Consider the following 126,530-nt stretch of genomic DNA (forward strand, 5'->3'; position numbering starts at 1 on the left):
TGAAGTGCCAACTGTTCACATGGTAGAAAGAAAGGACTACAATTGCCCTGGTTCCTTTCATGTACCCAGTCCCAGGGGCTGTAGGGTGAATCCTGGGAGAAATTTAGAAGGGCCTTACTATTCAGAATAGTAATTAAGAATTAATGACTGGATATTTACCACCAAGCAGAGTTGCCATGTTCAACACACTTGGCAAAAGGCAACCTCCAATTCATACAGGATCAGACCTGTTTAATCCATTAATCCTCACAACATGTTGAAGCAGCTGGGTTTTATCATCCTTATTTTGCAAAGGGAAGAGCTCAGGCATCAAAGTTGGGTGCCTTGTCTTTCACCAGGGAGGTTTTCTCCTTTAGTTCCTTTTAATGGTGCCGAAAATCCCACCTTGTCTAGAATAAAGGACTTAATTGGAAGTCAACTGAAAGAAGGGCTGCCTTTGGATAATCCAGGTTCAGGAAAGGGTGATTTAAACTACAGGTTGCCCTGGAATGACTCTTGCTGCACCTCTCACATGACAGTTGGTTCTCACGCTCACACCCTTGTTTCATGTCTTTCAGGCAGCAGAATCAACTCTCCCCAAATAATTCCTGGATTAAAAGTGCAGGCTCATGCTCATCCAGTGCTAAACATCTCCTGCTTCTGATGCAGGAGGAATGAAGCTCAATAAACTGCATAACATGTCCAGCTAAATAAACTGAGTAACAACTCAGCATTACCCAAAAATAGGCCAGGTGTGAAGAGAACCAGCATTCCCTGAAGCTAAACTGCAAGTGGGTGCGACGGAACACCTTTCTCTATAACATCCAGTGCTGCAGGGGCTCTTTTTTAAAAAAGAAAACTTTTATTTTCATAAAATGATAGATCAAGATCAATAACAGCATTGAACATGGATCAAGGTAACAAGAAACCAGTGGAAATTTATGGCCACTCAATCCACTTAACTCTGCCAAAGCAATAAACCACCACTGGGGTTATAAATTGTTGAGCTGAGTCTGCAGTTTTAAAATGTTATCCAAAATCAATTGCCCCCCCTCCGATTAGATCATTAGTTGTCAACAACTTATTTAGATAATAAGCCAGTGGTTCACATCTGCTTGGGAGCGGAGTCAGGCTTGAGCTGTTTCCCTGGCTACTTGAGCTAAATTCACGTCTGTTATCATTAATGTGAATGTGTGTAGGAAAGCAAAAAGCTATGCTGGAAACGAAATCAACTTCTCCTCCCACTACCTGAAGCACATAAATCTTCTAAGTTAATGGTGCCACAGAATAGGTCTGATTGACTGCAGCAGGGGTCAGGGATGCACGAGGAATGTGGGGTCAAGCCCCACGTACCACTGACCTCTCTGAGGAGGTGTGTGCCATTGCAGCCTCCCCCAAATCTGCTGCTCAGTGCCCATCTGAAGTCATTAGTATCTATCTACACACAGCACTGAGGGCCCCTGCAGACCCTATGCTTTGCTCTGTTGCTATGTGAGCAGCAGTGGGAGGAGCTGTGCTGTTCAGAAGGCCCAGAAGTATGAGAAACTCAGTTGGGGTCAGTGGTCACAGGTCATCAGTGGGGAGATGGCTCCTATCTGAGGTCATGTCCATCCTTTCTCTCCATGTACAGAGATAAAGACACCAAATGTAAGGGCAAAGATGAGACTTGTGAAATATGGCCCAGCAGAAGAGGAAGAGAGTATCTGGGGTACACCACCCTGGGACAGGGGGTCACTACCAAGCGTGGCTCACACCAGAGTGTGCCTGGTGTCCTGGAACCCTCTCTGATGTTCCAATGTGCTACACGGTTTGGGCACAGCTTGGCAGTACACTTGGTAGTGTAGTGGTGGTGGTATATTGCCCACTGCTATGGATGGACACTGCAATAGCCTGATGTCAACCAACTTCATCTTGTTTCTTCCACTGGGACCATCAGGAGTCAAGATCTTAGCACAGGTCACACTTTAAAAATTGAAACTAATAATAAGTACAACCAGCAAGACTGACAGAACTTATTTTCTTCTCACATCAGTTTTATGCAGTTGGCTCCCCAGGGATGTCAGTGACATATTTCCTGGGTCTACAACAACATCTGCAACTACATTAAGCATTTTGCACACACTGTCTCTCACATTTGACAGCACTGTTGCTCCAGACAGAGACCATGGACCTGCTTCCTTTGTGATTTGCATTCTTGTAGCTGAGCACAAGGTGGTAGATGATCAGGTTGATGTTTTCAGACACACAAAAAGCCCAGCTATGTTATTCACATAGCAGTGGTACACCTAGACAGCAAGTAATTAGGCTGGGAACAGAAACATTGAAATCAAGAAAATTAATTTAAATCCATTCTCAATTACAATCTTCCCAAGTTTATTTTGGCTTCTAGGAGCTTTTCCATTGGTATCCAAACAGATAACTCTGCCATGCTGGAGTCACCCTTTTTGGTAAATGTGTTCAAGAGCATCATGAAAGCAGCTACTGTGCAAAGAAACTTTGGAAGAGTTGAATTTGATTACTAGAACTCAGTGTCACATGAGTATTTTTATCTGTTTTTTAGCACCATTCTCTACCTTTTCAAGACAGGACAAAGTCCTTCAGTGCCACAGCATAGCTACCTTACCCAGAGATGGCAAAGCAGGGACCAGCAGATCTCCCAACAGCTTTTTTCCTTGCTCTCACCACCATGTTACATGTGTAAAACTCAAGTGGCATAAGAGCATCATATTAGCATTATCCAAAGCCCAGCTCTACCCTCACACTGCTTTTTCCTCTGAAGCAAATCCTGTTCTCCTGTGTGCAGTTATTTATATTTCTTCTTGCTGATCTTTCTGGCAGGTTGTTCTACTTAACACCCCCCAAGCAGAGAATTCCCAGCAGGACCTCTCTGCAGCAACACTGCTTTTAACCTATCATTATAATGACCATAATTTAGTGCCATTGTATTTCTACCCCCCTTCAATGTTAAATATTAACCTTGGGCCCACTATTGACTGATGGAAGGCATCTGCTGCAATCATACGGGAAATAGTGGGCATTATTTGGCACTTCAGGAGATGAAGGCATACAGAGGTCCATGCTGTGCTGTTTAGTGGAAGAGCGGAAAATGTCTGTGCAGAGCCAGTTTTAAAATCAGCCTTTAAATTGTGATTTCATAACTTATGCTTCCAAAGTTTGGCTCAGAAAAGCACTAAATCTTTTCCACAGCCCTAGGATTCAGAAAGCACAGAAGTTTCCTTGATGATCAACCTTGTTAGCTCCAAGGACCTATTCTTTCAGAGTCCTCACTGTGTGATAACAAGAAAGAAAAAATTAGTTCTTGGAAGTAAAGACCCTCCTTCTGTTCTGGTTTGAATAAAGAAAGGGTCACTGCCCCTGAAGGCTTGCCTCTCTCTTTTCCTTTCCCTAGACCACATAAATAGAAGAGCAACACCAGCCCATAGGCTGAATACATCAGGTTCTGATCATACACCAAAGCTTTTGCAACACGTGAAACTCATACATGCTGTCACGTGCACAGGGTGTCATGTACACATTAATCCTACGCGGGATTGAATGTGCAGATTCTTGTCTTTCTGTGATGTGTATCTCCTTGAACAATACTCAGCCTCTGGAATGAAAATCCGAGAATGTTTTGAACATTTTTTAACCTGCAAATAGAAGGCTGGTGGTGGGATTGACAGGTACTGATGGAAGAGGTACTAGGAAGCAGGAATACTGAAAAACACTTCCTTTTCCTTTGTCATCAAAGGCCTTGACAGGCCTTCCTCTCCCTTCTTTCATCTCACCCAAACCTACCAGCAAAATCCTTGCACCAAGTCACCCATGACTTCCAAACTTCTTTTACTTTTTCAGTGTTTCAAAACACTTACCATGCATAAAGGCAAGGTAAATCTAACTGATGAACTCTAACCCTCTCCCCCCCCATACAGCTCACAGGAGCAGGCTGGGAGCATCCCACAACAAGGTCCTTCATGTGAATGCTTCCAGCAACTTGCATGAGGGGACTCCCGTCCCTATCAATTGCACTTGGGGGCATCTAAATATCCTGTGATGGTCCTGTTTGCAGACCCAAACTGTTTACCATCAAAACAGATGAAATCTCATTGTTTCCCCCATATAATATGGGGTGATAATTTTTCCACTTTTCTGACAAAGAGCAATATGGTTGTTGTGTTTATACAAAGCCAAGTGATAAGCTGTGGCAGAGCCACTGAATAAGCTCAGGTGCCCTCGATTCCTGCCTAGATCTACTTCAGCCAAACATTTCTCAGTACTGGCATAGACTTAAAAGCCATACTATATCCAGACCTGTACACACTGAGATGTACAGCTGTGTTACCTACCTCTCTGAGCCACTAACCCTCTCACAGACAAATACAAGATCGGTGGGATAACATTTGCTGCTCCGCAAATCCCACTGGTTGTATCCACTGACACCCCCAACTCCTTCTCTCCAGGGCTGTTCTCAATCCATTCTCTGTCCCATTTGTATTTTTGTTTGTAATTGCCCCAATCCAGGTGCAGGATCTTGCACTTGGCCTTGTTGAACTTCATGAAGTTTGCATGAGCTCAGCTCTCAAGCCTGTCCAGGTTCCTCTGGATGGCATCTCATCTCTCCAGCCTGTCAACCCCACCACACAGCTGGGTGTCACTGGTAAAACTTGCTGAGGGTGCATCAATCCCCTGTTCATGTCACCAACAGAGATGTTAAACAGCACCAGTCCCAATACCAACCCCTGAGGAATACCACTTCTCACCAGTCTCTTCCTTTTGTACCCTCTGGTGAATATATTCAGTTTAATCACAGTGTATCTTGTCTGTTATTTTCCTTTGCTGCCTTGTGTCTTGCCAGCTTTTCATCACAGTGAAGCTTTTTTTTTTTTTTTCTGGAGAAAACTGAAGGAAAAAGGCATTAAATATATTGGCCTTCACTAGGTCATCTGTGCTGCTCCTGTTCCTCATTAGGTAATGGGCTTATGCCTGCTGCTGTCTTTCTCTTACTTTACTGTATTTATAGCACCTTTCTCCTTGTTTCCTAACACTCCTCAGTGGCTGTAATTCATTTAGCACGGCAACCTTTCTGCCCTACATGCTTATTTTATTCCTTGATCTCATCCTCAGTAATGTGACCTCATTCTCCTTTTTAAAATTATTCTTCTGGGACTCTCCTATTCTTACCCTACCCTCTGGTTATCCGTATTGAATAGAGGTGGATCTTTTAACATGAGCAGTGTCCCCTGGCTCAGTTGTTTTCTGCCCATGAGGGCAGCTCCTCACCTTTGGCTGCGCTGAGAAAACCTGTCAAGATGTGGGACCTCACTCAAATGGCAAGGCTTTATTCACAACACAGCATTGAAGTTATTCCCAATCCTTCCATTATTACTTGGCACTGGTGAGACTACACCCCAAATCCTGTGTTCAGTTTTGGGCCCCTCTCTACAAGAAGGACATTGAGGTGCTGGAGCATCTTCAGAGAAGGGCAACAGAGATGGGGAAGGGTCTGAAACACAAGTCTTGTGAGGATTGGCTGAGGGAGCTGAGGGTGTTTAGCCTGGAGAAAAGGAGACTCATCAGGAACTTATCACTCTCTAAAACTACCTGAAAAGAGCTTATAGTGAGGTGGGGGTCAGTCTCTTCTCCCAGGTAACGAGTGATAGGACTAAAGCAAATGGCCTCAAGTTGCCCCAGGGGAAGTTTAGACTGAATATTAGGAAAACTTTCTTCACTGAAAGGGTGGTAAGGCATTGGAATAGGTTGCCCAAGGAGTGGTGAAATCACCATCCCTGGAAGTGTTCAAAAGGTGTGTGGATGTGGCACTTAGGGACATGGTTTAGCGGTGAACACAACTGGGTTAACAGTTGGACTTGATGATCTTAAAGTCTATTCCAACCTTAATGTTTCTATGAATCTATATGAGGGATATGCCAGATGAAATCAGCAACATCTGTATCCCATGTTGCTGACATGCTGTGACAGCAAAGGATGGGAAATGTTGGGCCTCAATCCCATGTCTATTTCCACCAGCAAAGGACAAGGGAGCACCCAGGGAGAGGAGAACAAGGTGTTACAGAAATGTCTCTGCCCCCTCTCAGAGTGAAAGCCACAGTAATTTTCCCTCCACTTTTCAAGTCTGCTGGATACCTCAGCGTCAGCTAAAGACTTACTTGGTTTTCTTCTGCAGGAGGGATGAGCATTTGCCTGTGCAGATCCACTGTGGCAGAATTAAAAGGATGCAGGTCCGCCTTGCTCTGTTCCTCCTTTGTGCTCACGCAGGAACCAACACTTCCCAAAGCCACCTCTGTAAAATCTGAAGTGAGTTAACGTGACACTGGCAAAAGTAAAGCTGTAAAAAAAATGTTTAAAACTTCAAAATATGTATCTCCTCTGGCAAAATCATCTGACATAGAAAGCAAAAGCAACCACTGCCCCACAGTAAGGATAACTCAAACAGAAGTACTGGGAGCTTTGTATGTGTTCAGTTTGCTGTGCAGGTCCTAGTGTGTCCTGTAGAAGGGGGATGTTGGAGCAAGAGAGGTTCACCCATGTTTGACTTCCTAAACACATAAAGGTATTGCAGCCTTACCTGTTCCCTCCATGATCTCAGCAATGCAGCCTCCACACTGAAATCCCAGCCATGCCCAGCAGCAGCTGAAATGCCTAAGGCCCCTTTCATGCAGCCTCAGCAGGAGTGGCCCTTGGAAACACTGGTAAGGGAGCAATTAAAAAAAAAAATATAGAAAAGCAGATAAGGAGCTGATCACAGCCCCAGTCCAGGCAAGACACCAAAGAAAGCTGATTGCAACCCTCTGGGTAGGACACCAAAGGCTTTTTCTGCCCAGTTTATTAGAGTGATTCTGCTAAGACTTGACTTGGTCTCACCAAGTAGTTTTCCTTCTCAGTACAAGATGTTAAATAATTTGCAAATGCTTGCAATTGCATTGATACATGCTGGCTGTACTGGCCAAGTGCGCTTTTTGGGAAGTGTCTTAATCCCAGCATGTCCCTCCTCAAAACTTTTCCTGTCTGAGATTGCAAACACTTGGCACTCAGAAGCTGAGGGAAGGGAAAGCTGTTGTGATTTCTGAACCAGGGTGTTTTATTTCAGGACACCTGGAGGCAAACAGCTCCAGAGAACACTGTCTCTGTCAATAGAGACCACAGTTAATGCAGGGCTGAGAACAGAAATCAAAAACACTCCTAGGCCCCTCTTCCAACTTTCCTAGATGAAAATCTGATTTTAAAATATTTTAAAGATGCATTTTTACAACTTATCACATATGTATCTGACTACTGTAGTGTGTTGAAACATCAGTTTTAATATCACAGAAACACTCTCCTGCTGACATGCCCCTAGATAATCTCAAACCTCTCTTTATCCAGAAAAGGTTGGGGTTTTATGCCTTAATTCCTTAATTCAGATAAACTCTGAGGAGTTTCCCAAAGTCAACCTAGAGCCTGTGCAGGAGATCAGCAGGGTTGGTTATTTTTCATCCCACAGCTGATCCAGGCCCCGGTTGGTGCCTGTCTCACCCAGTGAGACCTTGGTTGAACCAACCTGGCCCCACCAGCTGCTGTATCAGGTTGTGTGAATGCAATCTAAATTCAGCAAGCAGCCCTAATTAATGCTCCTTATGTTTATTTGACTCACCGAAGATACGCATCGACCTAAGTAGTAAATCCCATCGTTGCATAGGAACTACAGGGATCAGTTCCTTTCCAAAAGCGTCCTGGATGGAGACCAAGATATCTAATACTGTGGGGAAAACACATATTGAGTGTCAAATTAAAGCAGCAGCAGCTCTGCAACAAATGGCAGCTTCCTCCTGGAAGAGTCAAAGATGGCTCTGACTGCTGATGGTTTTAAATGTGCTTTCAGAGTATTAATAGAGGCGATTTAAAATAGTTCCTCTCACTCTGGTTCCTGCTTTAACTCATACCCAACTGCTAAACATACTGTGGCTGCTCCTGCTAGTACACTCTCTGACAAATCACAGCCATGCATAGGTTTCCTTTCAGTATTTCCAATTTACTCTTTAATGGGAGACAAATGTGTCTTATTTGCTGACTGCCTAATGAGTTTGAAAGAATTTCCAGGCATGCAATGGGATGGTGCTTATTAGAGCTGCCTACAAGGTGCTTTATTTGCTTAAATCTGTACCCATTGGATATTCACTGGCACCTGGATGTTGCACTGGTCGATGCAATGGTAACACGTAAATCAGTATATTATGTTAAAAAAAAAAAAGGAATTTTGATGGGAATGTTCCCATTTATACTTGTTCCCATTTATACTTGACAAGAGTCAGGAACCAATATATCAAACTGACAAGATGTACATGTAAACAGTTGCTTTATTCCTGTAGTTGCAGGATAGTAATTGCTGTCTGGCTTCCCATTGTACAAATACACTGAGTAGGTGATCCTGGCAACTTCAGGTCCGTTGAATTTCATGCTCCTGGGGTTTACTATTGATTATTCAGAGGGAGTCTTTGTTTTGGTGGCCATGCAAAGGAAATATGCCTCTTTGTGGATTTGTATATGCATTTTGGGATTGGATTTTTTTTATTATTTTCTTTTTAGTCTGACAACTCCACCAGGAAACATTTCCAAGTGTAGACTTCTTGACATAAATATTTATACTGTCACCTGCCATTCCACCTGCTCCCAGCCACTGGGTCAGAGGTGGGAAGCATGGATTAAAGGCTGGGGACAAGAGGAAAAGCAGCAGTGAAAGAAGCTGAGAGGGGAGCCTGAGGCAAGGGTATTTGGGGCGTGAGAACGGCTTCAGGAGTTGAGGGATGGAGTCATGGGCAGAGGCGGGGGATTTGTGAAAATATTACATAAAACGTATAATTTTGGCCAGGATGGGAGAGTCTTTCACTGGCAAATCTGGTGTCCATCACTTTTCCTCCACAAAGGAAGGGTGGTTTGTGGGTGCTGGGTTTTGTGCAAGCTGTGGCTACGTGGCTGCAGACACTGCAAAGCCCCTTTGGCAACAAAGAGCCAGATGCGGTGAGTTTGATTGGAGTCAGATGGGGTTTGGGGGAATAAAACACCCCAAAATAGGTGGTCATTGGAATAGAAACAAAAAGAGAAATTGTACATTGACCCTGAACTCATGTGACCGAAAAAGGAATAAATCCCTCATTTTTCCAGCATAAAAAACCTATGCAGTTTTCTAGAGACTAAAAGGCCTTAGATCTTACTGCTTTGTCTTTCTTACTGCTAGTAGGGCATTCAGCCTTAAGAAAACCATTAATAACATGCTTTCTCGGAGTATATGAGGCTTTTTACTATTCAATAACCTGGGGAAAAAATGAATTAATATTATTCTGTTGGTTTCACAAACTGAGAGGACTTCGGGGTTTTCCTCTCTTAGAAAAGTTTTACTTTTCAGCTCTCGACTATACCAAAATTAGGCACGTTTACTGCAGAAAAGCCTTGTTAGTGTTCAGCATGTATTTGAAACATACAGGCACGCCAGATGAAAACCAGCAGTGTGAAATTAGTGCACCAAGAGAAAAAGGCAAGGATCAGACCGGGCCCTCTGGGGCTGGCTGCTGGCAAGCCTTGCAGCGTGTGTGTGCTCTCCCCTCTACTCCCAGTGCCCTTGATTTCTCAGGCTGTTTTGAAAGACAAAAAGAAAGTTGGTAATCATACACCGACAGATGGTTCCTTGGTTAGTTACTCTTTATTTAGATGGAAGCAACTGCGATTTATCAGCTTTTTCTTTCTTTTTTTTTTTTTTCATAGCTACATCATGGTGAACTTTCAACTCCTAATCTATTTCTAAGAAGTATTGTGTGGTGAGTGTCTATTACTAACAAACCTTGGGCTGACTGGAAATTTCCTTTTTTATATTCATATTCCAGTCTTTGAGATGTTTTCACACAATTTTATTTCACTTTTCAATGACAGAGCAATCTAGAAAGTTTTTCAGTGAATGTCATATTAAAATATATGGCTTACATGCCTATAATTAGAACTGGGATGTTTTGTTCTTACTTTTGGACTTCCTTTCTTTACCTTAATTGTGAACTGATAGCTAATGAGCTTCTTGCTTTTTATTTTGATCCTGAACAATTTTGATTGATTATTTTGGGGAAATATGTTTGTAGCACCTTCCTACATATATCAGAGTTAAGCTTTATCTGTGAATAGTCCTTTTGAATGCTGTTTTACAGAACTCTATATGCATTTAAAGTTAAGAATGTCTCTAAATAACTTTGCTAGATGGAAGCCCGAAATAAAGGAATGTGGAAGAATTGGCTTAAAGTTGAAGAGTGGCTCCCTACAATAAATAGAGAAAGCCTGTGTTATAGCCCAGATCATGGCCAGGGGTTCGTTTTCCTTTTCACCCTTTTGGGTTGATGTAGGATTTCATCGCACATCTTAGATCCAAGTGAGCAGCAATTTCTCCAAGATTCACTAATTAAAATAAAAATGAAAACAAACAAACAAACAAACAAACAACGAGATGCTCTTTGGGGGCTTTTGTTTCATATTTCCTACCAGGCATCATTACAGGGCTGCAACAGAATTACTGAGTGCAAACAAACTTGCAAATGAAGTAGCGTCCAAGTTTTCTTTTGCAGACATAGGGGAAACTTACACTGGATCTTTTTTCCATCAGCACAAACTCAAAATATCAGAACTATTCACTTTTCCAGGTATTGAAGTGGGCTGAAGAAAAAAAGATCACTACCTTGAAATTTTAAAAATACATTAAAATAGATTTGAAGAACAGAAGAGGACCATCTCTATACTTAGTTACCATAAATCACTTGATGCAGCTGTGCTTATTCATTTTTTATGGAATTAGTCTGGATTTTGCAAGGAAAAATCTCAGGGAACTCAAATAGTCAATACCTTTAGTTCTAAAAGAATCTGATCCAAGATTGCTCTAAATAATTTTATATTTGGACCTGATCTATCTCAAAACCAGTCCACAGATGTAGGAATCAGAAACAAATTCAATGCCAGTTTCAGGTCACTCAGTAGTATGCAGGTACAACTTTTTTGAAAATCCTTCACTTTTTCACATGCCATTAACACTATCAAACATCTGCCTCAAGGTTTGTTCTGTAACAGGCAAAATGAGAGGAAGAGTCCCTTTTTCACAGGGGTTTTTATGGATACACCCCACTGTTGGCCTTCTAGACAAGAAATACATTGATTTCCCATGAGGAATGGCATGCTGTCAGATGATGGGATCACTGACATGAACAACTCACTTCCTTGCAAACTGTGGTCTTCCTCATCTCCCTTTGGTAAAAAGCTCTCTCCTTATTGATAAACCTCAGTAGGCAACTGGGCATTTCTTCTGTTGTTTTATCCTCAGTTCACCTCTCTGGACTTGAGCTTGCCCAAGTGCTGCTGAAAGGCATTAGGATGATGCCATGTTTTTGCATGGAGAGAGAAGATGCCACAAGAAGATGCAAAGGGAGGTCTCTAGGCAAACCTATCCATGGGCCTGGACCAACTATTTAAAGGATTTATTTTGGGTATGTTCTCCTTGCAGGAGAGCTCCTTCTCCAACTCCTCATCAGGAGAAATGGTCACATCTCCAGAACACGACTCAGCCAAATTACCCTGCAGGCACCTCCCTCCCCCTGAATCCATGGATCCTCCTGCTGCCCTCCTTCTCCTCCTCTTCCCCTCTTTGGCACTGATCTGCAACCCCCACGGGTCACACAGTGGGCAATGAGATTAAGACTGGGATTTGTAAAGATGTTGCCTTTTTAGACAGCTTAATAGGCCAGATGCTCAGCTGAGGATCAGGCCATCTGTCCATTCAAGCCCTACCTGTACCAAACAGGTTATTTCTAGCAGAACTGTTAAGAGAGAGAGGGAAACAACCTGGGACTGCAAATCCGAAACCCAGGTACACAGGGACGTGGGAGGGCCTCCTGATAAAAAGAACATGGAAGAGAAAATGAGACATGATGTTCATGGCTGATAGAGAGAGGGAGGCAATCCCAACTGCATGCATGGTAAAGAACTTCTTTGCTCTTTCAGTAGATATTAAGGAGCCCAGAAGTCAGCAAAACCAATAATTATACTCACTTTAAAACCCTTTGCACCATCAGAGTAGAGTGAAGTGAGCTCCCCCCAAGAAATGGGAGGTAGACCCAGTCCCCAAAGCCAGCTGCTGCTTTAGTGCAGTGATCTGTCTCCATACTCCCTGATAAGCAGTCTATGCCCTGTGACTTATAATAAAAGGGAACGATGGTCCCTGAACAAACCCAGAAAAGAGGTATTGATTTGCAAATAGTTTAAAAGAATATTCAAGGGTCATGAGCTGACCCTTTTTCAGCTCTGACATTTTATATCGGGGGGATCCCATTGAGATGGGAATTCATATCCTAGACATTGTTTTGTCCTGTTTCATAAATAAGTTGAATAGCTTAATTGATTGACACCCACCGCACTTTCCCAGCTTCCTCAGGCTCAAAAGTACACTGCTGTTTTCTGCCATAAATAATATGAACTTTCAATCAGCTGCCAGGCACAAAAAGGAACTGAAAATTCTCCATACAATAGCTGCAATCTGGCATACGAGGTACCGCAGGGATATTTGATATCACCAGGTATTAATTTTCCACTTGTGGCAGCAACAGCATCTCCTTACCCAAATAACCTAAACCCTAAAGAAGAAATACCCAGGGGCCCCTGAAAGGAGGAAGACCAGTTTGTCCCAGTATTTATGTGTGTCCAGGGGCTAAGAAACTGGTTTGCAATACTGTGAACACAACATGGTGAAGGACATTGCTGGACTACCAACTCCAGTCCCTTGGAAGTGCTGATGCAGCATCCCTCCATCCCTCCTAGTTTCTGGTCCAAGTCCATCTCAACCTAAATAACATTATTTGCCCCCAAGCTCCCCGTTTGTCCCCAGATCTCACTCCTCTGATCATTACAAACCTCATCCTAATTTCCAATCCATGCTTATTTGTGTTTAATTGAGATCAATCCATTTGAACTGCAGGTTTATTCTTTTACTTAAATAGCTCTTTCCCTCCCTGGGTATTTAGTTCCCAGTGGATTTTATGTTCATTTCTCCTCCTCAGTCTTGGTTTCACTAAGGGAAATAAATAAGCTACACACTTTGAATCTCTTACTGTAAAGACAATTTAATGGCTTTGTCAGCAACTCTGGTGACTTTTGGTGATCTCTTGGGTAAGATATATCCCACACTTTTGAAATACAGATGCAAAAAAGAGTGTGAAAGTGTTGAGGACTTCCTTTCAGGGAAGAAAGGTGTGGATATAACTGCTTACCTTTCAGTTGCCCAAATTGGAAAGCATTAGCTTTTGACCTCCCTCTGCTTTAATTTCCTCATCTATAAAACAGAAAGGACAACACAAACCTCAAAGGGGAGTAATTTTAGTAAAATGCTCCAAGATCTTCAAGTAGAAAGTTCAGTTCTAAATGTGAAACTCTTTTGTCTGTTGTTCTTTACTCGTTGCTTCTTAAGCATTGCAAACCCTGGAGAGATGGCACTAAGCCAGACTAAAGCCAAGGCAAGTTTCTCCATTGGTTACAGTGGGAAACCTTTACGCAAAAAGTTTCATAAAAGGTGACAGGCATTTGTTGCTAAGACAGAGCAATAAACACCGGGAGAGAAAGAATACTGACTGAAACTATTGTAAGGCCGAGTGCAAAGATCAGTAGTTTTTCTTTAGAAGCAGCAGCAAACAGTTAAATGTATTTTTCTTGCTCTACTTCAGAAGAAATCTCTCCAAGGATGATAACCATACACAGCCTCATCTGTAATTAATAAATGTTTGGAAGGACACTTTCCCACTCAACATATGAAATTATAGATGATCCCTTAATTCCCCAGACATTTGCAAGCCTTGTCTTGTCAGAATTGAATTTACTACAGCTGATTACCCTGAGAATGCACTGACCTTCTTAGCTCCTGCTGTGGTCTTTATTTTTTCCATGGCAGATAATATGGGGACCAGAAACTGGGGACTTGGTAGTAGGGATTATGTGATACTAATGAGACAAAGCTTATTGTTGATGTTAACTGTTATTACCACTAAAAAAAGTGCACAACTCCAGACAGATGGACTTCACTTTGTTATACCAGGAGGGAGCGAATGCATTTTGACAGTAGCAGCATCCATTTAAAATCTGGATCACATCTGGTGCCTCTCTGAAGCAGACCATATCTGATCAATCAGAATTATGGCTCTTCAGTCTCCAGACGAGTTAGAAGAAATTCATTATCTGTTTTGAAGCCTGCTTCTCTTTCATCTATTAAAAAATGAATTGTCATTGAATCCATTTAGTTACTGAAAGAAAAAAAAAGAAAAAAAAGGACAGTAATTAAACTAACTAGCAGGCTCCACATCTGAAGATATGATTAATTCTTTGAAACACCGTGCATGTAGGTACTTGGCTCATGCTAGGCTTCAGTCAACAGTTTCTTAGCTGATGAAATAGATAGCCTAGGACTTATCTCCATTTCTGGTTAATTCATAAACTCTTGGAAATACCCACATGAATTTCTCCAAACTCTGTCAAAGGTCAATATTTGTCTTTCAGTCACATTTAGCCCCTGGGAATGGGGCTTGAGAGATACCACCCTGAGGACAGCAGTGTCTCCATGGGGCGTCCTCGTCCCAAGGATGTCACCCCTCTCCTGTGTGTCCCCTTCTGGACCAGCAGTCTTGAATGCTGAAAATTGGCACTGAAAGGCTGTGAATTCTTCCTTGTGAGGTCTGCTGAGCCCAAAAAGATGGTGAAAGCCTGAGCTTACAAATCACTAAAAGCAGAATGCAAAGGGATGTCTCCTGTTCTGGATTGCTTGAATTTCTTAATATGTTTTTTCTGATTACACAGAGTTTCTTCTTGCCTTTGCTGATGAGCACAATTGTCACACCAACTGGAACTGAGCCTCTGAAGGTCTTGTCATGGTTTCCCTCTTTACCATGTGTTTTCTTTGAAGTCTGTAAGAGCACAGTTCAGAAAACAGCCTTTTGAAAGCAATGAAATTGTATTTCCCTCATTCACAACTTTTAAAAGAAAACTGAAATTAAAAGATAAAGAACTTTACAGGTATTATAACTAAAGTTGGTGAGAGAGCAAAATTATATTTTGAGGGTAGGGAAACACAGGTTTTAGGTTCAAAACTATAACCTAGAAAGAACAATTTAAAATGTTCGTCAACATTTGTGAAACAGTTCTCAAAATTCATTGTCAAATTGTTATTTTTGATTCACGCTAATGAAACCCAGGGAAAATATCTACTTTTGTGAGTGAGTTGGAGGCAGTGACCATAACCTTTCAGAGGAGCATCAGGTGTGTAAATTTATTCTGTGTCACTGATGTCTCAGGAGCAAATGATTTCGACTGCTTGTTGATCCTGTCCAGATGGGTAAAGTACAAAATGAGGTTATAATGGCTGCCTGCCCCAATGTTAAACCACCCTCAAAATTAGGTGGGGCGGCTCCAAAGACGTTTATCCACCATGGGTGCAGGACTGTCATGGGAAAATTGACTCTGGATGATATATATCAAAATCTCCTGCTAGCAGTACTGACTCCTCTGGAATTTCTACAAATCATGGATGACAACTTTCTAACCAAGAAGCAAAAGGTAACGGTTACTAAGGTGGAAGTGATTATGTTTGATCCCTGTCTGAGTCAGTTAAAAACACGTGGTATTTCAAGACAGCCAGTTTCACAAAGTTGAAGCAAGTACCAGCCAGTTGTAAGGAAGGACTGAAGACTAAATGTGATGCCTGTAATGAGTAGTTTAAAATTATTTAGCTAGGTGTAAAAAGAAACAAATAACAATGACGAAACCAAAGTGAAACTGTAAGTAAGGAAACATGGTTCAAAACAATCTAGGATAGAAAACAAGGCAAAATAAGCAATAATAATGGATGGATGTTTAGAAGACAGATGTTGTAAACACTGAAAATATATCCTGGAGCTATACAAAATTAATAAAAAAACAAAGGGATGCAAAGAAATACATAAGGGGAAAGAAAAAGATAGTAAGCAGCAGATGTTTGAGTCCCTTGGGACCAAGAGTAACCTTACCAATACTACAAGCCTGTGAAGAGTAAGAGCAGCAGAGTAGTCAGTAATAATGCAGAAAAATCAGAAGTCTTTAACAAATACATCCGTTCCCTGCCCAGGAGTAAAGCAGACGGGTTCATATCATAAGGAAAGAATGAATATTTTCCGCTCCAGCCATAATTGAAAGGGAAGTAAAACAGTCACTACTCAAGTAACTTTTTAACAACCAGATACGTGGCACCAGGGTTACTAAAAGTGCAGGTTAGGAAGTTCCCCTGCATGCTGCTTTTAGTAACTTAGGCTCAGAAGTGGCAGAAACTTGGGAGAAAGCAAATACTGTTGCAATGTTTGGACATGGTAAAGGAAATGATCAAATAAGTATAAATCTGTCAGCCTGACACTTACTAAGGTTAGTAATAACAGAGAATTTTATACAAGATTTAACTACGAAAGAATTCAAGGAGGTACTCTAAATAATATTTTGCAAGAATTTATTAAAAACAGAGCTTCTAAAAGTTCCTAATATAATCACTGCCAAAGACAGAGACAGATAGGACCTGTTGGTTTCACTTGTTCTCATATCCAGAAAAGATGAAAAATATTCCCCTTATTTCCCAAGTAAGAAATAGCTGGGGGTTAGAGAAATGTGACACAAAATTCTGATTTATGTTCTTTGAAAAAACATTTGTTATCAAACTTAAAAGGATGACGAGATTGTAATATAGGGCTGGTACAATTTGATCTGATTTTTAATTTAAAATTACCAGCCCAAATCCATAATTTTTTTAGTTAGTTGTGGTGATGAAGTAATTGCTTTTTGTTAATATTGTATTTTAAGCATGGTATAAGGCTTTAAAGTAGTGCAATCCAGAACAGCTTCAGACAACCATAACTGACACAAAATACTCTTCTCCCCTCTATTTTCACATAGGGTTCAGTAATTAGCCTCCAACAAAGGGAAATAAAGATTTTGTGAAAGAATTGGAAGAGAGACAGTCAACTTCATCGAATTTCTATCCAAGTCAGGAACAGGCATGAAGCAGGGTCTCCATAAATAACTGAAACAATGTTTTTTTCTTTATATCTGTCATTTTTTTGCTGAAATAAGGCACATCAGTTCCTTGAGGTGAAAAGATGAATTCCCTTTTGGTCCTGAACTTTCTGAAATAATCACCACTCCCAGATGGAGTGTGCAATGTCAGGTTACCGAGTTCAGGGAATGACTGGGGTTCATGTTGCCAATTGCTTTTTGCAGTTATTTCTGCATTTTCTGACAGCCCTTTTGCCATATGGAGACGAAACTCACTTTCAATCTCCGAACCATAACACCTGCTTTAAAACTGTCTGTGACTTGAGAGATGGGATTGAAATCCCAGATTAGGACACAGGAGCATAGAAAAGTGTCCCAGTTCCCATTGTGGTCAGTGGGAATAGAATCAATGCAGCCTGTGAGATCTGGAGAGCTGTTTACCTGAAGAAGACATCCACTTTGATCAGCAGGTTAAATTCCACACAAGTCCCTTTAACATCTAACTTTTCAGAGAAATGGATCCAATGCTTTGCAACAGAGAAACAGAGCTCTCTTTTCCAAGAAAACACTTCAATCTGTGTTTCTCTGTGATAAAATTTCTCCCCAGCACCATACAGAAGGCATTGCTCATTGCTTTTAAGCAAATGTTCTCTCAAAGACCCCATTCCTCCTCAACTTTACGGAAACTTCTCTGCTTCACAGCTCTGTCATCCCAAAGCCTGATGTCTGACGAGTGCAGCCACCCCCAGATTTTTGCAAGTGCAAAAATAAGTAAGAATAAGTAAAACCAAAGGTCTGTTTGCATTGATATATCTCTGTCTTTAGTTTTCTTTGAGGATTTATTCTTCCTTATTTCTAGCTGTGCCTGCTTGCTCTTTTGAAGGAAGGAAAAAGACAGTGTTCTCCCAAATGCTGGGTGTACCCTCCCAGCTCCAGCTGGGAAATAACACTGCATTCAAGCCAGGCTTCAGGGGTTGCACATCCCTTGTGCCAAGACTGTCCTCCCCAGACGGACAAACTAGAGCCACCTTTGTCTTGCAGCAGAGAGCTTAGGAAATGGCAAGCAGTTCTGCTCGGGTCACCCTGAGCCATAACCTTCGATGTGAACTCCCCCACCTGCAGGAACAGGGTGGGAGGTGCACGGTCTGAGAACACCTGAGGTGAGAAGGCACATTTGCATCACATCTCTGATCACCAAGATATGCTGCCAAGGGACTGTTTATAGGTGCTCGCTTATCGCATTATAATTTGCAATGTTCCAAAACACAATAAAAAAAAAAAAAAAGACCCCAAACTGAGACAATACCCTGCAGCACCACCTCTGATGATAAAAACAGATTTTTCCACACCTGCCGACTTCACACCCAAACCAACGTCTGTTTAATAAACAGTAGCAGGAGAAAAAAACGCTAACTCTGGAGTTTCACCAACAGTTAGAGAAAACCTGTTAGTATGTCAACAATCAGGTCTGTCTGCTTGATGACTGTCACGCACATCCACATGAGATGTTTTTTGAGTTGTTCTTATTTGGGACAAGGGCATGACACAGGTGTATCTAATTTTAAAAAGCAATCAGATAGCTCAACATGGATTGCATTTAAAGGAGTCTCATGGTGGAACTCAGACACAAGATTATCTTGTTCATACATGTGGTATAAACACATTTTCATCCCTCTTCAAGTTTGGATTTTAAAGCTAATTACGTTAAGTTAGACGAGATAAGGAGATTTTTAAGTGGTATTTTTGCTTTGCGAGCAATGCCAATTGCCAGTCATTAACACCTCACAATCTTCTGATCTTCATCCCTGACATTTCTCTTCAAAGTCTTGCATTTCAGATTCTACAGAGCCCTACCTAATCTTTCCATTTTAACATAGTTCACTCACCTTCAACACATGCCAGGAGTTACATTGCTTGTTGCCTTACTTAGCAATACAGCCTTGCAAGATCCCAAGACACTTGTCATCACAATGTTTAATAATGTAAATACTTCCTGGAAGAAAAAAAAAAAAGAAAGAACTTTTGTCTGTTTACTTGTTTCACTGAAATATTTAATTTTAATTTTTTTCTGAAAAAAAAATTATCAATTTTAACAGCTTTTATGGCTCTAATAATAAGGAAACAGACCCTAAACATGTTAAAGAAAGACACTGGGCCGGACACTGGACCAAGAGTGCATCAAAGCATTACAATCCTAGTTCCTAAAACCAATTAAAAATTCGAGATTGTGGCAGAAGTCAAGGTTCCTCCAGCTATTACTCCAGAATTCAGCAATGTGAGAACTCTAATAAACCTGGCCCAAACCCTTCAACAGTTAAACCAGCCTACAAAAGAGGAGTCCCTTCCCCTGGGTCCTCACTGGAGCACTGTCTGCCACCAGCTGAGGACGTGTCCCTCTCAGCCCTGGCACTGCCAGGACATGCTCCCCCTTCCAGAGCCAGCCAAGTCCATTTGCGTCACAGGCACTGCCTGCCCTTTCCTCTGCCTGTGCCCACTTGGCAACCCCCCCCCCAGCCTTTCCTCCAGCCCATGCTCCTATCACACACAGATTGCAGACTGAGCACCACTTTGGCGCTGCAAATGCACAACACCTGTTTTGAAGGTTAACAGATAGTGACAACTAAAATCACAGCTTCTGCTGGAGTTTTAGCCTGCCAGACAGCCAATTATGCTATTATTTTCAATAGTTTTTTTCTCTCTAGACACATACCCCACCACTTTTGCAAGGCAGCATCACAGGCAGCTGCTACATCCTCCATTTTGGAAAGGTGGTCACCTTCCCTCTATCTCCTTCCTGGTGGCCAGCAGCTCTCAATGCCATTCCCCACCATGACAAGGCACTGCACTGTGATGTTGCTCCCCAAAGATCATGGCATGAGGATGCTCCAGTAGCTTTGCCCACCTTATGTTCATTAGGGCCACACAAGGCAAAGTTACGTCTCACATTTCACCCGTATGGGCTCTGAGGTCCATGGCCAAGAGGAGTCACGAGCTGCCCCAGTAGTGGTTGCACGCTGCAGGACTGTGATTGGAGCTGGGGTCACTGCCAGGACAGGAGGGGGAGGTTCATGTATCCTTGTCTAAAGGTTCCCACGACCAGAAATTTCCTTGTAATCTCAGTGCTTTCATTTGTCAGTGAGTGTGCTTTGACAGAGGTCTTCTCCCTAGAAGTCTAGTCTCTTGTGCAGGGAGGAAGACAGGAAAAAGGGACTTCAAAAATGGGGTGTAGCAACATCCTCAGCTACCCTCAAACCCTACAATATGCAGTTTTCTGGTGTTCAGTCCTACTGCTTCAGGGGGGACACAGTTCCCAGCCATCGCAGTGTGCTCAAAAACATTGTCCTGAACCTTCCCATTTTCAGCATTAGACTTTCGAAAACTTCAGACCAGAAGCTTTTCTGAATTTTTTGGTGCACCATTTTGGTTTCATCTCAGCACAGAAAGGAGAGACAAAGCTTTCTCCTTCCGTTCCTGGAAGAAGGTCTAAAGATACCTGCAGCCCTGAGGGCATTCAAGGTCCATTTTGAGGTCCATTTCTATTACAAACTATGCTGACCTGAGCTGAGCAGCACAGAGGACACCAAGTGAGGGTTCTTTCTTCAGGGTGTTCAACACATTCTGCAATTGAATCCCAGGGGAGGAAAACAAACGTTGAGTCTGGTGGACGTAATATGGAAGGACAGGGGGTTAAAAACAGGTTGTGGCTTCACGAAACAGGGGCACACAACTTTTTGAAAAGACTTTTATTTTTCCAATTAAGCTGAAAAAAAGGCAGCTGTAAATACTCATTTGAGGGGTCATTAACTCTGTCATCTGAAATAAAGCAAACATAGCAGCATGAAAAAGAGCCAGTCTGCAGCACTCCTCTTCAGTGAAATCCATTGCTTATTTCCACTGGAGCCAACATATAGTTTGTGTAGGACTATACAAAATAGATAACCCTGTCCCCATCCCAGCAATGAGGACAACAGCCAAGTTCAGCAGGTTTGTAGCACCAGAAGGTGATGATGGAGATAACACTGGCATTTTCGTTGTGAAAGTCAGAGGCTCAGGATGTAACTAGAAAAAAAATACATTACTGGTGTTTATGATGTGCCAGTGGAAGATAACTAAGAGGACTATATCCTTTGCATGGGAAGGATGGATAAGCAATAAGATTTTTCTCTTTTCTGGCTTCCCAGCTACCTAGCAGGACCTGTAGATGAGCATGGCATTCTCCTAGTTTTGGAGAAGGTAATATTTCCCCTGTAACTCACTGGCAGAATACCAGTTTGGGGGAATCAACAGTTTCCCTACAGACAGGAAGGTGAAGGCAGCACAGTTTCCAGTGAACCTCCCTTATTTGCTCTGAGTTAAGAAAGTTCACAGACCTGCAAAAAGCATGTAGTCATGGGGGACCTAGAGTTTCCAGACACCAAAATCTCGTGCCAGCTTTCCCTGACCTAAGGTTGCACTAGAGCTGCTTGGAGGCATCATGACCCAGAAGACAAACAGAGGGTCTTGACATGGACAGTGGTGCTGAGAAGATAAACAGCTGTCAACAACAAGCCCAGATCCTACCTGCCCTGTGCAGTGAGAGGGCTGGGAGACAGCAAGGAGAAGAGGAATGTGGGATCAGTTCCTGTGCATTGCAGAGTGGCCTCATGGTACCTGGAACTATTGGCTTCAAGAGATGGTAGATCAGCCTGACTAGATGCATCTCCTACCTGGACCATGGGGTGAAAGAGGAGTCATGGCACATACCCACAAATGCAGGTGATGGTTGCCTGGCAGGGAGGTTCACAGCAGTTCACGGTCCCCCTGCCTCTGGTGTGGAACTCAGACCCCTCCACATGCTAAAATATTGGCACACAAAGGCTATTGCGGATGCTAAGAAACCAGAACAACTCAGTAAAACAGATCACAGGAGGGAAGAGGTTATTTAAAGGGTGTTTGCCCAGGCAATGCTGTGTTTGGAGGCCGACAACCCTACTGGGGGGAGCAGTACGAGGTGAGGAGTTTAGTGCCAAGTTCTCATCAGCCTTTTCCAACCACAGCGCTGCTGCTAAATTTAACCAAAATCTGTTCCCGTCCATTCTGCAAGCCATGCTCCTCCCTGTCACACACAAGGCGACCTGAACCTGATACACCCTCCAGGCACTTATTTATTTATTTTCAGCCCGTTCACCTGGCGACCACCCATCCCTCCAGAACATCCCATGACCTCCAGGGCAGCTGGGGTGCCAAGGGCACCCAACCACCCCTGCGTGGGAAAGGACAGAAAAATGCAATAAAGTTTCTGATGAGTGCACCCCCAGCCTCCAGGAGGTGTTAAGGTGTTGTCCAGCTCTTGTGGGCAACCATGGGGGTACCTTCTCCACTAGAAGTAAGGGTTACATTCAAATCAAAGCTGTTCCCAAAGACAGACTGTCTTCACAAATGAATGCTGTTTCTTCTGAGTGCAGTTCATCTTGGCAAATGCTTTTCCTTTCTCTGAGAGAGGAGAAACAGAGGAAATGCCTGCTCAGAGCTCCTGTGTCCTCAGCTGCATGACAGGTCAGTGAAGAGCAGTGAAACACCCCATCAACTGAGCCCGTGCTATTAAATTCAAACCAGTGATACCACACAAGTTTTTCCCATATCATATAATCAAATAAAACTGAAATCTCCATTCCTTTTCCATCCTGCACTAATGCCATTGGAATGGCGTGTAGGATAACAGCAGGAAAGTTACTGGTATTTAGTTTGCATAGTGCATGGGTTGGGGGTTATCATCCATTTAATATATTTCTTTTGTCATGTATCAGAAGCAGAGCTTTTGAGAAACAATATGTTTTAATACTGCCTGTAACTAACACTCTTAGTTAAAACAGTGTATGGTGTATTGCTAATAGGATACCAGAAAAGCCCAAAACAGAAAGAACACCATTACCAAAAACATAAGGCATGTCCTCAGTGGAAGGAAGAGACAAAACACACCTATATTCCACACTGGAATTCAAAATTTTGCCATTGGGCAAAGACAAAATATTGTCCTGATCACAGCACTTCTGAATGAAACCCAAGACAGGTGGGGTGGAAAATGCCATGCCCTTTTATCTTTTCTTCAAAAATTTCTGCAAGGAAATAATAATTTACAAAACCTATCTCACTGGGAAAAAATACAAGAAAAGGAAAAAGGAATGAAAAGAAAAAAAAAAAGAAGAGGATGGGAGCAGAGGAGAGGGAGAGGAAAGTACCAACAACAACCAATTCTAGCTACAGGTGACGCTGCCAAAGCAGTTTTTGCAATTACAAACCCAGAAAGACCTGGGCTATGACTTGGGTTTCCCAGTGTTCAATTAATTAAAGTAATACATAACAACATTAAAGAATTTGTTGGCAAACTGACCATTTGCTATGTCAGTTATGACCTGTGGCCAAACTACCAGGACTTTCTTGTGTCTGGTCCCGTGATGCTGGGATTTGGTTTTCCTTAAGTAACTGTACAGTCTGCACATGCTCATAAACAAAGCCAATGCTGTGAGCAACCAATACCCCTGAGCATAATCCCCCTGATGTGCCCAAGAGCTCCCAAACACACATCTGGCCCAATCCTTTCCCCATGAAATACTTCATCCCAGGACTCATCTGTTTTAGTTGGTTACATTTAAAAAGAAAAAGGAAATTTCCTTTTTCATAACTTTTCTTTAGAGTCTACCTAGCCTCGTAAACAACAAGGATGGAGTCTCTTCCTGCATAGTATTTAAGGTTTGAAAATCAGAAGGTGAGACTCTTTGGCATTACATGGGCAAGTGTGCAGAGAATCACTCTGATAGCTGAACCCAACCTCTTCTGTATTTCTGCTTAGCTGAAATTAATCAGCTAATAATTGCTGGTTAATGCTGAACCACTCTGTGTGAACCTGCAAATGATCTACAGCAGCTTCACAAGGCACATGACTGAAGCCTTCACCCCAGAATAATCTGGAAGAAGGCTCATATTTCTGATTCAATATCTGGTTTTGCCACAGAGGTTAAATAATTTCTGCAATACAGACTTGGAGACAGCTCTGCTGATGATAACTTGTCAACAGGGTAGCAGAGAAAGGCAAGTGCATTAGCCTTTCAGTCCCTGTGTATGGAAATGTGGATGGATTTCTGGGCTGTTGCTCAAGCACGAATACCAGCTCAGCACCACATGTGTTTGAAGTACTAGATAAATTAAGCCACCTACACCACCTAACCAAAAATGGTGGACAACTGGGAGCACCTCCTTGGACCTTCAGGAGAGAGTCATAGCTGAGCTAAGAACAGAGACTCGTTCCCTGACGTGTGGCTGAGACTACTCCCACATCACTGAGTCATTCCCCATCACCAGGAAAGCTGGATCCATCTCTGGTGGCCTCTCAGCAGACAAGGTGACCCCAGCACGGCAGGCAGCAGAGGAAGAGCATCCACTTTCTTTACTCATCCCTAAGCAGCACTTTGCATCTGGAGCACCAAAGAGTGTGGGAGACACCAGCCATTCACTGAAGTGGGGCATCTTCCCCAGCCCTCAGCCATGACTCTGCAGTTGGCTGTGCCGTGCCTGCCCACAGCCACCCACCACAAGGACATCACAGATACATCCACTTTAAATATAGAGAGGTGATCCACTCCCCCGCCACTGTGCAGCCAAATGATGCTTAGCCAATTAGACTGATCTGAGTACCCTAAGTGGGATATAGTCAGCATTTAAGTAGATCACTGACAAAAATAGAAAATCAGAAGGACCTGGGAGCTATTTTGGTCTAGCCTTTGACTGTAAATGGTGTGGCTGATAGCTGAGATGACTGGCTCCATTACAAGTAAAAGCCCTATCTAGAGTAAACAGATGAGCTGACTCAAATAGACCAGCTTCTGGTTTTACATTTTTATAAGCTTTTTCCTATGAGAAATACTCTTAACAAGGTCTCCATTGCCTTATCCCAAGGTCCCTTAAAAGTGAAACAATTAACTCTTATTTTCACCAGATACCTTCTCTCTTTCATGTGTATCCAATTATTGACGTACACAACTGTTTTCAGATGATGTCTTTTCATTCAAAACACCAGTATCCATATAGGGAAACACAGCTCTTATCTTCTAGCGATATCAGAGGACTTGGCTTCCAGCAGATAATATTTCTGTACTAAACCATGCTTTGGAATGCAATATCTCTGATCTCTGACTGACATAATATTTGCTTCCCACTAATAGCATCTGAGAAATGTTAACAGTCTTTTTTTTTAACAGCCAACACCTGTGAGAGGGAGGGAAGTAGTATTATCTGTTTTACAGAGGATCCCTGCTAGCAGAAACAAGCTAAGGTCAAGGTTATCGGAAATGTCTACAACCTAGCCAGAAATAGTTCTTCTGGATTCTACAGAAAGTATTGAAAAAGGTAGGAAAGTTGGACAAAATTGTTCTTGGAGGCTAAACTTCCCCTGGCAAGGGGAATATAAGAATAATGCTTAATCTGGAAAAAAATGCCCAACAAAACAAACCACCAACACAAATCCCAGAGGCTGAAAGCTGAAATAAAGCACTGAAGTAGACAGTATTTTTCCCAGCTGTGAGTATTATCTTACCATGATCTCCCAAAAATGGGGTCCTTCATTCAAGAGTTTTACTACAAGCTCATTTGGAAACTGTGAGCTTAATGCGAAATGATGTCGTAGAGTCTGAACCACGTAGGAGGTCAGACTGAAAGAGCATCACAATCTCTTCCAGCCTTAAAGTCTGTGACAGATCAGTGTCTTTCATATTGGTAGTTCTTGCTCTGAGCAGATGCTGAATTATTTCAGCATTTAAGTGTTTTGCTACTGGCTCTGATAGGATTCGCTGCCCCTGCCCAGCTGCCTCCCAGCTCTCCATCTTCAAGAGAATGCCCTGCAGGTAAAGGCTGACACAAGCCTTGTTTCCCAGTCACCAAGCACTAGATCCAATAACGGACTGACAACCCAAGGTAAGAGAGTGGCAGAATATCAATTTACAGTGTCTTTCTCAAGATGGGCACATCCCAGAAACACTAACCAAACACATGGATGAAATGCTTGGTTCACATTGCTCCACATGCCAAGGCTTCTCAAGTATGTCTAATGTCTCTTGTGGAGGAACCTACTATTAGAATTCAGCCTAATTGCAAAATTATGGGATAATTTAGGTTGGAAGGGACCTCTGGAGACCCCTTTTCCAACCCCAGCTTGAAATAGGGTCACCTTCAGAGCTGTCTGCTCCACTTTTAAGTATCTTCAAGGATGGGGAGTCCCCAGACTGAAACTACTGAAAGAAGAGAATTAAGTAGTGGAAACAAACTCTTCTTGCTAGCGGTAGAGGGTAAAGGAAGGCACAATAACAAAGGGTAGTAGAAGAGGTTCCCAGTTTCAGCTCAGAAGGCTCAGACTGGCAGCTTCGGAATCCGTAACTGCAGAGAGAGTAGAAACTTCAGCCTTGGAGGTTTCCAAGAGTTGGCCACACAAAGGCTGCAGTGGCCTGACTTCCTACGGCCAAGAGCCCTGTTTTGAATAGGAGTTTGGACTAGAAGTCTCCAGAGGTCACTCCCAAATGGTGTGTCTATGATTCTGTGGATAGGTTGTTCAATGGAAGCCAACATAATTTTTGTAAAGCTAAGTCGTGTCTCAAAAATCCATCAGGTGTTTCTGAAGGATTGCCAGGCATGAGGGCCAGAGCAGTTTGGTTGATTCACTGCACTTGGGTTTTCAAAAGCTTTGACATCTGGTAAAGTCTCTGAAGAAATCATTGCTGTGGGTTATCATAAACTCATACCAGATTAAGACATAGGAAATTAAAAGAAGAATAAATTATGCTATGTATGCAAACATTCACATATGGGTGTATAATTTTGCTTATATGCACATTCTGACATATGTAATAGAAGAAAAGTTTCTGGAAAACCTCCTAACACCTTGTAAATTGTACTGGAATTTTAAGTGTTTAGTGCAAATCATAGTCATCTGTAAAGGGGATGAGCGACGGGTGAAATGACCAATGATCAAGTACTAAAAGTTATCCAAGATTTTCAGATCTAAGCCTGATTGTGAGTAATTGTGGGAAGATGCCATGACACTGAATAACCAGGCAATGAACCCGCACTTAAAAGTCAGTGTCAACAAGCACAGATTAATGTATGTGGGAGAAATCATCCTAGCCATGCACAGGAAAAGGACTGAGGTAATTGTGAATAACTGTCTGAAAATTCCAGCTCAGAAGCTTTTAAAAAGGGAGCAAAAGGATTTATCAGAAGAGGGCAGAGAATAAAATTAAAAGTCCATTTCACAGCCCCAAGTTCTGGAAATTTTAGCCAGCCCTGCCTGATCAACATTTCCCCATAGCAAAGCTACAAAATGTGACATGGAGGGAAGCACTGACCAGAGACCTGGAGTGGCATTTATGTGCCAAGGGACTGCATGAACTCTTAAGCTTGCAAAGAGCTGATGTCAGGATGGATCCCCAATGCAATGACACCAGAAACAGGCTGCTCCATCTGTAGGTTTACTTTCCCCTGGCCCTGGCATAGGTTCCTTGCAAAAAGCATAACTGCACGATTCACACCTGTGCACCCAGATGCCGCCCACAATGTGTGCAGAGGACAGGCCCATTAGCAGCCTGACACCATTTAGGTGTCTCGTTCTCTGATGGCCAAATTACATGTATGTGACAAGGTCTACCAGAAACCCCCAATTTCAGCCTTCAGACTGAGAGAAGGGAAGAAAGCAAGAGACAGACCTCTGACTCACAGGTGCTCAGGTGTGACAAGAATAAAAGATAAACGGCTCAAAACAAGGTGCATCTTTCACATCGACAGGCCCCATGATGGGAGTGTAACAACCATGTAGTCTTTGATTTATTATTATTCTTTGGTATCAGGAACAGCAAGGATTCCAGTTTAAGGGCATTACTCATGGCTAGGCTTCACGAATGAAGATTTGGGAAGGCACTACACAAGCTTGTTGCAAGCACGTTGGTGGCTAAAAAGGCCAATGCGAGATAGACACGTCCGGTTGCAAAAGGCACGGCAGAAAGACTCCCCAGGTTTAAGGTCATTACTATTTACTTATAAATAGTATCAGTGGGTGGGAACTCCTATTTCCAGTTTTGTAAGAGAACTAATCACTCTAGAAGTCTCTGCTATCTCCAGAAATGTCAGGGTCAGGGCATGTGGCAGGTTCACTAGCCTGGAGGACAAGGTCTGGGCACCAAGAGCAATGTAGAGGGCACTGTATTGAATGGGCCAAATTGGGGCTGGTGCACAAAATTTGGCTGGCCTGTAACTGTTCCCAGGTAATGAGTCCAGTGAAAGAAAAGCAGCCTGACTCTTGGGTCAAAAAGAGCTTTCTCCAGGTCTGGGTGACATGTTGCCGTAAGAAGCAGGAACCTGAATTGCCAAGTGCTTTTGTGACAGCTGAATAAATTCATATTTGGTGGACAATCCTTTTTAAGAATACTTCCATACAAAGTGCTTAAATACACTGGAAGATTTATGGCACAGGTTATTAAAAGCTAGGATGCCAAAATGGTCAGGTTTGTAGCTCCCACCTATGCTCAAGCCCAGCTTCTCAGATACTACATACAGATCCTTGAGCTTTTGGCACACTAAGTATCATCTGAATGGATTTGGGCTTCTACTCCTGGTATAATCAATGTGTAAGTCACAGGGGGCAATTTTCTGACAGTAGTATTTTGACTTCAGCTTCTTACAGAATACTAAAGGTCTGCTACAGAGTCCTGCAAAACCAAGCAATGCCATTTTCGCATTTTAGTTGTGCCTGACAGGTTTCAGAAAACAGAACTCAACCCCACAAAGTTTTGCAAGCAGAGAGTGTGACAGGAAAGTTGGCCAGCACCCAATCCCATCCTGACAGGGGAAACTGGCTCAGCTGTTTCTGAAAATACCTACTCAGTTCACCCATGCATCGAGCAGTTTTACAAGTTAGTCATTAACCACCTCACCCCCACTGAGGTGCACACAGTGTATAATAACCTCATGATGTGGCTCTCTACAACCAAGTGCCTTGCAGATGTGTAATGGATCCAGATTCTCACATGCTCCTCTTGGGGCTTGGGCAGGAGCGAAAGGGAAGGGGTCTTGGAAGGAAACTCCCATGATGGTTTCAATGGTAGTCCAGCCGCCAAAGAGGAATCAGGGTTCTCCATGGGTGCAGCCCCAAGCGATGAAGGTGAGTTACAGAAAGTCAGCTGAAGCATTACAGAACCTGAAAACAGCTGCTGAAAGCTACATTGTGTGGTACCACTCGCTGGAAGTAGCTTACCTAGGACATGAGAAAAGAGTTCCTCCTCCACCTGGAAAACACTTAAATCCCTGTGTAGCTTGGAAGGTGTCTTAAACACAGGAGACCAAGGCATCAGGGTAGGTACCCTCACAGGAAAGACTCATGGGGCTAAAAAGAGGCCAGGTGGAGGGAAATGAGACCTGGTAATTCAGGCACATAGCAGAGTCCTATTTCCCACTTCTTGTTCCAGCTGGGTATCCTTAGCACTATACCATGCTTCCAGTCTTCAGGACAAACTCTGCATTGCACCACTCATTTTCTCATCCATTCACATTTTCAGACACCCATTAAATCTGGAAGGGCTGGGAATAAGTCACACAGAAGAGGACCAGCCCTTTTTGTTCCATTTTGGAGAGATCTACTTTGACAGAGCTGCTTTCTGCCATGGAGTCCTGGGCCCTTTGTCCCCTCAGACCAGGACAAGCCTCATTAGCACAGGGGAGGATTTCCTGACCACCTTCTGGCACTCGGGGAGGCTGCAGTGAAAGGCTGGAGAGAACATTTGATAAACAAAAAGTTTCCCTCCCCTTCACAGTCATGACATTAAGGAAGGAAACAAAACAAAAAGTGACAGCGGGCTGAGATAATGCCCTGCACCCCAAATCCCTCTCTCAGGTAGTGGCTGTGCTGGTACCCACTGTCCTTTCCAAGCGTGTCAGCTGCACTCAGGGCATGGGTTGGCAGGTGGCCTGTCCTCAGATGGAAATGGGGTCCAGCCATGGCTGTGTGGTGAGCTGAGCCCCTCAAGCCTCCCTGAGCGCCTCAGGCCTCACTGAGCCCCGCCACGGGCTCTGAAGGAAGGAGTTTCACTTCCATCTGGCAGCTCTCAGTGCAACAAATCAAGCAACGCCTTGTTAGTTTTAAGACAAAAGGGGAGGGGAAGAACAAAAGATCAGAGCGGGGCTGATTTCTGTCTTGTTGGCCTCCCCAGGGCTCTTTCCTGTTTATGGAAAGTTTGCTGAGGGCTATGGATGAGCCTCAAATACAACCTCTGCTCCAGACAGCCTCGAGCGCTTGGGAGAAGGAAATGACTCCAAACTTGGCAGCACGAGGCCCGTCTTTGCCTGCACGTCCTTCCACTCACTGGGGAGCAGAAAGCCAAATGCCTCAGAAGAGGCACTCAGTGCGTGGCTTTATGTCACAGGCCTCCAAGCAAAGGCAAATGCACCCTGAAACTGTGGTTCTTAAAAGGATGCAGCCAACTCTGCCAGCCCAGCAGAGTCATGGATGTCATGCATACCTAGAAATTGTTTTGCCATGGTTCTACACAGGGTTTCTCATAAAAGTTGCTCAAAGGGAATGAAAATCTGACCCCTCAAGGCTGCTGAGTTTGCTTGTCGTGCTCGCCTGTGAACGCTTTTGGCCTGCAAACCTCAGGGGTGCTGCCAAATAGTTGTGGGAAGACTTTGCCCTGTCCAGATTGCATTTGCGTGGAAGTAGCATTTGCTGTGGCATTTGCAAAGCCCTTTTTCCTGCAGTAAAGGCATGCTTGTAGGGCTCTGGGCTTTGATAATTTTTTTAAATAGGAGCCAAACCTCGGGTTCCAAACACAAAAGCCACTTTTCCCTCTGAACAGGCAAATCTGGAGTAAGGGACCACAGTATCACCCTCCAGCAAGGAACTTCTCTTTGGGCAGCTCTGCAATTTCCTATCACTGTAACCCCTGACATTGGGCATGATGTCATGACTGTCATCAGTGTCCTAGGGGATGTGTATCTGGACTGCACAACTGAGAGGGAAAAGCCAAGAGCTTCTCAGGAGAAGAGAAGGAACTGGCCACCAAACCTTTTGTGTTTCCCCCTTCTCTCTCAGGGTATGGGAAAAAGTCCGTGACAAAAGTGCAAAGCTGAGCCTTCTCTAGAGGGGCTGGTCTGGATTTGACCCACTAGTGATGCTGCAAAGGATGATGCACAGACAACATGCACCTGTGTACCAGTGCTCTCAACAGGGACCTCAGGGTGATGAACAAAAGGTCAAATAGCTTGGGTGGGGAGAAAAATGATTTAAAAAAATGCTTTGCCAAAAAGAAACAGAAATGGGCCATGGCACAAATCTCATCTCCCTGCTTACCAGCAAAGCTGTTGCTCCATGAGCCTGGAGAGCTGAGACCACTCCCACAACTCCAGCAACAAACATCTTCCACAAGGGCAGCAAAGGCTTTTCCATGGGTGAAGCTGAGGACCCTTACCCTGCCCAGGACCCTTCTGTTCAAAATGACCAGCTAAAACATGCCCATTGCCATGCCCTGGAAAAGCCCTTCTGAGGTCCTAAGTGTAAAAGGTGAACACACAAACTGTCCCTATGACACAACAAGGAGTGCATGGGTGAGCAAACAGTTCAAAGGCACTCTGTCAAAGAGCAAGGCAATGTTTTCCTCCTGACTGCAGCCCTGGAAATGCAGGCTGTGGTCTGAACCCCCCTTCCAGGTTCAGCATCAGCACACAGTCTCTGTGCAGTGCCCCTGGGCTGTAGTTGTGTCTCAGGGAGGCCCCAGTCCTCCAATACCCTGCTACATCTGCTGGCACAAGGATACCCTGGCTGTTGGGAAAGAAAGGACATGTCTCAGCTTTCCAATTCCCAAATGAGTCTCCAAGGCAGGCAGTAAACAACCCACAGCAAACAGACTAAATAGAACCAGAGAGATAGCAAAGAAACCAGGCCATTTTCAGATGGCTGGAGTATTTTGCAAGCCAGAGATGATTTAAGTGAAGTTGGCCCCAGGTTTGCACGTAGGCAAGATACAAACAGCTTTTGTTGGCCAAAATTCAGCACATCCTACAAAGCTAGGAGAAGGAATAAGAGGGTATCCTGCAGGGTGCAAGTGCTGTGTGCCCAAAGCATCCTGCAAAGGTAAAAGCTTGTCCTTGTTGGTGTCACTGGTACACAGAGATGTGTCTAAGAATGGGACAGTTATAGTTGCATGAAAGATGTCCTTACCCTAATCTACTTTTCAGGCTGATTAATTCCTCCTTTAATTGGACCTCTTCCCCAGTCCTGGGCATAAAAGGGCTGTTGCCTTTTAGGGCTTTTCCTTCCCACAGCTTCCCCGTGATCAGGTACCTCTCTGTCTGGAGGAGCAGCCTCCAGAGCAGAGTGTGCAGGGAAATTCCTGGTCCCTTGCATGGGCAGTGAGGCTCCTCTGGCACAGCCCAACTCACGCCCCAGGGAGATGAGACTCTCAGCCAGGTGAGGACTTTTGTTTCCCAAGGTAAAGCCCAGAAGTGTCCCCCTGAGGGCAGGTCAGTGCCGAGGGACACTCTTGAGCTGGGGTGACATGTCCCACATGGGCAGTGGCCTCCATCCCTGCCAATGCACTGCAGGTGGCCACAGCAACTGCAAGCTCCCCTGAAACTGGAGCCTTTACAACTAGTTAGACAGCAGATATGGTCCATTAGCTTGGCAGGCCGACAGGCCCCCGTGCCAAAAAGCCCATCTCTACTCAAAAGGGACACTGTTAACAGTAACTCAAGAGGATGCAACAGAAGAAAATAAACAACAGTTGAGGCAGTTGGTGTAATTGGCCAGCAGACGAAAATAAATTTATGCCAGCTTGTGAGTACGGCTGCCGAGCATGATTCAGTGAGTAAACCATGTGGCACAGAGCACAGGGCAGGCAGGAATAAAATTAAGTAAGAGACAAAGGCCAGGCTGCCTCTTGGAGACTATCACCCCTTCAACCACCCAGCTTTTCCGATTTCTGCCCGTTTCACTTGCATGTGTCCCCTCATGTCACTAATGTATGGGTTTCCCAGCCAGCCATGTTTCTCAGGAGGGACATATGCTTGAGCCACTGCTAAAACAAATACCCAAACCCCCCAAAACCCAAGCAGAATTAAAAAAAAAAAAAAGAAAAGAAAATGTTCAGCAGAAAATCCCAACCATTTCAAGTGCTCTTTGAGCACCATACATGAATAACAAAGAGTGAGCCTGCCATTTATTCCTTTGCGGATCACTTTTAAGATCAGCTTTTGTTCTGCGCTTTTTAGAGCAGCTCAGGTCCAATGGACAAAAATTCCATTCCCAGGAGCACACAAGAAAGAACTGGGCAGCCCTGGGCTGCACATTTCACCTTTACTTTTTTATTCTATGCTATAAATATTCGGCATGGTCTTAACACATTGCACCAGAGTCTTCCTTTATGCAGTGGGGCCAATAGCTTGGGACTCTGCAAGTAGGAAAGGAGGATGGAGACTGTAGATGATGTGAATCACCTACACAAAAAAGAGACCTCAGCCAGGGTGGAGGGGACTCCACCAAACATTAATATAACCTCTGCTTTGCAGACGCTGCTTCTGGATCTTACAGGTAGCAGAGAAAACAGCTTCCCTTTTTGCATCTTGGCCTGGATATGCAGAAGGCATTTTAGACACCTGCTTATCTCCTGGTTAGCAAACCACTTGCTCTTTATCAGCCCCCTCTGTGAAACACCAGCCTGCCTTTTTTGCAGAGAAGGTCCAGTTCTTGCTGGCACAAAGGTGGTTTCAAAGGCAGCAGAACCCCAATGCTCATGTTGTCTCTCATCTTCAAAGAAACATCCTGGCTTGTTGACAGCTCAAGCCCATCCTTTACAGAGAGCTAGGGTGGTCTCCTTGCTACAGAGAAAGCACTGAACAAGTTCCCAGCAACAGCTGCTTTTCTTTTCTTTTTTCTCAAATTGGTGGGCTGCCTGTTTCCCCCTGGTTTATTCACTCTTTTTCAAAAAAGTCAACTAAATCACAGTACAAAGCAATGAGGTCACTATAAACTCTGCAGAAGAAGTTATCACTGCTATCCTATGATTGCTATGGTTCTTTGCTTTGCTTGCCTTGTTTTCCTGAGCCATATGGGAAGATACCACCTCTCAGCAAAATACGGACGTGAGAAGTCTCAAGGGCTCTGCCTCAGATAACAAAGACACCAGCATTTTCTTGACACTTGTAACTTCAAGAAGTAGAATTTTTCTTTCTTTTTTCTTTTTTCTTTTTTTTTTTAGTTATAGAAGAAATATTTGGGCCAGATTTTCAAAGTTTAGTTCAATTCCCATCTAGGCACGGCAAATAAACAGCCTGGTTTTCCCCTAGAACCTAGAGGTTCTTTGAAAAATCAGGTCATAAAGGTGACAGCAGGAGCTGCTGAAGGCAGAGACCTTCCACCAAATCTTGCCCCAAACAGCTTCCTGTGCTGATAGCCATTCCCTTTTACAGCCTTCCATGGAGCTAAGGAAATAACATCATGCTGGCAACACTGGACAGCTGGAGGAGGTAGGGACCACTGAAGTTTGTGTTGTTAGATATAAGTGGTGCATTTAAGCAGATACATTTTCATGCTCTGACAGGATGATGGATTCACTCTGCCTTCACCAAGGCCAGGAAGATCCACAGCAGGCATCATGTGTTCAGTACAAAAACCATTTCCCTCTTTGAATATGACAAATAAATCCATAGGGTGACCACAGAGTCTCCAGGCATAAGGCATTTTAGGGTAAGGTTAACTCATTAACAATGAATTGTTGGTGAGGAGACTCTAAGGCATATCTTTGTACCTGCAAAGTCACTCATCCAAAGTCCTCCAAGTGCCTTGCAAATATTAATTGACGACTCGCATGGGGGGGATGTAGGTAAATATCAGCTCCCCTGTTTTACAGGCAGGTCAACTGTTGCATAATCTCAGTTGATGTAATTCAGAAACTAAAACCAAAAGGTCGTTTTCTGTTTTAAGGACTATATGACTTTCCCTGCATTGTGTAATATTTCTTCATGTTATGCAACCATTTTTCCTGGTATTTTACATGTCTGTCTATCCAATTTTCCACTGTCTTCCATGGTTGTCTGTTCTGCAACCCAGATAAGTCCTCTGCTTATTTATTGGACATCTCCCTTATCTGCAGGCTTTTATCACATGTTGGAGTCCCCAACAACTCCCATCTCCATAGACCACTACCAAGCCCCATATGCAGATAACTGGGACTAATGGTTTGGACATAAACCTTGAGCAGGTATCACTGAGGCAAGCTGTGAACCAGATACTCTTTTGTCTAATGACTGTCTAGATCCATCTGGAAACGTGAAATCAGGCATCAAGCCTGGGCAGAAGGCACACCTCCCCTAGTAACAAATGGCAAATCTAAGGTATCTCTTGAGGTTAATTTTCAGTGTTTGGCACACAGCTTACCCCTTTATTTGGAGAAATGACATTGATCAGAGGATTTTTAACTCCCCAGGCCTCCCCAGGGTGGTGGATGTGTTAAACCGTACCTCGTGAAGAGAAAAGGTGTGATCTCAGGACGGAGGGCTACTGGAGACTGACACAACCGTAGGACACGCATCTCAGCTGAGGGGTAATTTCTGCTGCTGCTTCATTACTGAAGTATGCAATTACAGCCAGTTTTAGAATAACCTTGTTTGCAGCAAGTGTTGCTCCAGATTTCATATCTTTGAGTTAATCTTTTGTTTGCTTTTCTCTTGTTGTCCAAACGTCTGGTAGAGTTCTGCTCAGGACGACAACATCAAGCTACAAAGGCTGAGTAGATAAGGAGTAGGAAATGAGTTTCTCTAATGGATAAAAAATTCAGCATCAAGGTATCAGGGTCAAGCAGAAAATGAGATTTTTTTTTTTCTTCCCCTCCTTTTTTTTTTTAAACAGGGTGAAACAAGAGTGATATTCTTGTCACAACTGCAGTGTAGCTGGTGGCAAGTGACATGAGAGGCTGTTACTTGATTCTCCTCTCACCACTGCTTCAGTTTCCCATGGAGGATGTCCCCAGGAAAAGAATTAACTTTGACAAGACTGTGACAAAATATGCAGGATGATCACCGTGGGAGTAGTCAGAGGACTTTTTTGGCACCAGCCCAAGGAAAGCCATGGTCTGACATAATCCAACTGTCCACCTCTTTCTTTGTCTTGTTCCCCTTGGACCTGGGGCGGGGCGGGGCAGGGCAGGCCTCACATGGCCTCTGCCCCCACACTGCACAAGGTATCCTTTTAAATAACTGGATGAAGTCTTTACATGCAGTCTTTACATCCTTTCAGTATTGATTGTGGAAATTCCATGTTCATCCCACTGTAGTGGTGGAGAATGCATTTGATCCATATCTGCCAATCCGTTAGCTATGCTGGTGCTTGAGGCTGAAACATCATCTTCAGCTTTAAACTGAGTCCTCTTCCAGGAGGACAACACAATGTTTCTGTCCACGCTGATGGTGGAAGACTTGACCTAGGAATGAGCACAGTTCAGTAGTCAAAAAGATGAAGAGTTGACACCATTTAGGAAAGGTGACCTTTCTGCCCAGCAGTAGTTGAAGTTATACAACACCTTCTAGGTTTTCCAGAAGACCATTTTACTCTTAGACAGGCTCTTAAACTTTTTTCTTTTATGCAGCACAGAAGGGGAAACACTAGCCTTGCTGATTGAAAACTCTGTTTCAAGCAGTAAAAGCTGGCAATACTGAGGAGAAACATAAGCTCGAGAAGGAACCGTGCTCAAACGAGTGCCCTATTGTGAGATAAGTTTTTCTTTTGGTGATGAATCAACATAATAATCCATCTGTAACACTAGATGCGTCTGCCTGTACTACAGCAAAGGGCCATCTGCCCATCTGCATATATGTTCAAAATGCTGCTGGGACAACCACGGTGGTTTCTTAATGAAAGGCACTTGGCAATTAGCACTTAAGTGAAAGTGTGCCTGGGTAGTTCTGAGCCCTCATTTGTCCTTCCCACTCCAGTGCAACAAGTGTCTGTAACTTTTTCTCTTTATTTTTATTCCAGCAATTTCTTTTTAAAGCCAGTGGGGAGGGGTGAACACGTTCTGATTCCTGCAACAGCAGGAGCCGAGGCAAGTTGTAATCAACATATGTCCGGTGTAAGCTGGGCGGCCACGAATTATCGGGGCAAACCGCCCGTCCTTTCCAAAATACCCACCTGCTCGGGGGCCAGGCTGCAGCAAAGCCATCCACTACGTGGCTCCATCTGTCCGATAAACAGGCTGCACACATTTGCTGAAAGCTGAATCATTTTACCTCTATTTACTTCCTTTCTTTCCCCCCCTCTTCTCCCCCTCTCTTCTAATTGGAGCTCGCTTGAAAGGTGCAGGCACCCGCAAAAACAAAGCAGCACAATGAGGCCAGTGCCGACTGTTCGTTAAACTGCTCCAACTGAAATCCATGCCTGGCTGAGGCTGAGCATAAAGGAGACAGACCTTGTCAGCCTGAGCGGGAAAATTAAAAAGAAAAATTAACCAGGCTACAGAATGGTGCATGAAATCCACCGGGGGAGGGTTGTGTTAAAGCTAAAGTAGCTGCAACCAGGATACAAAGGGTGCCATAGCACCTGAGTCCTGTTGGAAAACCAGGTGAGAGAACATGCCTTATGCTAAAAATCCCGAGGACCAGCTCTCCAGCAGCACTCAGCCAAGGAGCAAACCAGAAGGAAGACCAGAGCATCCCTGAATCCATCCCCAGCTCCACCACAGGCTCCCTCATCAGCTTTAAGGTACAGTCCCAGCTGTTACATCAAGCGCAGGACTAGAGCACAGACCTCAGAGTGTACAAGATAGTAATGAAAATTATGTGTATTGGCATTGTAGTGTCCAAGCAGATGTAATAAGGAAAGCACAGCTTCTTGGAGGAAGTCTTCCCTTTGCATCCACATCCCAGAATCATCCTAGCAGTCCTGTCATATGTAAGAAATAAGCATGTTTCTTTCCCTACTGCAAAGAAAAAAAGAATGGTCAGGAAGATGAATTGCTCCCGGTCTGGAAAATGCAGGTTGCTGCATGGAGCTTCTAGGCCAGGACATACTGTGGTCATGAATTTCCTTTATCTAATCACTTAACCTCATTAGGGAAATGCTGCATTTCTCCGCTAATCGGACCTTCCATTTCACTTACAAAGGAGAGACTGGAAAAAAAGGGAAGTAATTGTGATTCTAAATAAATTTTACTAAAAATATTCACCAATCTACTAGACAGTAAAGACACATTATTTTCCCAGTGGTCTGGACTATCTCCATAGGAATCAGTTGAGTTTTCAGATGGACTACTTGCAAAAGGCATTAAAATTAGACAGTAAAAGCTGTTAGCAAGAATTAACATTGGTAGAAGCACTGACTTTCTGGTGAGAGAGTGAGACAGGGGGAATGAGTCAAGTTTCAAACACCTGACAAATCAAAAAGGGCCTTTCTGGGGAAAACACCTTCTCTCTGTAGATGATGGTGAGATTTTTCTTCATTCTTTGTCATTGTCTCATTGGGTTGCTCCCCAGAAGGGCACAGAGAGGATCTGAAAGATGCATGAAGTTACTATTTAGCATAGGAAGATTATGGGAAATAAGTGTTACCTACCTTAAAGTGGTGCTACACGCAGCCGATGCTGCTGCCAAGTGCAGTAAATTTCTCTGTGGGTTGCACACACTATGTCTTAAAAGGTAGTGCTTTTCCATTCTTCATATCCATGACCCACTGTTTTCCTCTGGCTTTAGAAACCCATATACCAACCTGTTAATCCAAGAAAACCTTCCTTCCCCACAAACATCTCACCATGATGAGGAGCTTTGCCCCAGCCCACCATGAATCCCCACTGCCTGTGTGTCCCTCCTGACTCTGTTCTCCAAGCAATGCAGATCAACATTCAAGAGACCAACAATTTGCATGACCAATTGCACTTCAAAGTTTGCAGGGGTGGATTTCAACACCCGGAATGGTGCTCGGCCTTCAGCTGGATGAATTGCCGGTTGTATTTTTCCAGCCTTGCTCCCACCTCTGCCCAAAGGAAGGGTGCTGAATTCCCTGTATCCATGCATCTGGTGTCCTGGCTGCGTTGCATCCCTGCATCCTGCCACCCACTACACCATGGTGGGCATTTTGATGTCAGCATAGACACGTGGTGTACTTTCCAGGAACAACTTTTACGGGAGCCATGTGTTTCACAACCACGCCCATGCAATGAGGAGGTGAGAGGTGCTGGTGCAGCACATCCACTCACAGGGTGCAGCTCTGGAGAGCTTTTGCCATTGGCTTCAAAGGGGAATGTTCCCAGGCACCCATGTGTGTTTGGCAAGGGATGAGAAACACAGTGACTGACAGGGAGCCAGCAGGCCCACTACGGGGCCAGAGCCCAGTGGATTCAGCTAAAGGGAGACCAGGAGCATCCTCGAGTCCACATCCCAGCTCCACTGCAGGTTTTCTCATCAGCTTTAAAGTACAGGTCCCAACAATTAGATCAAGCACAGGACTTGAGCGCAGCCCCAGAGTGGACAAGAAAGTACCCAGTTCTCTGGGTTGCAGGTGTTGCTCTTGCAGGTGCCCATGGCAGCACATAGCACAGTGTTGCATCCCTATTGCATGGTCTCCCACCACAGCACCCTGTGCTCCTTCCTGCCCTCTGGTATCACAGGGGGCACTCCTGCTGCCCTCCTGCCTCAGCCTTCAAGGCTGAGAAAGATCTGGGAAGAGGCAGGGAGCAGGGAAGGGGCAGCGGCCCTTTGTAAAAGGTCTGTGAGGCATCCTGGCCCTGTTTCAGCCCAGCCCAAGGCCATCGGTCCCTGTCCCAGTGATGCTGTAGGACACCAGACCACAGTTCCTCATCGTGCACACCACAGAGCCAGGACAGACATGCAGGCTGATGGCCCATCCCAGCTCCCAGGGTACTCCCAACTCAGCCCCTCCCCAGCCATTCAGGTTGTTCAGGTGTACAAACACCCAAGTGAAGAGAATGAAAATAGACCCATTGGGACAGAGCCCGCAGTGTGAGGGAAGTTGAAAGAAGGGTGTGGAAATGAAGTTGGATGTTACTATTTGCAAGTGGATTTAGGAACAGGTGTAACTCTGGATACCAGAGTCTGTGAAAAGGCAGCATTGGACAAATTTGAAAAAAACCCCCAAATATTTAGAAGTTGCTCTTTCCCTGCCTGAGAGACTCTGGAGTCACTGCTACCACTCTGAACAGCTCTTACTGTACAAAAAACACACATCTTGAAGAGTTCAAGGTCTAGACAGCTTTGTGTATGCACAAATAAGACTTACAGTCCCAGTGCTTTCCTGCCTATGGGCTAAATTCACATTCTTTTCCTCAAGGGTAATAGTTTTAGGAAACTTATCTTGGCGAGAACTCAAAGAGGTTTTGGTGCCCAAAGACTATCCCAGTCATTCCCACTAGCCCTGACTGGGACTGACTTATAGATATGCCTTCCTTTAGAAGGAATGGTTTTGGTGTCAGTCCAAAAATATACCGGGTAGAACAACCTGTATTTGCTACAGTTCGAACACTGTCCACAAGCCTTTTGGTTTAAACTATGGTTTACATTACTGGATATTTTTTTCCTATTCAAATTCTGATATTTCTGTTGATTTCTGTGGGTTTTCCCCCTTTGTTTCTCATTATCACCATTTTCTCACTTGCCTAGACAGACTCCAATATAATGACATTTGAAAGCAGAATGTTCACATCAGACAGACCAGTCAGACACACTTACCCTGTCCTACATGAGGGAGAAGAGCTCCAAGATCAGGTCACCCAACATTTTCCATGACAAGATCCTGATTTTACACTTGTTTCCAATGACTTAAAGGTGTTCAAACAAAAGTTCTTCCATGTCAGGTATTTATCTTGGATTGGTTCAATCATCACAAAATTAGTGTCACAAATTTCGATAAAATTTCATCCAATTTTGACCTTGCTTCAAGGTCTCGAAAACCAGTTCAGTTTGTAAACTCTTATTTAAGATTTAAAATTTCAGTATCTCAATTCTCTAAACATTTCATATAGGCTGGGCAAGCACCTGCTGTCCCAGCTCCCTGCTGCTGCCCTGGTAGCCCACATACCACCCAAATCCTTCCAACAAACCAGCTCTGAACATGATTTTCCAAACTGAGACAGGATGGTGGATGTAACTGAGCAGAAGTGGAAAACCAGAACTGGATCATCTTGTAATAGCCCAACTTAATTCCAGAGTAAATCCTATGCCCCCTAGGCATGGACGTCACTTTCTTGGTAAGTAAAAAGCTATGAAGACATCCATAAAGCATGTATCTCACTTCCCCTCTGATGGATCTATACTACCATAGAATCACAGAATCAGGGAAAAACACCCCTGAGATCATCAAGTCCAACCTATGGCCCAACACCACCTTGTCAACAAGACCATGTCACTCAGTGCTACGTCCATTCTTTCCTTAAACACCTCCAGAGATGGTGACTCCATCACCTCCCTGGGCAGTCCATTCCAATGTCTTATCACCCCTCCTGTGAAGAATTTCTTCATAATGTAAAACCTAAACATCCCCTGGTGCAGCCTGAGAATGTGTCCTCTCGTCCTGTCTCTAATTACCTGGGAGATGTGCCCGACCTCCACCTGGCTACAACCTCCTTACAGGTAGTTGTAGAGAGTAATAATGTCTCCCTTCAGCCTCTTTTTCTCCAGGCTAAACATCCCCAGCTCCCTCAGCCACTCCTCATAGGACTCACAAAAGTCTTAAGGTCATGACAATGCTGATGACCAAATCTGGACAATTAGTATATTTTCATATCTTCTTTCAGTGGAGGGTTTACATCACAGAAGGTTTTTAGAACTGTGGGCTAGAGGGAGATGAAAATTGCAAAGTCTCTCAGAATTAGCAGATGCAAGGCTGCCTGCAGACTCACAGCTCACTCTCATGCACCTTTCTGCATTATGCAAGATCCTCCATTCATGCAAGGACATGCTCCATCTTCCACAGGAACACATCCCATTCAGTGCATGGGAAGAGCCGCTGGGACGATGATGCAAGGTCACACAGAAAAATCAGGTTGTTGAATGCTGGACTGAAACCTCATTAGCTGCAAAAAAAGCAAAAGCTGCAAACAGTACAGGGCCACCCTCTGCCTCTCTTTTCTAAAATCTTCTCTTCTTCTGCCTGGGGTTTATATGAGAATGAATTTTGAGGGATGTGAGCAGCCCCGTATTTTGATGAGCAACCCACTGCTACCACACACATCACAAGCAAGGGCTACAGCACCGACCTTCCCCTTGCTGTAGCTACCTTGTCATGAACCACAGGTCTGACACTTCCAGAATCCTGTTCAGACAGTGTCTCAAAGCCCCACCTGATGCAGAGTAGCCGTAAGATGAAGCAAGGAAGAACAAAGAAACAAAAAATCAGCTGAACATCACCCCAGTCCATAGCTGAGAGCTCTGGGAATACATCCCCACTCCACGCTGCTGCAGGGAGGAGTTCAGCCAAGTCTCTTTTGGAAAGTGGGACACAAGTTTTGAGTACTCTGCAGAATAGCCCTCACTTCCAATTCACATCACTGCTCACATCAGACAAGCTTACCTGAATCAGGAGACCACAGCTCTTTGTCCAGACTGAGGCATCATGAAACATTTAAACTTATGGCTTGGCTTTTAAAGAGTTTAAGAAGTGAAATGCTGCTCTAAGAAGTTTTAAACTTGTTTCCATAGAGTTCATGCCATATTTCCCTGGCTCAGATCACTCACAGAATAGATCTCAAAAGCACTTTACGATAGCAAAAAACCATAAAAGCAGTACTGCTGATGGGTCCAAGAAGCTGCAGATAGTGAAAGCAGCCTCATTTTCCCCTAGTAAATACACAGCACTTCAGCATGCCAGTGAGTATTGTGATGACCAGATGGTGGTGAGAGCAGTAACTTGGATGATGTTAATTACACACAAACTCCAAAACAACTGATGTCAAAACTCACTTTGAAAACACACCAGAATGGGCTGCTCAGCATATGGCAGCAACGCTCCAGTAAAACTGCATTTTGTGTCCATTAAACAACTAACAAGCTCCACCAAGGGGTCCAAGGACAAGCAGCCACAGCAGCAGGGCCCCAGATCCTGACTGTTTGATGCTCATCCCTTTAAAATGCTGATGAAAAGGTACAGAGGTGTGGTGGAAGTGGCAGCTCCTGGATCGGGTCCTTTCCAGGGTGAGTACATGCAACATGTGCCACCAGCACGGCTGTATCACCTCTTTCAATGATACGACCTCAAAGGAAACATCCCAAGTTATCTGCTGAGCAGCATTGGATCATTCCTAATAAGAGGATGAGCCCTGCTGTGAGAGCCCACTGTGCAAGCACACAGATCTATACTCTGGTACTTTTAAAAACAAACAATGTGTAGTTTGCAAAATAAACACAGTGAACAGATTTAGAAAAAATTATCCTGGCATCTACCAACCACCAAGAGCTTTCCAACAAATGTGTGTTTGCAGAGGTACTGCAGAGGCCAGCTTTACACCAAGGGGTGAGCAGTATCTTGACCTGTGATTTGAAAATAAAGGTAAATTCACTAAGCACCACCCGCCCCAGAACAGACCTGGATACAGACAAATACATATTTATGTTTTTCGGAGACATGATTTAGCCCAAACTTACACCATAGGGGTCTATATTCTAAGAAATGTCAGCTCTGAGCAGGAGCTACAGATCACAGTTGAACCCTGCACTGGAAGCTCCTACCTCTGCTCTAGAGTGCTCTCCTTGCCACCTCAGCTCCTCTTCCTCCAACAATTATTTACCTTGAAGCATTAGCTGCACACACCCAGAGGCAAATGGGACAGGAAAGGACTGTGGAAAGTCAGCCAACCTTCTCCCCTGCCCCAAAGCAAGATGAAAAGCAGCTATTGCTCCTGAGAGATGCTTGCTCTTAAAAGACCTCCATTTGTGGAACAGCTACTACCAGCTTCCCACACATCTGTACAGTGACTCCCTATCCTATTTTTTTTTTTGGTATTTGGCCTTAGAAGAAACTGTCACTCATTCTAGCTACAATTTAAGCCCCATCTACCACATGATTTCAAGCTCAGTTCTTCCAGTCCATCCTCACAAGTGCCTTTTCCCACATAATCAAGGTATCAGTCATGTCCCTGCCTATTGCATTTTCCTGTCCTGTACAGTGTCTCAAGTTCCATACTTACAGGTGCTCCTGTGAAGCACGGGATTACCTTCAGTCTCACCAAACCATTCGTGAACCCCAGACTGAAACTTTTCTACCACCAGCAGGACAAGCTGCCAGAGCCTTTATCTGAAACAGTGCTCACTAGTTGGCACCACTCTGTGCATTTGTTTTCCTCTACCTAAATTTAGTGCCTTGATAAAAAGGATCTTGTCTTTCCCCACCATCTCCTCCCTGCTGCAACCATTTCTGCAAGTTGCCAAGACTATTTTGAATTCTTATGCTATCTTATCTTCCTCATCTGTCCAGCTTCCTGTTGACTGCAGATTTAACGTGCATACTACTTTGTTACCCAGGTTGTAATAAAAATGAAAGATAAGTGACCCAGAGCAACTCCCACAGCCCCATGCAACACGGCCTTCCGTTCTGACACTGGGTGCAAGGTGGAAGGAAACCACTCCCAGAGCAAGAGCTGCTTTCAGCCTCGCTCAGCCCGCTTCCAAACACAATCCAATCTCTGAAACCACGCTTTCCCTTCTTGCAAGCCCACCTTCTGTATTTGCCCAACAGCCACGACACTATCCTATAAGCAAATGCAAAGGTACCAAACTCATCGTCTGTTGTTTTCTTTTAGAGTAGGACTTCAGATCTTGCTGGGGACGCAAAGCCCCATCTGAAGGAAGTTTTAACCAACAATTCCTTTTGTCATTGTGGGGGATTACACTGGCATCTGCACACAAAGTGCACATTCCTTCCAGCAGATTTCCTCATTTGCCAGTGTCACTGCACAGCTGCTCAACTGCTTATTTTCTTGTCACTGACTAATACGAGTCTAAACTAGATAATTACTACTTCCTACTGTCATGAAACTTGTTCTTCAGTATCCAAACCCACTCCTTTTGTGTGTTTCCGTGAAAGGGCTATTTAGAGTTTTAACAGCTGGCTTAGCAGGAGACTGAGTCCTATGTAACCATAAGCAAATATATCTGTACCTCCCCTTGGGAAACCCCTTCCTACCCTAAGGATCTGGGTAAGAATGTGGCTTTGTGTTGACTGAAAACAGCACACCTACTAAAGGTAAGTGTAGAACCTTACCCTTGAGGCTAGAGAAGTCAATTCATTGAGACCAGAGCCAGACCACATTTCAGAGCTGGAACAAATATTAGCTGGTTCTCTACTCTTGCCTTTGCTTTATCACTGTCTTCTTATCTATAGCTTCGGCTCGTGTTATTTTTTCACTGACACTGCATCTCAACCTCCTTCTACTAGTGTCCTCTGAGGTATTTTCTTCTTTTACTTCTTCCAGGAGCTTACCTTCCTTGGGGGAGGAAGAGCTAAATGGATTGCCACATTAGCTTTCTCATTCCATGCCATTACACTTTTAACTAGTCCTTTCAAATAGGTAAATTAGTTTTTAAGTGATCCCAGTTGTACTACTGGCCTCTGCTACAATCCTGCATTAAAGCTGATTCAATTTTACTTACCTCTATTGCTCAATTAAGAAGAATACACAATGAGAAAGTACTTCTGCAACCAGTAATTGCAGTCCAGAAGTGAGCTGGGTTGTTCCATTGCCCACAGTGTCTGACCATCACACTATTGCACATTTCCCATGTACCCAAGAGGGGAATTGGTTGTACCTCACTTGCTGCTTCTTGAGGAAGTGCCAAGAATAGCAATCCTCTGTCACATAAGGTTATTCCAAATAGCTGTATGGATGTGCAGGTCACCATCTGTGTGCTCTGCGCTAACCCAGAGCAAGTACCTGTGGGGTGAGACACTGTTAATAGGAGCTTCTGAATTTTGCTCCAAAATCAACTCCTGTATTAACTCATCTAGAAAAAGGAGAATGGTTTTTGTCAACAGTGAGCAGCTTCACTTCTCCCACACAGTATACATTAACACATCAAGAACCCAATAAGTCTCTAAAATGTTCTTGCATCTCACTACACAACATATACCGGTATCACACATCACTGCCACTCAGTTGCATATGCAATAGGAGCTCTTAAGAGTAAGAAAAATGTTTAGAGCATCTTACTGACTACCCTGACTTTTAAAATTTTGTATAGATCTTGAGTTACGAACACTGGTTCAGTAATTAAAGGCTGGCCCTAATCACAGGGCTGGATCCTGTACCATATCTTGCCACAGCCTTTGGTACATGTCTTAAGATATTTTTTTTCTCATTTTAATCACATTCCATTAGCTGACTTAAAATACATTGCTGCATTTTGGTTTTATGGCACAAGTTACAGTAGGAGTTGGCTCACTTAAGCAAACTAACACGATGCACTCAAATGCCATAATCTAAGCTTCCCCTTTTCGATCCAATTTAAAACCATTTCAAGATCCATTTCTCCATTGTTGAGGAAATTTCTTATTGCAGCTGAACTAACAAAATAAGTATGTGTTGCAATAGTCTGCAATGAATGCAGTATTACACTTGAAATTATTCCAGTGTATGTAATCACTGAGATGCTTTTGGGATCCAGCATGAGTTGTTCCCCATCTCTCCAGACAAACCTGATGTCACTTTTATTTCAGACGACCAGAAATCTGCCCTTCCACTCCACCCAATCCTACACATAAGAACCACATCACAGAATCTGCCACAGACCACACATTTTCCACTAGTAAAAGTCATAAGCAGACACAAGTGCAAAGCAAAATGTCATTTTATTTAATTCAAGGACTATTTTCCTTCTAGTATTGCTGAAGGGATCACCTCCTGGGGAATTGATCATTACAAAGTCCCTGTCTAAAAGTTCAAGTGCTCTTGTTGTACATTCTTTTGAACCACAGAAAACATAATGACCAAGTAGGTGGGCAGCTACTTGCAAGTTTTAGCCCACCTAAATTAGCATTGCTTCAGGCTAGAAAACAATTCAAGTAGTAAAATAATGGAAAATGTTAACCTTTAAGGTCACTACCATATTTTGATCAAAAAGTCCTGAATGTATGAAAAAAACACTTGTACATGTTATGAAGTTGTTTTTTATCCAGACACTGTCAAAGATGGCAGTTAAGTATTTTGGACCAGTTGTCAACCAGATATTTAAGAGTTCTATCTGAAAGTTTATTACCAATTTCATTATGCAATTCACTTTTCACATTAAGCTCTTTAACAAAAGCAACATAGACCCGCACCAGAATCACTGTAGACAGATTTAGTTTTATAGAATGCCCTCCTGAAAATTCATTTCAAAATAGAGATGCTTTTTCTCCAGAACTGTAAAAGCCATAAAAATGCAAAATATCTGTTAGGAAATTTTTAATCAAAATTATTCCTTAATGTTCAAAATAACATTTAACCTCCTACTTTTTTACTTTGTTGTCATCCACGTATTGACCAATAGACTAAACAGGTAACAATGGTTCACGTTTTTCCCCCACCTGAAACATTTCTTCTACCACAGCCCAAGACAGGCAATACAGAGATTCAGGGACATGGATTATGCATGGCAAAGGTAATCCTCTATCACTTTAATTTAGAACAATTCTGATTCTAGCACACAACTTGGGAGTTCTCAGTTGTTTTCAATCTGCTCTAGGTCCAGGTCCCCACAGTCTAGAGGAAAGATTCCTTCTTCGGTGCTCTCACAATCACTCGTGTCCTCGTCGCTTTCACACACTGCGTCTGCTTTCTTATAATCCCTTGTTTTGAAGCCACCTTGGCATGACCCGTGATGCCTGACTTCATCCAGCTGCTGTTCTTTCATCGGGCTGGAGCCAGGGGTGATGATGTTCATAAGATCATTTGAGTCACATGGCGATGACACAATTGTCTTCATTTGTGTGTCATCATCATCATCTTCATAGTCAAGGGAGCAAAGACTTTTGGAATTTTTTAAAGTCTGCAATAAAAAATAGAAAAGAAAAAAGAGAAGCAATGAATATATTAACCACGACTGTACAGGAGGAGTAGAATAAATTCCTTAAATTCCTGAATGGTTTGAGAGTATGTACTCAGGAGTGTCATGTGTTCAAAGTAATCCTGGAAATGAGAGGCATGAAGAAAAAGGAAGAATAGTATTAACTTACTACAGTCTGGGTTTGCACAGATATTTTGCCTATGTAGTTTCCCATTTGTGAGAAAAACAGTCCCTTTTTTTCATGCAGAAATATCCAAAAACCTAACTTTGGTCAACTACCATGAGGAAGTGCACACACCCAACCAGTCTGCTGTATTAGGTTTCTGGCAAATCCAGAGCAGAGCATTTGGTAACATCAGCATTTAGGTCAGACAGCTGCACTGCAGCCTGGTCAACAATTAATTTCTCATGCAGACAATGAGCCCTTAGGCGTCACCTCAGCCAGAGTCGGCAAAGCAACTGGCACATTTGGGTAAACTCTAAACAGAAGGAACCCAAGCTTCTACTGGGAACATCTTGCTCCAGAGTCAGCTTAGCTTGTCTTTTCAGTTGGGTACTGTCTGAACAAGAGCTCAAGAACTGGAGCAACTCTTTTTAAATTCAAAGTATATTAAAAACCAGAGGGGCACTCGCCTTTATTTAGACAAAGGAAAGAAGAAAAGAAGCCCCCAGTAAGTGTGCTACCTCTGTCCCACAGATAAAAGAATAAAATGCCTAAGTTCCTTATGTAACTCTAAGGGAACTTTGACTAGAATCCAGAAGCAGCATTTAAGAACCAACAGAAATATATAGACAGCAGAACTTAGATTTTAACAAGTGGGAAACTTCTAAACTCTGCCTCATACAAGCACACAGTGAGAGGAAGGTGAAACAGCCAGGGGTGTTTCAGAGATGGTGTGAGACAGAAGAATAACATTATACTAACTTTTCAGTATCTTACTGGTTAAGTGACTCCAGTCTCACACACAGCAGTCATTTTATTGCAAGTAGATCCTCAGGGAAAAAGACCAACTTTCACACCCATTTCCAGCTTCCTCCCCCAATTTGTCATTTCTTAAGTATTTTATATTTGTTTATTTGAAGAAGGGAACATTGCAACATTCCTCATATGCTGTATTCCAGATGCTCTTCCAGAGCACTGAGTAATGTTCCCACTTCACCATAACACATCAGCACCCACTTAAGCATCTTACCAGTATCTCTGGGTACTTTTTAAACAAATCTTAACAAATTCAGAAGACATTTGATTTAATCAGCCTTGCTTGTATACAACTGCATAAAAGAGAAAACCTCACTATGGTGAAGTTTTGGTATAATATACGTTCCTGTTTTCAAAACACTTCTATATATCTCATTTATCACTTATTCAAATACAAACATTTAAGAACATTTGAGTTTCTTTCTATGACTAAGAGGTATGAATTTCTCTCATAAAGCAAAACAGTATATTTTTAAAGTAAAAAATGTCACAGTGTATTTTAATTCTAAGTCTATCTCATTGCTTTTAAAAAGAACACATCCTGTTGTGTATCTCCATACAGGGGACAATATTTTCAGTTCTTTAAATCTTATAGTAGGCACCGGGAAGGAAAGGGGCCAAATAAAGAAAAGCTTTGAAAGTTCTGCTTTCAATGTTTCAGAAAGGAATTCCCGAGTCCCCCTTCAAAATATCTTTTATTCAATTTACTGCTAGAAATTAATCCAACCACACAGCTGTCTTTCTAGAAGGTTTGTGTACATAAATGGAAAATTGCCTGTTAGCTGTACTGTGTTGAAACCACTTGAATGGGAACTTTTAGCCGGTTTCAACACAACAGCAAGTGCATTCAACTGGTTCTTTGTTCACCCACTTGTCACAACCTCACCAAACTAAAAATAGGTGGATTTATTATCTCGCAGCACAATCCCGCTCCTTTCACAAAGCAAAAGGTAGAAATTGCAATGCATTCAGGGCCTCTGAACTGCAGCTTTCCATGTTACACTGGTACAGTACCACACCTTTCAAGCACAATTGTGCTCAGTGGGGAGCCTGCGAGTACTTGCTCAATGGTCCTCATTTTATAAAGGATGCTGGACTGGCAAGACAAAAGAGTCCACAGTTGGCAATGGATAGAACTCAATCAGCTAAAAGTATTCTTTTGTGTGATGGAAAAAAAGAAAAAAAAAAAAGAACCTCCGAGTTTTAAAAGAAGTGAGGCGATAAAATGTCTGAATATTAAGAAAAAACCCCAACTTTGTACCAAAAACAATGGCGGGGAAGGAAATAAAAGAAATCTCTCTAGACCCTTGCCATACAAAGCAAACAAGAAAGGCCCAGAGCAGCCTGAAAGGAAGCTAATGTCTGTACTCTTTACTAAACCTTCACTTCAGAAACCCGTAATACATCACTTTCCAAATATAAGAAGCAATATAAAGGTTGTTTTTGTTTTACTAACAAAACTAGAGCATTTGCTACAGTAGTCAAAGGGAAAAAAAATAAGACAGTTATGTGCATGAAAACCTAGTGTGTAATGGGAGCAGCAGTTCTCATGCTTCTCCCCCATATCCCCATCATACTCCAAGTTCACCCCTCGGGTTTGAGTGGGGGTGGAAGATACAGCTGCTCTCAGGAGGTGCAGCTGCAGCAGCTGCACACAGTGAGGAGCAGAGGAAGCCTGAAACCACCAGAAGCCCTGAGCCCATCCTACTGATTCTCAGCACCAGTTATCATGACAGGATGGGCAACACCCTCAAGTCACAGGCTTAAGGAAGAGAGGGATTTCATCAAACTGATTAGACTCGTTATCTGGCTTGCCTTCTGTCCCATCCTGAGACTTTTGCCTGTGATGGCACAACACAAGAGATGTTGCTTTAAGATACACTGGCGCACAGGATTTCTTCACTGTTAAAGTCCCTCTGCCAGGAACATGAAAAGAGGTGGATGGTGCAATGGCCCTCATGACTGGGAGACCCTGGAATTTCCTGGAGTATCAGCATCCAATTCAAGAGTAAAACAAAATGGCAGAGCCCAAGCATGGAGCAATATGTGGGTTTTTTTGTTGCTTCCCTGTACCCAGCCAGTCGGAGATGGAGCAAGTCAGATGGGCTGCACTTCTCCCTTCAAGGGCTTCATGGTCCTTGCTTCACTTCCTTGACTTATGTTTCCTACAGATTAGTCAGACTGGCTCAAAACCAAATGCCTTTACTGATGGTAACTCAGTTAAGCTTCAGACCAGCAGCACCACAAACAGCACGACACATTCACGTCTCAGGCACTAACCTGCCCACAAAGAGGTCACAGTTAAGTCTCAGCAACAACAAAGTCCAACCAGGGTACAAACTCATTATTTGAGGAGGTTTCATTGAATGAAACTAAGAGGGAGGCTTAAGGGAGGACTCCAAATTATAAGAACTGTCACAAAAGCCTGGTGCTAAGCAACTCACAGTTGTGTTGAGAACTGCCCTTGAACAAGTCATCCCCTGACATCACATCTGACCACAAAGAGATGTGAAGAGTCCCTCCCTGTAAACTGAATTTTCACTTCATGTATCTAATTACTCACATTAATATCTTAACCTGTGACAACTCAAGCTGGAGATATGTACAGTGTTTACTGTAAATTATTAGAAATGTCAGCTGGTTGTATAGATTAAAAAATATCCCATCACAGTCCCTAATCCCAGAATCTTCTACTATGCAGGAAGTGAGAAATAGTAATAAAAATGCTGTGTTGATGTAACAAACTATTAATCTTTCTGTAGAGTAAATCTCTTGACATTTGACTCTGACTTTTCTGTCTTGAATTGCACTGAGCATTTTGTGAACACTTCAGTGTTCCCAGATAACCTTCGCTTTCAAGACACTTGCAGTTGAGAAGAAATACTGCTTCATGGGTACAAAGGGGTGCTGACAGGAGGAAAACAATATAGTATTCTCCATAATGTTATATGCTTGAGGCTTACTAATGCACTAAAAGTTAAAAATCAAAGGTTAAGTGGGAAAGAATTTCTCCCTGTTCAAATGAGAAATTAAAGGTGTAGGAATACATTAAGGTGTTTTTTTTTTAATTCAAGTGTCTAAGAAAATACTCCAGGTCAAAAACCATTGCAGATTTTTAAGCTATGCATTTGAAGTAAATCAAAAGAAAAGTAATTATTTTTCTTGCACTGAGTTTGAAAAGTAATGAACAAAACCATTTCTATTTATGTATTATGTAGAAACACAATCAAATCCCTAGAAAAACCTTCATGGGCAAAATTGAATCTCTGATCAAAATCATTTGGGAACCAAACACGGTGTTCATGTTTTGTCGCTCTGCAGTTATCCCTCGTTTTCCTGGAAATTTGAAATGTACTTCTATACATTAAAAATGCAATGTTATTTCACCATCTATAGCTAGAAAGAAGAAGAGATACAGAATACTAGATATGAATGAGAGAGAGCAAACAACCTCCAGCATTCTGCCACGTAATTAGACACTGAACTACAATAACCATTCCTTCCCCCAGAGAAAGAATTACTGCTGCAGTTCCTCTAGTCAAATAAGGTAAATCCTGTTTGGAATGTCAAAGACCCAGTTAAAAATCAATACAGGCTGACACACAGCAATATGGCTATGACTTGAAATGAAAGTTGTTCAGTGCTTCGTCTCTGCTCTATCTTCAAAGATTATTTTCATTTTTTAGATGTAGGTGCCCAGGAAGGGAAGGAAACTGCCATCAACTCATTTCACATCAGATGCTAAACAACATCATGATGTAACAGACTTTCATCTCCCACTAGCCAGACTGTTCTAGATTTAAGCATGCAAGTTTTCTGGCGTAGTCTACCATGAAAGTTGATCTATTTATTGGCCTAGATATTTATGCTTATATTCTAAATTCTGCCACAGTATCCTTACAAGTTTTGTTTATAAGCTGCAAGAACCTGTGATTTAATTTGGCTTTTTATTTAGTGCTATTAGTTGAAAAAATACTATGACAATGAAATAGAAGTATTAAAGTGAAATGCTGAATTTCTCTAATTATACTCAGATATGCAAGTTTACAAGGCTGTTCATTGTATGAATAACAGAGAAACTACCAGAATAGTTAAAGTCTGTAAGTGAGAAAAACAAAATGCACAAAGACTTGGGGGGAATTGGGGTCCAGTTCTCTGACTGAGCACCACTGCAGTCCACACATGGTCACCTGCACTGGTCAGGAGATTTCAGGAGTTCATGCACTGAAGTCTTCAGACCTGTAAAGCAGCCTACTCGTTTAGCTAGGAAACTTCTAGGACCCAGCTAACATCGTTGCTATCACATCAAATTCCAAACAGCCATGTGCAAAGTCAGAGGCAGATCCCAAATACATCAGGAATTACAACCACCATGGATTAAGTTCAACTTGAATGCCTGTTTCCTCCTTGCCCCAAACTCAGCCATAAAAGTTATACGTGGTAGGCACTCTACATATGATATTAAATTAGCCAAGCTAAATATCTTTTCCTTTCAGTGGTTTTTGCAAAGATCATCTAAAGAACTGAGAACATACTTAGCCTCTCAGAACTATCAGCTCACCTCTTCATGTGCTTGCAGTGCACATGCACTCAATGAAGTTCCAATATCAAGTAAAATAAACTAAGGAATTTGAGCAGATTAAAGAAAAGTTTGTCAGTCTAAAAGTGTTGGAACTGAAATTAAGCAGCCAAACCACTACTGACATTTTGTATTTATTCCTTTGTAAATTAAATTTTGATAGGGGCAGTTTAGTGTGGGGAAACTCAGGTGCTGGGGTTTAGCAGTTTCTAAAATCCAGGACCATTCATCACAGGGGGTAACTTTTGTTTGCTTTTAAAGATAAACTGGAAGCTGAGTTAATACAGTACTTAATGTAATGCAGTCAACAATATGATTCAACACCAACACTCACATGAAGAGGGTGAACATATATAGCAATTTTCTCCTTTTATAAAATCCAGGTCAACATTAAACTGCATTTTAAAAACTTTACAACATGGAATTTTAATTAAGATCATGGTCTATCAGATTTTCTAATTCAGTGAATTTGTGAACTGCAACCTTTTACCTTCCCTGTCTGAGCAAGTATAAATCATCCAAGCTTTTATTGTAAGAATGTGGAATTACACTCTACAAACATCAGGCCTACCTATTTCACCTGCATGTAATTAAGCAGAAAAAAGTTTCAGCTATTCTTAGTACCAAGTCCAGCACAAATACCTACAGATGCTATGAATTATACCATTAACTAAAACAGAGGAGGCTCACACAGTGGATTTAACTCTCCTGAAGGGGCTCCCAATCAATACAGTGTCAAAGTGGAACACAGTGACAGTGCTTTGTTCAGCTGCATAATAACAGTGCAAGACTTGGGCCAGGGAGAAGGCAGATTAAGCCAAACAAGACAATTACTAGATAAGAGCAGCAGTGTTCATCTCAAACGCACTGATGCATTAAAACAGAGCTTTCCACAAGAAAGGACCACAGAAAAAAAGAACTCAAAAGGGCACTGAAAGAGCAAGAAGAGTGGTCTGGGACATGGTTCTTGCTCTGTTCTTGCTTCACCAGCAGCTGCAGTCTGGGGTCTCTGCAGCACCAAAGAAATTTCTCTGCCTTAAGGGAAACAAACTGCCTTTGCACACCTTTGTCTACATATTTTCCTACTCCCTACTAGACCCTGTGCACATCTCTAATATGGATAGTGAATTTATTCACTTTATGGACAGACTGAAGGGCTGGACAATGTGGAATTGGGCCTCTACTGTGCTTGAGCTGCACAAGCTCGAGAGGCTTCAGTCTGGCAAACCCAATCAGCCAACAGCACTAATGAGCAATGGTGTGATGAACAAACAGCTGCACCATTTGTGTGCATACAGGGATGACAAACACATCTGGTTTTGTAGTAGAAGGACACAGAGGGAAACGATGTAAGCACATGATCTCTCCCAACAAAAGCGATTCATGTTTTGCCAGAGTTGTTCCCTCTTTTCCGACTCAAGAACTATTACCTTTCCTTTCAGAAAAGGAACACAGGCTCTGGAAGCAAGAAACAACTCAAAATGCATATTACCCTCTTTATTAGTAATATGACAAAATTATTTTTTAAATACTTAATTTAAATCATACCTAATTCATACAGATGAAAGATGATCTATGTAGTTTTCTGCATTTTAAACTGGGAAATAAGAAAGCATGCACACATGAGCTACACACACATCCCTGCACATAAACATATGCTCAAAAGGAGCAGTGAAAGAAAACTGCTTAACAAGACTGACTGCTTGCAGTACTTGCAGTACCATCTCCCAGTGTTCAGCATTCAGGATCCAAAAACAAAGACCACCCTGGGTAGTCAAAGCCTTCTGATGTATTATTCTTCTGACAGAGGAATTAACAATCAGCTCTGAAATAACAAACAGAGAAGTTACCTCCAACCCCAGGAGTTTTACTAGGTTTCTCGATTTCTAACTAGATACATTTAAACAAGAGGAGAAAAAGCTTTAGCTGTGTTTCTACAAAAGTCCCAATACTCAGTGACATTTCAAAGTTTGCTTTAACATGCCAAACTGTTCTCAAGTAACAGGGTTTAAGTTGACTGATTATGCACCAGAGTAACACAGGACAGGATTTGACCCTTATGGCTTCAAAACATGACCATATTGGCTTCATTTCCTGCCATTTATGTGTCATCTATTTTTATAGAGAACTTCTATTCCTGAGCAGTTTAGCCAAGGTCTCATTCCTTCATGACTTTGCTATGAGCTGCAAACAATTACTTTCACAACTGAACCACATATGCACAGACTGTTAGAATACATCCATGTAACCAACTTCTCTTAAAATTCTTGCATGTTTGGTTTTTTTATCTTCAGGTCCAATATGTATTAAGTTGATATGATGGGTCAAATTTAGGAGAAATTAGGAAAGTAAACTCCAAATCCTGATTCTAAGGCTGCCCTCATTAGTTACTGACAGATGTCAGCCTCGCCTATATTATTGGGTTATGCTGGAACTCCATCATAACTAGCATTTTAAGGGATTCTATAATTGGGCCATAAAGTTCACTTCTGCCAGGAAAGGGGGATGGGAGAGAAAGGGAAACAACCTCATCAGCTTGGGAACAGTTCCCCCCTTCTTCAGACCAATTTTCCACTACAGAAATGCTTGTCCAAAACAAAGCCTTAAGATCTTGTTATACAAGTGCACACAGACATGCACGGGTTGTACACACCACACAGACAAAACACAAGTGCTGTTACGGATCTTTAGCTCAACTCAAGGCAAACCCCAGAATTTAACAGAAAATTCTTCCAGGAGCATTTAATTCAAACTGTAGGTGGACCCTCGCCACTAATTATTTCCAGGGACAAGTTGCACAACACATTTGTTTAGAAAGAACAGAATCAGTTTTGGAGACTGAGGGTGTACAGTGCATGCTAGTGCATTTTTCTAGCTTGGTACTTGATTTTGGACCATTTTGAACATTTCTGAAACTATGGGGCTTGGGAGATGTTCCTGACATCAAGGGGCAAGACTGCTGCATATTTTTAATACCAAGTCAACTTGTGCTAAAATTTCTGTTTGATAAATACAATTCAGACAAGTTGGTTTATTGGATCAAATACCAAAGCTGACAATGTGTCAGCAGTTGATGCTCAGTATGTTTTTTTAAAAAAGTCAGGAAACCATATATATGTGGTCCTTTATCCTTCAGTTGCACATTGTACCAAACCAGAAGAGAAGTATACACAAGTCGTGTGTAAGACAGTCAACCTTCAAATGCCTAAAACACACAGAGATAACACTAAAACTGAGCTCAACTTCTCACTGTAGGGCCTTGGTTTTCATCTATTTTATAATAAAATCAGAGTTTGCCCAAAGAAGTTGCAAAGTTTAAAAAGCTGTATATTCAACTATTATGTATACTTTGTTTTAAACTCTGATTTGTTTATGCTACCCCAGCTTGCAAGCCTCCTCGCATACCATCAGAGCCTTTTGAGTTTTAGTCATATGGTTACTGCAATAACGAAAACTGAAATCTGGAAACTCGTCAGAAGTCTCATTTATTCAAAATTCCAGTTCTGGTAATACCTAAGTTTTATTGCAAAGCACGTGTCATCGTCAGCATATAAAGAATTGAGTACTTCCAAGTATAGGAACAGATGAGATGTTTGGTTATCTGCAGCTCACCTTAGCACTGAACCATGCCCTCCCAGATCACTTACCTCCTCATTAACTGGACTCAACTAAAAGTTGCATCTAATAGCAACTTAAAAAAAAAACAAAACCAACAACAAACCAAAATGAAGACAAATTTCTCTTCAGTTTGCATATACCTGAAAAAGCATGTTAAACAAGTCAATATTTCCCATTCTAATGGAAGAACTGACATCACTAAGTGATGTAGAGAAATTCCAACCAGTTCATTTTCACAGGCTTAGACATATATTCTGCCTTTATCACACTTATGCACCAGTACATACATGCAGCAGGAACTGATGTATGCAATGCAAGACTAACAAAAGACAAAGTGACAGTTAAACTTAGGACTGTTCAAAGTGGTTTTTTAATAAACCTCTCTGCAGAGAAAAGCCTCTGGTGAATCAGTTCGGTTTGGGTCTCTTTTAGAAAATTATGCATCAAGTCAGAATGTGACTGTCAAAAAGCAAGGGAAGCTTTACAACAGATAATATTCAGAGTATGGAAGACCAAAGTCTAGTTTAAGAGTTAAGAGTCGCTGCATTCAGGTACCATAAAACTGTCTTATCTATTAATTTTATTAGCATGTTATTACAAAAATAGCAAATATTTAAAGCACACTCTCCCAAAATTACCCTGAGTTAAATTCAAAGAAGTATAACTCATTTTTCTAATATATTTTAGAAGATTACATTGGGATTTCCTTTTTTGCCAAGAAATCTGGAAAAAGTTCCCATATCAATGATGAAACACTACTCAACACTTCTGCTAGCCACCATCTCTCACAATTTAGAGCAAGGGAAAAAAATAACTTAATCCCCTGCCACCTGCCAAAACCCAGATGGTAAAACCTGAGAAAAGTGCTCTCACCTCTCTTTAAACCCTCTAGTGCAGCTTAGGCACGTTAACTGTAAGTACCCTATATATAACACTGAACCATAGCTCTTAGCTCAATATTGTATTGTATTGCAAACAACATCACCAATAATTTTAGCATAATCCAATTTTCTGACAGGATATGTAATAATTAAAATAGAAAATATCCACAGCTGGCTGAAAACTGGCCTATGAGTCCATAGATGGCCCCTTTCTTTTCTCATAATGTCAAATGCAGCTGGTCTGGTACTCATTAGCTCTTTCAGCAATGAATACTTATTGTACATACAGGAACTTGCCAGAAAGGAAAAGCAACTCTGCAGCAGATATTAAGCTACCTCCTCCTCTTATTAGCACATTGCTTACAGAAAAGTACAGCAGATATAGAAAGCCAACTCCAGGTATGGCAAAGGAACAGTGCTGAACAGCTCTGGAAAGCTCCGGGTATCTGCAAGACATTTGTTACAGAATCCATTTGCAAAAGAGCGGGGGGGAACCTCCATCCCTAATGAGATTTCTTTTCCTTCACTCTCCTCAAGGCTTACACTGCCTTGCTGTCAGAGCACAGGGAACCTCCAAGCACAAGGGCTCACTTCATTAAATGCCCTTTCGGGCCTGATTTCACATTGTGCTCCGCTCTGCCGACGCAAAGAAAGCAAAACGCCAGATGCTCCCTGCTCCTGCCACCTCAGCAGTGTTCCATTCACCAGCCCAAAAAACTTCCAGGCATCCATTCAAAACCAAGCACCCCCAGCCTGGTCTGTCCTGTCACAGGACAAAGTGCTGGCTTGTCTTCAGCTCACTTTTGATGCTTGCCCATCATCTCCCAGCCCGGCCTACTCCTACCTCCTTTCCTTCTTCCCAAGCCTGCTGGAATTTGAACTTTAAATGGACGCCCTCCATGGCAACAATAGATAAAAAAGGAGCCTTTGATTGTTCATGCGTTGCAGGAAAGAAAGGAGGAGATTCATCCTGGCTGCGACCTAGCAGGAACTCATCAAGCACGGCTCCCCTTCCATTGCAGTGGGATGCCTTTGCCTGTGGCTACTCATTCAACCTCCCTGCATCTATGTTTCCATTCAAAGAGGATGAATTCTTCAGGTTTCCCCTGTTAAGGAATTAAATGTTGATCCTATGAATGAAGGGCAACACCAAGCTTGGAAAGCTGCCAAAAGGGTTCCATAACACTCAGTAGTTTGGAGTTAATTCAATACTTATTGATACCTAGCAGGATTTATAGCTGCATTATTTATAAGGGGGGGGGGAAATCACAGAGCCATATTTAGACCCTAGTAATAAATTATTTTTAGCACCATCTGTTTTTCGAGTTTGTTCCCTTGCTTAGGCAAGAGCATACTTTTACCTAGTTCCCTCTTCCTTGCCCATTTAAAAGAATGCACAGAGCCTAAACTGAAGCACAAGATTAGGATCACACGGAATATTTATTGTGCAGCAATCCTCCTAATCACGTTCTGGAAATCAAACCTGCTGACTAAGGACAGTCTTGGGCTGATGTAACACTATATGTTGTCTTCACAGAACTGAGCAGATTTTTTTTAACACGAGGGGCAATGTGCTTCACACAAAGGAGGTTACTATCTGGAAAGAAACAAGTGATCATTAACTGCATGAAGCCATCTGAAAAGTGTTCGCACTCCTGGCAGCGCTTTTCTGGGCCATAGTTGCCAAGTTTCACCCTCATTAAACCCATAGATATTTTGTCACCAGTACATTCTGCCAGGCCAGGCTGCTGTTAAGAGGGGGAGACGCAAATCATAAGCAGCTGCTGCAGGCACCTTGCCTCAGAGATAAGGAGTTTCAAGCTCCAGCTGCCACCCACTCAAAAGCTCCCCCAAACCTCAAATTACCTCTTCAAGCTTACATTAATATTCTGCTTTTAGTATGTGACACAACACTGGTGGCCTCTGCAGTGTGACAAGAGGGACTGAGTGAAGGGGTTGCCAATTCCTTGAACTCCAAGGGAAGCAAGGCTTTGGATACTTGCATGCTGATTAAGTTCTCAGAAACACACTTGATAGCAGCAATATATTCATCTTATCCTCCTGGCTCACTGAAGTTTCCTTTTTACCCAAAATAGTAGCACAAATATTCAAAAGCTTTACTGTTAACTGTGTCAGATTAAGAAATTTTACTTTGAGCAAGGCAGGAAACTCATCCAAAATATGAGCTTGTGGAGTTCTTACTCGTTGCAAAGGGCAGCAGCAATAAGGGTTGCAAACTGGTTTACTAGACCTTGCAGCACAAGTCAAGCATTCCTGGGAAGCAGACTGCATGCAGCAAAAAAACCAAAATAAATCCCAGCATGTAGCACATAGGTCAAAATTAAATTCTACAAATACACAACAGACAAACATACAGCCATTAGAACGGGTTCTAACAGAGTCCTGAGGGCTTTGAAACTTTCAAGCAATCTATATTATTGATTAATGTAACATTCATTTGGCACTGGTATTATGCAACAATAATTTCAGACTGTGAAGGAAATACAACAGTGATGCCCATCCAACAGCCCTCAGGATGTTTCCTTCCAGCTCACCACTTCTTTTGGTGGAGGAAACAGATAACAGCACTTCTAACAGCAAGTACAACAAACTGCCAGGTAGATGGAAGGGCTCCTTGGTAGCATGGTACAGAGCCAGGATGCTCAAAGTCTGCTCCTGGTGAGAACCATCTCCACACACCCCAGCAGTAACCACTGAGCCCCATCTGCCAAAAGCTCAGGACCTGCTCCCAACTGGTGTGCCGAGTGGTCTGTCCCTCTCAAGGGAAAAAAAAAAAAAGCTCCAAACCTGTGCTGCTTTGACAGGACACCTTTCAAAGGACAATCTTGACTCAACTGAGAGTTCAATAAAATCTGTTCAAAGGAGAGAATCAGTCTGCAGTACTTTCAGTGGCCACATAAAGCACATGGACAAAAGCCAACATATACAGTAACTGTCGCAATAAATTTAGGAGTTACTGCCAAGTATGTTTAAGAGTAAAAACTAAGCTTACAACTTGTACTTCAATTCCCTAAGGCTGTTGCATAACCTGAAAATACATTACAACATGAGAACAAAATAATACTGGTGATTAACCAGGAACATAATCACAGGATCTGGAAGTCTTCAAAAATGTGGTTTGTTGCAAGCCTGGTACCAAAGCATCCAACTTTCCTGTAGGCAAGGATCTCACTTGTCTGCATGCAGTATCAGTCTTGCACATAGCCATGCACTTTTATGCAGATTTGGAAGGTGCAACCTACCTGACTCCTTTTGTAAAGCTGCCACCTTATTAGCCAGTACATATGCATATTTACTATGATTATGCATTAAGTCAGGACTATGGGGACAGATGAATTACAGTCTCAGAAAACAACTGACTGAAGATGGCAAAAAGAGCCAGGATAAGGCTTGCCCATCCACCCTTCTCTTACACACCAGATGGCCATGAAAAAACAACAGTTATCTGTCCTTAAAAATCAGTGATCACAAAGAAAGGACTTTGTGATTAACTCTCAAGTCCGTACCCATTTGAGAGATGGCTGGGTGCCAGTGAAAGGAACTGTGGCAAGTCAGAAGAGTCTGTACAAGCTCCATTTATATCCTAATCCTTTCAGAGATCTCCCTCCTCCAGCCCAGTGTCTGAAAGGGGTCTAAGCAATTGTGATCCACAACTTCAACACTGAAACCTTCTCAGTCAGTATTCTAACATAGCAAGTCTGTGTTAAAAGTGATCTACAGCTGGTTCTAACTGTATCAAATCATATACTGGTAAAAATCAGGAACCACTAGGAGATTTGCAATTTATCCTAGTTAAGTAGCTAATAATCCATAAGTGAAGTCTGAGTTTATCCTGAACCTCCAATTTTAAAATTAATGCTCCAAAAGCACCGAGGTAGTTTGAACAAAGAATGTGACTTTAAAAGAAAAGGGCCATACAACAGAAGTATTTGTTTAACCTCAATAAGGTTGTTACCACTACTTAGCACTTTGAGCAGTATTACTTCAGTCCTCATGATGATCATTATTCAGCAATGTGTTTCCATGGCAAGGCCTCCAATCCCCAGAAGCAGAGCATAGGGAACAAGGTACAGAAAACCCTTTATATAAATATATATATACACATTGTATATGTGCTCTTCAAGCAGCCACAAACAAATTCCTGTCTCCTGATGCTAGTTAGAATAAACACAGTGATACTAGCCTACAAGAACACTTACATTAACTTACTCAGTGTTGACTCCTGTGATTTGGAGTGGTATCACCTGTGCTCCTAACAGAAGGATTTTATTATGACATGCACAGATTTCCTCGACCATTTCCAACAGTTCACCATTTTCTACAACTGCTGTATTTTCACAAGCACATGCTGCCTTATGTCCACTACAAATGTCTGGAGGCCATTTGAATAAGTCTGTATTATACTTTACTCAAGCTAAAAGTGAGAATGCAAGTATTTACTTGACAAGGTTAAAAAGTGGGTGCATACTTCAGGTACTGCAAGCATGCATTCACAAAAGGATTCCTCCTACCTTCATTAAACAGTGAAGAACAACATACAAGACTTAAATGTATCCTAAAGTTTAATCAAATTGGTTTTGTATCAGACTGTATCAGTGTGAGAAGCAACAAAAACATTACCCTTGACATTCATGTGCCCTGTTGGCTTGAAAAGTTCATTTTTACCTTAAAACTGAATTCTTTCTGCTGTCCACTCTTCCAGGGAAAGGACACCTCCTGCAGAGCTCAACCACCACAGAAGAGGTAAGGTAACCTGAATTTAGAACAAGTTTTTTTCCACGAGATAAGGTACCAACCAGACAGTTTGGATCTCAATTAAGAATGTAATAGCTGCTCAAAAGATGGGAATCAATTAAGTTCTTTCCAGTATACTGAAGTCACTTAAGATCATTTATCACTACTAAGGACCTATGCTTTCTCCAGTTGAAGTAGCTTAGGCTCAGTACCAGAGAGGAGAGAAAATTCTTACTTCTTCATATGGTTATTTGAACTTTCTAGGAGGTATGTCCTCTCCCTAGGAGAAGGATCAACAGGAGGAATTCAGTTATTTTAGAACATGAATAGCAGAAAATAGTATTTTTCAACATAGAGCATATATATTCTTTAGTTACAAATCTGAGGTGAGTCTGGAAATTAAACACTTCACTGCAAAGTTAAGTATTTCTGTTCATATTACATTATTACATTCCTACTCACCTGACCAAGTACTTCAATTTAACAAGCTTAAGAGCCATTTACCAGCCCAACTTCACACTTGCATGCCCTGAGAACACACTTTATTGTGCCAACTATGAGAGTTTTACAAAATTTTTAAAAGCAAGTTTTTTGCTCTGGGACATGCAATTTTAACAAGCCTCGGAAATTCAACTTAAAGGAATTTTTGGTTCTATAGTAATGCATGCTCAAGTTACAAAGCCTACCTGATCCAAATAACATTAAATGTTAAACACAATGGCCAATGTGCATGGAGCACTTCAGGAGCATACCATCACCTGGTAACACTGAAGTCCGTATTTTGATTCGGGTAAGTATCCTTAAAATAAGTATGATGAATAACATTCTCAAAAAAAACCCCTGCAAGGCAAGCTATTATGCAAAAGTAAACAATTTAAAAGCTGAAAAGAGAGAAGGGGAAAACCAACACACTATGTTTACATTTTAAGGACTTAGAGCACATCAGGAATCCCGGCCTCTGGATCAGTTTTATTATTGTGCACTAAGGAAGAATTTCACAGAGGCTCTGTGTTGACTGTGCTTTAAGCACATCTGATTTCTGCCACTCTAAGCACACACTACAGCAGTTAAAGTAACCTTGAAGCTCTACAAAATAGGACATGACAGTTAAGCCACAAGCACCTGTCACATGCGTTTTAAGATCCTATTTAAGATCTTTCATGCTACTTGTACATCACAACACTACTTCATATCACTTATTTTAACCTACAATTGCAGTCTAAATACCCTTATAACATTTATATTTTAAAAAGGACAAGTTATAACACTAGTTGAAATAAGGTTGCCCAGCATCAGCTGAAGTTTAGAAAATTTTTACTCCTACTGAGCAATTTATACCACAGTATTCTTGTCTGAATGCTGCAAAGACCACCAAGTTCTCCTGCTCCTTACTGTTAATGTTCATTAGTCTAGAAGGCAGGCAAAGCACACACTGATCAACATAAAACAGAACTGAAAGCTGAGAGTTAAAATATAACTAGACAAAGAAAAAAGCCTCACACACTATCAACAGCCTGGCCTAACACCACCTGGAATCTGCAAAACTCCATCACAGAAGGACAGTACCTTTGCAGGGCTTAAATTGCTCAATCCCTGGCCTTAAAGGCTCTGTTAAATTCTACATTTATAAAACCTTTAAGTGTAATTGGTGGCCCAAGCAATCATAAATGGAATTTCTGAGTTGTGACAAACTTGTCTACCTCTTGCATGAGAAAAGGGACCACATGGGCTATGTGACTTCTAGTTTTACTGTTCAGGCTAGGTTGAGGGAAGGGAGTTTCTTCAGCAGGAGGACAGAAATATTACTAAGTGTGGTATTACAGCCTCCTGCTACATGCCTCCCTCCTGGGTAAGGACAAGGTGGAAGGAGAAGAGGCTCAAGACCCACACAGGCACCAGTGACCCCAGTGAAGCACTAGTGCATCCAGAAGGGACACACTGAGCCAGGTTCTGATGCAACTTGAGTGTCTACCCAAATGTGAAATCTACCATTCCTCATCCCCCTTACACTGATGTGTACAGCATGTTCTCTTCCTACTGCACTGAAGCATTATGTCCTTTCAAAAAGGAAATAAAAGCTACCTCATTTTACACTTATATATAGTTACATACAAAAAATTCTGCACGTAAAATTTCAACACTTTGATATTTCTGATCAAGGCAGACTGTATAGTGATGCCAGTGATCCTGGAATGCTAGGCTACTGAAAATGCAAATACTGAAAGTTAAACATGAGGTCCCCATTTTTGCAAACCCCAAGATGCCAAAACATCCCCCTTCTACCTTTTTAGAGGAAAACAGACATAATTAAAGGCTTGCACTTACAGAGAAAGAACTGGAAAGAGGCACTAAGAGAAAAGTGCCTGCATTTAGCTGCTCTACAATAGTCACTCTCCTTCAAAGCCCACACCCTTCTCACTTGATAACTGTGCTACATAGACAAGCCTCAACTCACTCATACATACTTGGGGCCTTGCTACAACTTATCCACTCAAAATAACAAGTTGTCAAAACTGCAGTCTGATGGGGGGGGGATAAAATTCTTAAATTCCAAGCTTCCTTTGGCAATAAATGCAAAACAATTCATGTCAAAGAATGTTTGTGCTGTTTTCAAATTAAAACCAGAGGGTGTTTCCCTACTACAGGAGAAACACGTTTGACAATCTAAAGATATCCTTTGTCAAATCATCCTGTATACCTTGCATTAATTAAGCAGAATTCAATTAAACACAAATTCAGTTCAGACGAGTTCACTGGCTTTCATGCAGCTGGAAGTAATGCTGCAAGGTTGAACAAAGAAATTTATTCAAACAGCTGCAAAAAAGTTAAATTCTCTCTCCTATCCCAGTTTCCAAAGCATGCTGCATTTTTGCTTCCCCTGTGATCCTTCTTTATAATGCCCAGAAGACAGGACTTTTGGACCAAAAAAAAATAAACTGCCAAGATTAGCTCCAAAATGTTTTAGTTACACTTAAAATAGTTGTTGAAATCATGTTTTAGTTTACATCAGTTTATCATTTTTTGTATCATTTGAGCACTTGAGTGCTTAGTCACTTGGTTGAAGTTTACAAGGTTGCCACATAAATAATGGAGTTATCAGCACACAGAACCCCTGCGCTGGCTGCTCAGTACACAGTGAGAGCAAGCAGGAACAGTTCCACTCAAGAACTGAGGATACATTTGCTGTTTTCTCAAAGCTATATGAAGACAGTTAAAAAAATGAAACTACTATTAAGCAAACATTTAGATCAATGGAACAGTCATTTCACAGAGCTCTGAATGAACCAAGTTCACTTTTTTAATTACTGCAAGTTCAAGACTCCTACAAAAGGCTAAATAGGTGGATAAAGTGTGTCATATCAGTATTGTAACTTAAAAAAAAAAAAACAATAAATGGAAAGCCACCAGGGTTTCTGCTTCAAACAGGGTGCTGCAGCTGAGACAAGCTCTTCACATTTTTGCAGTTTTACTGTTAAAAAGCCAAAGTACCAGTTTAGCCATTACAGGTTTATCAAAAACACACTGTCAGCAAGACACATGCTTTGACAGCAAAATCAAGTTTAACACAGAGAGACCTATCTGTTACTTATCCTGTTGATGACTTGTGCTATAAATTGTATTTCATCTCTGACTATCTTCTACTGCACTTCAGAGTTAACAACTCCTGTTCAGGAGCTGCATTTTGTTCTCCATCACTTCATTATTACAACAGACCTAATCTCCAAGGTACCACCTTATTTGCTAGCTAATGCTAATATTTACTTGAACTATTTAATTGCATATTTAAACCAGACAGGTGATGCCTGATCAAAGTATTTTCCTTAAAGTCAGATACAGAACACTGCAGATGTGTTCACATGGCAAAGGAATCTCAAAAATCTATGGTGGGATCCCCAACACTGGGAACAGTGCAGAGAAGCTATAACCATGACAACAGTGAGTCACCAAGAAAAAAGAGACTTCAACACCTCCTGGTATCAAAACAACAAGTCTTAACTTCATCCTGTGTTGCCCAAATACAAACAGTATTTTTCACTCCAAACTGGCACTTTCAATCTTGATCACTGAAGAGCAAATTTGAAACCAGCTCCTTCTGCTACACGTACGTAAAAATGACTCAGACTAGAAAATTATTCAAGAACTAAGAAAACCAAAGACTCCAAGACCTAAAGAAAAGCATGTTAAAATAATTATTTCTTTTGGTCTCTGCTTGCACAGAAAGGTGGACAACTCTGAACATCTAGATATGAAGAAACTAGCAAGACCTGAAAGAACTTTAGTCTCATTTACTCCTCATTTTCTTTAAACAGGCTTTCCTGAAAGTGACCATATTAATTTCTGCCATAGACAACTTTTTTCATTTAACAAAAAATTCTTTAATCCTTTGCTTCAAAATGCACAGTAAAAAACCTCATTCATCTCATCACTGAATCCTGGTAAATTCCCACATGGATTCCAGAAACACTCAACATCCAAACCAATGGACTGCCCATCAGCACTGGGTGTCCTTCCTGCTGTTCTCTCCCTTCCACAATAAAGCCCCCAGATTGGAGAGGCTTCTTGACACTGTCGATTCCCAGATAACTCTTCTAAACCAGGGAAGATTCCTCTTGCTTTTGCAAACTTAAATTATTCCCATTTCAAAATGGAAATTCCCCTCTACACATATACACAAGTCTTCACCCTTGTAATTTTCACAACAAAAGCTCATTTCATCTCAGGATTGCAGCTGCATTTGCTATAAGCCAATTTTATTCCTTCACACAAAATCCCCAGCAGTCATCATACTAAAGTATTCTTATGGATACAAGTTTGAAGCAAGTTATTTTCTCTAATATGTATATATACCACACTGAATTCAAAAAGTCTTTCTGAACATCAGAAACCCCACAAAAGTTTTCTGGACTAATCCATCTTAAAACTGGTACCTCCTTATCTTCTTCCTGTGTGTACTGATCTCACAGGAAGTTTCTTGGGTGGAGACTTGAGAAAGTTTTAAAGATCCTCTGAACTGTATCTGAATTACTAGTTTGGTTCTCTTTCACATGCCCATTTTTACTGTCCAAAGAAACAGACCTAAACCAGACTATAGTTCCAGAGAAAAACCTCAGCCCTGGCACACCTTCATCCCCTTAGAGCTGGAGAGTTCACACACCCTACTCAGCACAGCAATTAATTGCAACTCCTAACATACTCTACTTACCCTTATTGACATAATCAAACCAAGTTAAAAGACTTTCCCATAACTGAGATAGGCAAGGCAGCTGAGTGACCAGACTCCAGTCCAAGGGGGCCAATAACAGCAGCATGACACAACTAGTCTTGGAAGTTACACCTTATCCCAGAAGGAAAAGGGTTAGTTATTTAAAACCACACTATGACACAGTGACTTGGCATAAAAAGTCAAGATATAGTCTGCATTACAAGCCCTCATAGCAACGAACTTGCACTGCCTACAAAAAATAAACTGAGCGCTGAACCTCGAGTGCTTACTCCAATAAAGAATGCAGAAAAACAAGTCCAGAAGAGAATAATTGTTTCTTAAATAGTCTCCTGAACATCCACCCAGTGATCATTGTGATCAAACATTTTCTAAGAACTATATCTCTTCTAGTTTCACGTACTTAACAGCACTGGCATGTCTACCTCAAGTGTGACACACAAACCTGATCCCAACTCTGATGCTATCTACCTCCAGCCACACCATCATTTTTGAGTTCTGCCAGACTCAGTGCACCAATATTGAGACCCTCATGTAGAGAAGAGACCTAATCAATACAAAACAACTGCACAAAGATGGAGTTGGCCATCTACAGGCAACGCATCTGAGAACTGGTGAAAAGGAGGGGAAAATATGCCCAAAAGTGTACATGATATTAACACACTTCGCTAGTTGAGGCTGAGTGACATGAGCCACATAAGGGAAGGCTGGAATATTCATGAACTTGATTGAAATGATATCATGGGCACATTTATAGAAAAGCACAAGGTCACATTATCAAACTGCATCACGAGGAACTCATCAGTTGGAAGGGTCAGAGCAGGACAAGAAAAACAAGTGACTGCAGTCACCAACACAATACAGCCGTAAAAGGAGAGAATAAAAGCAAAGAGAAAAAAAAATGTAGTGTATTAAGAAAAGAGTTGGAGGTAGGAAAGGTTCAGCTGGTTTATTTAGCATAGGGAAAAGGACAGTCAGCAATACCTTTCTCTAAACGTGAACACTGTAGAGGGGTCAACTGGAAGGAAGAGCTAAAGAACCAGCTCCAGAGAACACACAATTTGGACAAGTGATACAATCAGCATGAATAAGTTTAAGAAATCACTCACAACCTTATTCTTCACGGCAGTTTTCTGACATAAACCAACCATTTTGGGAATGAATAATAAAATCCAGTTCCAATTAAAACCTACATTAACTGGTGCTCACATATTAATCTTAACAGAAAACCAAAACACATTAACTTCTGCTTTATTCACTTGCCTTCTGCAGTAGGTTGAAGCCTGGGAACCTATGTAATCTCTTTTAACAAGAGACTTCAGCTTGGCTATACATCTGACAGCTATCACTTCTTGGAAATTGATGTTTCTACAGTATTTAAGTCTAACCAAGAAGGCTGAGGAATAGAAACTAGTAGGGTGGGGAGCGTTGCACAAGAACAAACTTATCAAAAATCTCAGAACATATTTAAATAGATCACACAAAAAATATTTTGACCACAAGCTGGTCAGTGAAGGGTGAAAGCAGCCTTACTGTGTGTACACAAAGCCTTTTCAGATGGAGAAAAAAAATAAAAATCAAAGTAGGTATGAGTCACATTAAGGAACTGAAATATGACTGATCTGGAATCGACATGTGGAAGGGGAAGGAGCTTTAATGCAGAGGGAGTTAACAGCAGCACTCATAGTTCACTAACAGTTCCACTGAGGTTTGTTCTTACAGATTAGAGGTTATTACAAATACGACTGTTCGCTGAAAATGCATTTCAACATCCTGCCCCTCCTCTTCATTTCCTTCTCTGTAATCCCTTGGTTTACAGTTTCCAAGCATGAACTTCAAGGATCAAGTTATTTCTGCTGTAACCCAAAGGTAAAACTACTAATATGCATTTTAAACTATATTATCATTACAAAACTGGATTTGACCCTCACTCTGAATGAATATAAATCAAATGACCCCCCATAGAAGGAACAATTCAGTCCATTTCAAAATAAAGGAAGGACTTCACCACTACAGAAGGAAAAATAAAAACCAACAAAAACACCCCAGTACGACAGCAGCTAAAGCAGTACTGTTTGCAATATCTCCCGTAAGATATCAAAGCAAAAAAAGGTTGTTTTGGGTTTGGTGGGGTTTTTTTTGTTGTTGTTGTTTTGGGGTTTTTTTTTTAGATAAATAGAGAAGAAATTCAAAGTGTCCCAAACCTGTCACTTGTTACACTCTGCAGACAATATGTTGTAGCACCAGTCTGGATCTCTTTCCTATTTAGGTCACAGTTCCTGCTACTCCCACAAGTTACTGCAGGACAGAAAAACACCTCACATTCCCACTATTAGTTGCAATGAACGCAGCAGGATATTGATTTTTGTTTTGTATGACTGGCAGCTGGTTTCGTCACTATTTAGAACACGAGTCTGAACTGAAGTTATTTCACAGGTGCATGAGAAACTCCTAAAGTAGAAGATCCAGTATGTATCAACAGACTCACACCTGAAGAAAAAAACCAGCATTTATGCCTAAAAAGACATTTGAAACCAAAGGCCATCTCAAGAACATCAGCCTTACAAACAGCGCTGCTCAGGGAAATAATAATTGGAAGAGACAGGCATTGAGAGCTATTCATAGACCTAGAGCATACACTAAAAAGGTTGCAGAGGACATTCCCTCCTTCCCCCTCCAAAGCTGGCATCCCCTCCTGAAGTACAATAGCATGTTTTTTTTAACCCATAGCTTTAAGGCACTAACTTCCAGACTATCAAACTGCTGAGAGTGGTAAAGGAAGAAAAAAAATAGCCCTAAATTCTGCTTGGGAATAATAGACCTCTTGGGCAGTTTTTACCCTTTTGTCACCTGCTGACTGTGCCACACACCCTACTTGTGAGACTTGTCTCATGGCTCCCCAGAGGTCTTCATATTTTTCACAATATGTACTAAGACGGAAAAAGCCAGAACCAGGCTAAGTGGATTACAATTTAACACAGTAACATTAAGCTTTCAGAACCACAGTCTGCAGAAACAGACTCACTAGAAAAATATAAGTACAAGCCATAGCAAGTGCTGCTTCAGTAAGTGCTGATCCCATTTCAGTTAAGAAGATCCCATTTGAGCCAGTTTGGGTAGTGGAATGGTCCTTTTGTTACAACAGTAGTGACCGGGAGCAAATAGTGGGCAGGGAGATGTTGAGGGAGTTCACAGGGTAACACAGATGCTGGATACTCTCAGGCCTGGCCCTCAAACATGCCACAGCTACAGCTGAGCCATCCAGCAAATGTCAGAGTCACTAGACCCACTGGAACTTTCTGGTAGAAGGCACAGAATATTTCTCACTGCTATAGTGAAAACGGAGCAGGACTTAGCCATGCTCAGCACCAGAAAGGTTTTCTGGACAGTTAATTCTCTACAAGGGAATTTCAACAGGATTTTGACACCAGACCAAAGAACTGGAAAAATCCCCAAACAGAAAGCAGCAAAGCACGGAGAGCAAAGAGAACTCAGAGCAAAGCCAAAAGGGACTCACAGAACAGTAACATACATCAAATGGAACGTGAAGAGTGGCAAGCTGTGTAAACTACTTAATTCTGCACATGTCCTGGTCTCACACAGTAATATAAAAAGAATTACTCCTGCTTCCAACATTCCATTCTGTTGTCCTCCCTCCAAAAGAACGAGAGCTTACAGCAGCAAATAATAGCCCATAACATCCTTATAAAACACAGGCACAGGCGGCACACACAGACCCAGTAAAACGGGGAAAGAAGCTGGCAACACTTCGGAGGAAAAAAGTTTTTAGACCATGTGGAACTAGTCAGCAGACATCATACCAGCTTGCCAATTCCCAGTGAACACAGACATGTATTTTGTAAGGATGCTTAACTGCCATTTGACTCCCAGTTGAACAGTTCCATACTTTAGGTTTGTACCATGTAAGATTCATCCTGGAAGAAAAAGCCTTATGTGCTGACAGTAAGATTTCCTTTCTCAAGGCCTGTTACTGAAGGAGCTTTTCAAGCTCGAGTCCCTTTTTTTTTTTCTAAAGAACACAGATGGGCAGAAGAGCATCCAAATTCAACAGTAACAGAGACCAGAGGTTCTTCAAACCCTTTGTCAAGCCATCAGAATAACCCCTTCAGGCAACAAAATTCAAGGTAAGAAAAACAGTCATCTGTCTTTGAAAAATAACTAGGTCAAGAAAATGCTCTGCTGTGGTTAGAAAAAAACCCACAAGGCCACTTCTTAACAAACTTTATGACCTGTACAGCCCTGGTTTGGAACGCAGTTGTCAGTTATGTTTCAGCATAGGAAACTAAAATCTGTTCTTGACAGAGAGATCATTTAAGGAGCAAGATCGGAAAAAAATGTTCCCCTCTAATAGTGCTCAGCCTAAAAAGCTATTTCTAACAAATTAAGGACTCCATTAATTAGCAATTAGAGCTATAAGTACCTTTTTATCATAATGAAAGCGGGAATTACACAATATCTGGATTACCCAAGCTCAGATGCATCTGAAATGGAGTCCCAGATGGACAGCAATTCCCAGCCCCCTCTCCTCCTTTTTTTTAAGCTACCTAAGTAATTCACCTTGTTCATGGCAGGAAGAGGCAAAAGCATTAAATTTAAGACTTGCATTATCTCCAGCAACTTAGCAAACTGTAGATTCATCCTCAGGTATTTACACTGACACCACAGGAAAACACGTCTCAGTTAATTGGGCCTGTTTATTAAAATAGGATTGGAAAAATTAAAACTGAGTTCAAATTCAAACCTGCAGGTAAAGGCTGAAGGTACTGGGACAGGAGCATAAGTCTGAGATCACACAACAAGCTTCAGATGTGCACTAGAACTCTCAGGAAAAGTTTTCCTGCTCTAAGATACCTATTTTGAAAGGCCTTCCTTCTCATAATGGCTGTTCCTCCAGAAAGTTACAAATGTTAACAGCTCTACTGTCAAAAATCTTTATCAGTAACAGAAGGAATTCCCCTAGTTTTACACCATCCAGAGCTATACATGAACTCCATCAGAAGCACTGAAAGAGCATGGATTTGGAAGACCACTCGTGTTCAGCAGAGACATCAAATGCCATGGGCAGGACTCTCCCACTGAATAGAAACTGAGTTCTGATAATTAAGGACCCCAGGCTACTCTCAAAACAAGCCAAATTACTGGCAACTGGAAACTTCTAGCTTGCTGAAGTCATTATTTGTAGTACTTTGAACTAAGGTAAAGCAACATAATCTTTGATATATCAGGGACCCTTCTTCTGCTCATCTAAATCAATATGAAGCTAGTGTTACATGCACACCAATATGGGCAAAACATATCTCTTGTCTCTCCAACTATAATAATTATTTTTAATAGATTAAACTTTAATCTCTGCTGCCCCAGAATGTACTCACAAGAACTAAGTGAACAAAAAAAAAAAAAAAAAAAGCCCAACAGGTAACCCTGTGAGAGCAATTCATGCTGCTTTTGTAACCCGATATAAAAAGCTGGCATTTAAAGGTTTCATGTGTTAGATCAAATTATAAACTGAGTAGCAAATGTTTCTCTAAACCATCCCACTAAAAGGAAAAATACCTGTCAGATGCTAAAGCTTAGCAGGAGCAGGACACTAATTATCCATGATTCATTAGCCATCCCACAAGTCTGTTATTGCTTCCTCATATGGAAAGTTCTTAAGGACTGTCATATTCTGAAACCTGGCAGTCAGATGACTCACTTTGAGACAAAACATTATTACCAAAATATAATGCCTGTTCCATACAGACATTGTAATCACCATTGTATGTGAAAGATGAAAACAAGGAAAAGGAATTCAGCTTCCCTTCCTCTGAGTCCTCCTCATACAAAACTCAAACCACAGGGGTGGCAATGGGAGGGGAGTGAGGAAGGGAAAAACAAATACTAAAGTGGCTTCTACAACCAAACCCTCCATAATTTCAAAGCAGAATATATGCACAACACTAACACGCTGCAGGATGACCACATGAAAGCACAGCTTCAGAGAAGATAATGCGTTACCACCAGTGCCTTGCACACTGCCATTTGCTTAAGGACACCCTTAAAAAACTGAATATAAGAATTCAATTATTTGGAGAACCCAAACCTAAAATTACACAAGAGTGGATGTGAAAAGAATGAAGTTTTTCCACAGTTAGCATGTCTTCACCTACATAACAAAATAAAACACCCAAGAACTAAAGCAAGTGATGAAGGAAGACCTGTAATTCAAAACAAGAAAAGACAGTTTAACAGTTATTTTCTTTCCACTTACAGAGCTTTCTGGAAAAAATTAATTCAAGTTCCCAATAAGCATTTTATTGAATGGGATGGGGGGAGTCTCAATTACATCCCAGATTAAGAAAGAATCGGGAGGGAGTTGACAAGAAGTAGTTTCAACATCCCATTTTGTATTTAATTAAGGATGCCCTCTTCTCCAGTTGTATTCAACTGCAGAATTTCTAGTTCAACTGTAGAACTACCTGAACTGTAAAGTTCAAGAAATTGATACAGCAAACATGAATTGCTATCTGAGGTGCTTCTACTTGAGGAAAAGAAAACCCTCTTTTTTTTCAAAGGAAAAGAAGAAACACTGAAAGCCTTGAAATCCAGGCATCCTTCCCAGTTTAATTTGTTGGTATTCAACATCTACCATCAAGCAAAGAGGATCCAAACTCATCCACTGCAGTCTGTTGCTACACAAGTCTCCTACACCTCCCTGTTGCAATAATAACTGCACTCTACAGCCAGCACTGCTCTGCCAGGAAGCCCTCACAGCTTACACAACCCACTACACGGATTGCAAACAAACTTTCACACACCGTTCAAAAGGAAAGTTAATTCCACAGGGCAGTGTCTCTGACAATTAAATCCACAGCATTTTTTCCCCCATTTTGAGCTACATGTTCCTTATACACAATTGGATAAAGCTCACACGTTTTACGTGGAAAGCCCAGACAAGTCAAGTAGCTACAGACCATAACATCATCTGGGATCTTAAACCCTATGAGAATCATTGTCAAGTTCAGTTTTAACCTGTCCTGCCTTTCCTATAGACAGATGTTGGAAGCATGTTAGTGTTGTGCATATAGTCTGCTTTGAAATTATGGAGGGTTTGGTTGTAGAAGTCACTTTAGTATTTGTTTTTCCCTGCCTTACTCCCCTCCCATTGCCACCCCTGTGGTCTGAATTTTGTGTGAGGAGGACTCAGAGGAAGGGAAGCTCTATTTGCCTCCCTCTGAAAGAATGGTATAATCTATTACCTTTCTTCCATTTTAGGAAACTAAACTGTTCTCACTTCCACAAAAATCCATCACAGCACACTAACAAACTAAACCCCAAGTTTGAGTCTCTGCACCTCCCCATCAGTACAAGCTCCTAATGTTTGTTCTCCCCAAGGCCCTTTAAAGTCACTCATGGCACAAAGGTTGTCCTCAGGCAGTGCTGCTACACACATTTTGATGAAAGACTCGGCTCTTCTTTCAAGAGTACTTCTGATTTCACCTGGTACAGTATTTGAATTAATTTTAAAAAGTTAAAACGTAATTTGCTACATTGTTTTGCTAGTTATTAAGCATAATACCCAGTTTTAAAAATAAAGATTTTTCAAGCACTTCAAATTAAAAAAACCATCTGGGAAGGGATGGAAAATGAACATCAGTTTTGCAACACCACAGTGTTAATATGAACTATGTAATTATAGATAAGCCTTTTAACTGATTTTAACAAAGTCACTCTTGAAACAGAAAAATTTAGAGACCTCCTACGTTACTTTCACACAACAGATGTGAAGTTCATCTATTTAGGTTTAGAAGGATGAAAGAGCCATACAACTATGCCTGAAATGACAAAATCCAACTCAAAACTGATTGTCAGATAGTAACATAACGTCCAGTGGAAAATACAGATTTCTGACAAGGTTACAAAGCTGTCTTTAAGCTTAAGTCAACTACTTATCCCACAAATGTATACTCTAAAAATAGTTTCACACCTCCCTGAAAATACTACTGCTATTTAAGCAAGTTCCTGCTCAAACAATGGACACAGTAAGAGACAAACACTAGATGCTACACATGATTAAAAAATTTAAAAGAATGCTATACTGATTATAACAGTATAAAATAAAGTTGTGCTGGTCTGGGATGGGTTCTTTTGTTTGGTTGAGGTTTTTTTAAATGTTTAGAGTTTAAGTCTACTTACAGACTTTTTGTTCTGATGCAATACATGTTAAGGAACTTATTCTTTTTTTTTTTTTAAGTTTTGAAAACAGCAGTCAATTATTTTTAACATAAGAACTTCAACATAGTAAGCAGCATCTATATAACACTTCACAAACAAGAGTAAATAAAGTTTAAGATGATTAAAAAGGTTTATCACTTTCTACAAAATATTCATTTCATTAACCTATTTTATTGGAGTACTTTGAAGAGGTTTAAATTATTCAGAGAACTAACTATTAGCAAAAGGAATAGTCTAAATGTTTGACTGGAAATGGAGATCCAGTTGAACTTCAGCTGGTCCTACTCAAGTCCTCAAATCTCTGCAAGAAGCTCTAAGCCCTTGACTATTATTTCTTGGAGCAAAAACCTACTGCTCATGTGTAATTCTAAGTCATGAAAAAAACCAAAAACATTCCAGGCAAAAGCACACTGTCATTACTAAATGTTTCACAAAACAGAAAGGTGTAACTGGGTAGAGGTTCCTGGGCTCTAAATACCATACTTAATACCTGCTATCCCTCCTCCTGCAAAAGCTGCTTTCAAACAGAGACTAAGAGAGCTCATACATTTTCATTAACTAGAGGACCAGGAAGCTTAAAGTTCTATTTTCAAGAAATATGATCATGACAGTAGGAAAGAGATCCAAAAATACATGACACTATCTTAAGTGAGTCTGAATGAATATTATAGCTTAAGCGAAACTGCCTTTGCTCCCCACAAAAGGCTCTTTATCTGCTAAGGAAACCACATTCCTGGAGGCATTTAAAAGGCTACAGTGGACAAAATACTAGAAAAACATATATTGTGGGAAGTAATCAGGCACTAACAGAGAATGAGACAGGATGATTTAAGACATCTTTCCTCACCCATGATTTCCTCAACTGGTTTTTACAGATTGACAGCACAAACTTTGACTCAAACTGCTGTACATTATCTTTCATTTAATTTGAGGATACGGGAGGTTTAATCATACTACACAGCAGATGCCTATTGCTCAACTTCAGGGAAGCAGATTTAACAAAGAGCTCAAGCCAAAATACTTGGAAATTTCTTAAGACATCTCTTACCCAGAGGCAGGTGCAGAGCTCAGTAATTTCTGAGCTGTTTCACAATCACAGTGGTGCTGGGACTGTCACTGGCCACCACTGAAGTTTGCTCAAGAAGTCTCTCCCTTTTGTAAATGCCACAAGAACAGACATATCAAGAAACTGCTCCAGCTTTCCACCTACCTGTTCCTCTCCAAAGACAATTTCTTCCTGATCTTAGCAATTCTCTGGTTTCTTAACTAATTTCCAACGAACAAATAAGATACCAGAAGCAGACCAACCTCTAGCAAATTGCAGCTGACTTGCACTTTGTTATTCAAAACCCTGGAGACATAGAAGTAGTTTACTTTCACTCTGCTGAAGCTTAGAAAACTTACAAGTATCTTATTGCATTCCTTTCCATTCAGACATCTGTCCTACAAGACATAAGGTTACCCTTACAGAAAAAAAAAAAAAACCACTTTGGAAATACTGAAGTCTTTAGCCTCTTACATGTAGGGGTACACTGTACAGGCAAACAAACATTTTTCTTGAGGTCCATTGCTAACAGTTTCTTTTCAGCTATACATTATGTTTATGCCTAGAAGTGGATTTAAACCACTGATTTATTTAGCTGGACAATTTTGATACAATTTTTGATACAATCTTGATATGTATATACAAGTGATGTTACCGCTTGCTTTCTCGCTTTATGGTCACTTACAGAAATTATTACCATGGGAAGAAAAAAAAGTCCCAGAACTGTTTTTCAAAGCAAAGGTAGGCCAAAATTAGTTCTATTTTTCGAATGTTAAGTTAAAGGTTCCCCTGGGAATAGGCATTAAAACAGGTATTAAAATTTCAAACAAGAACTAAAATTCTGTCCCTAGTTGAACTGTTTCATTCATAGTTGTTCTTTTTGGTCCTTAAGCTAATACAAAGGGAAACTACCAGTGTTGCATATTTATATTTGCTACCATTTTATTGATCCCAATCAAACCCAGCCCAATCCTCCTCTACATATTACTCATCTGTATTGCATTTTCCACAAGCCATATTCCAAAAGCCAAGGGCATCAAGCGTGCCCTGCAGCAGAAGATACCCCCACATACAGTGCAAGGACATCTACCATCTATTTTATCAACACAGCACTGAATTTCAACGTGTCATTCACAGGTAGGAAAAAAAATAAAAAAATCAGACCTACATTCTGACCAAGAGATGCTGTAGTACACCTTGCAAGTGTACCACAAGAGCTTAAGGGATTAAAACCTGCAATCGCTTTAAAGATCTTCCCCAAATCACACTACACTGGTGTGCAGGGCAAAGAACAGCCTTTGCTGACTCCACTGTATCCACAAGCAGAAATTACATCTACCCCAAATAACCTGTTTGTTCCCATTTTGACAGGAGGTTACAAGCTTTACATAAGCATCTCAAGCTATTTAAAGAAACATGGTTACTATTTACAGCACACAATCTGAATGAACTTCATGAGCCAGTACTTAACCTACTTTAGCCAGTGCAGGCCTGACTCACAGGACACTCTGATTGCTTTGTAAGGGACTCTGTACCACTTATCCAGCACGTGCTGAAACAGCAGCCTGGGAGAAAGCCTAACATAGAGAGCAGCTACTTCACTACACTACTTACATGCAGGAAAACTGTCTTTGCCATGTCCATTCTTGGATTCTACTTACAGTAGTAACACTGATTGTGCAGCTCAGGAACATTAATCCACTTTGCTGTAGCATAACCAAAATGAACAAATTTACTGTAACTACGCCTAACAGGGCATAACTCAAAATCTTCTGGACAACAAGAATTCTAGGAATCCAAGGAGAATGCTTTTGACCTTATTTTGCTTAAACTTAGTGAGGTCACAGTATGGCTAATTCATAAACCTGTCCACATACCGACCATTACAGTAACCTCAAGGGGCAAAAAACCCAAAATCAATGCTTGATAGTTCTCAGGTTGCAACCACACCTTTTGTTACTCTGGTTTAGATACTTATACGAAATAATTAGTATCACAGCTCACCCTTGCATCTATTCACATTGGCTTCTGCAAACTGGCCCATGCAAAGGAAAACTCAAGTAAGTGGATGCACAGATTGGAGAAGAGAGACCAGGAGTTACACTGCAGGAAAAGCAGTACCCATCTGACTCAAGTTCAGTCACAGCACTGCTGATGTGTTCTGCCCTTTATTAAGTACTGCCTCCTCATCAAACCCTTCAGGGAAACATATCCAGCCCCAACATTCCCAGCATTTTAAAACTACCATGGAAATCACTATCAACCAGTTCTTATGTTTATTCTCACATGTAAGTGATACTTATTTTCCTGTTTCAGTTGAAGTTGACATCTTTGACTTATGTGTTCACACTCACTCCTGTAAGAAAACCTCCTTAATATACAGAGATATCATTGTGACCTGCAGCATAAAGTCAATAATCATAAAGCAGAGACAATTTGAGTTCAATTTACTAGAAAAATCAAAGTTATACACGTGTTTTGCCTATTCAAGACCTTAAACTTCAAGAAAGATAATAAATCAAGCATTCAGGTATTTGCAGGTGACGATGACCTGTTTACAAACATTAAACTCCTGTGTAACACTGTGAAGGTCCAAGATGTGGGGTTAAAAAGAGCAAACTATCAACAGAAAAGAGTTCTATCAGTAGATGTCAGAGTCTGAACCACCAGTGCTCACTCTGAAGCCCTCAAGATGCACTGTGGCAGGAGCCAGGCCATGCTGGAGGAAGTATCACATTGCACATTCATTGTCCCTGCATCCCTCAAAGCAGCTGTTCTGGTCGGGCAGGGTGCCAGCTACAGCTTCGGTCTGACCTGGTGTGGTACTCAGGATCTGCCTCAGTACCAAGAAAATCCACTACTATAAAATCCAGATGACTTTAAACTATTTCTAAGAAGAGAAGCCCCCCCTGGCCAGGAAATCACTATTTCAGTCCCTGAGTTCCTTCACTGTTTAGAGACCCTTAAAACTTATCACTGTGTTGCCTTACCTAGTCTAATGTTAATTAATGCATGAGATGCCATAATATGGAATAGTTGAAACTATTACTTATGTGGTTAAAGCCAGGTATTTAGTATTAACTATTTAAACAAACCAAAGACCACTTCAGATAACATGTTACTGTAGTTTGGGATTTTTAAGTACGATACCAAGATTATTACTCTTTGGAACCCCCCATGCCACCACATTGGGGGTGGAGTAGCACAAGAATGTTAAACACCAGGAAGGCTTCAAACAACCTGTGTTGTTTGATCTGAAACAGAATTAAATCTCACTGTCACAGTAGGATTTGTTTACACACTAAAAAGCACGTGCAACCTCTTGGCTGTTCTTTACTTGTCGCACCTCAGGATCAACTGACATAATTCATGAAGCAGAACACTGGAAAAAGCTCAGCAGTTTCCACTTCAGTAAAGAAACATTTCTGTCCTTGTACTGCAGTTACCAGTCTAAACACCACCTTTGCTCATTCTGTGGCAGCCTCTAAGATGGAGCATATTAGCAGGGGAGCACAAGCCCAAGGAGGCTCTTTGCCACACACTCATCCTTCAAATTCCAGGGTGATGGGATTTGCCTGCACTCCTCACTGGAACAGCTTATTTGGGTGTTTTACAACTCATACAGCTCTTCCTGCTCACATAACTGAGTAGAGAAAAGTAATTTTGAGCCCTGAGAGGCTGAAAACAGCTATCATATTTTCTTATCTTTTCCTACAGTATTTTCTTTGTTTTTACAGCTGTCTTCATGTTCTAGAAGGTCTGATGTTTCACAAGTTTGTATTTTCAGCTTCTAGTCCAGAAAAAGATCCTTCCAGAATTTAGCACTATGTGAGAGCTAAGCAGTGGTGTACAGCAGTCTGCCTGATCATTTCATTCTATTTCTACCTACATGAATCACACTCTTTACTGGATATTTGACACAAGAACTGAAGATATGGCATATTCCTTCCCAAGAGGGCATGAAAACCTAAAACAGAGGGGGAATGAAGTGTGAAAGTCTGTGGAAGAATAAAACAAAATGAAAGTACAAAGAAATAAACAGTTTATGGTGTTAAGAGCCTGATTTCTTCTTTTCAATAAAGGCACAAATCAGAATATTAAAGAGGAAGGAACAAGCCATGAACAAGCAGAGAAATAAAGGATAGGTAGGGATAGATTAGTAATCTGAATTTTCTCACCTATGAATTCTAAGCTTAAAAAGCAATGACAATGGAAACTTTGCTTTCAGAATCAAGACTTTTGATTTTCTAGCAATAAAATTTAGCAAATAAGTAGGGACTGAAGCAGATCACCAAGTTCAGAACTCAACTAGCAAAAAAACCTGCTCAATAATGCAAAAAAATCCATAACAAACAATAACCAACACCAAAACAGAAACAACAAGAAAATAAAAAACATCAAACCAAAAAACACCTTTCATCCCCTTCTACCTCTAAAGCTTCACCCAATCACAGCTATTCAAGATCTTCATTTAGATACAACAGCCCTTGCTTCAGGTTAAAGTAAATAAATCATTAATTCTGATAAATATTGATTTGAGAGAATTCCTTACTGAAAAGCCTTAAGCAACTTTGGCAGGTGTTTCAGTATCAACCTCTCAGGACTCCAGAGCAGCAGCAGAAATGTCTGCAGCCCCAAAACTTTGCTCTTCGTGCAGTCGTGGCTCCAATATATGACTGCAGCATAAAGAATTCTCCCTTCCCAGCACCTTCAGATCTATCATCAGGCATAGCTGACCCATGTTAAGTTCTCCACAAGCAATGTTATCTAACTGCTGACCTGGTTTCGAGCAACTACTTGATAAGTTGAGCTTTTTAGGAAGATTTGAGAACATCAAAATGTTTTCAGTAAAGCTTAGAACAAAAATCCTTAAAAGCGCTTGTTTCCAACAGAGGTCTTTCATAAAGTGACTTAGAAGTGAATTTGAAATCACAGAAAAAGTATTTTTGGAAACAATAAGGAGCCATCAAGACACATGAAAGAAAGGTCTTACTGAACTTCCCCTAATCTTAGTCCTGATCTTCAATGAGCTGCATGCAGATACAGGACACATCCACTTCTTGTGTGACACTTCAAAACAAGCCTTCTGTAGTATTAGTTCATAATATTTTGCACAGAAGTAATTTTGTTTAACACCACAATGTAAGTTTCAAAGCACATACATCTACCAGGATTTGGGGCATGGGGAGAAGGTAATGGGTAAGCAAACTGTCATACTGAAAAACCCCAATATTTCTTGTAAGTTTAATAAAATTTTTACTTCAAATGTTTTCAGAACTTGCCTAGTTTTTAAACAGATGTTTCCATTAAAGTTTAGTATGTTTAGAAACTGATGTATCTCCAAACTACACTTTGTGCCTTTGATTAAATACACAGTAGTATCTCGATAGGAAGATTCTACTGAAACGGCTGGAAAAAACATTCATCAGGCCTTGACACTGTAAAATGAACTTTGTTGCATAAACTACTCAGTTTATCATGAAAACATCATTTCAAAATAGGCCTTACAGGAAAAAGTAGTCAAGACTGGCTGAACATTAGTCTAATGGTAAAATTCTGCAGCAAATCTAAACAGCCAAAAAGCTTCCTATAGACATGGGTTGTTATCAGGTTCTCTCCACATATACCCATGCCATATGGATTACTTAGAAGGTGTAAAATCTGAGCAAGTGAAGCTGTTCTGCCACTGAAATACTGCAAACATCTTCAGAGCCCAAAGAATGCAACCATCAAGACTAGCGAAAAAAAAAACAAAGGGCAGGTTCTGAATTTTTACATAAAGAAACCTGCATCAGACCACACAGAAAGTTGAAAGGCAAATCCAATAATACTTCTGGTCTAGATTAGCAAAGTAATCCCAGCAGTGATTAACACAGAGAAACAGGTAAGATCTGATTAGCTATCTAGTAAACTTGCATCTTAACCAAAACTCTGAACACTGTCTACTCATAGTTAGAACAGAGCTGGTTACCAACCTTGCCAATAAGCAAATAGATTGTTCTGTATGGCTTGTCAACCCATTACCTACCCCAGAGTTTCATCAAAAAAGTATTTACATTTAAAGAAAAAAAATCCTTTAATCTATAAGGAAGTTGAACTCACTAAAGTACAAGAGAGGGACAGATGCCATCATACAGACTTTCAGCTAAGAGGATACAAATTAGTTAACATCAGACAGTTCAGCTCCAACACCTTACCAGTATTTTTCCCCCACACATTTCTATGTAAAGCCTACTAATACCAGGGTACCACAAACTGGACATTTTAGCCAGCATCCCATTCTAGTCAGCTTTTCCTTCGCACAGTGCAGGGACACTGGTGCACAACTACGTCCTTTCATTTTTGTTGCTACTTCTGCAAACTACCTCCTCCTCACTACTCTTAACAGACCTACTCATACAAACCCTCCAGGTCTCGTTATCTGTTGAAGGTAGTAGGATTATATTCACAAGTATAAGATCGAATTTTACATGTTAAACTGTAGCACTCAACTCTGTGGACACAGAAGCTTCCAAAAAATGAGCTGTATATATGCATTTGTATTACATGCAAAGTTATAGGCATAAACTAAGTTTACTAGTTTTTGTATTAGCACTTTACCCTCATGAGTGAAGCAGAATTTTGAATAACTGGGAGTAAAACACCTCTCTGTTTAGCTGAAGCAGTTGCCATATTAGAACACTATTTCCAACTTGCTTATTAGCTGTTTCTTTAGTTAATCCATTTATAGGGGCTTGCTTACTCTTATTTAGCCTTATGGAATTACTCAAACTGTAAGGGGAGGTTTAATCAAACAGATTTGAACTAAGATTACTGAGAACTCATTGCATCTGGGAACACAGTGACATTAAGTTTTTTGCTACCATGTTCACTCCCTTCCCCAGGGTTTCCTTCATTTTCGAAAAATTAAGCCATTTTTCTTTGGCCTCTACTTCAAGGATCTTTTCAGAGCTCTCTGCACTCAATATCAAGTAGATTGGACTTCAAGAACTGGGTTTTGCAAGCAAAATATAAGTTGCTAGAGGGTATGGCACCCTGTAGCAGCCTGCTATCCTGCTGAAGGTGATATCCATCAGCACAAGGACAGAAGCAAATCTGCAACAACTACAAATTAGTGCAGGTTATCTAGAAACAGCCTTCCTGCAAGAGTTCCCTTCCCACACTGAGGAAAGTAAGATCTCACCCGTGTCATTTTAAAAAAGTCTAACGATGGCCTGTTCCATCGTACATCCTCCTCCCGTCTGCGCTTCAGCCGGCTTTTCTTTTCGTTCAGGACGCAAGGCTGAGAGCGGCACCTCAGCAGGCCCTGCCGCCGGCTGAGCTCGGGTGTGGAGGTGGGAGTGCTGTTGGCTGAAGGCAAGAGATTTCCTGTCTCGGTGATGTGCTCCTGGGAGAGGGAGAGGCGGCGCCTTGGGTTAAAGTCACAAGGGCCTCCGGAATTCCAGCGGGTACTCGAGCTCGTGCTGCCCTCGCTGCTGTCCACAAACCCGCTGCTGGCAGAGGAAGGTCTGGGTACTGGTGATGTGTTGAAGCTGGTGATAGTGAAGACGTTGTTTAGGGACAGTATGTTTTGTGGCAGACTGATGCTTGTGCTTCTCTGTAAGGTTGCACTTCCATGACTGTTGCAGCGCTGCAAGGTCGCGCTGCCGCCGCTGTTACAGCGTCTCTTTGACACGGGAGTCCAAACCTTGGAATTGCCAGGCTTCCACGGTGACCGACAGCGAGCCAGCTCGTCTGGCTCCGAGAGGGACCTACAGTGGCGTTTTGTTGGCGGTGCCAAGGGCTGACCCGAGTTTTCGTTAAGGTTTAATTCGCTTATCCATCCTGACACCATGGATGTGTTGGAAGATTCCTGCTGCCACTGCAGACTGCCATTACTGGCAGTGCTGGTGTTGAATGGGCACACTGGGAAAGGGTAAGCTGAATTCCTTGTTGTGTCAGTCTGGATTGGGTAACCCCCATTTAAAGCTTTCCAAGGGCTCTCTTCTGAAAACAGAAAAAGATACAGGTGAAAGATGAAAAGGGAAAAAAACTTATTTGTTTTAAATTAGTTTAACGTAAAACCAAAGGCAAGCCTAAAAGGATGAGCCACAAATACCCAGCTCTTAATCAAAGTTTCACACTATAGTCAAACATTCACTTTATAAAAGCTTAGAAAACTCCAAAAACATGAAGACTGAAGTATTTCAGGAGCCAATCCAAGCATTCCAATGTATGCACCTTGTTAATACTTCTCTCTGTATAATGAACCATTACAGTACCGTGTTTCTCAGAGAACAACAGGGACAGTTTCCTAGTGCATTTCACATACCACAGTTAAAACATGTAACAGTGAACAACCTCAGGTACAACCAAAAGGGATTAACAAGTAATGTGAGAACCCACCAGGGAATTTTTATTCTTATTTTTTTAATGCAAGAGCAGGGTAATCTCTTCAAACTGCTGTCCTTTATTTGGCTGTTAAGCTTTTCTATTAAGAACACCTTACCAAAGAAAACTTGCAAAGAGTATTCAAATTCTGTGGTGTGAAAAGCTTTAAATTAGAAACAGTTTAAAAGTTAAATCAGATCGTTGCCTTCCCCCCCCCACTACACTTTGGATATAAGCAAAAAAAAAAATATCTTAATTTAATGCATAAAATGAGTATCCCTTAAGAACCTCCTGCAAGTTTTACTGTGAATGCAGACATAGTGCACAACTTCTCATCTGAAGTGGCAATGCTGGGTTAAAAGCAGTCTGCCAGTGCAGCCTCTCACTCTTTTGTGAAGCGTCTCTTTGAGAACATTCTGCACATTTTACAGCTGTTCCTCCACATTATACAATGAAGTGTAAGAAGAACTACAGCAGACTTTGGATTTGCAAATTGAAAAGCAGCAAAACTGTTGGCCAGCTAACAGTGCTTCATGCTTGGTTAGAAAATTTGCTAATTTAAACCAATTAGCCAAGTAAGTTTCACTTACCCTAGCTTTAAAGAAAGAATATTTAAAATAGCAGGTTTTTCCCATACGCCTATTTTAAGAACCTAGATACAGCCTAAACATTAAATACTAGTATATTCTTAGGGTTGACTGTCTAAACTAAGTTTTAGAGTGGTTAACAGATAAAAGATTTGCTGAGTAGCTTTAAAAGTTGCAAGCTCAAATAGTTGTACATGTTCCATGCCCAAAGTATGTCATGGATTATCCTGTTTATTTGGATCTTATTTAAAGAACACCCTATTGTCTCAAAATCATTTAACTGTGCAGACAGCTGGCCTATTCAAACATGTTTTATTAGAATTCCTCTGTCCTTCCTCCTCTATTCTTTCAGATGGGTACAACCACATACTGTGCTTTGCCTTAAGCATGTAAGCTCTTCAAGGCAGGGACCATCCATAATTCAATGCAAGTAAAACAGCCAACACAATGGGATCCAGCTAATGTTTGAAACTCCTAGCATCTACTGTAGGACAATTTCCTAGCTTGGACTGGCCTGATCTTTAAAAATACTTAGGAAGCTTTCTCCCAGGCCAGGAGGCTGGTTTAAAGTTTACTGTAAAAAAAAAAAACAAGTCAAGAGATGCACCTGTGTTTTAATTGTTTATGTGGTAGAAACACCTAATCATTTAGACTAGAAAAGATCTAAGATCAGAGTAAAACCACTAACCTCACACCGCCAAGTCCACCACTAAATCATGTCCCCAAGCACCACACCTACACATCTTTGAAGTACCTCCAGGGATAGTGACTCCATCACTGCCCTGGGCAGCCTGTTCCAGTGCTTGAAAACCCTTTTGGTGAAGAAATTTTTCATAATATCCAATCTAAACCCCACCGGCGCAACTTGAGGCCATTTCCTCTTATCCTATCACTTGTTACCTGGGAGAAGAGGTTGACCCCCACTTGGCTACAACCTCCCATCAGGGAGTTGTAGAGACAAATAAGGTCTCCCCTGAGCCTCCTTTTCTCCAGCCCCAGCTCCCTCAGCTGCTCCTCATAGGATTTGTTCTCCAGAGCACAAACTTGTGCCCTCAATCCCCTCATCCAGATAACTGATAAAGATACTAAACAGAACCAGCCACTGTGCCCTGAGAGACACCACTGGTGACTGGCCACCAGCTGGATGCAATTCCACTCCCCACCACTCTCTGGGCCTGGTCATCCATCCAGTTTTCCACCCAGTGAACAGTGTACCCATCCAAGCCATGAACAGCCAGTTTTTCCAGAAAAATGTGGGAGGCTGTGTCAAATGCTTTCCTAAGGTCCAGGTGGACAACATCGACAGCCCTTCCCTCATCCACCACACAGGTCACCTTGTTATACAAGAAAACCAGGTTGGTCAAACAGGCCCTGCCTTTCATAAAGCCATGGTGGCTGGGCCTGTAGTTCCCCAGTTCCTCCTTCAGGCCATTCATGCAGATGGGTGTCTTATTTGCCAACCTCCACTCACCTGGAACCCTTCCAGTGAGTCAGGACTGCTGGTAAGTGATGGAAAGTCGCTCAGTGAGCACTTCCACCAGCTCCCTCAGTACTCCTGGAGGGATCCCACCCAGTCCCATAGACTTATGTGTGTCTCAGTGGTGTAGCACATCAACCATTTCCCCTTGGATTGTGGGGGCTTCATTCTGCTCCCCATCCCTCTCTTCCAGCTGAGGGGACAGGTACCCAGAGAACTGGTCTTACTATTAAAGACTGTAGGAAAGAGGGCATTAAGTATCTCAGCCTTGTCCTCCTCCTTTGTTCCTATATTTCTCCCTGCATCCAGTAAAGGATAGAGACTCTCTTCAGCCTTCCTTTTGTTGCTGATGCATTTATAGAAACAATTTTTAATTGGGCTTTTTGGCAGTAGTCAGATTAAGTTCTTTTTGGATGCTGGCCCTTCCAATTTTCTCCCAGCATAACCTCACAACATCCCTGTAAGTCCTCTTGAGTTGCCTCCCCCTTCCTCCAAATGTCAGCTCTCCTCTTTAACTCAAGTTCCAGCCAAAGCTCTGTTCAATCAGACCAGTCTTCTTCCCCACTGGTTCATCTTTCAGCATATGGGAACAGCCTGCTCCTGTACCTTTAGGATTCCCTTCTTAAAGCACATCCAGCCTTCCTGACTCCTCTGTCCTTCATGACTGCCTCCCAAAGGACCCTGTCAACCAACCACATAACAGGCCAAAGTCTGCCCTCCAGAAGTTCAAGGCGGCAGTTCTCCTGATCCCCTTCCTCACACTTCTCCAAGCATCAAACCCCCTAATTGCTATGTCCAAGGCGGCCTCTGAGCACATCACCCACCAGTCCTTCTCTGTTCACAACCAGCACATGCAGCAGGGTATCTCCCCTGGCTGGCTCACTCACCAGCTGTGTCAGGAAGTTCTCTTCCACACACCCCCGGAACCTCCTAGACTGTTTCCTCTCTGCTGTATTGTATTCCCAGCAGACATCTGGTAAGTTGAAGTCCCCCATGACAGCAAGGGCTAGTGATTGTGAGACTTCTCCCAGCTGCTTGCAGAGTATTTTGTCTGCCTCTTCATCCCGGTTGGGTGGTCTGTAACAGGCTCCCACCAGGATACCTGCCTAGTTGGCAATGCTATTTAAGACAAAACACCATTTGCCTTTGAAACTCCACACGAACCAAGATTCACATTTTATGGGGAGTCCCACCGAGCAAATAAAAATCCTCCATGCTTAAGGAAAACAGGATATGCAAAATTTCAAGTCCATCTCTTAAAGCAGTACCAACTTTACATATCAATAAGTAAAATTTTTGGTTTTGCTAGATAAAACTCACTCTTATTCTAATAGGACCCAGGGGGAATAAAAGGAAATGACACTTGTATAAGGGCACTGGGCTTCAACTTGTATTTTGCATCATGCTGGATATTCTATGTGGCAAAGACTGTAAGAAGGTACATAAAAGACTTTTACTAGCTGAGGAACCCGAAGAGATGTTTAACATGAAAAACAGCATTACTGTGCTTCTGTACACCAGAGCAGATATTGAACAAAAAAAGAAGTGTTACAAGGGCTTTTACTATGCAAAGCAGATCACAAGTACAAAACTAACAACCAGCTATTCCCAGTATTGTTCAAAGACCAGCTTAAACCAGCAGGCTCTACAGCAGCATGCTCCATCCCCCTCACCTGATTTACAAAAGAAAGGCTGCTTGCTATACCAATTACCTCAGTAAAACACAGCTAAGGTTTCTGAAGAACTTACCATTGATTTCGAAAGGGAACAAGCTGCCACTTTTGTTCAGCTTCTCAGATGAGTACTGAAATCAGAGAAAAAAAGTTTTAAATGTAGAAAGAGTCAGCATTCATTTCAAGGAAACTGCATGCAGTTTTCAGTTTCCCTATATGTGCACTTAATGCCTTTAAAAGAATGGGGGTATGCAGCATATCTTGAAGAAATTCCCAAACAGCTGATCTTTATAAATAAAGCCTCTGGTATGTAATTATTTGTAATGTTTTCTGATATATTGCTAAGTATCAAACTGTTTCAAGAGTTGCAACATTAGCTCATGTGAATAAACTGGAAAATTAAGAACGATAATTCATCCTTAATGAAAGAGCTTTGATCTAATTCTCATTTCAGTGGAGAGGAAATTACAATCTGGCAGTTGGGTTTCCATTTTCAATCTTAAGGCTAGAAGGCAAAAAACACTTCATCTTCAACTAAGAGACAGGAATAGTTTTATCTAAATTAAATATACAAGCTCTTGAGGTTCACCACCATGAACACTGTTCCAATCAGGTTTTGCTAGTATTTTACATTTTTTTTATAATCAATGTAGCAAAGTGTTCTCTTATTTCTTCGAGGTAGTAAAGACATTGGAAAAAATCTTTCCTATCCGCAAAAACATCTCTTTGCACAGTAGGACAAATTAAGTTTGTATGCAGAATGTTTTCCATTTTCTTCACTAATTCTACCTAGAAAATATTGCTACAAAGGCATTCTTAATGGTCTAGATTTCTCAGACAAAGCGTAGAGCTTGCCAGCCAGCCTCCTATAAAGGAGCTATAAATAAATGGCTCATGGCTCCATCAGCCCAAGGGTCATTATTCACTCCCCCACCACCACCTCAGGATGGAGAGGAAGATTGCTCTAAAAAAGAGCAACACGCTTTATGTGAACATTGTTCCTTGTGTATAGCCAAAGAAGATAGCATTGTACGTACACTTCCTTTCCAGATACAAAGTCAATTTTTAAACAAACATCCTTGGGCTACAAAGCTTTTTTTTTTTTTATTTTGCTGTACAGCAGCACACAGTGCTAGTGACAACTTTATATCTTTGAGCCCCACACAAGAGAAACGCTAAGCTGTGGTGTTATTGTTTTAGAGGTAGGAAACAACGGGGAACAGATGAAAGGACAGGGCAGCAATCAGTTCTTTAACCTTATTTTTTATCAGTGTCTGCATGAGACAAGCCATTTCATTTCTACTTGACATTTGCCTCTGTAGATGCATTTATAGCTTCCCTCCAAAGCAGCTACTTTAAGTAAACAGCAGAACCCCAAGTTTGAATGTCCATTGGATTTGCTGATAATTAGACCTATTCAAACCATTTAGAGTCTGCAACCTTTCAGGTATATAGTATCCACATTTTTAAAAAAAAATCAGTATCAATTGTTTACTCTAATCAGCTACCAAGGCTTCACACGGAACACAGGAGTAACAGTAGTAGTAACATTTCAGCTGTCCCTAAAGGGGAAGCACACAAATTAAGTGACTTCAGGTTTTTCAGCCAATTCCTCCCCTCAAGCTTTCCCCAAATGGAAGGCAATACCAACCTATTCAACTCTCAAATGGTAGCTAAGGAAAAGATGGTTTTGGAACAAAATTCTGCGTCAAAAAGTTTTATAGTTAATTTATCTTGAAACACATGGAAAATGGCAGTAAGATGACTTAACATTAGCATAATAATTAGGGATGTTTAAGAGATTATTTATGTACACAGGCCAAGATATTCAATGCTCAGAAGGAACACAACCTCAAGGACAATCCTGAGTGACAATTATTAGATTGATATTTAGTTTTCACAAATAGTTTTCAGTCAAATGCATTTTTAACAAGGTTCTCTTCACCAATGTCCAAGTTGTTTGACTCCCTGCACTTTAACCACCTTAAAAAGCCTTGTCCATCTGGTAGAGACTAAACTGCTGTATCTTTGACAGCTGTGAAGCACTGAAAGCATTTTTCGAGGGGAACATGGAAAAAGTGGGATCACACACAGAGACTATCTGTACTCCAGAGAACTGCAATGTTCTCTAACACAGACAGCAACCACGCCCTTGGAGCTATTTCTGATCAGCTTTTACTGAAGTCAGTGCTCAGGTCTATGACAGACCAGATGCATTTCCTCTGCAACTTGTCTCGTAAGTGATCACTTACACAGAATCTTGCTAAGCTACCAAAAAGCTCTTCGCTGAAGATTCAGACCAAAAACCTTAAGAACGTCACATGTGACATCACATGCTGAAAAAGGAAAACAAAGATGCACCATTTCCAGTAAAAGCTCAAGGCACTGAAATAAGGGGTGAGTGACTAAGGGCATAATAAATAACAAACCTACTTTACAATATATACTTGGCTTTCTATAACTGAAACTAAAATACTTGGAAACACTGTCTGCTGGTGTATTTTAATGATGTCTGGAAGTCCAAACTTGAGTAGACTATCAGGCTGTAAATTCTTTATGGGAGGGGGGATCTTTTTATCTATACAGCACATGGCACAAGTCCCACTAGATATTACTGTAACAGGGCACTGAACCAGTTTATCAGCTCTCCCGGGCTGGCCATGCTCTACCCTCCCCCATTCATTCCCTCTGTGTTATGATCTACCTGAAACTTCCTCAATGAAGGGCTTTTTTTTATGACTATGACTGAAAAGAGACCGCAGTTGCTGAGAACCTTGACAAGGAAGTCTGCTGCCCTCTTTGTGAAGGAAATCTTCCTTAGAATAAGGCCAAATTATTCAAGAAGGTCAGTTTCCTGAAGAGGAAACACATTCATCTTCCAACTACTGCTTTTTGAATAGATATTAAAACACCCACCAAGATCTCCTGCCTCTTGAGAATTTCCTAGGGCAAAAAAGGCAGATTCTAAGATAGACACACAAAACAGTAAAACAACAATTTTCACCTGAGGTTGGAATTATTCCCTTCATGATTAAAAAGTGCATCTATTTTGCAATGCTTGTTCACAAATAGAACCTTTTTTGTGCAGATGGAGAGACTATGCTCAAAAGGAAAGGAAATGCGTGGTACAACATTTAGGACAGTGCTGCAAGTTTCAGTTGGTTTAGTGAGTCTTAGCAGCTGTTCTTTCGTTAAAATATTCACTCCAAAAGACACCTAGTCTGAACTGAGTAAGTGGCAGAGCCATGCAAGTGAGGCTGACAACGAATTATAATTTCCATCACTAATTTAGAAAGTGTTCTTTGCTCACAGAAGCCAACTGCAACAAAAATAATTCTGGCTATTCTTCTACACTCCAATCTACTACATTAACAACTTCACAGCCTGTGCTATCCTCCTCATTATCCTCAGAATGACGACTTCATAATTTTAAAATTAATGGTTTTAATTTCAAGACAGTTTTCTCAAGTTTACAAGTGTATCTGAGTTATTCCAATTTATCAGCACTCTTTCCAAACCACAGGAATGTCAGTGTTTATCACTCAAGTACTAATTTAACCACCACTACACAGATGAGACTTGGTTTAAATAGGTCATGCCAGACTTCCATCTCTCTACCAAATATCCTTCAAAGACAACTACCTAGGCAGGAGTGAGGAGGAACATTTGACCCTTTCTCAGGATGTGAAGAAGTGATTAAGTCAAGTCTTTGGGCCAGTGGCTTTCCATCCAAGGAAGTCAGCCCAATTCTAAGTCTTTCAACACAACTAAGATTCAAAAATTAAAAACAACGATAACCCGCATGTACTGAAGGGTTTTACAGTAGAAACTCTTCCTTTCACAAATGCTTGTCTGGAGATCTTCACATTTCCTTCTTAATACCACACCCTGAAGTGTTACTGCTCACATGCTGTTACTTCACAAACCAACTCAAATACCAAAAGGGACAAGTTTAGTCAGAATGTACAGAAAAATCCTCAAGACTTTTGATTTAAGAGATCTGTGTTCAGGGGAATAGAAACCAACTATTTGATTTAATCCTGCTGTCAACCCACGAAAGCCACAATGTGCTTGCAGAACTTCTCACTGTTGCAAGGTAGAGTTGAGCAACCAGGGACATGACTTTACTTTGTCAGCTACAGTACTCACTTGAGATAAAAGCTTGGAACAGCCTTCCTACTTCTACAGCAGGACACTCAATCATTTGGGTTTCTTTCTGAAGGCAGGTGCAGGACAAGGCTATACAACATAACTGAGCATGAACTGGCTAAATTACATGAGTTATACAACCTTGGAAAATTAGCATGTCATTTAACAGAGCAGTAAAAAGCTACAGCCAGTATTTTACAACATAAAAGAAAGGTACTTTGTCATCATAGAGCTTATACAAATGAAAAAAAAGTGTACTATGGCCTATACATGTTGTCTTTATGCCCAGTTTGGCTGGACAGCAAACAGCTTTGAAAGCACTATTCTTTTTTTCCTTTTATAACCCTCATTCATGAGCTGTATTACAGAATAGCTTTTCCCCAGCTATTTTATCTCCCTGTGCCAAGACGGTAACTCGTGCAGATGCACTGCAAAAGGTATCAGGAAACTGATAAGGGTTAACAACATTGACCCAGGCAAGAAAAGTTAGTCTTAATCCTCGACCAGCTCACAATGTTTGTTCACCACATGATGCCACAAAACTTGGTGCCAGCACAAGGAACAGAAGGTGCAGCAAGATCATTTCAGAATTGCTCTGAATTGCTGCTGCTATTAGAAGAAACTACAGCATTGACCTGAACTTCTTGCCAAAAAGACTAAATGTGCTAGCACTGATACTAGACCCCCCACTAGTAGTCGTTTTCTCTTATTAAAATGTAGCAATTGTCTTTACCAGTGATACTTTTTACCCTCTTAGGTTTGCATTTTAGTCAGGAAGCCATCATTTGCTCCCAGGAATTCTTTTCAGTAGGGAGCAACCTAGTTGCACGCTTTAATTCACAGTTGCTTCACTATTCCCACACCTCACTACGCAATTTCCACACTTTTTCAGGGTGCCATTGTGTACAAACAGAACCTGTTCCTGGCCCCAGAACCCATTTTCTCTAAGAAATAAAGCACTTACAAAACCAATTAGTTGACAGATAAAAGGAGGAGAGGAGCAGGAGAAGGGTGAGGAGGAAACAACTGATGAGACATCATGTGCCATTTTCCGCTCCACTTGTTCTTTTTCATGCTTTATTGTAAGTACAGATAAGGACAGGAATAAAACAAAACCAACCTACAACACATTACAGAACATACTCCTGGTACAGACTCCACACAGTGCAAAAGCAGTAATACATCCTTCTGTACCTCTTAGAGGTCTCTGGTCCAAAACCTACAGTAACTATCAGCAAAAAGACAGTTCAGTTTCCAAATTTATGCAACCTTTAGGACCTCAAAAATTAGAAATTACAGGATGCCACTAGATGTTTAGTTACAAACACTGCTACTGGTTACAGTTGGCTCACACTTAGGCCCAGACTTTAATTACAAACGATGACTTTGCCAGTTCACAGATACAGCAGACCCTCCTACAAATCCCAAGCACTTCATCAAACTAGACAAAATAACTGCCAGTTGAGTAAGTAAGCACTTCTGAGGGGTAACATCCTTCCAAGACCTTAAATCTGCCTTTCAAGGATAGCACGTATTTAAGACGAAGAAAAAAGTAAAAGCAATTATTAGAGGAACTCTGAATGGACCTGAATGGTTTTATTTGAAAATAAAACCACCTGACTGAGGACTACTATTAGATATCCTTACTGGACAAAGTATTGGATACATGAGAATTGCAGGTGTTTGTGCACAAACTCCACCTCATTCAAGATATGCTTCACCTGCTTTGTGCTCATGAAATAAGGAAGAAGTTCACTTTTTAAATACAAGTTACAACAGAGGCAGAATCTTACTGTAAAAGTAACTGACATGTTCCAGGTCCAATGTCTGCATTATTATTTTAAAAAGTAACAGAACTAGAGTTGAACAATACTTAGACTTTTAGTCAAATTATTTTTTTTTTCGTGCCCCATTGGAACCTTCAGGTTTGACCTAGAGAAGGGTGCCACTGCAATTAAAGACAGTAAAACAAAGCTATTCTACATTACATATAGAATATGGTCTCAGGGTCCTCAGGCATTGATGAGAGACTGTTCTGCATTGCATACTCAGGAGTAGATAGTATTTCATTCACAAAGGAATAGATTCCTTAGTGTCTGAATAACATGCTTGAACTACATCATGGGTCCAGAGATTAAACCAGCAGAAAATAACACTATAAACATTACAGAATTTTTCAGAGCACCAGGCCTCTGAGACACTGATAGAGCAATGATCTGCTCTACTAGCATCAAAGAACAGTCTGACAGTGGCCTGACTTTTATAATTGAACTGTTTTTATTTGATGACCTGTTCTCCTTTTTCCCAATGCTGATAGTTAACTATGTGGCAGTCAGGGATTTTTGTAAATACTGTTGTCAGATACAAAGATATCAAGCACTTGGTTATATGAAATGAAGAAAACTTCAACCCATACAAGTACTTGTGTTTTTTGTAAAAAAGAAATCCTAAGATCTGATAATTCTTTTCAGTCATTAGAACACTATTTCATTAAGAGAACCGTCTTTTCACTATTTAAATTGAAGCAGTAAGGTTAAAAAGGTCATTACAATAAGGAAGCATCACTTCAAGAAGGGACCATTCACTTAAATTTTACTTTTTCCCCCTGCTTACAACTCTCACCCCACTTAGCAAACCAGTCCTAACTTAAATAGCTGAATTCTGGCTGATCTACATTCTTGAATTCATTTTGTAGTTCTGAGTGACATGTTTTTTTTAGTAGATCCTTACCAGATTAATATTGTATGTTTTACAGGTCAGATCATCCAAGCTCTGGTTCTGCAGCTTTTCAGTTATTAGTGTTACCATGGTAGTTGTTCCTTTTCCACTGCTCACACAGAAGTGTTGGAGGCTCTTCAGTCTCTTCTTTCAATACTCATGAGCCATTTCTGTTTTGGTCTAAAGTCTTGAGATTTATGCTTCCATCTTACTGCCAAAGTTTATTTCCAAATGCTGTCAGTGGATCATGTCTGATTTCCTGTAAAATTGGAGTAGAAAAAGGAAAAAGTCAGAAAAATTCTTGTGTACATTGTAGTTAATATTGCAATAACATAACTCTTATTTGGACCATGCCTTCATGTAAATATATCCCTCTGTGACCAGTGCCAACACCTGGCAATTCAGATTACATGTCTCCACTCATGAAAGAATACTCCTATTGAGGTTTCAATGATTACAACTTCAGAAAGGAGATGAGATTCATACATAGTAAAGATCAGGGTATTATTTCGCTGTTTCCTACTATTAAACCAATTCTACATAGGATTTTGATCCAAGGCAGAAGGAAGACTTCAGCTTTCCCTCATTTAAACTAGTCAAGTATTCTGGAATAGCAGACAAAATACACACATACCCACCACGCTGTTCTGCACGTTTAACCATTTCAAGACATTCTACCACATTATTTCATCACTCCCTAAAAAGAAAAGTGGAGCACTTGGTAGCTCCAACAACTTCTTTTAATGTATTCCTCTGCCTTTTTTTTTTTTTTAAGGTTACATAATTGTTACCTGTCAGCAAACACCAGATCTTACTTACACTGATAAGCAGGACAGATTCCCATGCACATAAAAGTATCACAGACAACAACTTAGATATCTTTATTCTGTGAGCAGTCATCTAAATCAAAAGCATTTGGTTCACCAGCTGCCTCTTTTTATCCTAAACATCCCCCACATATTTTCTTCCCCTCTCTGTAGTGAACTGCATTAACCATTCTTGCTTATGATTTAGTTTGGTCAAGCATATTCAGTGACCACTTATGGAATAAAAAGAGGGAAGAGATCCACACAGAGGTATTTCCAAATTTAAACAAAGCAACATGAGGCATGGGGAAGGAACACTGATGCTGCTAGGACCTTAAGTTTTACTTCCATTTGCTAGTTTTTAATGTCCACAGTAAAAAAAGAATAGCAGAAAATAATAATTTTCAATTAATGTTTCCATAAAATATTGCCTCTTCCAAACTGCTACTTACCAGCTATTTAAATAACCAGTAGTAGCAAAGAAAAAAGCTACTTGAGGCCATGAGCCAAGTTAAACCCATTTAAAACTAAGATATTAATATTATTAATGGTGATGTTAGATTATCTTTTAAACCTGTTTCCTCTGAGTACATCCTCAAATATGATTTTCATATGCTAACCATACACTATTTCACCTTCACAGCAGTCTACCACATACTGCCCCCCCCTTAGCCTGAAAGCTGCCCCACAAACACAACTTCTGCCCATCTTTTGGCCTCATTCTGGTATCTACTTTTATGTGTGTGCTATAAGATAGGATGCTTAGAAGCACTTTTTCACCACAAATAATGCCACCCAGATAGCTGAAACTTCAACTGGTCTGTTTTTACTGGATGTGTCCTGTCTTTCAGGGAAGCACACAACTTGATATATTTACCACATCTTCTGAAATTACATCAAGTCAAATATTAAAAACCATCAAAGTTGCATATACACTGTTCCATATGAGCACCTGTCAAAGCCAAGTGTGGTTCATGGAGTGCTAAGCAAGTTTAAGGGCAAGCATGTGAACACAGCAGCATCTAGAGTAGCACAATCTAACACTGCTGTGTCCCTTTTACACCTGGTGAAGCTTAAACTAGATCTGGAAATCCAGAATAGAAGTCAAAATAAAGGCCGAGTGGGGGTGAGAAATTGTCCCTATACAGACTGAAAACATACTGAAGCTGAAGACCTTAGTGGTGCAAAGACTTTCAGATCCATGTTGAGTATTTCCACAAGTAAGAGGCTACTAATAAGAACAAGATGAGCAAAATGTTTAAATTACTTCTGTTTGGATGGGCCACAGAAGAATTTGTGTGAGAGGGTTTTTTCCTCAAGGAAAAAAACAAATTAAATAAAACTACCACAGGTTGGAGAAAAAGGTTTTGATCTGTAATCAGTTAACTATAATGTTACGTTAATATTTTGCTTAGTACTTCTAATCTTCAAATATTTCCCTGAAATTTTAAGTCAGCTTAATACAAGCTACAATAAGGAGAGACTAGACAGAATGATATTAGATTTTAGTTAAGGAATCAATTGAATGAAAGGATAAAGGGAAACCAAATGCGACCACTGAAGCATGGCACTTTCAGAATCATGCTGAATTGTACAGTTACCCACATTCGTAAAACCTACCACCTACTGAAAGTTAATACTTGGGAGCTGCAGCCACTCAGGCCCTTTCTGACATCATGAAACCCAGTAAGTTCTGAAACACAATCAATGTGGAAATTCCCCCCCCAAAAAGTTTCATTTTAGCAGCTCACACTTACCAGCAATACTTTTTGAAATGGAGACATGCTGTATTAAGATATTTTTTTAAGTTCACAGGGGTGAAAAGGTGCTGTCAGCCAGACAAGCCTTCATCTACCTGCTCCCACTTTCTACTGCTCTCCTCATGAGAGAGAAATTCCATTTCTCAGTAGGAAGTACAACACTAAGAGTGAGTAGGGCTTTTAGTTCAGATCAGAAGCAGGCTTTGCAAGAGAATTCCTTCCTCATCTTCCTCGAATGTGCTTGTTCAGTACATCAGTATTAACTGTTTCACACTACAAATCTGTTCCTACTGGGTAGCCCCTGTTAATGACGACACAATGAATGTTTAAGGGGATGAAATGTCACCAACATGCTCCTACCAACAAAATCCATTCTAGGCTGCAGTCTGATACACCTCAGCTGCCATCACAACTGCCAACACATTTTCTTCCCTGGCTATTTGTGGCCCAAAGCAGTGTGCCAGCACAAGTGTTTCTGCTCATCACAGAGAACTAGATCAAGGAATTTTTATAGCTGGATAAAACCAAAGCACTTCCTTTTGTTTCTGGGAAAGGTTGCTTTCCAGTTGGATCAGTTCCCCAGTCTGGTTTGCCATGAACTGGACACAAATGCCTGTGTGAGTACATTGTGGGATGCTGACACTGCTTGTCCAAGTACCTGTCCAACCACAGCATCAGAGAAAAAAAAAAAGAAATAAGCCACACAAGAAAGCCAGTTGACATCAGCATTTCCTACACTGAGCCAGGCAGATTCTCCTATAATTAGGAATTAGACATCTCCTCCTGAAGCATAGTTTGAACATGTTTTGCTTCCATTTTCCTTTTACAATTCATACTCCTTTGACTAGTCAAACTTAACAGCTCAAAGTGATCCAAAAAACACCTCTGCAGCCTCAGCACCTCAACTCACTGACCAACATCCTGGTTCACTCTAACTGAAATATTTGTACTCCACCAGGAATTGCTTTCCTCATCTTTGCTAATTAATATTGGCTGCCAGGAGACAAGAGAAGCTTAAGAGTTGTTAAGCATTCTTAGCTTCACTAAGTTGTTATCATTTTAAAACTTTATTAATATGTATTTTCAAGCATTTTGTCCCTTATTGCCTCCTAGAAGTTCCTCATTGTATTTTCATCTTTTTGGGGGGTTTTGTTTATTTCAAGACCCTCTGCTGTGCTATGTATTTAATGTACCCAGAGAGAGAGTAAACTGTTTGCTTTATGTACTTTTTCCACCATACTGTTTTTCCAGAGCTGATTAAAGGCAGCCAACTTCGTTTTTCAGTCTCTCCTTATCATGCACTTTATGCTTATCAGGCTGAATCTGCTCAAACTGCTCGGCACTTCCAACTAACTGGATTTTCAGTAACATGAACCATTTGACCATCCCTGTTAGGGCACCACGGATCCTGCTGAATTATCATTTGTTTCAGCTGGCTCATGGCACAGACCTCGTGCTCCAACATCCAAGTGCTGCTGGAGTGCTCGTGCTCCAGTTCTGCCTTCCTGTCCATGCAACCTGTAGGCACACATCTCTGTGTCACCAAGCCTCTGCAGGCAGCAGCAGAGCCAGGCATGCAAGTTCAAACACTGATATCCTCCAAGCCTTGAGGTAACAACAATAGCCCTTGGAGCTCCAAGTTGGATGAAGTCCTACAAGATTATGGCCATCTTTCCCTTAACACTATTCCCTTAGGTAGAACAGCGAGAAAGCTGAGACCTCCAAGATAAACATACACAACAAAAGATGTTAGTCAGTCTCTGTCCTGGGAGAGACTTAATCTTCCTAGGATCTTCTTAAGCTGGGGGGCAGAGGTGAGGCAGGGGGAAGAAGTTATTTTTATTGGTTGAAAGGTAGACTAATGAAATGGAATAAATGGAATATAAAAATCAAACTCTAAATGGAAGCCAAAACTAACATTCCTCACAGTTGGACAATGAGCTGTGATAGAATCAGTATCACCATTGTCTCTGATTTAAAAGTTCTGTTCTATTCATTCTGAAGGTTGAGAAAAGTAAAGATTCATTATTCTATCTCTATAGTACTATTAAAGAAGAGAGGGTTTATTTCTTTAAAAGTTTAGCCACAAGTAGTAATGACTTGTAAAATCTCTGCCAAAATTAACAGTGGAGATAGAAAAGAAGTGCTCATGTCACGAATTCTGTATCTTCTCAGTGACATCACTGGTGTCTTTTTTGGGAAGACTACTAAAAATATGGATTACCCAACCTCCCAGTCAATTAAAGGATGTCAGAGGCTCATTCAATTTGACAACCTACTTTCAAAGAGATGAAGAGTCCTGATGAAGAACACAAAAGCCAATACAAAAATCTCTTCTTGGCTCTAAGAAAGTAAGGCAGCCAGACTCATTTCCAACCCACTCCTCCTCCTCCTCCTTGCATCCTGCAGGACAAAATGTTCCAGCAACAGCTCATCTCCATGGGAAAATTTACATTTGTTTGAAATGCTTCTAACAATTTCTTCTCTGTTTCTGGAAGTTCCATCTTGGATAAAGAAGAGATCACAAGATTTTTAGATGATTTCCCCATAACACAAATGTAGGTGTTTCTTGACAATTGCAACCCCATCTTCTTCTGCCTATGGTACTAAAATTACCTGTGAGAACACAGAAGGTTGCTCCCTCTTTTCTGTTACTTCACACTATCTCCTATCTTTGCTCTGAGTGTTACATGGAACCCTTATTACCAACAACCCCATACAGAAACACTTAGCCTGCTCCCAGCAGAAGAAAGGGATTAACTAGAGTCAAAATTCCAATTCGGATAAGTAGGTCCTTTAAAATATTATCTCTGCTTCAGCAAGCCAAAGTAGCTAATCACTCCAGCAGTACTAACTCCACATCTAGATGATTTTGCTACTAGACTCTAGATGAAAGACAATGTGATTTTTTTGCCTCCTGGCACTTTCTGCAGCATCCAAGGAGCATTTCAAAATTGAAACATCACACAAAACTGATCAAGATTTAACAGAGCATTGTCTGTCCCATCCCAGTTATGCTTGAAGCAACACAAAGTTGGAAGACCAGCTTTACAGAAACTGCCAAGCTAATGCCTTATGCCATCTGAAAAAAAAGCTACAGAATGTCTAGTTTCTTGCAATGCAAAATTCCAGCTTCCAAAAGGAAAGAGAACATTCTACTTCTAAAAATACATATTTACTACAGTGCTAAGAAGTTCACAGGGAGGCTAAGCATTCCTTACAACATAAGTCTATTATTAACTTTTAGCCCAGAAAGGTTCTCGATAGCAGGTATTTAAAGAGAATTATTTGGACTCTATCCTTTTCAGCACTAATTTGCAGTGTGGCTATTCTGCAAACATTCCCAAATTCCACATCATTAAAAAAAAAAAGTTTTAATTGCAAAGTTTCCTGCAGCTATAAAATTATGCATCAGTGTTTTTAGAGATAGGTATTAGAGGGGGACACTGCAGTTTCCAGCATGTTATACTTTAGGGATCCTCTCTATTGCAATTAACTAGCACCCCTTTATTTTCTGAGGTTCTCTACAAAAAGTGTCCAAACAGTGTATTAGAACAACAGTTTCTAGTCAAGAGGGACAAAGAGTATAATCTGTATTCTGTAGAAACTGTTTCACAACCATCTAGCAAATTATGTTTAAATCATAATTCTTTTCCCTGAAGAGTCCTATGTGACAAAATAAGGAAAGGCTCAATACCCCACTCTACACATGCTAGAACTCTGAACAAAGCCAAAGAAGCCTGTTCCTACATTTACAATTTAGAGTTTCTTTAAAAGGACCGAAGAGATATTTCTTCAGCTATAGAACCTCTTTGCTTTCTCCACGCAGTGTTCTCATAAGCCAGATTTTATTAGCAGGAAGCTTCAATATTTTGAGGTGTTCAAGCTTGGATTAAGGTTGACACAACCCCAGCACAAAACCGCAAAAAGGAACAAGAAAAATAGGCTAGAAGGCATCCTTTACATTAACAGATAGCCACTGGAGTCAAGTTTCTCAGATATTCCACAGGCTCTGGAAGCACAAGCAATTCCAAGAGCTCAAAGCTGTCTGCTGAAGAACATACCTCACTTACTGTGCAAGGCAGGACTATAATTCACCATTCTAAGGTTACAAACTGGGATTTGGGTTGTTAATACCTCTAGAGGTAGGTAAGAATAAATATTAAGTCCACCTGCCTGAAATGCAGAAAACCACTACTGAGCCTAGAATTTCACTGTTTTGACCCTAAAGCATCATCACTAACATCAACTGGTCACTGAGTCAGCTGCGACAAAATATAAACTGCTCCTAAAATTAGGCTGCATCCTAGACACTCATTTCTACTCCATCTCCCACGTTTCAGATACAAGAACTCGTAGGAGAAGGAAGGAAAGAAAGCCTCAACTATCCCATACAGCCTTCTGACCTCAGTTTACTTAAAACACAACATATTTCAGCAAATCCCTCCAACTCAAAGGGAAAAAGCAGCACTCAGTTTTCCAACTGAAGAAACAGACTTTTTTCAAAGCCTTCTGTGTGAGATGAAGAAAATCTGCAAGCAGAGGTACCAGAAGCAAATTAAAGAGAATACGATGGTCTCAGCTGTTGGCTTCCAGTTTGCAAATTCAGATGGATGATGTGCTGGAAACAGGTTAAAGGTAATACTTCGGTATTGCCTTGGATTGTATTGTTTCTCACTCTTCAGATGCAAAATTCACCCAGCTTTGCTGAGAAACACATACAAAATAAAGATTATTTAATAAGCTTGGAATTCGAAACAAATTTTTTTACTCTATTACATGATGAACTGTTTAAATATACTACCCTTTACTTTGCAAAGTACTATCAGTGGTTTGGGGTTTTATTTAAACAAAGAGAAGAATCTGCTTCCAGAAAGGAGAAAAAAGGGTTGAGATAGGGAATGTTAAACCTTTGTCACAGTTTATAAGGTACATTTCTCAAAGCAACAGAAGTGGTGAAGTAAGCTCAAGGGACTTTTTCCAGGTCATACCTAATTAAAGCAGGTAATGTATCACTACAGAAAACTAGGCCTAAGAACTCAACCCAGCCAGAGGTTAGAGCATTTATTATTGCCAACTCATATCAGTAAGAAAGTCTCCCAGGCTTAAACATGTCTTTCAGACCTGAAGACTACCTAATATTCACATCACAGACAAGTCATCCTGCACTTTTTAAAACATCTTTGTCAGACAGGACAAGAGCCTGGCTGTGCCTTGTGTCTGATGCTGTACAAAGATCCTGTTCCAAGATGCTTAAGTTACTTACGTTCTCTTTCCTAAAATAATCTACACGACAACGACAGGCAAGGATTTCATTAATTCTGCTCAAGAATATTTACATCTCCTCTGTTTGGAGTTCCATTTGCATTAGCCATCAGCGTTGGGCTGTGACCAGTTATCTCCCTGCAATGTACCATTCTGGACTCTTCCCCCACCTCAGCATTACTGCAGAAAGCCCAAGGCTACAAACAGTGCTGAGGAACAGAAAATCTGGTCTAACTGAGGCTTTTACACATGAACACCAAGCCCTTGGTTTTTGCTGTAACTATGAACTAAATGAGCTGATGGTCATTATTTCAAGAATATGATACTCAAACCAAGAGTTATTGCCTGTCTGAGCAGTTCAGAATAAAACCTGGTGGGTGATCACCACTTGAGAGTATTACTGCAACTTCCAGTCTATGGTATTACTGAAAGCTTGGAGCTCAGGTTCTACACAAATTATTTTCACCTCCACATACTGTTTTTATAAATATGCTATTTAAAAATCAATGGAAGTATTTATATAGTATACAAAGCCTCCAGTAAAATACAAAATTCAGACTCAAATAATAATTTACACTATTACTGTTTGAGTATAATAGTGTTTGGAGAAACCAGTCTAAACCTTGTACACTCCTACTAAAGCAAGTGATCCAGAGTATACAAGACCCTTGAGATTTTATTTTACTCTAAGGCTTGGGGAATAAAAAAATAGATCAAGATTAACTGGCCCTACTACTGAGATATTTCCTTCACTCCATCAGTTAGACAAGCTAGAGGAAAAAAGTAAAGATAAGAAGTATCTTGTCTCAGTATTTGCTGTTAAAAAACAAGAAGTATAACAGGCACATATGCATACTTTAAAAATACCCAGGCCTGAAAAAAACATAGCACTGACCCTTAACTTGTATGGTAGTGACAACAATGACTACCCCACGCACATCCTGCTTCCCTATAACAGAATGGAATAATATCAGCACTGAAGTCCTGTCCTATTACCAAGGCCTATGGGCTTGGAGCTGAGGGATTATACAAATCTCTTCCATACATCCTGCTCCCAAAACACACAGAGCTAATAAACCTCCTCCTGTTTGCCTTCAGGTTCATTCTGAAGTGTTTCAGACATCTGGTTGGCTTGTTTAAAATAAAAAGCCCAGCTAGTACATTTGTTTTTATGATCCCGAGTGTGAAATGTTCTTGCTGGAGGCCTCAGGCCAGGTGAAAAACACTTATGTTTAGATGCTCCTTCATGGCATTTCAGGGATCTAATGAGCTATATAATCTGCACCCAGGGAAGTCTCCCTACATTAGCTTGTGTACAACTATGGAAATTAAAAATGAGGAACCTATGGCAGTCCAAATATTTTTCAGTAAATAGTACAGCTGGTGAACTGCAGCTAGTACTAAATTTAGAACTCAAGTGCTGAGCAGTATTCTGTAAATATCCATACATCTCAAGGCTTACAGCGACTCCAAGCCTTACTGTCTTAATTCTTCATACTATAAGTAATATTTCCCTCTCAGGACAAAGTACTACGCTGAATTTAGCAGTGTAAGATAAGTTTGTCTTGGCCTCAAAATTGTAACTCTCCAGAAGATCATTGTGTAACTGTACTGAATGAGTACATGTGTGTCTATCCTCCTTTTATGACAGTGTATGACAAATACACTGTTTACATATTTTCATATAAAGCCCAGAAGTATAGAGAAGGTGAATCACAAAGAAGAGTTCATACAAGAGTAAAATTCTAAGCAAGCTTGCATAAAGTAGTTAAAGTTTGGTGCTACATTATCTGTGTTGAAAGAACATGGAAATGCATTGAACAGATATGAAATATGCTGTGTAACTGACAACCAAGTTCCATCTCATGGCCCAAACTTGTTCTCTATCATGGTTGACCATCTGTAATTTGTTACTGAAGAAACCTGAGTACATCTGGCAGGAGACACCACCTTGAGAGCTGACACACTGAAAGACCTCAAGTTTTACCACTCCCATCTAGTTACCAAATCCATTAGAATTCAGAAAACAAAGCTTAAAACACTACAGTTTGAAAGCAACAAAAATTTTTCTTTAAGAAAAATGTCTCAGCTATCACACCACAAATTCCAAAAACTGAATGGTACCTTGAAGAATTTCTTGTTGTTGCTCCTTACTTTGCTAAAGCTACAGTTTCTATCAACTTAATTATTTGTTGGTGTCCAACTTCTGTTTCGCACATACCATGAGATTTTGAATGCTGAAGGCTCTGAAGAGACCTGTACTACACAGAAACTGCTTTAACTACATGAGCCCTCAGTAACAGTCCACAAACGCCCCAAGTACGAGCAGACCACAAATTAAAGTCCATTAAAATAACCAAAGGAAATTTCAAAGACAAAAGCAGTGCACACATGTCAATACTGTGTGTGCTTTCAGATATTACTTTAAGTGTCACCAGGGACATCCCTCTTGCCAGACATATTAAGGTACTTCAATAAAAATTAGTTCAGTTGAGCTATGCACCTCTTACTAGTTCACCAGACCATTTCAAAAGCAAAACAGCTACTTTCTAACTATGCATTCGGCTGTCAGCAGCACACTGAACAGCTGGATTCAGGACAGGTTGTGTTACAAGTCAAGACACAAACTAAGGGGTACACGTTGCAGTAGGTATTTAGAAAAAGTATTTGTAACAATTACATCAACTACAAGAAATCACATGAGGCAAACAAAGTTACACCATATAAGAGAAGACAACTATGTTCGGTCAGAAAAAACCCAACAGTGAACTGTTCCACCTACATTAGTATGATTTTTTTCATTAAATACTGCAAGACAACCTTCTGCATGATGGAAAAGCTCAATATTTTCTCTGTGAGCTACCTCAGCATTATCAGATGTTTAATGAATGACTTATTAATTCAACAAGCAAGTTCTGAAGAAAGATTCACTTGCAAAAGTGGTTTCATAGAAGTTACTAGAACTCCAAATCACAGAGGAGTTTACTAATGGAGGACAGGTTATGAAGCCTTAATGCAAAACCATTCCCTTGTATGGGAGGCAACCAGGTACAAGGTGCCAATCAGTACACAAGTACTGTGGACCACACTTCAGTCAGTATAAGGCAAAATAACTATTTTATTAGAGCATAAAAATGGTAGGTGAAAAATGAGCATTGAGGAAGGCCTTTAGTTTTAATCTTCACTGACTAGGACAGAAATGTAGCAGTTTTAAATGCCATCAGGTAAGTCACTGGGCAAGCTCAGCATGCAACATCCACAGACAGCAACAGTGCAAGAGAGGACAGGATCATGAGTGTTTGGAAGGGAAATCCATGTCCTCCCACTTGGGCAGTTGCCTTTGCAGATGACAGCATTCTGACAAATCAGCTTTGGTAACCAGGTTGAAGGACAAAACAGTTAAGATCTGATGAAGTCAACAGTGAGAGATGCAAGTGTCCTTTCAGTTCTTCACCTGAAAACTCAAATCTTTCAAATGATCTTTCAGTGTTGACAAAAAGGGTACTTTTATCTAAATTTCCTCTAAAACAAGCTTCTGAAATTACATCTGGGTTCCTGGCATCTTCACATGTGCAAACGTTAAGCACACTACAGTCTGCATGAAGCAGTAACATCTTTTCTATTGAAGATCTGAAACAAACCACTGCAGCAGGGGAAGTCACTGGCTGAGCACCTGAACCCAAGAAGTACTGAAGTGATAAACAAGCTTTTGACAGCTGCAGCCTTTTCTGCAGGTGCCACAGGCATTTACTCCATTTCAGTTTGGCTCAGTTCAACACTTAGTTCAATAACTAGTTTAGAATTCAGAAACAGGTTAAGTTTTGTTTGATCAGCTTGTGCTCAAGTGAGAAAAGGGTGAAAGGAAGGTGTCCCCCCCCCAAACCAGTTCCAAAGGTTAAGGCTGTATTTAACAGGACTATAAAGTTTAGTCTCAAGGACATGTAGCATTTTGCAACCAACTCTATTACTAAAAATTGAGTATCACACTTAAAACAGAAAAACCTGCCACAACCAAGTATTAACCCACTCCCAAAAGAGCTTTTCTGAACACAGCTCCCCCTTAATACTTAAAAACAAGTATTAACATCCTAAAGTACACTCAATACACATTTCACCATCCACATTGCCTGTTACTTCTCAATAACAGGTGATGCTGCCTTACTTTTTTGGCAACATATTGTGGGTTCCAAGCGATCACTGAGGTAATCCCAGCTCGCAAACATTCAACATCTTTAGAGAAGGATTATTAGACTTTCTAAACTTCTGCTCAATTTAACACTGCAGCATGATTTCAAAGGACAGATGTCCATCTCCTCAGAGCACACACTGGAATGGATGATTAGAAGATTCACTATTCCATCTTGCAGCCAGGCACAACAGAACTTTTACTACACTCAAATACACCTGTGTGATGAGAATAAACTGCTACATATTCAGAAACCACATATAAGGCATAAGATTAGAGCAAGTCTAAGGAAATTACTGAATGGTGGAGATGCAAAGTAGCTTGCAAGTGTACAGTGAGAGGTGCTGGAGAAGTAACAACAAATAGTACTTACAAAACTGTGTCAAACAACCCCAACGGAGACAGGGCTTGGAGAAATCCATTTCCATGCAGCAAAAGATTCATTATGTGAATCGAGTTCAGCAGGGGAGATGATATGAGAACTAAGATTTCAAAGAGAGAAAATTGCACCTGGAGAGATGTCAACAAATGCTTGCAAACACAAATCCAAGAAAAATACCCTGAAGAAAAGTTGTTCCAAGTAGCAGAGCTTATCCTTCAACATATAGTTTGCAATGTAAGAGCAATTTCATCTCACGAATGGAGAGCTTAAAAGAACCCTAGCCACAGATGACTTCAGTCACTCTAACACCTGAAATTATTGGCAAAGTACTAGATTTGGAGTGTTATGTGATATATTTCAATACAGACAGGAAAAGGACATGCTTTTTTTCCAAAAAGAAAAGTCTGGATATCAGTTTCTGAGGTTAGGCCTGCCTTCATTCCATGCCTGCCTTCAGAAAAAGGTCAAAATTCATGTGACTGGTCTCCAGTTCTCCACATTCCACAGAATCTCTGGGGAGCGTGGGAACCTTCTGTGAGCACTGAAAAGCAACAAGGAGGTGCTCAGAACCCACCTGGTTCACTTGGACATCAGAGTAACAGGGTTTAGAGACAGGAGAGAACATGTGAGGTCACATACTCAAGGTTTACAGACTTCTGCTGTTGGGAGGTAAGCAAAGGCTCTACAGTGAATGGAATACCTGGGGGACAACCATACCCAGAGAGCAGTTACTACTCATGAGCAGAAGGACACACCACACAGAAATACAGCTCAGTTCCATTTCTGTGCTTCCCATGATCTGCTGCTGGCAGAGCAGCCTTGTTACAAGTAGGAGAAAGGCAGGAAGAAATGCAAGACAGCCTTAAAATTCTATATAAAACTCTTACAAGTTGAAAAAGTGTTCTGCAAGTAACAGGATACAACTGAGTTCTGAGAGGTGTGCTCAGGTAGGATTAAATGAACAAACAGGAAGGCAAATTCTTCAGAAGAAAGCTGTGGGCTCGACTGGATCAACAGACTGACCTTGAAACAAGTGTTAAGCTGGTGTAAGAAAGTCAAATGTATGGGGATGCATAAACAGGAATATCAGCTCCAGGGCACATGAAGCAGTCTTTTTACTCCACTCAGCTCAGGAAAACCTCAGCTGTAGTACAAACGTGGGCTTCAAGCACCATGCTCAAAGCCTGATGTGAACTAACCTGAGAGAAGGAAACAAATTATTAAAGTTGAAAATCATGAACTCTCAGGAAGACCTGAATACACTAGTTTTATTTAGGCCAAAAGTATCACAAGGCTGCAGGGTGGAGGGTAAGACACAAGGCAAGGAAACAGGAACATGGCAAAAGACAGTTCAAATATTTTTAAAAGATTACTTACCACAGAGGAAAGAATAGCTGTCCCTTATGCCCAGGGAATTAGGCAATGAGCCTGACCTGCAGTAAGGAAGATGTCTGGTTCCATACTCAGAACAAGTTTTAATGCTGAGGACAGCAAAGCACTGGACTGAGCAGAAAGAAGAGCTGCTCAAGTCTCTGTTATAAATCACATTAAATGTGCAATACCAGCATGGGGTAGGGGCCTCACACCCAGCCTAGACATTTTGCAGTCCTACTTTTTTTTTTTTTATTTAAATTACTAACTCAATTTCAAGCCACTACAATGTTTTTGCTTATCCTCCTAAGGTGTGTGTTTAGTTTCAACAAGCTAGAGGTTACTTTTCTGATTTTTCAAATTAAAACGTCAGGATTTGCACATCCAGCTTATTTTACTATCCAAAAAAAAAAAAAAATCAACACCTTCCTCATACTTTCTTCACAGAGAAATAAATCCACTCCAATCGTTTCCCGTGGCAGTATGCAAGTTCCAACGATATTGCAGTATCCTGCTGTATTTTCCTTCTGACCAGAGCCGAGCGTGCTTTGCCTCCTAACAACCCAGCAGGGTGATGTAATGGCTTTCACCGCTGTGGTGTCAAAGCACTGTCACACAAACATATGCACACACCTTTTGCTTTTACAACCATTGCCTTAGGCTTGGTTAGGACTTCCTGAGGATGTGAAGTGCTGCCTGCGAACCAAATAGTCCAAACCAAAAACTAAAACACGCAGGATTGTTAGTTACAGACAGAGAATCTGCCATGTGTTCACATTTAAACTGCAAAAGCTAAAGTCACTAAAGCACAGAAGAATTAACTCTTAAGAGCTCAGGCATAAAAAGGCCACTTAAGAAGCATAAACCAAAGACAAAATACTGCCCTTTTTCATCCTCTGCAATAGTTTGGTACTGCAGGTATTTATCCAGGTCCTGGTCTGCTTTATTAAATGACATTCTTCTGACTTGTGAAACATGAAAAGAGCAGCAACAGTCCACCTCGCCCTGCAGGAGCTCAGCAATTTCTTATCCAAATATTGAACCAGAAAGGTCTGGTCAGGATGGAGTGCTAATGGAAGAAAATGATGAAGTCAGCAAGCATATATGCAGCCAAGCTCAAGGAGACCACCATACATCCTGGGAAGTGAACAGGCCAAGTGACAGGCTGTCACTGGGACATGCTGGCACATGTTCCAGTGCCAGCACAATCTCCTCATCACCGACACTGCTGTTGTGTCTTAACCTTTGGTAGCCCCTTACAGCAGGCAACAGCCCTTAAGTTTAGCCTCCAAGTTACTCACACTTCTCAAATTCATCAAGGTGCAACTTGGTTGTTTCATTTCCTCGCTTCTAAGATATGAAAAGATGAAGTGCCAGGTACTTGCTCCTTTCCCACTAGAAGAAACACACACTGTATTTTAGCCAATTCAAGCAAGTAGTTCTTGAATGCTGTTTTCATTACTCCTCTCTTCTCTCACTTACTAAATACTGCATCAAATTAGGCTCTGAAGCACAGCAGTAGTCTTGGGGCATGCTTACACACCACTACCCCCATTCCAAATAGGACTTAATAAATTATTATTTGCCACTACCATCACACTGGGACAACTGAACAAAGAGGTTCCTTTTTTTTTTTTTAACTAAGATTGAAATTGTAACTGTCAGTTAATCAAAAACACTATACAGACATACCAATAGATCCTACATACCTAAATAGAGACCAGCAGTTTAAAAACAAATAAATCACACCCTCAAAACTGTCCATAGATCAGAAGTCTGTTATGTTATGAAAACAAGGCTGGTCCATAACATGATAGAAAAACCACCTGCAATCTCAGTGGCCACCTACATGTTGATTTAGAAATGCTGAGTTGCAAGAGGCAAAACCCCACAGATCCAGACCCATCCTGCCTCAACTGTATTTCCATAGTTCTGCTGATTCATAACCTAAATCACACACATAAGCCTCCAAACTTTAACCTTTTCCATATTCTGCATGCTACTTTTGGACAGTGGAAGCTGATAAAGCAATAAGGTTTTACAGATCCTAATGACACACAGCTCTTGTCACTTGCACCCTTCCTTAAATATGATAAACCTCCCTCTAAAACCAAAAGAGGTCAGATCAACAGAAAGCTTGAAGGAAGACAGAAAGTGCATCTTTCATTAGGAAAGCACAGAAAGTTAGAGAAAACAGTACCCTTAAGACAAGAATTTTCACTATACACGAACTTTGGAGGGTAGAATAAAGAACAAAAATATCACACACTATCCAACAGTAACTGTATGAAATAGAGGAATACTTTACTAAGACAAAAACCTAAAGCCACAATTAAGAAGGTGAAACAACATATGTGCACAGCACTGAAGGAATGATTTAGGGCCACTGACATCAACAAGAGCTGCACAGAGCAAAAATTAAACATGCTGCAATAATAATATGAACTGCCCAATTAGGTTAAAAAATACATTTACCCTACAAATTAAAAAACCTCCCAAAGCCCTCGAAGGCATTAATGCTGTTCACAATGTTATTTGAGATGCAAATTAGGGACCTAAAGTTAATATAACACCAACAGAAGTTCCTATTATTCCCATTCATGGCTCAAGGGGAGGTGACAGTAGAAAAGAAGCCTCAGCTCTGCTGTATGAGGTCTTATGAGGACAGTAAAGGTTTTCCTTCGTTTTTAACATTAACTCTCCTTAACTTAAATGTAGAAATTGACAAATTAAAATGTGATCTTTCATAACCCAAGAAAAGTGAAGTGAATTAAAAAAAAAAAAGTAAGCCAGTTGTCAAGGCTAGCTGGATGAGGGGAGTGTTAAGGAAAAATAAGTATTCTTTAGAAAAAAAGGAATTCAGATCCTATCTTCCAGCATCACAGAGCTGAGGTTAAAGCACAGAAGTAAAGGTATAGACAGTGGTGCTGCAGTTATTTCTTCAACTATTTCCTGTACCAGCTGGGTTCCAATTTTAAAGCTCAGCAAATGCAGGAACAGCTTTTTTCCATCTCAGATGCCTTCCCCATAATGACATGTAGGTCTTGGTATACTGAGTGAGTTTTGCAAATGACATTTGTAATGACAGCCCTAAGCAAAAATACTGTTTGATTTCACACTCTTATCTCTGTCTGTACAGACAGACACACACACATTGAAGAGCAGCTTCCATCACTGGCCCTGGATGTCCAAAGCTCTGGGCCTGCACTTTGATATATTTGATATACCACTGAAAGAATTTTTCCCAACATTTTCCTACAGTTTAATTTTCACAGGAACTTAAAACAATGTTGTCATATCAAATTCAGAGCAGTAATGCCAGAAGCCTTGATCTTACTGTTAATATCCAACAAGCAAAATGTGACAGCAAGAATTTGACTAAAATACAATCAAGTTCAGACAGCAGAAAGCAAATTATATTAGTTTTGGTTTTATAACTCAGTAAATTTCCTAATTGAAACAGTTCATATTATCTAAAGCACAATATTCAACTGCTTGCTTAAAAAAAAAATATAGTGTTGTCAGTAAACTGAGAGCCATAACCCAGATAATGCATTTAGTAACAACCCTGCCTACTTCCTCCCCTCAACCTAAAAATTAGCAGAAACACGGCGTTCAGAAATTATTTACGCCCACTGCAAAGCACTAGCAGTTAGCTGAGCAGCCTCTTGCCAGCTTGTTGATGACACTATTTCCCAAACTGACCAAACAAAAAAGCCACAACAGAACAAAATGTAGAAATGGCTATATTAAAGAGCTGACAGTTATCTTGATTTTTCTATACTCAACAGTACCACAGTACCCAGTTGGATAACACAAAAATTTGTAGAGCAGCCTAAAAAGGAATTAAAATTATGCCACTCCCCCCCCTTTATTTTTACAGACCTCCTCTTGAGGGAGAAGAAAATCCTTAAAGAAAACCATTTTTCAGAAAATATGACTGTCTCAATCCCCTAACAAAGTGTTTACAGTTCAGAGAAACCAACAAAGTGAAGATTTTTTTAATACAGACTCTATCACTGGACTGCAGTATTTCAGTGCTAAGACCTTAAGGACACAAACTTTATAATATACAAAAAACCACATTGTCAACACAAACAGCTCCCTTGCAGGTGTACAGAGTCAAGAGATTGAAACTTACCTACCAAGAAAGTATCTGACACTGCCCTGATTTCAAGTACCTGTTTTCCTAGCCATGAATTTCTTCCCTAGAATTAATGAACAGGGCTTGCTTCTGCTCATTAACCCCTCCTTCTAGAGTGCTCATAAAGCCCTTCACAGGTTTCTGTGAGTAGTTCCACCCTCCCCAGTAAGATTGTTAGTTACAATATCTACAACAAAAGTTGCAGGTACTCTATTTCAAAATTTAAGTTTATATGTAGATTGTGTAAGACCAAAGACAAAGTCCTATGAAAGTTTACCTGCAAGATCATTCTTACATAATGATCAGATCTCAAGAATGTACTAATCTAAAAATAGTCCAAGAAGTTTATTTCATAAAAATAAAAATGAAAGTTTAAAGCAAACAAAGTTTTGTCTAAAAAGAAAGCACAAAACCTGTGAGCTTGCAGGGGAGAGAGAAACTCACTGTTGTCAAAAGGCAAAATTTCTGTTTGTACTATGACCATAAACATACACAAAAGAAATGTAAATCATAACATAAATACTAAGATTTTCCACTAAAGGTTTAACCAGACTTCTTGCTAGCATTTAAGAAAACTCAAAGCAGAACCAGAGAGGACAAATTCTTAGAACAGAACTCAAAGCCAGCACCAAAAAGTGGAGGAGCGAGGAAAGAATTGTGTTTGGAAAGTTTTAAGTACACCATGTTTCTAAAGGGAATAATCTATCAAACCACAGGAGGTGACTAGAACTGCCATCATCACTGTTAACACAAAGGAATGTAGACTGGGGGGAGGCAACAGAGGAAGGGGGAGGAAGAACAGAGAAGGGAAAAGAAGGATCTTAAAAAAGGGAGCCACATTAATGGCTACCAGACTCTCAAGGAATTCCTAAAGGAAAGAATAAATCCTTCAAGGTTTTGTTTTAAATAAAGCAATCCATGCAATAAATTGCAGTCTTCTCAGTACAGTTAGGCTTCCAGTTTATCTGTCCACCATATTTTCATAAATACAGTTTTATACCTCTACTACCAAAGTTTAACACAATGGTTGCAAATATAAATAATTCTCTTTTCAGCCTCCTCATTCTTTTGAATCATAGTACCCTGCAGAAAAATAGCTTTTCAAATGGAAGTAGGGAAATTTAACTTTCCCAAATTTAAAATATCCCTTTAAAATTACTGAATCAACTTCAATTCTCCAGTTAAAGAGACAATAACTACAGGCTACGCACTGGCAGGTAAAGGCCACTAGAGGACTGCCAGATTACCACAGGAACATCCCAAAAGGATATCATATCATTAAGGGGATGATCTTGCAGATCAGTATTTTAAGTCTGTCTAACAGGCAGCACGTACTTTCATATGATAAAGAATAACATCTTGCTACTGATGCAAAAAATAGGGATAATTAAAAATAGCAGACATATTAACACCAACAGTATTTCCCAGAAATTCAAAATGAATGAGCAGTAAACACATTTTCTAGTTAGGAGTTCCACCAGCTTATTAAGATCTACTTGAAATGTATGATTTAGCCTTCTGACTCCGAGTGCAACTCTTCCAGGCATTTTCAGAAGCTCACAAGCTCTTTGGGCTTGAACACATACCCTGCACCTCCAATAAAACCAGATCAAGTCACATGCTTCATCAGGAAAGTTTGTGCTGTTCAGCAAACATTGTACTCTGGGTTTCATAAGCCAGACTCGAAGCAAGCAGACTCTTCACAATTAAAACGCATCCAGGGATGTTTCAGCTTGCCACAAGATACACAAACTCACTGGTTCTTGCCAGTAATGGTTTTGACAAAAATATTTCCTATCAGTCAGGCATATGAACGGGAGCCAGTGCAACAGTAAAGGCTGCAAAATAACTGTTCTCAGGAGCTAATTTTAATGTAAGCACAGTGAACCAGAAAATGGATTTGACCAGCTGGCTCAACTGATCCCAAGGCCTAGGATTGGGTATGCACATTACAATTCAGGGACTTCTTGGTTCTGAACCACCCAGCCCCTCTCAGCCCTGCAACCTCAAAGCTGAGGTGCTGCTCCAAAGCCCAATTTCTGGTTTCTGAACCCTGTGGTGGAGATGTCATTTCTCCAAAGGGGAAAACATCCGAACTTGCTGATCCCAATCCCGGGAGTTTAGATCCCTGACTCAAGGCCAAGCCTGAGGATCCTCCACAAGACCTAAAGCGACCTCCCGAAAGAACACCCAGAATCTCAAGACCACGTTTCTATTCAGCCTTCTTGCAGGCCAGAAAACATTTAATAAGCCAAATAACCAGAACAAAGCCACGTTACTGCCCTTAGAAAAGCTGGAATGACACAATGAGCCCATTCACTCCCTCACTGAGCCCAACTGGTCCTTACACTTCGGGGACCATAAACTAGAATCAACTTTCCTACTGCTTGAGGGGGGGGGGGAAGGAAGAAAATACCCTCCGCTCCCATCCAAGAACCACTATGGAAGGCGGCTATTGTGGGAAAACATGCACCTAGTCGGAGGTAACTCTATCCTTGAGCCAGAGGGGGGGGGAATCGCCTCAAAATCGCGGGGGGACGTGCCTGCAGACATGTGAGTGCAGGGCAGCGGCACAAAGGAATGTCCGAGCCCCGCCGGGTACGGAGATCGCACCATCCCTTCCCATGCCATCCCTTCCCTTCCCCGCACGGCCGGGGCAGGCCGGGCCCTGGGACACACGGCCGTGAGTCCCACCCGTGTGCCCGGATCCCGCCCCGAGCGGCACCATTAAACCTGATAAGTTGGGGGTTTTTTTTCTGGTTATTTTTTTAGGGGGGTTGAGGTTTTCTCCCTCCCGGCGGGGCCGCCGCCGCCTCAAGCTCCCGGCAGCAGCCCCGGCCGTGCGGGGGGAGCGCGGCCCGCGCCGACAACAACAGAATATCCAACATCCACGCCGCTATACCGGTGTAGCGGAAGGGACGGGCGGCCCGCAGCCCCGCAGCCCCGGGGTGACACCCCCGCCCCGCAGGGTCCCCCCGGGCCGCGCTCGCCGCCCTGCCCGCCCGGAGCTGCGCGGTGCCCACGGCGGCTCTGCGAGCGGCTCCGGGGCCGGCTGGGCCGCCTCCCCTCCGCCCGGCACTGCCGCCTGGATGGTTGGTACCTGCGGGGCTGTTACCTGTTAATTGTTACCTGTTACCCGTCCGGCTGTTGCCGACACGGTTGTTACCCGTCACCCGGGCGGCTGTCGGCACCCACCGGCCGCGCTCGCTGAACTGACACCCCCCCCCCCGGCCCCGCGCCCCATACCCGCCGTCCCCGCGGCACCGGCGGTACCTGCGCGGCCGCGCCGCCTCCCCCGCGCGTTATGGCCCGGGCGGCTCAATGGTAACCGAACAAAACACCGCCGGCCACGCCCCCTCCACCGCCCGCCCGCGCCCATTGGCCGCGCCGCCCGCCCGCCGAACCCTGACCCGCCCCACCATTGGCCGGTGGGGCCGTCTGGCCCCGCCCAAAAAGGGGGCGGGGGGCGGGGCGCTGCCCTGGTCTCGGCGGGGACGCGCAGCTGCGGGGCGGGGCAGGGAGGAACTACAGCCCCCAGGAGGCTTTGCGGCGGCGCGCTCAGCTCTCATTGGCTAGGCCGGGCGCGTGCGGAGGGACAGAGGGTGCTGGGCGATGACGTCATCTCGTGCCCGGATGGAGCCGCAGGGGGTACGCGCATCGTCCTCCTGCTCTTCCCAGCCCTCCTCTTCCTCCTCCTTCTGCATCCTCCTCTTCCAATTCCTCTTCCTCCTCTTCTTCCTCCTCCTTCTCCTAATTCTTCTTCTTTTCCTCCTGGCTCGTGGAACACTCTCTGCTTGTGCTCGTTTTGCTCCTGGCCTTGAACTGCGAATTCTAGTGCATGTAATGAGAAATTCTGGTTCATCTGCTTCCATGATCCTTGTCAATAGCCTTGGCAAGGGGGTTGGCTCCATCCTGTATAGTCAGTTTTTTTACACGCAGAATTCCCCATTGAGAAAACAAACTATCATCCCTGAAGCATCTCATTGCTAAACCCTTACCCAAACTAAGAGTTAATTCTGTTGGGTTGTTTTGGGTTTTTTTTAGAACGAAGGCGTGATGTAAATCTGCCTTTCACAGTCGGGCCCGGTGCGGAGGGACCGGGAATGACCCCCGGGAATGACCACCAGGAGCACCCCCCCACCGCCCTGTGCAGCTCCCGGTGCTCGTGTTCCTTCCCCGGGTATTCCCGGCGCTGCGTCCATGTGGTTACACTGCCCTCTGCTTGCCTGCTCCCTGCTTCCCTCCGCCGGCCGCTGCCAGGCAGATCCCCTGGAAAAACACCTCACCTCCATCCCCCCGTTACGCGGGTACCCAGAGGGATGCCGCCCTTCCCTCGCCCCTCAAAATGGAGGCCAGGAAAAAATTACCCACGTCTGCTTCTTACTCCACAAGAAGATGTTCCTCTGGGAGTTTCTCAGAAGCAGCTCTGAGTCAGCCGTGGCGAGGAAGTGGGATGTGTTTGGACAACAATTGCACTGTGCACTTGTCAGGGCAGAGGCTGCTTTGTGTGGGTGCATAATCCTTCACGTCATGAGAAACCAAACCCCGGGTTTACTGTTGCCCACAGGCCCAGCATTACCGGGGTACAGGTATTTCTGATTTGTGGTAACTGTTAGCGAAGCTCTTCTCGTCCCTTTGACAACCATCTGTTGTTCCAGCCTTCTGCAACCTGTTCCACTGTGTTTGCACCTGGTATTGTGTTTCACCCACCTTTCCTTTGACCCACAAGCATTTCAGGTGAATTTACCTCTTTACCCTGTGAGGTTTTGCTGAATTACAAGACAGTATGCTGCGACACATACTCGAGCTAACATTGCAATGTGGAGTCCAAGCCGAAATTATGTTCCTGGGAAATGCTTCCTTTGGCTTGCTTACTTATCTAGGCTGTCAAATTTTATCATTAAAATTAAACCCACTTTTATTTCAAACAGCATTAGCAGGTTTTGCTTCTGGTCTTCATCACTGTCCTCTCAGCTTTTGCACTCTATACAACCCTATAGTGCTTTTCTGAAATAGTATTCCAAGATTCCTTACCCTGATTATACAATGAATATTTAAATTAGTGTTCTGTTTCTCAGAAAGATCAACACATACCTCTCTTCAGAAAGATCTCAGAAGCGATTACAGGTACACAGAGGAAAGTACACAGCTTTCTCCCATCGCTCAGTCCTGGCTCTTGAAATACTTTCTGGTTGTGCTCATTTTGCTCCTGGCCTTATTGTGAATTCTAGTGCATGGGAAATTGTAGTTCATCTGCTTCCATGATCCTGTCCATATCCTTGGCAGGGATTTGGCTCCATCCTGTAATCAGTTTTGTATGCAGAGTTCCCCACTGAAAACAAGTTATCCCTGAAGCATTTCATTGCTAAATCCTTGTCCAAAATTAGAATTAATAATTTTGTTTTTTAGAAAAATGAAGTCATTATATAATTTTACCTTTCACAACCATCCTGTCTAAGGATTCTGCTGGAGCAGAGCAGCTCAGGCATGAGATTTTGATGTAAAACTGGTTTTCCTTTACCTTCGAGTTCAACCATTTCCAGAGTTTTGAAACAATAATGTTTCCCACACTTAAGCCTCAATATTTTCCTCCAGCCTCCTGCACTGTCTCTGCTTCAAGGAGGGTAAAACCAGAGGGAACTTTTTGTTTCTGGAGCTGATATTTCTTGATTGCAACAGTTTAGTTACAGCCGTGGCTGCAGTGATGGGGGAGGCACATGAAAGAGGCACAGCCACACTCCCCCAGCAGCCAGCTTCCATAGGCTGGATACTTCCATCTAGGGCAAAACTTTGCAGTAATTAAATTATTTTACAGATTAGATAACTCTTAGACTGTCTTTCTCTTTTTCTGCAATGCTCCCCTGTAATTTCTCCCTTGATTTATCACTTTCCATTCTCTTCTCAGACTTTGTCAGCTTTTTTTTCCCCATTGTGACAATGACTGATACTTCTCTTGGGGCGGAGCTGCTTTTACCTGTCTGTAGTCCAAAAACAGGTGGAAAGCTGAGTCCTAAACTAGAGGTGTTACAGAGGTGGCACATCCTGTGATCAGCTGGTTGTATCCCAAAACTCAACACATGGGCAAACCATATAGAGTGGTCAACAAAAACCAAGGGACAGGGTGGGAGACAGGAGTGAGTGGTCATGTCTGAGACAGGGCAGGTGGCAGCTTTAATCAATGTCATTCAGTATTCAACCAGAGTCTTCTCTCATTTTATACCCAAGAGTAAAAGCCCTGGCAGGGATCCAGTTTATAATTCAGATCTTGGTAAACACAGACCTAAATTTCCCTCATGACAAGGTTCGATAGTAATTGTCTAGCACTTTAAATATCTAATTACAAACATGCTACCACATGGTAAAGTGGTCGGTGTCTGTTCACTCAACTGTGTGTCTTCAGGAAGGGCCATCTGTTTCCAACAAACAGTGAGACATGAATGTAGGCAGGTTTCTAAATTAAAAAAAAAAAAAAAGGAGAGAGAGAGGAAAAAAACCCCAAAAGTACTGACACAAAGCTGTATTTACAATAAAGAACAGGCTGAAATAGGTTCAATCAGAATGAAACTCAGGAGATAGTTTTCAATTAGTGGAACTGAGGGATGGCATGGCTGCTCTGAGATGTCCTTCTGGGTGTTATCTTATGCACCTAAACTACTGCATTAAGATTAGAGAAGTCTTCACTGCGTGTTCAGTTTGGCCCATCTTGACCCCTGTGCTCCATAAAGGAGTTGCAGTACTCTTACCTCCTGTCTCCACAACTAGGTCACACATCCAGTTATTCAAGAAAGGGAATGTTTTCCCCTCCTTAGTCAGAACATGGTAGATAGGCATGAGTGACACTCTGGCTTTGCCTCTCAGGCAAAAACAACAGAGAGACCTTAACACTACGTGTGTGTGTGTGTGTGTGTGTGTGTGTGTGTGTGTGTGTGTGTGTGTGTGTTACTACTAAGCTGCTGCCACTCTAGTCAAATTACCACCTGAGATAAAGAAGGGAAGCAGAGGAGACTATGCAACTCAATTCTTTTTTGCTGTTATTTTCATACTGTTTGTAGATAAGGAGCCCAGCAGCTATTTGATGTACAGACATGAAGTGCAAAAATAGTTCAGACACTCTGTAACGTGCACAGCGGCTCATAAGGTTCATGCGAGCATTTCCAACAGTATTTCAAACTGATTTTACAAAAGTATTTTGCTGTGTACATTGATTAACTCAATATCAGTAAAGCCAAAAGTTAGTGTATTTACTACATAGTGTTCTTACAGTGAGTTATAGAAGCAAGACAAGTGGGTTGAGATAACAGGTCTCAGTTGGGATAGCAAGTCTCAGGTAAATTTATCCCAATCACTGTTAGCCATTCATCTGCTTCCCTATAAAATACATATAGTGGCAAAGGGGCCTCTTTTTTAAAAGACAAATTTATGAAGGCCTGTCAGAAGGAGTCCAGATCCAATAAAATCCTTCACTGATCCCATTTCCCTCAGGTTCACTTTGCACTCACCCCTGGGAGCAAGAGGGCAATGTGGATTCCATCTCCCAGCCCAGGGAGTCCCATGCAAGGGGGTGAAGAAAGAAACTGGACTGACTCTGGAGTCTGACACAGAGCAGGTACAGGAGACACTGCTTAGGTATTGAGGGGTGCTGATACCCTTCCTGTTTTGAGGGGATGTTTGAGCATGATTGAGCACCATCAAAGCTGCTTTTCACACTTCTGCATTCTCTTTGTTGACCAGTTTCACAGGTTCTGGGCACAAGAAGAAGTTCTGCCACTGATTACATGTATCAGTTGGTGGGTTTAATGTAAACCTTGCTCAGACTGCTCAAACAGGTGACATTTCTGTATAATGCACTTTTCCTCACTTACGTTCAAGGGCTTGCTATAAATGAGATAGGATAATAAGAATGCTAAATAAATAAGCCAGAATTGAGAAGCAAAGCAGTGTTCAGTATCAAAATCTGAAACAAGTAGAGGGCTCACATCCTGGGATATTAGAGTCAGGGGTGTCTCGTATACCGCTATGAGCTGGCTAGACATTATGTTCTTTCTGAACTCTTAAAAGGATTTTGAAAATGTTGAGTTAATCATGAGCAGATCAGGTTTTATTGGATTTCATGGAAGAGTGACTCCATCCTGTGCCCCCTGTACACAGCTGACTTTCCCTACGCCCAGCCTTTCACCTCCATTACCTGCTATTCCAGCTACACAGTTGCCTGTTTCTTCTTAAATTGAGCCATCTGGCCAGGATAGAATTCATTTTTCAGGGTATGAATTAGCCACTGGATTTTAAAAAGGGCAAATCAAGCTCCAAGTGCTGAGCCATTACAGCATTGTTCAGCTTTCCATTGCAGTCCCCAAGGAACAGCCTCAATCCTGAGAACTCTAAATCACTAAGAGTTCAGCCAAAGCATCTTCTGCCTACTCAAGTTTCTAGTCCTTCCTACATACGTTTCCAAGTGCCTTGTTCTTTATGCAATATGCAGCACTTCCTTCTTAGACCTTTCCAACATTTATCTGCTTTTCATGACTTGTTCACCTCCTGACTGAGCCTTTTCTCAGCCCAGAACTTTTCCCCAGCTTGTGTCCTTGAAAAGGCAGGGGCAGAACAGGTGCAGCAGGTTCTCAAGTCTACAGTTTTTTCTGCCAGGACAAGGCTTATGGGGCTCCTGCAAACTCCTCTAGTGATTTCCAACACCAGGCACAGGAAGGACAGATCACTAACAAGTGAATTTGATTAATAAGCCCTCTTACTTAAAGCACGCTCTGCACAATGTATCACACTTGTTATGGTTCACCATCCTTAATATAGAATTTCTATATGAGCCATTTCATCTGCTTCTCATTTTTTATGAGTTGAGTTTGGGGTTTTTTGTTTCGGGTTCAGTTGGTTTTGTTTCATTTTGGTTTGCTTTTTTTTTTTGTTTTAAGGAGATACTGGTTGGTACTGTTCTGGTTCATTTCTGCTTTTACTTTCCCAGAAATCTGAGACAGCAATTAGCAAACTAATTTTCCTTTGTAAACACACTGGATAAATACTTTCATTGTGTAAGAATTGTTTATACCTGCATAGATATTATTTTCTTTTAATCTACCTCAAAATCTGCTTTTAAGTGGTAGAAGATGTGCAGTGGGCAGTGTCATGGTGTCAGGCCTTAATATCTTTTACCATTTTCCAGGAAACAGAGATCTTCCAAACATGAAACTTTACTGGAAAACAAAACCAGTAATATCTGTATGTCACTCCATCTCATTCCTAAATGGACTTTGGTTGGATAAAGCAGGAACTATTTTAATCATCAAATGAAACTAGGAATTTAGGGATGCATTTTCATTGTGTTTCAGCTGAACAGAGTGATACATACCCAAGATTTTAATAATCAATTCTTCACAAAGATTTGTGCATATTAATAATCAGGTATAGTCAAGTATTAAGGGATTGTCTTCTACATCTTATATTTCTGGATAATTTCCCCTGCAGAAGGCAATTCAAACGCTATGTTTTTCCTCATGCTCCCAGACCTGCCTCCTCTGCTCCAGCTAAAATTGCATCCTGTCAGAAATCCTGTCCCAGACACATCACTGGCAGATCGAGCCCACTGTGACTCAAACAGAACTTTTCATTTTCTCTCCCCTTCCTCCCCCACTAACCCAATCTCATCCCATTCATACCCATTCACTCTGCTCTGCAGTGTCCTTTAGCCACATGAGCCTCCTCCTCCTGACTCTCCAGTGGCTCTATTTTTGTTATATCAACACACACTCCTCATCTTTCCATTCAAAGCCCTTCGCAGCCTGTTCTGCCACTACCTTTCATTCAAGCAAAGGATGTTCTGCCTCTTGAGCCCCCCAGACACTACAAACTGCACTGTAAGATGCAGTGTGGCCTCTACTTACCTCAGGCCCTTACATTTCACAAAGATACTCATATATTAAGCCCAAAGTTTTCAATTAAACTGAAGCATTTTTATTCTCAGGAGAGTAACCTGTGTTTCACAAGCAGAAAACAAGAGTGATCACCATGGCCTGAGGCTTTTATGATGGCCTGAATGATTCAGGAGGTCAGTCAGGCTGTTGGCTGCAGAGGAAGGGGATAAAAAAAGACAAATGAATCTTCATGTCCTTGCTTCCCTGACTGGGAGGGAAATGTATTCCTGACCCTCAATCAACCCTGTGCAAGAGAGCAAGAGATATCCATCAGTTCTGTAGAAAGAGGGGTTTCCTCATCACTTCAAAGCATCCATTTAAACTGTTCTGTGTTTTGAGCTATGAGACATCTTGGATGTTTCTGAAGAAAGGAGGAGATAATATTGCAGCTAATAAATTTTAAAATCTGTTTTAATGAAACTTGGTGTCTTTTGGATGTGTTTCAAGGCTGACTGACTAAGGTGCAAGTCCTGACTGAATCTCTTTCTGCACTTGGGGTAGGAGAAAACTTCTCACATTTGGGGTTTCTTTGCTGCGTTTTCTGCAGTCTGAGAGTGCAGGAGCTGATTAAGCAGCTTTGTCTTCAGTGGGAGCATTTGAAGGGTGTCTTCTATGCATTTGGCTACTTCCATGAATTGTGTGCAACCTCCAGAAGGTCTCTAAACCTTTACCAAATTCAGTTGAAGTTGCCCAACTGGTTTTAAATCTGTTACATCGTGTACAGGTATGCACAGACAGGCAGAGATGACACGCAGCAGTGGCTACGTGTTATCATGGAAGCACAGAGTGGTTTGGGCTGGAAGGGACCTCAAAAGGTCATCTAGTCCAACCCCCCTGCAATGAACAGGGACGTCTTCAACTAAATCAGGTTGCTCAGAGCCCTGTCCAACCCGATCTTGGACGTTTCCAGGGATGGGACACCTGCCACCCTTCTGGGCCATCTGTGCCAGTGCTTCACCACGCTCATAATAAAAAATTTCTTCCTTATGCCTCTTCTAAATCTTTTTTTTCTCCCTCATCTCCAACACTATTGGTTAAAGATAGGAGATTCGATTATAGCCATTATTTGAATACTGAACTGGGGTTGTTACAAGTCAGTTGAAGGCTGTGCACAAAGCCTTATTCCCAGAAAGGAGCTGAGCAGGAAGAGTTATGATACAGGTACTGGGCTCAGAAAGCAGCACTGGTGCTCCAGTGCTCCAAACCTGGTACCCATAGGGTGAGACTCCCTAGCTTCTTCTTGAAGCTAATGAAGCAGCTCATGGCTTAGTTTAAGTCAAAGGCAAGCACAGTGCATTGCCATGTAAGCAGCAACACACATTTACAATCGCAAAAAAAAATGCCTGTGATTTCAAACTGCAATATATCAACACAATGAGGACCACCAGAATCATAACAAAGATCAGCCATGGAACCTCTGTCTTCTTATGAAGCTACCAAAGGACACTTCTTGGCTTTTCTTATCTCTTGGCAAGGATTATATGCTTATTCTGTGTTGGTGCACTGCCCAGCATAACAGGGACCTGGACCACCACAAGAGTTCCCAGATACTTTGGGTAGATAAATAAAACGGGTAATCTGCAAGCAAGAAATTGCTTTGAGGGTTCAGGGCAGTGGAGTGTTTTCTGTGAACCAAAAAATGTGGCTTGTCCTCCCAAACAAATCAGTTAAAATACCCTGCATACAGATCTGCAGGTCCCAAATGCGGGGAGGCCACTGTAAACAGCTAAAAGAATTTCTCTCTCCCCTCCCCGAGAGCTATCATCAAATATGTTTTTTAGAGGAAGAAGTGCAATCTTCGAGCGTATTTTTTCTGTTTCAGTTCTTTTTTAATGTTCCAAAGACGGTACTTATTTAAAACAAGCATCTCAAACTTTGTCGTTAAGATAGCTGTTCTAATTTTTTTACAAGTGGTGCATTTTTAAACTCATTATGCCTGTATGCTGAGGCCTTCTGTGAATAAAATTAAAGACAAGCTTCGTGAGAGCAATGTATTTTTTTCCTGGTTACCAACCTTGTACAAATTAAAAGCACATTAACCACTTTGAAAATAAATCCGACTGCAGTTCAACCTCTTTGGAGTTTTAGTTTGAAGATAGTGGTGGCGTTCCACTGGCTAAGCCACTTGAGTGAATTTCCTGATTTTGCTTGGTTGCTTAATTTCCTGTTGGGCTCACATTTTCCCTAATTCAAGACAAAAAGACCCCTATAAATGGGATAAATGATTGAAATTGCAGAGCTGGACATAGTAATTTGATTGCAGTTCAGCATATGCCTCTCTGAACAGAGGTAGAATTTCCGAGACAGGCATATAAG

The 126,530-nt window shown here is 41.6% G+C and overlaps 1 protein-coding gene and 2 long non-coding RNA genes across 11 annotated transcripts; all 3 read right to left on the bottom strand.

Moving 5' to 3' along the window:
• Positions 1–3,596: 3,596 nt before the first annotated feature.
• Positions 3,597–6,680, bottom strand: LOC113956329. Its single transcript, XR_003530811.1, has 3 exons — positions 6,566–6,680; positions 6,147–6,280; positions 3,597–3,629 (listed from the first exon to the last, which is right to left on the bottom strand). It is a non-coding gene; the product is annotated as an uncharacterized LOC113956329 (long non-coding RNA).
• Positions 6,681–14,001: 7,321 nt separating this feature from the next.
• Positions 14,002–20,017, bottom strand: LOC113956328. Its single transcript, XR_003530810.1, has 3 exons — positions 19,760–20,017; positions 18,936–19,042; positions 14,002–14,285 (listed from the first exon to the last, which is right to left on the bottom strand). It is a non-coding gene; the product is annotated as an uncharacterized LOC113956328 (long non-coding RNA).
• A 26,861-nt stretch (positions 20,018–46,878) lies between these two features.
• FAM53A (family with sequence similarity 53 member A) lies at positions 46,879–117,664 on the bottom strand. Of its 9 annotated transcripts, none has more exons than XM_027662692.1 (6): positions 117,568–117,664; positions 96,393–96,639; positions 89,590–89,644; positions 84,590–85,392; positions 79,068–79,112; positions 46,879–48,075 (listed from the first exon to the last, which is right to left on the bottom strand). In XM_027662692.1, exons 2-6 carry the CDS (start codon positions 96,468–96,470, stop codon positions 47,749–47,751), a joined length of 1,308 nt encoding a protein of 435 aa, XP_027518493.1. In that variant the 5' UTR covers positions 96,471–96,639; positions 117,568–117,664; the 3' UTR covers positions 46,879–47,748. The 9 variants fall into 9 exon arrangements, with proteins under 9 accessions (XP_027518493.1, XP_027518494.1, XP_027518492.1 ...); XM_027662693.1 differs by lacking the exon at positions 117,568–117,664 and adding an exon at positions 117,424–117,510; XM_027662691.1 differs by lacking the exon at positions 117,568–117,664 and adding an exon at positions 117,410–117,500.
• Positions 117,665–126,530: the final 8,866 nt, after the last annotated feature.

This window comes from Corapipo altera, unplaced genomic scaffold (assembly GCF_003945725.1).
Source record: "Corapipo altera isolate COAL_440 unplaced genomic scaffold, ASM394572v1 95, whole genome shotgun sequence".
Classification (NCBI taxonomy): Eukaryota; Metazoa; Chordata; class Aves; order Passeriformes; family Pipridae; genus Corapipo; species Corapipo altera.

What these genes read in the sequence shown, in the direction of transcription:
- FAM53A (XM_027662692.1), bottom strand. Translation starts at nt 96,470, where the DNA reads ATGGTAACACTAATAACTGAAAAGCTGCAGAACCAGAGCTTGGATGAT. An exon ending in AAACATACAATATTAATCTG is followed by an intron (nt 89,645 to 96,392) that starts GTAAGGATCTAC and finishes CTCTGATTTCAG; the next exon opens with TACTCATCTGAGAAGCTGAA. An exon ending in GCACAATCAGTGTTACTACT is followed by an intron (nt 48,076 to 79,067) that starts GTAAGTAGAATC and finishes TTTTTATTGCAG; the next exon opens with ACTTTAAAAAATTCCAAAAG.